We start from the raw sequence: 144,179 nt of genomic DNA on the forward strand, positions 1-144,179 counted from the left end.
GCATCATATTGAATAATTCCTCTGAGCACAATCCGTTGTACAAGCGGTAGAATACGCAGAGTGAGGCAAAATCTCTCCTAAGACTTAAGGGTTTGATACCGCTTGCAAGCCTGGGATCATCGACAATTCTCATAGCTCGTTGTTGCACTTAGTCGAAGGGTTCAAGCTGGTATCTAGGTGCTCCCGCCCATAAGTGACAGCAATACTCCATATGGGGCCGGATTTGCGATTTATAGAGCATTAATCGCTGATCCGGCGTGAAGTAATGCTTTGCTCTATTAAGCACATCGAGTTTTTTGGATGCCAGCTTCACCTTATCTTCGAGGTGGCCACGGAACTGTACGTCACTAAAGATGTTGACACCAAGGATCCCAATGCTTTTAGAGATGTTAGGAGACGTGCCCTGGAACTGTGGGGCCACAACAAATGGAATTTTTTAGCGGTGAACGCGCAAGCCTAGATTAAATTCACCTGTTAAAAAAAGAGATTTTTAAATTATAGTAAAGCAAAATAAAGTAACTAAACATAGGTCTTTGTTTTATTGTCTATGTTTTACCTACAATTTATTAACTTTATTTTATGAAGTAGCTAAGCTTTTAATAGCAACTTTCGATATCCATATATTGAATGGAGCCATACATAGACACAGTACTATAGATATTCGTTTTTTTTTCTTTTTTCATAATTTTCCGTGTTGTTATTTCGAAAAGGTATTTTATTTCCAAGTTCCGCGGATATGAGGGCGCTGCCAACTCTTATAACGTGGTGATGAATTACTCTGTGTTCTTTCGATATCCTTGTTAATCTGTGTTCTGTGTATATTATAACCAAACGTTGCGGATTAGAATATAACCACGTGTAAAAAGAATTTTTAATTTATTGAAATCTACGTCCAAATGGCTGTAATACAGAGGATAAAGTAATTAATTTTGAAATTATAGTATGGTAGTACTAGTTATTAATTGTCAAATTTAAAAATAAACCTTTACTTTTCAGAAAACCTACGACTCGGAAAGGTAAAAAAGTTTTACTTGCAAAGGAACCCAAACCAATTGAAGGTCCGAAGCAATGTTTATTTCTTCAAGGACGTAATCCTTCAGAACGCACAAGGAAACTCTTAAAAGATATTTATGATTTGAAGAAGCCTGATGCTGCGTATCTTAGTCGTAAAAATGATTTTGTTCCGTTTGAAGATGCTTCGCTCATAGAAAAGTAAGTTGTCCACTGTTAACAATATGAAACTATTATATTAGTATCATTTATTTATTTATTTATTTATTTTGTGATACATAGGTAACAATGGATGGTAAAACAATATAAGTCCTCTATAATCAACCCCATCTATCGAGGTATACAAATTTACAATTACATAAGAAAACATTTATATTATATAAAAAGAAAAATCAGCAATGTCACATTTATATAAAAAGAAAAATCAGCAATGTCACATTTATATAAAAAGAAAAATCAGCAATGTCACATTTATATAAAAAGAAAAATCCGCAATGTCACATTTATATAAAAAGAAAAATCAGCAATGTCACATTTATATAAAAAGAAAAATCAGCAATGTCACATTTATATAAAAAGAAAAATCAGCAATGTCACATTTATAGTAAAAAAATATAATTATGGAACTTTATTTTTTTTTTAAGTTAATAACTATAAATAAATATTCGTTTTGTCAGATTTTATCATTAAAGAATTCACATACATTGTAATAACATTTATCAATTAAGAATTTTTTTAATTTATACTTAAATACATTAGTTGGTGCATCCTTTATAGATTTTGGTATTTTATTATAGATTTTTGGTGCCATACATAATATACTATCGTGCATAAGTTTTGTACTAGATTTTTTTAGATATAACTTATCATTATCACGTCGATTGCGTTTAACAATTTCTGAAAGTCGTGGAAATAAATTCTTATTAGTTTTAACAAATACACATACTTCAAATATGTACAATGAAGGTACTGTCAATATATTATATTGTTTGAAATACGGCATACAACTATCAGTATTTTTAAGATTAAACATGGCTCTTATGCACCTTTTTTGAGCTTTAAATACAAATTCTTTCTTCGTTGAATTTCCCCAAAATATTATGCCATACCGTAAATTTGAAGCAGTAATACCATGATACGCTGTAATGAGCGCTGATTCATTTACTGTAGGAGACAATTTATTTAAAGCATAAGCCGAAGAACTCAATTTCTTGGATAATTCAGCCACCGCACTTCAGCTTACCATCTTATTCTTAGGAAAATGCAAAACAAAAAAATATTAACTTGTCTATACCTGGTGGCTTAAAGTTGAATAAGTATACTGCTAAACTGATTTCAATGAAATAAATATGTATTGTACAAAAATTCCATTAAAATTGATTGAAAGATAGATAGTATAGTTTTTATTCTTATAAAACCAAATTGACTCTATAAGTGGTAAAACTATCAGCTAGTAGTAATTATGTTAATAGTGAATCTCTCTTGTCGCAGGTTTATTATTAACATTTTTTTTAACCCATTCTTCTAAGCATCAGTCCCATAGGTAAATTAAGCTGGATTAATCAAGATTTATTTACCAATATTTACTATTAATACATTTTATAATTGCTGTTTATTTTTTATAGAATGTGTGACAAGAAGGATGCAGCTTTATTTGGTGTAGGATCACATAGTAAGAAGCGGCCACATAACATAATATTGGGCAGGACTTTTAATTACAATATATTGGATTTAATAGAACTTGGAGCAGAAAACTATAAACCTATGTCAGAATTTCACAATATGAAAGTGCTAGCTGGTTTGAAGCCATGTTTGTTATTTAATGGACCAGCTTGGGATTTAAACCAGGATTTGAAGAGGTTAAAGTCACTGTTCATAGATTTCTTCCATAGAGAAAAGGTTTGTATTCTAATTAAGTATTTAAACTTAATACATAGCAAAAAGATAATAATTGTAATTTCAACTCTTGTGGTAAAGTATTTTTATACCTTTTGTGTGTACATTCCCTTGAGACATGATTTTTTTTTTATAATACAGTGAACACACTATATAAGCAAAATTTTTTATATTTTGTTTATTTTATTCAGCTTAGTTAGTAAAAGAAATAAGTAAAAACATTTTTCAGACGGAAGGTATTTTTATACTCCTCATTCCTCTATAAGCAATATTTCCCAATAAGAAACTTTTTTATTGAAATTGGATCAAATGAATTGCTTATATAGAGTGTTCGCTTTAGAATGGTAAACAAAATGATAGTCTGATGAAAAGTGGTTATTGTTACCTATAGACATTAACAGCACCATTGAAACCATAGAGTACTGTGATTCTCATGGTAGTACTCATACATTGCCAGTCCTAAGGACTATGGTAATATATTATAGCATCCTTAATTAGAATTGCTATAAATACTGTCTACAGAAGTTGCAAATATAATATAAAAATTATAAATATAAATATTACTAATAAAAATATGCATAATATAGAAAATACTTTTAGATTGAAACAATTAGACTGCAAGGATTGGAGCATGCCCTCAGTTTCACGGCTACAGATGAAGGAGTGATCTATTTAAGGTCTTATAGAATATTATTGAAAAAGAGTGGTCAGCGAACTCCTAGAGTTGAACTTGAAGAAATTGGTATGTATACTTTTAAAATTTTCATTGCAGTTTCCCTGAAAAAGAAAATGCCCATTGATAGTATCATTAATTCTTATGACACAATGCTTTCATATTAATAATTTTTATCTCAAATTAATAAGATTTTTCATGTAATAATAGTACACATTCACATCTCCGGATTTAAACCAATGTGTTTGCTATGTTTTGTCACTAAATTATACTTACCTGCTTACAATTTTTATAATAGCTTCTCTTAAATATAGTTCATTGTATTATTATTTACTGTGTGGTCCCCTTAATATAGTTCATTGTATTATTATTTACCCTGCATAGAATGAGCCAGTCCTTCCTTTTCCATAGGTGTCATAAGAGGCAATTAAGTGAACTTGCTGATTGAGGAATGGGCAGTAACATCCTTCTTAAAACATGCACATTTTATGATACATATTTCACCTCTAAACGAGGCATCATTAGGCAAATTATTAGGTTGCTGGTCGGAGCCTAGTGTTAACTGTTTGGCACCAAAACTTCTCAGTTCGAGTGCCAAATGTTACAAAATGTACATGAACAAAATAGAATTCGGAGATTGATGACTAATATGGAAAGTTGTGGAACTTTTTTAGTAATAATGGTAGTCAATCTTCAAGTGTTGGCAGTCACACATACACTAATAGTAGCGGAATTAAACAAAATATTTTTTATTAAATGACCATTTTAGAAAGGTGTTCCTTGTCAACAGCCAATGAACACAGTATGTGTTTTGTTCAATCTTTTTATTACTTTTTATGCATTATTTGTGATTATTAATTTGACATTATTTAGTAAAATATGATAGCTGATAGTAGAAAGTTCAAATTAGATTTAGAATTCTTAAATTAATTACTGTAGAACTCCATTAAGATATGGCCAATAAATTTTATTTTAAAATTTCTATAAAACACTTTATATTCAGTGGAATTTTATTGTACTACAGGCCGATGGCGATATTAAGTTCCATAGCCAGATGGGTTTTCTCTTTTCTCTGAAGTTTATAATTTATAGTCATTATTTATCAGATATTTTATCTACTTATTTCTATTGTTTTCTCACTTTCGGCATTATATAGTTTAGCAATAGGAAAAATGAAAATATATGTAGAAAGTTCTTCTACATATAGCTAAGATCTTTGCTAACCTGATATATTTTAAAAAATATTATTAAGGAACTAAACCATAAGTTATTATATTTAAATGTAATGACTACGATTTAACTTACATGTAATTTGATTTAGAGAGCTCGATTAGTTTTGGAACCATTCAGGACCCTTAATCTTGAATAGCTGTGACGAAATACAATTTATTAAATTATAATGTTATATTTTTACCATTCTGGGTTAAAATTAAATAAATCTTATATACCAATTTTTGGTATGTATAACTACTATTGTTAGTATTGTAGTTTTTTTATTTAAATTTGTTTACCCTTGTTAAAGTATTGTACTTACGTTAAATACAGACCCACCGCATTTCTAAAGTTAAAAGTCGTAAAATTTAATATAAACGTGAACAACTTTATTTTTAAAGCAAATATCAGTGACTTTAGAAACTTACTTATGTACTTTAATGATACCAATGTTTTTTGTGCAGGGCCTTCCATAGATTTTAAACTCAGGAGAACAAAATTAGCAGCTGATGATTTATACAAAGAAGCTTGTAAAATACCAAAAGAAGCAAAGACAGGTGTCAAAAAGAATATATCTAGGGATGCATTTGGTTCTAAATTGGGTCGTATTCATATTGGAAAACAGGACATTGGCAAACTGCAAACACGTAAGATGAAGGGATTAAAGAAAACACCAGAGGAAAGAAAACAGATGCTGTTAAAAAAGAAGGCAAAAAAATCTGTGAATCAAACACAAATAACTTCAATAAATTAATAGATTTTTAATTGCATTTGATTTAATATTTACATTGAACCTACAATTACAAATTTCTAGAGGTTGATAATTTAGACTAAAAAAATGGAAGTATAAAAATAAAATTATTGCATCATTTTATCAGGTTTAACCTGTGCAAAGAAAGGATATTTTATATCCCTTATATTTTGTCTATGGAGGATAAAATTCTCTTTTGTATCAACCTCATACTTACATGGACAAATGTATTGTACCCTGCAATATTCTGTTATGACAGAGAAAAATTTACTGTTATGATTCTAGGTAGGTAGTGCCTTCAATTTTTTTCATACATTCTTATTTATTTAGATCAATGTAGTAAGACATCCCAGGTAGCAAGGTGACGTCTGTAATTCATATAAGTCGTCAGTTTTGAATTATTTTAGGGTCGGTGACTGAAAATCGACGTCAATATGATGATGTATTGCTACCTGGGATAACGTGTCTTATTTTTAATTTCCTTACTAATATAATAAAATTTTACTAAACGATGCCTGTAATTGAGAGATATGTAAGAAAATTTGATATGAGCGATCTTAATAAGAACATTGTAAGCCAAAACTATAATTTTTAGAAATTTTGTCTCTGTCTTGTATGTCTTGAATGTTTGTCCCGGCATCACGCAAAAACTACTGCACCAAATTGGATATGGTTTTCACAGTTGGTGTTCCTGAACATCTAACTTAAAGTTTGTTATATTTTACTTGATACGCCATCTAGAAGTGGTCTATTTGTTTGATTTCCCTACTTTTGAAATCGTGTACACAATAGCGGACAAAAAGCTAATTTATAATAATAATTATAAGCTCTTTCACTCAAATTAACAGACAGAATTATATTCTTGGTCTAACTAATTACTATCTCAGTTTATGAATCAAAGCTCGTTAGTGATATTTGTCGGTCTTTTACTTCATCATAATAAAATAACTGAACCAATTATAACAAAAAATGTTATAATTGAGTAGAAGGTAGATTGGTATTAGCCGAATTTAAACTTCAGTCACAAATAATATTAGCTTCAATTCATGTCAAAACTCCAAAGATTCTTCACTGGTGCCCCGCAAGTGTATAAAAAAGTAGGGTGTTTACGTGTAAGATTATAATCACTTCATATACAGAAAATCTTAAACCTTTATTTATTTAGGTAGGTACAATACGTACCACTTGTTTTTGAAGAATAAAGAGATTGCAAGATCTCCACTGTCCAAAATACCTATTATACAGTCTAATTATTTGTGTAGTTCTATAAAATTACTAATGGAAATATGTATGACGTCAACAAAAAATTTCCTTGAACAAAACTGTAATAATAATAAACTGTATGTATATGAGCACTGGCTTTTTGTATATCGATTGATTAATAGATACCAATAAGTTATGCTAGAATTGTGTATCTAATTATATTACTACATAATGTTTACTAAAAATTCAGTAAAATTTTTGGTAGCAATATGATTATTGAAAGTTTAAAATGTTATTAGATAATTTTTAGAGAGAGTGAGGTCGATTTTGAGACGACATTTCTCTAAATGTGTCTGTAAAATTAAAATTGCAATTTAATATCGCAGAGAAATTTTTATTCTAAGGACAAATATTAATTAAATTTTTATTACATTTATATCAACATTATTATAAATTTAGTTTATGATGGTCCATAAAACAGTAATTTTACGAAACTATCAAATAAAAATTTAAACTGAGAGCTTACTAAGAGATACGTTTAGAGAAATAGCGGTTAATAATCGAGTCCAATATCGACTAAATATTTAAATGTTCACCATAGTACTTATTTACAACCTAATGATTTTTACAGAATGTTACAGCTTAATGACTTATAAGCCAGTTTTCTAGAAAAATAGTTCTAAACGAAATATTAACGAATTCTAGTAGACAATCTATATCTTTTTCCTATGGGAAGAAACGGGTACCTACCTAGTAGTGGAACGGAAATGAGTTGTTAAAGTAAGACAGAAAGTTTATATATATATAAATTTTTTAATTTTATTATCTTTACCTGTCTACTTATATTTATAAAATCCTAATGAACATTTAGTACGAAATAAAAATATGCTTATATTTTAAGATATAAATCAGCGTAAATATATATTTTCCTTCCTTAATAAAATTAGCAAACATGATCCATTCATTTTATGTCACCGCTAGGGAAATCCCATACCCACAGCGACTGATAGGAAGGTAGTTAAGAAGAATGTCATTTGCATAAACTCAATCATACTCTGCTACTCGGTATAGCAATATACAAAAAAAAAAAAAAAAAACATTAAATTGGTATAATTTAATCATTTTGACTGTGCATAATATCCTATACTTTTTTGTTACCATTGTTCAACTATGTTTTCCTTTTATAGGGAGAGATCTATTACTCAACTATTTATTTTGCGAGTTCTATTAGATTATAGCTATAGTCCGTCCGTTGCTACGGGTAATATTAACTTAGATAAGTACCTAGATAGCTATATAGAATAGATAGAATATGTTAATAGATATTAATATATACTAGAACCAAAAAATATGCAACTAGATACCTATCTGTTACAAGTAAGTTCCTACAAGTAAATGATTTTAGAGATATTAATCCGAAACAAAATGCCATTGCGAATTAAAAATCTGAATTGATTCGTTCATTATCAAAAAATCAGTTCAATGATATTTATCCCGTGGTTATATTTCACAATTCACTTATTGCACGCGACATCGACCTTGAATTAAAAATATTAATCACGAAGATACGGCTTTGTTTAAGATTTAAATTATTTATTGTGCAGTGTTGCAATTGATAAAGAATAACAGGTTTATATCTATAATCATACATTGTAAGTACTTTTTGGTAACACCATAACTTACGTTCCCCCAAAATAATCACCACCAGCTTTCTATTATCACTTTTCATGGCATTTAATTAGAGCACATTACATTTTTACATACAATGTATACCACGCACCCAAAAAATGCTGAAATTAAACAAAACAAGTAAGTACTTGAACATACCAATGAACTCGATACAGTTGCGGCTGCAATTGACAGTAATTGTACCCCTAAGTATGTTTCAACTCAAGAGCTTGGCGGAATAGCGATTTAATATTCTGCCTCTCTTTCCGATGGTTATACCTAACAATCAACCACTATTGGTATATTAAGATAAAAAGTATATATTAAATTTTAAGTTAGACCTTTACAACTATGAAAACCGCATCCGATTTCGAGCAATAGTTTTTATGTGTGTAAAAAAATATACAGAAATAATTCTAAAAATTATTGTTTTGGCTTATTAAGAGTCATATAAGTTTTTCTTAAATATTTTCTATGTACAAATATCGTCCAGTTACAATTTTATCATATTAGTGAGATACGTCTGTTTATAACTAATCTGGCATAAATACTGTTACATAAAAACTTTTCTTTTTTTTTTCAACTTTTTAATTATTTTGAATTTGGAACACGTTTATTATTTTCAAAACTTCTTTTATTTCCGCGCCATTTCACATATTTTTCCGTGTTTATTATCAAATTACAATATGGAATGGGGTGTTAAAGAAAACAGGATTGCAGTGATCGCCTTGCACAAAATGGGTATGGAGCTGTCGGTCAATACACAGGTGAAAGGCACAGAAATATCCTCTTTACCGATGAAAAACTTTTCACGATTGAAGAACACTACAATAAGTAAAATGATAAAGTGTACATTTACAGTTTTAAAGAAGCTGCTCAAGTGGTTGGAAAGGTACAACGTGGTCATCCTGCATCAATGATGGTTTGGTGGGGCATATCTTATCAAAGGGTCACAAAATACATTTTTGTGAAAAAGGAGTGTAAACTTCAGACAAAGTGTATCAAGATACAGTCTTGGATCGTGTTATGAAACCTCTCAGCAATATACTTTTTAAAAATATACCATGGACTTTCCAGTTGGACTCTGCACCTGATCACAAGGCACGAACTACCCAAATCTAGCTTCAAATTAACGTTCCGGACTTTATAAGAGCGGAAGACACCAGAGGAAGACTTTGTACAAAAATCGATTGCTTGGGTACCTCTGTCCCATTCGTGTTTCAACCATGAAACAGTTGTGTTTGCATGGCCGTGTTTCGGTTTGAAGGGTGGGATATGGCGTGAATTTACTGGGTACAGAGGAATAACACCTGAGTCCTCAGGAATAGCAACGCATATGGGGGTATCATGGGCGAAACAGTATGTGTGTGTACTGTTATGTCTATGGTACTCCTCATGTCTATAGGCGACGGTTACCACTTTACATCAGGTGGGCCGTCAGCTTGTTTGCCATTTTAAGTTGTATAAAAAAAAGACGCCCTCATCTAGCCCAAACCTCAACCTTTTAGACTTCAAATTATAGTCAGTTTTAGATTTTTTTTAGAGTTTTATGGGCATGGTCTGTTCTAAACGACACGACGACATTGACTCTCTTAAGAAATTTTGGAGCAAGTAGTGCCGAAATTTTCTTTGGAAACAGTACTTAAATCCATAGATTCGTGGCCAGACAAATTGAAGGCCTGTATAAAAGTCAATGGTGGCCATTCCGAATAAAATATTTTCTTATTTTTTGCTGAAACTTTAATAAATATGTCGGTATTAATTTTAGTGATATTACATTACTTCATAAAAAAATGCATTTTAATTTTTAACATAACTTATGACTGGACTAGCTATTGATATGGATGTTTCCTTTGTGTCTATAATTATATATTTACTAAAAAGTATTTACAATATATCAGATGTCTAATCATACTTACAAGTTCTGCTTGTTTGGAACTAGGGAGCGTTGTGTATTACACAGATTGTAATAAAAATAAACTATTACTTATTATTGTGTATATGTGAGTAGGTATGATATAAAATGCAATTTGTAAGTTTGCGGTCAAAGAAGAATAGCATAATTGTGGTAAATGGGCATTGTGGTTGTGGTACACATAAAGACATTTATTAAAAAAAATTCAGTGATAACTGTTCTACCTACTATTATTATTAACTATAAGAAATTATTTCATTCGTTACAGTTTTATTATTCTCGTTTTTTGTTTAAAAAATATTTTACGTAAAAGAAGTACGTATTTAGCTTTTTTTTTAATGTGATGAAAATGATAATCCTGCCTCTGCTATCGGTATTACCTCGGGGTATACTACCACAATAGGAGAGAATAAAGTCAATTCAGTTAGTCCTTTGTAACGAATTCGCAAGGAATTTTCTGCAGGATGGTTTAGAATAGAATCAGGGTGGTTTTAAGAGGCGACCGCGTAGAAGTCGATTTGAATCGAAACTGTATTCGATTCAAATCGATATAGACAAAGAAATAAAAGAAAAAATAATAACACTATTCGATTTCTTCTTTATGACCGGAAGACATTGGTCGAGATAAAAATTAGTCTATGTACTTCAATATTCCAAATATATGTAGACCGAATTTCATGACGATTACACGAGTCGCTAAATCACCAAGATGTAACAGAGTCATTTTGCCATATTAAGAAAGGGTACATAGTAAATACATAATATAAAAATGTCAGCATGTGCAAAATAAATACCTAATTAATTTAAACAGAAACAAAACAGAAAAAATATATCTCATTGAAGCAATGCGCTACGCCGGCGAAGGTAAACGAGTACAGATTTGAAAATGTCGATTAATCATTTAAAATATCAGATTATATTTGCATTAGGTTAAACATTATTGTAGGTATAAGTATTATTACATATAAGATGATATTATTTAAAGATATATGAAACCGTTTCTTATGTTGAGTTGAAAATTACTGATGTGAAAACAGAAAAGAGCAGATGGATGTACTTTTCATATAAAATAAATAAAATATACTCACGATTATAATCCCTGATGGGGTTATTCCGGGTATTTGTCGACTGATGTTGTTATGGTGAACATAACGTTCGACGTGTTCTTATTTCCCATATTATTTCTAAAAAATGTAAAGAAATACCATTTTCTAATAGATATTATCCAAAAATCCATTCCGACTGGAGTCTCGATAGGAGTTAGAGTTTATTGTTTTAAAATTCTTTAGATTAAGTTCAACTATATTTAACAAACAATGTGACAATTGTCTGATCCTCAAGCTGAGTATCGTATCTTATCAGTCGTTATTTGTTCACTACTGAACATAGGCCTCCCCCATCAAGCTGAGTATTTACGAGAAATCAAACAAACAAACAATAAATATCAGGAAGCACATCCCTGAATACATACTAGATTACCAAACGACTAAATATCTTTACATACTTTATAGGATTAATGATATAAAAAAAATATAAGAAAATGAATTGGCATAAAAATGATTTTTATATACATTTACTTTTGATATAAATTTTTTTTTTAGAACAGCCAAGAATACAAGGGAATAACATAATGTAACGAATATCACTTATAATATTCATAACTTAATATTTAAGTATAAAAATTATTTATAAGATGAGGCCAGTGGACGATATTAAACTTGTTCTTTTAGATTAATGAGTTTCTTGCTGCGCAAGTATCATATTATGTAGATACAATACCTACGTGGAATTCCTTTATGTACTCCTATACATATTAGATATATTTTATGGTGGATAGCTATGGCGTAGTATTTCATATTATTTATTATTGATTACTTAAGGTTTATATCAATTTGTCATGAGGATAATTGTTAATGATACTACTTACGTAATATTGTATTTACGGAAAGTCAAGGAATAAAAATAATATATTTATATCTTTATTAGTATTAATTAATTTATATTTATCTTTATATCAGGTGGCAAGTTATTTTTTTTTCTACAAAAATTAAAACTTAATAGAATTAGTATGGCCCTACTGTGAAATTAGACTATTTCGATTAAACGAAATCCTTATAATTGGTGAAGATGTGAACGAAAAAAGAAATAAAACTCACAGGAAGCGAGAATTTTTATGTTTTTTAAAAATACTGGTATCGTATCTTCTAATATCACAAATGGCGAAACTGGTCTGGAAGGAAGTACCTATCTATACAAGTTTTCACGTAATAAAGTTAAATTTAAATCTACTCCAAGTACCAAATATCTCCAACATTAACATAATGTAAATAAGCAATATGCATATATACGTTAGCTTGGAAAAAGTAGTAAAAAGATTTTATACATACTACAAAAGTAACATAACATCTTTTTTTTTTATGTGGGGAAATAGAACACCGTAGTCCTCCGTCCAGTCCGTAGTTCCAGGGATGGAAATGTACGTTACGAGCGTGCTACCCTTATACCATCGGCAGAACATATTATATGATATCTATGGTGTTATGGTGAAAAGTATTGATAATAAAGAATATAAACATGTTCTTTGTTCTTCAATACTTTTTACTTTTCAGCATGTAGGGGTTTACTTCAAAGAAACGAACCGAATTCAATAATGACAAAATTAGTATGACATCCACAAGGATGTTGGTACCTAAGTCGTTGTGATAATTCTTATATATTTTTTTGATAAAATGAATATACTCGTAGTACTAGCACACAAATAGTAAATATTGACGAATTGCAAACCTCCTGTTTTTGAAGTCGCTTAAAATTAACAATTTAGTTGCGTAATCGTTTTCGCAAATGTGAAAACGATTCATGGCTTAACATAGATATAAATTTGATTATGTATTGACTGTAATTCAGCTGTACGTTTTCCAAAAAATAAATAAACAAATAAATAAGTAATATACTTACACAACAATATAGTTGAATTGAGGACCTCTTCTGGTCTAAAGACCAAATAATAATAAGTGAATTTATTTACAAACAAATGCACTTAATATTGTCTATCAAAAACACTATAAACTTTAATTGTATTGTAACCATAATTTTTATTAATTTATAATTTTATAACATTACTATCTATATCGAGTGCTATTACTTAATGATGTACCATATTACTTTCAACACTAAGTGCAAAAAAAATGGAACAAATTGTGTACTTAAACAGATACCTGCTTCGTCAGAATATATAGGGCGCTTACCATCGGGCGGAACATACCTATACCTGAGTGTCAATAATCATTCTTAATAAATAGGTAGATACTCATATTTCTTTAGTGATAACACTGAAAAACAATGGTCATCTAAAATTTATTATGGTTCAATAAATACTTCTATATAACTATTGCAGAAGAAGAGAATGAAGAAAAAAATGTAAAAGAGATTGATTTGGTATTTCAAGAATTATAAAAGTTATAAACCTACTCATTATAAAAACAAGAAAGTGTATTAACTTTAAAAATCTCAAAAGCCAAGACATAATAATCAACAAGCATATAAATAAAAAATAAAAATGTAGAAATGGCGCTGATAAAATTTGGAACCGGGTAATAACCAGGCTAAGCTAAGTTCAAATACAAAAATACACGTTCGTCTTATATGTCTACCTACTCGGCGGACCGGTCAGCAGGTCCCGGTGGTAAGTTACTGCTGGTTGTTGTTTATTGTGGGTGTGAAATGTGCTTTAGGTACTAGGTGTTGTGACCGTACCCTTGACCAGACGCGGGCGCGCTCAGTTACCGCGCGGCTCTCTGCTAGTATCATCGTGTTAAGAAACTCTAAAGACAACGTACTCGTGTAAGCTGTCGTCACGTAATATAAACACGAACTTCCCTTATTCTTAGCAACTCCAGACTCATCTGTTGCCTAGACTCAAAGTCAAAATGCGCGTTGCGAGACGACTTTACTCATATGGTGTTGCGTATTTTGTAATATTGCGGAGTGCGTATTTACGTTACAAAATAAATTTTGAATAATGATATAATTGACTATTTTAATAATGAAAGACGTTAATATGAAATCAAAGAATAATGAAATGGACCAACAAGCAGAGCTGGAGGAACTGTTGCAGAAGCCTAACAACGTGCAGTTGTTGCCTGATAGAAGAAAACACGCAACAAGTATGTTTCTAAATTAGTTTTTACTTAAAATGTATGAATTTGTCAGGTGTCATTTAAACACGATTTGTTCTGGTGAATGGACAAGCGAGAAAATTGTAAACAGTAAAACCGTCATCAATATGTGACGTGATGCGGCATTCAATCGACAGTCTTAGTTACATAGAAGTATTTTTTGTATATAGGTACTTATACTTCGATTTTGAAAATCTTTGATAATAAAAAAAATAGGTATAGGTAGATACACCACCGAAATTATCATAATCATCAAAAAACCAGTAATCGGAAATCGAAAAATTAATATATGAAGTGAAATAAAATGTTTTGGGAGTATTTTAATCAATTTATAAAAAAATAAAAATTCTTGTGTAAAGATTTAATAAATTCATCATGTAAATCATGTAAATGAATACTTGTTGAATTGAGTGATAATTATAACTTTGTATTGAATCTTTTTCAGTTATAGTTTTCAAAAAAATGCTTATTCTATTTTAAAAATTCAGTATCGTTCGTTAGTTAAGTTATTATCGAAAGCACTTGTCCTATTTATATAAAGCAACTTCTTGCAAAAATAATAATTTATTTTTGTATAAAAAATTCATGATACATTTTTTTAGATTAGTGTTAATGTAACTATAAAAATTTTAATAAAAATTTTAGTGCTTATTTATAGGTAGGCGAGTAGGTACATAATGAAATAACAATACTAGTCAAAAGGTTTTGTTAAAAACACGCGATGACATTGGTCATAATTTTTAAAGCAACCTTCTTATACATGACAATTTCTTACAGTTATTGGATTTGTATTCTCAATAATATTCATTAGAATAGGAAAATCAATCTATTTTTAACCTTATTTAGGTAGTACACTTAGTTGTTATGAAAGAGATTTAAAGCAAGCCAGTCGCAAAATACCTATATAATTGGACTCTGTAAAACGGACACTTTATGCATGGTTAGACGCGATATCCACTTTATAGGTAGGAAGGAACCAGTTCCGATAAAATATTATTAACATTGTAAAGCACTGGTTTAGTATAATTTTGAAGTAGGTATTCAGAACATTCTAAAAACTATTTCTTTTTATCTTTATTTATTTTTAGATGTAAGTAACACAGGAAAAATAAAATGAAAGAAAATATATTGCTGCAAACTAGAAACTTAACATTATTATTTATTATAATTACTTTATAAAAAAGCTCATCTCGGAAAGTTGAGTTGAAGGGGTATTTTTAGGGGATTTAAAAGGGGGGAACTACAAAACGAATTTAAAAATATTTAAACAAGATTTTAGCTGAAGTAATTCTGCATATTTTGGTATTTCTTTCAACATTCTAGATGAATTACCAAGATATGATAGTTCCAAGATAGGATATTTTTGCAGTTTTTAAAATGCGTGCGTAGCCCCATATGAATTTTCTTCAGTCAACATTATTTTAAAAGTACTATTTTATAAGTAGGTAATTAAAAAATATCAAATTCAATTAGTAAAAACATTTAACTTAATAATAAAGTCATTTTAAAATTATATAATAAACACTGAAGTTATAATTAAAAAAAGTTTTGAGTTTACGTATATTTTTAATTTATTAAATGAAAACTTAACACAACGGTATTTTTTTAACCCGCCAAATGGTTTGTATCTAACAAATCAATAACACGTTCTATAATAATTAATTCAGGTTATGTTCTTTAATTAAAAAAAAATAATATTTATTAATTAATTTACAGATTTCAAAAACTTTATTTATAGAATGCTTGTATTTCCTAATATATTCAATATTAGGGCACACAAAGTTAAATAAATCTTATCAAAAAGATAAAATAGCCGTCTGTATAAATTTGTGCTTTATAATTAATTTTATATTCTTCTTTTCATTTAAGAATTTCCTCTTGTCGGTACAACTAATTCATGCATCTTCTTCCAGCCAGCTCTATCCCAGGCCATATCCTTGCCCTCCCCGTATGACATGACACCTAGTGTTTCTATTTGTTTATTCTATATTATAAAAGTGAAAATTTCACCGAATGTCTGCCACTGTGATAAATATACGTGAGTTAAATATATTCACTACGAGTGTGGCTTGAAATGGAACGTCTTAATAAGTTTTTTCGCGCCATTATATTCTGATCTCAGTTTCTAAAGCTGCAGTTAATTAAGAATCTAAACTTATTGAGCTTATATTCATTTCGAATATATTTTATAATCATTTCGAATTTCTTTATCTAATGCATAAATTGTTAATGCTTATTATACTTAGGTTTACAAGAACATTTTTAGGTTTTAATAGATATTACATGGGCTGCCTTTTAAGTTGTGTCGTTTGAAATAAGTACATATAATCTAATAGATTATTACCAATTATTGTTTTTAAAATAATTCTCCGCGATATTTAATACACTTTTGCATGCGTACAAACCAGTTTTTAAAACATTTATTCCACTCCGAAGTAGGGGTAGTCAAAATGGTCGATTTGTATGCGTCAACAGCTTCTTCAGTTAAGCCGAAACGTTGACCACGAAGATTTTGGTTAATTTTGGGGAACTTAAAATAATCGTTAGGGCTTAAGTCAAGGCTGTAAAGTGGATGATCTAAAATTCGACATTTTGGGTGCTCAAAAACATCTTTGTTTGGCGGGTGGTGTGCGAACTTGCATTATCATGGTGCAGTATAATACGACATCTTGAATTGTTTTTTCGAAATTCGGTGATAACTTGTGGTAAACAAACAGTGGTATACTAGTCAGTGATAACCATCTTGCAATTTTCTAATACAATAGTGGCGACGTGACTACCCTTTGCAACAAACGAGGCAACCATTTTTTTCGAAGTGCTCCGTGAGCGTATGACTTTGGTCGGTTTTGGCTCATCCTGAAGACCCAGACAGTTGACTGCTGTTAAGAATCTGGATCGTTTACATATATCCAAAACTCATCACTACTAACCATATCATAAATATGCTTTGACTCTCCTCGGTTAAATCGCTGCAGAGTTTTGCGATACCAACTAACACGGGCTGTTTTTTGGTCATTGCTGAGCAAATGTGGTATCCAACGTGAGATCAACTTTTTTACGCCAAGTTCTTCGTGCAGGATTTTTTGGACAGTGGTCCCTAAAATGCCCATGGATGCCTCTATTTCACGGTATGTCACATGACGATCTTCGAGGATTAGCTGCCGCACGGCTTCGATGTTCTCTTGCGTCATGGCGGGCTTTGGACGACCTTCACGTGACTTGTCACTGAGGCTAGAGTACCCACGTTGAAATTCTAAATATCAGCGTTCTACAGTCCTAAGATATGGTGCTGCATCACTAAATACAGTAGTGAGCTCCTCAAAGCACTGAAGTCGCGAAAATCCCCTTTGAAAGTTGTAGAGACGCAAATTTTCCTTAGATATTTCCATTTTTAGAACCGACTTGTCACCTTTCAATAGATGATACAATAAAACTATTTGACCAATCTGAAAACATTCTTTTGTTTTCGAATTCTAAATTCAAAAAGATGAAAATGCCGTATGTTTTAATGTGTTAATAATCGCGGGAGGTTGGCAAACGATACGACTTAAAAGGCAGCTTTACATATATAGCAACGTGATGAATAGTGCAGTAATAATTTGCACAAAGCGCCTGCCAAACGTGGCAACTACTGGCAAAATCCCTCATAGAATAGGCTTATGTTCAATAGTGAACAGTTAACGGCTGATATAATGATGATGATGATGATGATTTTGCATATTTCAACCGAGAAATAAAATCGATATTATACTTTAAAAGCTTATTTAAAAGATATTCTCAAATCAATTTTTCTTATATTGAATTTTTGAGAAGGGTTTTAAACGCCCCCCATACTCAGCATACAAGCCATATAACCATATAAACATATAAAACCAATAAATAAGAACCTTTATTTATTGGTCTGTACTATACGATTGACACTAGTAGCAAATTTGAATCATTTCAATGAATGAAGTTACAAGCGTTTCAAATGCTAGGTCAAAATATAACAGGAAAGCACCAAAAGCATATCTGTTTTCATTTTCATAACTTGTTTTTTTTTATACAACTTAGAATGGCAAACAAGCTGACAGCCCACCTGATGGAAAGTGGTATCAGTTATTTAGCTAGAATATTTAAAAATATATCACAATGCGTAGAATTACTTCAGCTACAACTTCTCCTTTCAATGTTCTTCTTCTTCAATTTGTTGCACAGTTTTAAAATAATATGTCAAAAACGGATTTTTTTATTTTCAAACTCTTTATTTAATTTTACCTTAAAATAATATTAGTTTAATCGAAGAAAAGTTGCTATATTGCTAGCTATTAAAAAAAATGATACTAGGGTAAATTATAGTCAAGCAGACATGATGCAAATAAAGGTTTAATTTTGGAATTTTTTTACTGACGCTTAAACTACGATTCGAATATATAATAAGTATCATCAAACCACAGTGTCTTTACGTTATATTATATAATAACATACGAGAGACTTAACTGGCTATCACTAATTTTATATATTCTCATAGAAACTAAGAGCCTGTACAAAATTAGTACAGTACTTGATGATAAGAGGTGGGTAAAATTTATATTTTGAATTTTGTAAATTGATAGGTTGGTTAATTGCCATAAAACCGCATGGGATGGTTATTTAATAGCTATGTATTTTATTCATATTAATTTACTGGTATACGTAGTATACAAATATGCACTAAAATAACACAAAATTCAATTAGGTAACACAGGTTTAGTTTCATGGTTATTTTCTTATTGTGATAAGTACTTTTTATATTTCATAAATTATAATTTTGATAAGTCGCACTTTCTACTCCTTTTAGTGCCGATAAATCAGGACCGTGGTAAAAGTCATCATAATGATGATGTGTAGTTTAACTTACAAAAATGTTTTACACAAATATCATCTTAGAAATACTAAGATAATGAATATATTACATCGATAGTTCTTTTTTTTTAAATATATGTCCGATTATGTTAAAAAGTAGTCACTTACTAGACACAATCAGTATCATGCAAGCACGAAAAACTAATTTAAAATTTAAATATATACATATTTGAATTCTCTATTCATGATATTAATTTGAGTTGCGGCCATGAGTACCTATTTTTGTTTTACTTGTCGAGATCTACAATTTAGTACATTACTATCGAGGTCAAAAATAAAGCAATTGACGGCCGAATAATATTGGAAGAACGTGACGATAGCTGAGTCCTTTTTAACCAAACGAGGCCTTTAAATATTTCGATAGTAACTTGTATAATACCCCTACTTTTCTACAGTTTTCAAGGAAACGATAAACTTACCTGAAAGACATTATTGCAAACAAAAGTTACCTATTTTGTATAATAAGAAATATTTTGCAACCGAAACTATCTAAAGTTAAAAAATCTTAAAAAATCTTACTGGTACTCCCAGTTAGTTTAATATCTTTGAATCTAAGAATAATGAAAAATGTGTACAGGACAAAAACTTTAATAGGTGAAAATTCCAAAAAAACAACAATAATGGTATATTGTTGTTTTTAGAATATTTACCTTTTTTTCCATAAAACGCATGTAATATTTCCAAGATTTTCATCTGTTGCAGAAGTAACGTAGAGATTTAAGTGACTGCAGTATAATTAAAGAAAGATCGATATATGCCTATACAGACCTGAGTGAATGCGTATGAATATAGTCTTTGAATACTAAACAGTTCAATACCTATTTAAAAAATATGAAACAGATTATCTTACTTTTCTCAGGACTCGAGTTTTAAAATATGGAATAAAATAATGTAACTATAAACTTTATACTGTAAACATGACGTGAAATTTGTCTCATAAAAGCTTCTGCTTCTGCTGACCGAATTGATAGTTCATTAAAAAGACTAACTTTCAGAACTAGTTTCATATTAATTTATGTAAGTACATTATATACTTAACTAGTTCCATAAATGACAATCTAAATCGGACAATTGCATGCTGAGGTGTATAGGCGATGCAGTTTCCCGAAGCGGAGGGCAGAACAATTTTGTAACGTATGCACAAGCTTATAGCTGCGAACACTATGAATCATGATATGCAATCATATAAAACAGATTGTATCCGCACTGTATTGCGTCTAGTTGTGGCGCCGGCACAGATTACGAGTACATAACGAGCACACGTTTAGAAACTTTTTCATTATATTAGCGCTATTTTCTTTCTTATAATCTTCCATCAGTCAAACAATTAGGTAGGTAGATATTATACGAGTCAAAGGTAATTACTTTGGCGCCAAATATAATATTTTTATATATTATTAATTTTTTTAATCTACAAACAGTCCAAGACTAAAGTATATTTTGCTATGTATCTCTTACATATCTGTGGCACAACTGGTTCCAGTCATTATGTGCATTATAAATGTATTATTACATATAGAGTCAAATCACAATTAAATTAACATCTTTTTAATTAATTTAAACCTTAAAAATAATGTAACCCAATTAACTGAGTGGATTATTTGTAATTTGTATAATGGTGTATTATTAATAAGCAAATATAATGCCACTGTAAAATATTCTATGTGACATTTAGTTTTTGTTTACGAGTATGTTCATAGCATAAATAAATGAATTTAGTATGCCAGATTCTAGTGAAGAGTGTGAACAGTATTTAAATATTATGTATCATCCTTTTTTTATTTTTCAAACAAAGTTATTTGTATTTATGTGAATATTATACCATGAAGAACAATATTTTTGAATAAAATTTTATCAAGAACAGCAACTAGATTAAAACAAGAAGTCAAATTAATAGAGGAGGCTAAACTTTTAATTTATTTTAGGCCTATATTTCTGTAGTAAAAGTATTCAGTTTCACAAATAGTATACAGTTCAAAAGTAAGTTTGAAAAATAATATTAGATAATTTATGTTCAACTATTTTGTAGTAGGTGCATTAGGTATACTAGTCGGTTACCTTTCAAAATAGTGGGGCTACCGTAATGCCACACCTGTAGAATCAAATATTTATCCGTAACTATGTGCCAATTTAAAGTCTTACTGTTGATAAATTTATAGGTATTATTTAATCCCAGATATTATCTTAAGTTAGCAAGATATCTATTTACAATTATTTTGAAATTGCAAGTTTGTTTGTAACTTGATTTGTCATTTTTGAAGAAAACATTCATTTAAAAGAACGTGTTCCTGGAAATTCGTTGTTATCGATTAGATGATTAAATGTTTAAAACTTCCAAAGTGGATTAAGTGACATATCCTACATTACTTTTGTTTGCTAAAATAAAGGGTAAAAATTGAAACATTTCAAATATTAACATCATATAGCTGAATGTAGTGTTCATGTTCAAATGCAGAAAACTACTTACATCCGCGTAGCCGTCAGCCATTACGGCAGCTTATCTTGCACGTGTATATATGTAAGCATCTTTGTATATTATTTGACTACAAAAGCTATCTGAAAAAGTGAAAGTAATTTTATTTATAATATCTTACCGCCTTAATAGCTCAACATATAGTCATGAAATTTGTTTTACACGTAATACTTGGCACAGAGAAAATCTTTACATTCCAATCTACTCGGTATACTGGTCACGCTCACGAAATTGCGCACAACTTATAAATTAGATGCCATTATGTCTTTGAATTTCATTTCGATTACCGAAATTTTTGGAATTTATGCAAGTATATCTAGATCGCTTACAGATTTGCCTTGAAAGAACCCCATTTTGAAGAACTCCCTACTGAAATAACTAGTAAAAAACTGGGCAGAGAACTCATTCGGTGGCTTGAGCGTAAACAGAAGAAACCCCCTCTGAAACTGCATCGTACGTAACCATTTAGGTTCTAGCGTATGAGGATGAATTAGTTGATAAATTGTTTATAAACTGTTGATAAATTTATCCACAGAACTATATATCTTAAGAAATATTAGATATAACCGTGTTGTAGATAGAGCAGTTTTCTACTATTTGAAAGAGATTAGCGCCATACAGACAGAGATTCAAGAACTATTGTTATCATGAATTTTATATTTTGCTACTTGATCCTAAATAACTCTATTTGTTAGCCAAAATCCTACTTACTTTTAATTTTGTAATACTTTTTTTGACAATTAGCAATCGTTAAAGAAGTGTTTGGGCAAAGTTTACGTAGTGTTTGATGTTTTAAGTCTCAACTATCTATCAGCTATTAGCTCCTAGCTAGCTAGCTAGCTTCCGGATATATACTGTATACAGATAAGCATATTAAGTAATCTGTTTATCATTCTTTTATGTCTTCTCTCCTTACAAGGACTTTCTTATTTTTAAATATATAATACTAACAAACAGACATAAATACAGATATTAGGTATAGAACCGTGGTAAAATCTTCTTTTTCTCGTATGAGTCACTATCTGTCGCGTTTTGATCTCTTTGTATCCTCTTATCTATTATACCATCTTGTAGATTTTTGTATAGCTTTATGCAGTCTTACGACTTGACATAGCTGTAGTTTTCTTACTTCGGATATCCAGAAGACTCGTATGAAATACCCGCGAGTCAGAGTCACACATTAAATATTTATGACTCAAATTCTATACTCTAAGCTACACAGTGTACTGAATCTAAGTTCGTTGCACTGTGGTATCATGCAGTCATGTTGTGTAATTTATGACATGCATGTTATTAAAATAACGTTTGGTTATGATAACTTTTGCCGGTTACCTGCCTCCGCAGTAGATAAAACTCTAAATGATAGCTAAAAATCAGGTAAAAAAACCTTAACTCATTCATCCAAGTTTATCAGAATAATGTAAATCGTATACAATTAAAAATAGATTTCAATTTTATAATAAATTTAAAAAATCATTAACAATTCATATTAAAAGTTTAATAAAAAAGTAAGAATAGGCGCATGTAAAAACGCTGCTCGTTTCAAATATTTTTCAATCATCAAATAACAAAAATACTAAAGTATGATTTTTGTTAAAAAAAAGTTTTTAATAAAAATGCAAAGCTTTCCAATAATAATCTATGCGATATTGTTTCATATTGCTATACCTAGTTAAATTTAGATATATCAGAGAACGCACCAAGTCATTTATCCAAATCAATCAAAAATTTATCGTAATTTAAAATGAGGGATATCCTCATCTCATCGCAAGAGTATTAAAGTGACTGAAAGAGAAAATAGTCTAAAAGATCAAGAAGTCGAAGTGGCAATGGACCGCCCGCGTACTGGAGCAACCGATGACTATACTCGTATATACACCTATCCCCCGATTTACACGGTAGATACGTTCCTGAGAAAAACGTGTAAATCGAAAATTAAAAATTTTCAAGTCAAAACCCTGTAAATCGAAAAGCTTGCAGAAAATGCATAATTTTGCTATTTAACAGTTGTGATTTTTTTCAATATTTTTAGGTGTACACAAAAATAAAAATAAAATGCATTGACAGGTTAAAATATGTAATATATTACGGAAACACTGTTTTTTATTTAATTACAATACATTAAACTAAAAAATTAATTTTTTCTGACACTGAAACTTTCACTCAAATACAACTTTCCGTAGATAAAACTTTAATTTTATGCGAAGAAATACAGACACAGTGTGCATGTGCAGCAAGTCAGCACATAAGCTCGGGATTCCCCGTGAGATGTGTACACAGCGCACGTGTTCAAACACAGTAGCATTTAGTAGAGTGCGATAAAAACAAAAAAAAAAAACTTATTTGGCAAACCGTGTAAAAGCGAAAACGTGTAAAACAAGTACCGTGTAAATCGGGGGATAGGTGTATTTTCTTACTACAGAAAAGCTATCGAGTGGAAATCCTATGCATATAACAAGCGCAAAATAAAGGGACACGAGAGTATTGCAGTCGGTGGATACGATACATTCGACACCGTATTTTGAGGGAGTTGTATGTTTAACAGTGAACGATAGATAGAGTACAATGATAATGATACTGATTAAAGATATTATTGCAAGTGCTACTTTTTGTCCCAGTTGATTAATTTCTTTCAGACACGCAGACGAAGTCGTGAACACAGACAATTTATATCTATTTACATAATTATTTATTTCTATTATTTGTTAATTATTTACTGTTACGAAAAGCCAAAGCCTCATGAGCAAATAGGTAGAAATCTATCTTATATAAGAATTGATATTGATGACGCGTTTTACTCTATATAAAATGAATAAGTAATATATGGACCAGTTATTTATGCGCCAATGTCATGTTTACTATCTCATAGCTATTTGTACTGGCACGTAGATTAGATATATATACTAGATAAACAGATAGCAAACGGAAGTTATGATTTAGTTCCGATAAAAAAGAACGGAAGTTAAATGTAATTTATTTAATCAGTCTTATTTAGAGTAATCTGTTTAATAAATTATCTGCGTACAAAAATATTTCGTATCGTGTCAAATGTAATGTCGACTTATTTACAGTTTGTCTGGTTAACGTCATAAATACCATAAGCAACTATTACAAATATGTCTATAATTATAATATATCAAGATAGCTACTAGTACTTGATTCTTAATATTGGATTGGCAGAAATATGCGATCATTATTACATTGGACTTAGGTGACATATACACTGACCTACATTTGACAATTATGTAATTATATCATAAAGAACTTTGCAATTTCATCAGGACACATAATACGATCTCTGCGCATGTTTTCTGATAAGCATAAAAAATTACAAAATAAGAATAAATGTGAAACTGACTAAGACTACTACGATGACGAGGATGTTACCAAGTGTGTACATGATAGTGGAAATTCTATTCAGACAATTTCTTAAATTTAGAGGGCGTCGTAGATACGTATTATCTACGCACGTTTTACCGAGAATAACGCGACGTAGAAATCTGTTTTGAATAATCTATAAGCAGTTGATATAACAAGGAGCCGCATGAGCGAATACGTGAGCAAATACCTACCATACTAGTGTAAGTCATGATTGAATGAATGCGTAGGTTTTAAAGATTATCGCTATAATTCTAATCTTATATGATATATTGACGTGTGGTCTCGGCACAAAATGGACTACTCTTTCCTGTGGGTATATTATGCAATTTTCCAAAACTGAATATAGCCAAAAAATAATATAATAATCAAATGAATTCAAATTTTATTAGAAAAAACATGCAACAGTTAAGTTTTTGCTCGTTCTTCTAAGTTTAAATTGCATTCTGAACTTGACGGTAGATTAATGAAAAAATTACTGTTTATAAATGCTTATAATTAAATTATTTTGAAAAAATGATTTTTTTTTGTTATTAAGACAAAACAATTGGTAACTATCTTTTTTTAGTCAGCATTAGTCTAGACTAGCTTCTTCAAAAAAGTTTTAATAAATTAAATACTTACTAGACTATATTATTATTTAAGATTAGTAGATTTACTTTTATGATTATTAAATGAACATCGCCCGAGTACTAATATATATATATATATATATATATAATCTGTTTTTATATTGCAACTCAATGAACAATATTCTTCACAAAATAATTCTAACTAAAAGCCCACTATGTCTACACTCTAGTGTAGTCTGCGGTGACGAATCGAAGTCAATGATCATTACTAATTAACACGAGTAAGTTTCTTAGGGATGTCTTTTCCAAAAATCAGAAATATCAGAATAATAAAGACATCTCAAACTGCGTGACGTTTGAAAGGGACGTTTCCCAATGAACTAAATTCTTTGTAAAATGTCTGAATGTCTTAAAAGTAACTACAAGAAGGGAACAAAAATAACCGTAACTAATTAACGAGTAAGAGTAACTCATTGACATATCAATGAGTTTCTTGTAATGAACCTTTAATTATCCATAAAGATCCATAGTATTAGAAGACTATAGATATCTCAAATTGCATGTCATCCATTCATCTGAAATATTTAAATCCGGTAATGGATTTTTTTACATTTAAAACATTTATGTAGGTACTTGTAACACGTTATGAACTACTTATACTCAAATATAATTGTATGGTTCTACGGAACGCTAATATTGGGCTATACTTATTTGACAATTTCTACTAAATCAAATGAGATATGACCTTCAAATTGAAACATAATAATGAACTAAGAATAATAAAGGTGTTCAGTAGTATCAAAAGGTCTTTAGGAATAGTCATTGATATACAACCCTCGCGATAGAGGTTCCACTCACACTTGACCAATTTTTTATTTAATGTTTATTTTAATGACACAACTTTAAATAGGGGGCCTTTAAATCTCTGTAAAGTCAATGTCAAGCATGATTAGCATTTGTGAGACGTAAATTGTGTAATCTACGTGAGAGAATTGAGATTAGAGTGCGAAGTTACAGCAACCTAAATTATTATTCCACGCAGTACACTTGCCTTGATAAATAGGATATACTTCTAGGTTTCTAGTTCTAATTTCATCATGATGTATTATAATGCACAATTTTATTGTACATTGTACATGTTTTAACTAATAGAGATAAATATATACAGTATCTACCCTATATCCTTGTTAACGTTACTTCTCTCCACCTTTACAATAACAGAGATTAAGTTACGATTGTAATATAAGTGGTATGAGATTACATTGTACCTGCTTATATATATATATATATATATATATATATATATATATATATATATATATATATATATATATATATATATATATATAGCGCATCCATACCTTTGTCCTTTAGTTACAGCTGTAATATTCGTACATAGTAGCGGAGAATCAGTGTTTGATGGTAGACAAGGACGAATTGAGGTCTTTTTTATCATTATCTTAGATTCATCACCATTGGATTAGTATGAATGGACCACACGGAGGAGGTTGATCTGATACCTGCTAGAACCTATTGCTACACTATTAGTGCATTAATACTGTACCACAACAACCTATTAACATTTCATTTCTGAGTACTATATTTTCCTATAATGTGATGATATTAGCTTATTACTCTTGTAAGCTGCTTGATAAGTAGATTTTGCGATGCGTGGCCCTTGCACTACTGTATCGTGTTTTATCGCTGTAGCTGCCTCTGATAATATTCCGGGCGAAAAGGATTAACGTATTGTATATTTTACACTGTCATTATAAGTACGTAAAAATACTTAGTTAATTGACAGATTAGCTTTACTAACAGTATAAGTTTATCTATATCTATCGAAGCGGTAATGCATGAGTTACTGTTATTCATTGGGAACTCAGTTAATCAATGAAAAGTCTGACGTAAACGCAATAACATTTTAATTCTCATGAGTAACAAAACATGAGAAGTGCATTGAATACCCTACTAATACGTAATTTATAATATTGACCGCCTGGGTGGTGTAACGGTTTATAATACGCTGCTTCATCAATTCTGGTTCCGGATTCAATCTTTGTATAAAACAAATTAACTAACATTTGTATTCATGAAGATATATGTATTGATCGGGTCGTTTTGTGTACGTTATATGTCTATTTACAGTAAATCGTATTGAAATATGAATATACACATTCAAGCTCATTTTAACTTGAAACTAGATGATGTGTTATAAAATATTCGGCTACATCGCTGACCACTTCTAAGGAATACTCTTACTATAATATAATAAAATTGTTAGTAGACGGTATATATATATATATATATATATATATACTCGTATATACACGGTATATATATACGGTATATATTTACACGGGAAATATTTAAGAAAAAATTATATGAGAGGTCTGAATAAGATCTATAGAGACTAAACAATAATTTTTAAAAATTTTGTCTGTCTGTCTACCTGTATATATGTGTGTTCTGAGATCACGTAAGTAAAAACTCTATTTATCATTGTCACACATCGCTAGTGTGTTTTATCTTGATACGCCATCTAGAAATGCTCTACTTCATTGATTTTCATACTTCTTAAACCTCACATAAGAAGTAAAAAGACAAAAATCTATGTATTATACATAAAAAGATATTTTTTTATTAAAATTTATCGGCCAATAAAACAATACAAAAGGGGGAATTAGTGTTATAGATATTTAATTATACTGAACTATGTATCCTTGATTGTTTTTGCGATCTAAATCAATATCTACAAATCATTGAACTGTCAGCTATGATAAGGTCTAGGCGAAACCTGTATTTAAATAGAAGACAAATTACTAATATTAATTATCTTGTTTTTATACATTTATAAAACAACAACAAGTGTAACAATAGTTGTAAATTAATTACATTCAAATCAAACAAATATGTAGAAGTTACCTTTCGAGATACAGATGATAATTTTAATATTTCTTCATTATATGTTTCTATTCTTATATCCTTTATTGTTCACAATATGTGCATGTATTAGATTTGATTTTTTTTTTATATATAAAGTATTTTTAATTATCGTAACCCACGCCTTAAAACTAGTATTATTATTAATTTAAAGGATCTCAATTCTCTTTTCTTGAAAAAAAAAATCTATACTATTAAACACTAAAAAATAAATTAAAATTCTCCAAAAAGGACAATCTGTATCTCTACTACTACGGCACTATATAGCATAAGCTATGTAAATACACTACACTGGTTTTAAAGAATGGGTTACGTTAATTAGCATACTGTATATTTCTAATGTCAGCCTATGATGTCGATAATAAATACGTGCCTTATCACAAAATCAGCCTGGGTCAAGTAATAGTCATCAGCGATCACACGCTGTCATTGTGGTTCATGTTGACGGAATTAACCACTTTTTTGTAGAGAGAAAAAAGAATCGTTCATTCTAAGAATAGTATTTTTAAGTCGTTTGGGCTTGTCTAATATGGTATAATAGGATTTTTAAAGCAAAGTATTAAATGCCAACCTAAAATATTAAAAAAAAATCTAAACAAGAAAAAAGTAAGAACAATAAATAATAAAAAAAACTCTAAAGTTATTTTATTACAATTTAAGTCATAGCTAAATATTTTTGTATAACAAGAGGATATTATTATTACTATACTTGATTAGGCCTCCTTTTGGTGCATTGATGTTTTGTGCTTTATTCTTCTTGTGCACCTGTACAATATATTAAAAAAAATACAATAACACATTGTATTCTTACTTTATTCATTGATATATTTGTATGAGAACGGTATACATTATTTTACCAGAGGATCTGTAATTATATAAAAAAATACTTTGTACATATCTTATTGTTAAACTACTCTATAATTTGAGGAATAAATTATACATAATATTCAATAAAATACTTGATAGACCGTAGCTAATACCGTAAAGACTTGACGATATAGAATCCGGAACATCATTTATACGAAGAGACGTGCGTTTAACCACTGCATTTGAAGGTCTTTACTTAGGTAATCGAGTCGTGTATTTAAAATGGTAGGTGTATGTATAAAAATAAATAATTCTTACGGTATAATATGTTCAACACAAACAATCATCAACTGTCAATATTAATTATACAGCTAAATTGATTATTTGCTCTCAGCCGTAATACAATAGGTATAATATAAATCATAAAATGACGATTTTTAAACACTTAACGTTGTAACGTTCACAGGAAGTACTAGACAATTTATGAGCAGCGGAATCAATGTACAACAATATTTTGGAAATGGAAATAACTATTTTATTATCCTATGTAAATAAAATGCGACAATTGGAAATTTTAAAATCGAACTAGTAAATAACGATTTATTTTTTTATACAAACAATGTAATAGCGGTTAAATACATATTAATATTATTGACATCATATTATGAGCCGCTCAAGAGGTAAAATAGAAATTTGGGCTTATATAATGGGCGAGGCAGTCCATCTAATGTAATAAATTAAAAGTATAGATAGTCTCCTTGTCTGAATATAACAGCGTGTTAATTTTTATAATTTTAGATTCAGCTCCACAAAAAAACCGACTTAAATCGAGGCAAAACCAGTTATATTAATTTTTTTTTATACGACTTAGTAGTAGTTAGACATGATGGAAAGTGGTAACCGTCACCTATAGACATGAGCAGTACCATGGACATAACAAAGTATACTGTTTCGCTCATGATATCCCCCATGCGTTGCCATTCCTGAGGACTCAGGTGTTATTCTACTGTACTCTGTAAATTCACGCCATATCCCACCCTTCAAACCGAAACATAGCCATGCAAACACAACTGCTTTACGGTTGAAACACGAATGGGCCAGAGGTACCCAAGCAAACGACTTTTGTACATAGTCTCCCTCTGGTGTTATTAATTAGATACACACATAAATCGGCTACTACTGAACTGATTTAGATAAAATTCTATGAGAATTATCTGAAAGAATATCCTCTCATATAAAAAAAATAATTATCCAAATCAGTAAGTGACGGAGTTGTGAGGTAACAAACAAAAAAAATACAACCGAATTGAGAACCTTCATTTTGTAAAACGGTTGAAAACTAAAAATAAAGCACTCATTGTATCTCATAAGTCTCTTATCTGTACTCATGAGTATCTTGTAATACCTATCAGTCACCACAAGTTACGAATGCTTGCATACTTTATTGACGCATCGCCGACTTATTAATGACTAGCAATGTGATTTAATAATCCTTAAGTCACAGTAGATATACCCATGATAGGCTATTTAAAAAAAAAGCCGTTTTATCTTTACACTAATTTGCTTGCGGGATAAATAGATAGAACCGATGGTAAAAAAATACAATACCTAATTCAAAAAGAGTGCAATCAATATTTCTTTCTTTTTTTATAAATTTGTAAAAAACTTCTCTTTTTCAGTAGATATACTTAGAATTTTCAGAAATGTCTGATAATTTTATCATCTATTTCTATAAATGAGTAGTATTTTAATAAACCAGCTTTTTACCCGCTTTTTCATACGCGCGGATTTCTGAAGTAGGAAAATAAAAGAAATAGATTTCTAGATATCGTATTATAAAAAAACACATACCAGTTTTAAGATATAATTTTATTATTTAAGAGCAATGAACATGCCACATTTAAGAATTTTTTGACAGTTATATCTATAATTAGACTACGATAAAAATGATTTTATATTGTTACCTGTTTCAATAGAATTTAATGAAAATGTTAAACAAATGATTAATTAATCTAATCATAAGACAGACTGTCGGTGTCCTAGAATGACAAATAAAAAGTCGATTGACTGACTTAATTTGGATTTGTCACCAATTTGATTTTGACAGTTTTTAGGAAAATTTTAACAAAACTTACTTGTTTACTTTTAAGTTCTAGGTAATGAATCAGTCTGTGGTTAGGATTAACACCACAGATAAAGTCTGTATTCACGTAAATTAATAAATATAAGTAAATACCTACCTGTATTTATATTATATTATTTGCTTCATATTTTTGCATTAGAAATCATGAATAATGTATGAATAGATATTTAAACAAGTAGATTTATATGTTGTTTTTGTTCGTGTCCACCATATTGGATTAATTGTCTTGTGTAAACATTACCTACATTCACAACGTCCAATACAAATTCTTTATAGGAAATTACGATGTATTTATATAAATGGATATATTTTCTACTTAATGATTCATGTTGGTTTACAAAGATTGTCTGCAAAGGGCAAAAACGGGCAAACAAGTAACTACCGCGTGGAGTATTCGTTCTATTTGTTTTTCTCTCAATGAACTGGTATGTTTACGTTACAAATATCTATAAATGGTAATTTTAATATATAAGATTCATGTACTATAATTTTATAATAATACGCTATTGATATTCTTAACAGAAATAAATAAATAATTATTTATGTATGTATTTAAATATCGACCTGACAGCGTATATTTTCAGCAATAGGACTGCAATTCCCCTTTACTTAATAATTCTTTCTCCCTCTGACCGCTTACATATGATGACTACTTTAATCTTTACTAATATAATAAATGTGCGTTTATTTGATTGTTTATTATTCTTGGCGGTTCAACAGCTTAATCAGTCTATATAAGCTTAATCAGTATATTTTCAGCAATAGGACTGCAATTCCCCTTTACTTAATAATTCTTTCTCCCTCTGACCGCTTACATATGATGACTACTTTAATCTTTACTAATATAATAAATGTGCGTTTATTTGATTGTTTATTATTCTTGGCGGTTCAACAGCTTAATCAGTCTTTATCGCATAGTATACAGTAACGCTATGAGACGGAGAAGTACAAGGTTGATTTTATTCCAGTTAATGAACATTCGAATTATGCGGATGAAGTTACGGGTAAAAGCTAGTATTTTATAATCCTGAGTGTTCTCATCTAAAAAGCGAGAAGGCTTACTCAAATTCCTAAATTGAAGTAAGACACGACAAAAGTACAAACGAATTCATTACTTCCTCCTTTTCCTCCTTCTTCATAATTAAAACCAATGAAATTGGTTTTAATTATAGTACAGCATTTATAGTTACACATAATAAATAACGTTCAGTCAAGTTCAGTATCCGCCTTTTACTGGACATTGACGTTAAACTTCATTAAAAGGCCAAATTTGGGTAAATGGCCGATAGAGACAAAGAAAAAAGGACATCTCATTATAGTGTGACTAATATCATAATTAAAACACTCATGGAAGATTGATCGCATCGATGGAGTATTCTGTATAGTTTAATTACCTTTATTTATATTAACGCTATTTAATAGTAAGTATCTAGATTCATTATGGTACAGGGTCAGCTAATAATAATTGAATGAAGGTTATCAAAAATTATTAAGGGCATGTCATAGATTAAAAATTTTTTTATGCAACTTAAAATGACAAACAAGCTTATGGCCCAACTGATGGAAAGTTGTAACCGTCGCCTATAGACATAAACAGTACCATGGACATGACAGCCATGCGTTGCCATTTCTGAAGACTACGGTGTTATATCTTTGTATCTTATAAATTCACTGCCATATCCCACTATTCAAACCGAAACAGCCATGAAAACACAATTATTACACGGTTGATACACGAATAGGACAGAAGTACCAAAGCAAACGATTTTTGTACAAAGTCTCCCTCTGGTATAGACAAAAAGACGAACAAATTGCGTCATAACATGATTTTATGACATTTGCTTTTTGTCGTTTTAGAAAGAAATCAGAATATGTAATTAGAGATTTCAATCGCTGATAACCTTACATATAGCATTTTATGATAGTATCTACCTTGAACTAAATGACTTTCATTAACCTCTCGCTTTTAGGAAATAAAATTTTTCGCTAAAATAAGGTGATCTACAATCAAAGCCAAAGTGAAAGACGAATGATAAAAAAGTAATTCAATAATTACTTACTACCTATATTATTATTCTATTCACTTTATTTTCTATAGGTTCACTTATTTACCTATTATTTACCAAAACTGTAACACTCTTTGGGCCAATTAATGAAAAATCTGATTTGTGATCTGTTTCTCACAGTAAGATATTAAAACTTTCTACATTAATGTAAACTATAATAAAATTGCGATATTAAACTGGATTTCCAGATATTTATCTTAATTGTGAAAATAATAGAGACCATATGATGTTAGTAAAAAATAAAAATGAGTAGGGATAATAAATTGTAAAAATATACAAAATTGTAAACAGTCTTTTGAACTTTGTCTTAATTGTAAGAGTAATCGAGGCTTCGTGACAATAGTTTGAAATAAACATCTATAGCTTTAATACTGAAATTTAACTGTTGGGTTTTTGGAATTATATTACACACTGTTTATAAGAAGATAATTTTCGATAATTGATGTACACTTTTTTTTGCAAAAAAATTAATGATCGATTGTTTATTATACTTATTACTCGTAGTCGCACTGCAATCAAATTATGAGTATTGTCTTGAATTGAAATCTCATAATTTAAGATATTTTATATATATCTAGATAGGCATTTAATGATAATAGTATATTAATTGTCGTGTAATAATACGTCAATGAAGGCTGTCTAAACATTCTAATGTATAACCTCCATCCGTCCAGAATGATTATGTAAGTTGTAGCATAATATAATAGATTTGATTCTTAATCTGGTCTCAATATTTTTCACTGATATAAAACGCCGATTTCTTACGTGCCAAAACTAGTTACTTTAATGAAAAAAAACTAAAGTTCATTACAGATTTTGAAAAAATCTATGAAACTTATTTCAATGCATGTAATTTCAGATAAAAGAATATTTCTTCTATTTTTTTTATAAATAACGAAACTTTATGGTAACAAATATAAAATAATACAACCGAATTGAGAATTTCTCCTTTTTTAGTCGATTGATAAAAAAATTCCTTAACTAAGGTTTTATAGATATTTTAATGGATAACTTTTATTAAAATAATGTATAATTAACAGGTCTTAAAGCTCCTTTTTTATTCAACTGACGTTTGTTATTCTGGAAGATTTCTTAAAAGATCGTTTTTGTCATATAGTAATATTTTTAAAAAAGTTTCCTTTGCTGTGTCGTATTTAGTGTTCTGCGAACTTATTTACAATTTCCAATGGAATCATCGTCATCATCATCTCGGCCATTATTCGTCCATAATGGAATATTACAACAAATTATTTAATATTTTGAATTGGGAAATACCATGGACGTAGATGTTGTACAACCTACTTATTTTCAACCTATGATATTGATCTAAAATTGTTTTATTTTTACATGGTATGATGTATTTACGTACTAATTTTATGGTATTTTTACATACTAAATTTATATTTTTAATTTTATTGTTTTTAATTCCGGTCATAAAACAATCTTACTTTAATACATTGTTGTTACTTTTAAACGATACTAAAAAGATGACGGTTCTCAAATCGCTTGTATTTTTTGTCTAACGTAATATCTTCTTTTATTTTGAACAGTTTTATATATTAATAATTATAATCAATATAGTTTAATTCAGTTTTTGTCCTATATAAATTTTGATTTGATTAAAATAGCTGGTATTTTATCGTAGTGATCAGTGATATGTCATCAGCGATATAGCTACTATGTAAAATTGAATATAGGTGGTCGCTTTGCCATTAATTACTAATAATCATACATACAAAATTGTCACGTCTGTCTCCTATTAAAGTATGCAGAAAAATGGAATGCCAAGTGCTTCGGTTCAAACAGATCTCTTAAAATTTCTCTCTTAATCTTTCATAATCATGTTGAATCCAACATCAATTTATAATGATATGAAAACAATGAAGCTACTCTTCATTGTTTATCTACTATAATCTCTCTCAGAGGGGGGAAAGGGATTGTTAGTAATGGAGTTTGACAGCCTCATTGTTAGCAATATGCCTTATTAGGTCGACCTCCGTGTGGTTCCCCCTGGAAACCATCGTGAACAATTTTTGTTGAATTCGTCACGATAGGCTAACTGACCTACTTCATCATCACCTATCATCCTTCACTGGTGCCCCGCCGGTGTATACCGATAGCGCGGGTGAGGATACCATTCCATTATCATCCATTAAAAAAAATATCTCTCTCAGAATATTTGCCTTAATGAAACTCTCCATATTCCTATATTTTTGTTTAGAACTACTCTAAAATATCGCACCTGAGCAATTTAAACTGAGCAATTGGCATTAAGCAGAGATGACTTCTTATACGAAGTACAATTATAACTAAATAAATTACATGAATGTTTATCTACTCGTATTTTGACATCAAGTCCTCTGTGGTACTACTGCATTTTTAAATATGTAGGATATACCTATTTAGAAAAAGCTTAAAAGCAAAATTAGGTAATACTATAGAGATAAAATTTTTAAAAAGTTTATATGATATGATAAGATAAAGTAACAAACAATATGGATTGAAAGATTTTGTGTTAAAAAGGCAACAATATGTTATATTTATTTGGTTATTTGAAAAAGATAGATGAAAACAAAATTACGAAAGACAGGGCAAGGAAGATAAGGGGATTTAAAACAAATGTAAGTCGACTATTTGGCGTAATCTGCGATTGACGTATGTATTGAAGATTTTATTGTAATACTGTTTTTGCCTACCTTCTGTAGGAGATATTCATAAATGTACTTAAAAACGGGCAATTAAGTGTTTGTTATTGAGCGCCTGTTAAAATTAAATAGTTATTATTAATTTTTGCGCAGAACTTTCAATTACCAAGAAACACAGGCGTATTTATAAGGAGGATCCGGTGGGCCGTGCTCACCCCCGAATTGCATCCTGAGGTGAATATTCTGATATCCACCAAGATACTAAATGATAAAGACAAGGCTAAAAGTGCATATGTGCTTTTTTTGAAAATGATTATTCCTGGAAAATAATTTTAAACACGCCAATGCCAGAGAAATTAAGAAATTTGTGAATAACATCTCATTTTGAACTATGAATATGCAGATAGTGTCGAAATGAACGTTTCGACTCTTAATTTATGTTAAATTTAAATGTGTTTAAGTAACTTAATCATGAAAGTTCTTGTTTTTTATAGTACCTAAGTGTTTTTATTCGATCATAATATTTTATTAACGTTAAAAGTTAATTTTAAATGAACTCATCGTAGAGTACAAGTTCAATTAAAATAAAACAGATTTTTTTGTGAGAACCGTAATATAGCATTTGTATAAAGTTTACAGTATTTTAATAACACAGATATCTTGGACTTACTTTGTGACATCAAATACGCCTGTTAAAATATTAAGAGCAATGTTGTAGGAATAAATGTCTGAGATTTTCCATATCAATTATTTTCTAACCCACTTACAGCTGGTAAATTCATTAATTACGAAGAATATTATACCATTATTAAAAATTTGAGATTATATACATATGTTCAGAATCCCTATACTAATAAATAATTATAAGTATATACGCACAATTTTGACAATATTTATTGTTGATCATACATATAGGTACACATCCTATCATGGGAATATTATTTTGCGTCGCATTTACTTTACAAAGGTTCAAGTGTTCATCGTTATACAATTTAATAATGGTTTCTGATGTCACTGTCCTTAATATTCACCATTCCCACATTATTTAGAAAAAAAGACATGTGTGAAACACTTGTGCTTATTCCATTGATACCTACCTAAGTTTTGATGAGGTGCGCAGTTATTGCTGATTTACTGTCAAAATACAGATATATTTGTCTACTGCAGAATACAGATAAACCAAATTATTAAAAAAAAAAAACATTAAAATATGCCACACGTTTTTTGAAATCAGTAATTTAATATTACGTGACTGATTGATATATTCAAGGAAATTAAATATGTTATTGTTATAAAGAAAATTAATTACGTATAATAATTTTTATTAAATAACATTACCCTTCATTCTTTAACGTATCTTCCTCCTATCCTCATTCGGCTTAATAATTTCTTCTAGCATTTATTTACTGTTAAAACTATGTGATCGACCAGTTGTCACTTCAATTTACCGATTCCTTTGTCTATTTGTATCGATCATTTCAGTTAATCTATAAATATAGTCGATAATAAATATCTTTGATAGTACCACTTATTTATCTCGACTCTTTATGATCTGAGTTCCATAATAGATTTGTGATATTTTGATAAAGAGATATGGCGTAATCTCTCTAAAGCTACGCAGTTTAGCTGGATTTTTATTTCAACATCTGCTACCCATTTGGTGCGGCAACTAATTAATTTAAAACAATAATTAATATTTTTCATACGTTGATAGGAGATGTATTGAGTATATTGTCTGTTTGTTCTGAGTGAACGTCTTGAAACAACATATGGACTCATCACCTCAAGAAAACAGATCATGCGAATGAATCTTTAATATCACTCAATCATAATTTCAAATTCAAAACATCTTTACAAAATAGACTTGTTTTCAAGCACTTTTAAGCTTGCAGGAAACCATACACTATATATATATTTAAATAATTCGTATAATGTACTATATATTAACATATATTGTAATTATAATATATAATGTAATATATTTATATGTGTGTTTTATCAATAGGAATAGGTATTAAAAATAATATATAACAACTACCAATTTAATTACTCTTCGTATTAATTATTGTAAGAAAATTCTTACAAAAATATCTTGTTATTTATAGCAACAAAGTTTAAATAATAAGATGCTTTTGTTCCATTAATATTTTAATATACAACCGTCATCGTCATTTGAAAATCTTATAAATATAATAAATGCCACAATTCGTAATGATGAATGGATGGATGTTTGTTATTCTTTTATGCAAAAACTACTAAACGGATTTGAATGAAATTTTGTACACGGGTAGTTTATATACTAGTTTAGCACATAAGATAATTTATATAGTATATTAATTTATGCGGGTGAAGCCGCGGGATATAGCTATATGATAATAAACATTTTTACAACAAACTGTCGCTCTTATTCTCGTATTCTCTTTAGTCATTGTTTTAACATACATTTTTAGTATTGTATCGTTATTTTTAGCATGCCACATAAATTTAAGATAGCGACATAGGTGATATCAGGAAATAGACATAGGAAGTTCTGCTTTGAAATTTAAGTAGTTTCTTGTTTTTGTTCTGATGAGTAACCTCATAATTAAACTAAGTACAACTTACAAAATTATAATAATGCAAAAGAAAGATTGTTATCAAAACATATAAAACAATACAAAAGCCCTTGAATGATATAAACAATAAATAGTTAAGAACAATATTTATTATTGTTTCAAGTGCTGTTATCATACCTACAAGTTATAAAATTTTGTTTCATATAATTTATTTCCTCTCAGTAAATTTATTAATAAAACAAGGCATCTATTATTACATTCGTTGTCTGAAATAAGTACCAACCAAAATTTAAGATGTAGAATGAGTTGCATACTTTGTGTTCTAACTTCCAGTATAAGTGGTATTTTCTAATTTTATATGCCTTGAATATGTATCTTATATGCAGTTGTTAATAATTAGCGATAGAATGATATATTATTAGATTTAGTGGATTCAGAATCAATCACATCAGTCGTAAACCATTGTTGAACATTGCCCTCCCCCCATAACGGGAGTTTCACCAGTAGTTGCAACGCTAGGGAGGCGGGATAGCAACCTCATTTAGGCTTTGCCGCTTTGGTGATGTTTTATGAGGGGCGTTGCTGTCTATTCATCGACCATTACGTCTTCATAGTCGCCTCTTACGACACCCACGAAATATTTTACGAGCTATTCTATGCCGGGACTACACCGAATTTAGTGTATTAATTGTCACTAATACAAAATTTACTTATAGGAAATATCCGATTTATATTCTTTTAATACGATTACTGCAACAAAAAAAAAATCCTTTTGGCAACGCACAGATAAAATATTCTGCAGTTGTAATTTTATTGTAGTCTTATTCACAACAAAAATTTAAAGTATTATGAAGTTAAATATACTAAACTATCATTTTATAACCTCTCATTAGATAAAGCAAAACATATTTATTTCTTGATAAAAATGAAACTGTATAACTGCAAGGTTTTGAATAGATACTACAAGATTAATCCAAATGTCATTGAGAAAAATTAAACCAAATTAATTTTAAAAGAACAGTCTTATCAATCAAACAGCTATAATTATATATTTTTTACAATTTTATATATATTTGTAATTTTTGATAACATATCAAAATAAAACTTACATCAAAAATTTTAAGTTACACCTTCAATATTGCAATTGTGAAAACCAAACCAAATAAGTGTACTAGTTTTTGCGTGATGCCGGAATAAATATACAAACAGACAAAAAAATCTAAAAACTATTGTTTTGACTTTAGTTGATTGTCCGTAACCCATCGTATTATTTTTCTTAAATGTACAAATATAATTTTTGTTATAATTTTTATTATATATTTGGTCTTATTAGACCTCTCAAATTAATTGTATTGTATTGTAAAGTCTTTATTGTACATAATTTATATTGGATATATTAAAAGATTTCATATACAATACCGGCTTATCCCATAAAGTATATGTATGTTATTTATATATGTATTGTATATGATTTATGTATGTATATTTTTTGTAAGTATATTATTCTATATGTTTGTATGTTTATTTATCATAAATTGTTATCTCTTAAAATATTTATTTAATTTACTACTTTTTTAAATGTGTGCACCGCCATTTGCTCTCTCTGTTTGGCGTGGCGGTTATGATATGATATGATATGATATGATGGCTGATAGAGGCCATCAGGCATTAAATCCGCCCTGTAGACATTATTCAATGTGTGCAAAAGTATAAATAAATAAATAAAGGGATCTATTACAGTCAACCTTTGAGAAGCTGAAAGAGAACTGTTGAATGTACAAGGGTAAAAACCTTACAGCTAAAGATAAACTAAATTATATCTATAATTTTTCATACACAGACATGGCAGATATTTATTAACCTCTAGTTACAATTTTATTACATTAGTAGCATAATAATTTTAGGAAGAAGTAAGATTAGTAAGTTGGCAGTAATTTTAACTACAATGTAAAGTTCCTGCCTTATGAAACTATAATCATCATCATCATCCTATCAGCCGTTAACTGTCTTCTGATGACCATAGGCTTTCCCTTAGTGGACTATTGCCAGTAGTTGCCACGGTTGGTAGGCGGGTTGCCAACCGTAATTAAACTTTGATGATGTTTAAAGAGAGACATTGCTGCCCATCCCTCAACCTTGAAGTACCTTTGTTTGCTATTTACGATACCCACAGGAAAGGAAGGGGTGGCTTATTCTATGCCGGGAACACACGGCGCCATATAATGAGGACTGAATACTAAGTATGCATTTTTTTTTATCATGAAAGTTGTACGAACTAAGATAATGTAGCCGAGATTTAACGCATTGTGGCAATGAGCGACTCGACCTGCGTCTGCCGGCTGCGCTCGCGCTTGCGTTCAGTTTGATAATGTATTACTCCGTAGCGGACCGGTGCTACTATCGCCTCTATTACTAACCGTGCTTTTCGCGAAATCTTATCATTTTAATCAACGTTTCTGTTTACTTGTATGCTTTTGAATAAACTTTGAAAAACCGCTAAAATCTAAAGCACTGTGTGACGTGAAAACGCACTAGAAGAATAATATTCTAAAATCAATATGAGAAAGTGTTTTAAAATGGGTCTTTTTAAAAGTAAGTAATACAATTATAATAATTGTAAGGATTGAAGAATCATCAAGATTGTTAAGAACTGAATGAATAATATTTCGTTTAAAAAATAATGGAAAATTTTGGAGTTACTTGTGGTCTATTTTCTTGCCTTTTAACCATATTCGGCGTAAAATTATAGACAAATTATATTCGAAATTAATTGAATTTATGATTTATAAAACAATGAATAAATTTAAATCAAAAATAATAATGCAATTGGTAAGTAATTATAATGTTTACATAAAGAATTTTAGTCAAAATACAGCACTGATTAACAATTAAAATTATAAAAATACAGTATAATTTATCAACGGACTATAAAGGACTATTTCAATGTACTTAAGTTAAATAGCGTAATTAAATTATGTGACATTTACATTATCAATAAGTATTAGGGCATCGTAGATCAAAGATTACACATGATCACAAAATGTACAGTGATAAAAAACTGATGATCAAAATACTTCTTAATATTCTTATTTGATAGATAAAATATTAATGTAGGTTCATAAACGGAAAATTTCCTTAGAATATTTCCCAAAGCTATTGAGGTCATTTATTAAGATTAAAACTGTGTATAAATTATTATACAAATATTACAATAAAATTATGGTATAAGTATTGTTTCTATTAAAAATATAACACATTGTATAGAGAAACACTAGAATTTGCAATCAACTCAAACAGCTCAGCTGTGCTGTAGCAATCAGAGTTCTGCATGCATCGCCGGAATATCATAATACATAGTGCTACTGGCTACAATCGCTCATCCTACTGTACAACTGTTGTATTGTTGGATTTTTTTTTTTCTTTTAGTACATAGATTTTTTTATTATCCATGTCTAATTATTATTATCCATATATTAATAAGTAAAAAAAATCATTTACATGATAATTACATTTGTAAAATGAATACTAACTGAACAAAGGTTTATTACGTTATGAAAGATAATTTCGTTTATCAAGAGATCCAACCAAATTAATTATTACCAAAGCTAACTTGCACTTTATATACAAAATAATTGTTTTATATTGATAAAAGTATATAATAAAATTCCCAAAAATATAAAAGAATTACCTCTCACCTGTTTTAAAACGACAATTAAAAAGTGGCTTCTTAACAAATGTTTCTACATTGTAAATTTATTGATATGAAATCATAAGCTATATTTATCGTTCTTGTTGCAGTCTTTATAAGGTGATTATTTCCAATTATAAATTACTTAATAATTAATATGACACGAATTTGTTTATTGTTGTAAAATCATTTATGTATTGTAAAATTAATTAGTAACTAATATTGCGATAAATTAATTAAAAAATCTATATATTCGTCTACATTGCATGCTTAATATTAGCTGAATACTAAAATGAAAATTTTGTTTTATCTATTCAATAAAGTATTCTATTCTATTCTATTCAAATTTTACTTACAAAAACAAAATAATCGACATTAAATACCTAACCAATTAATTATTACATAAATTGCTAATTCGGGGAATAGTTGCTGTCCTCTTAGATATAAAAATACTAAATCTATATACTTAATTTTGTATCTTTTTCGAAATATTAATATAATTCAAAATTTTTTAAATGTTTTTCACATTGCTATGTAAATAAGATATTGATTTGGGAAGTAAATTCTTCGTCTATAGATAACTACATGTATAGAAAATATGAATACAATTCTTAACATCTACTGTATATTCGTATTTTGTTTTTCTCATTAATGACATGTTATTTAAAACTTCGGCATGCTTATTAAATAAACAGAAGTATTATAATACCTAATTCAGGTATCAATGTATCTGTAACTTATAATTTGAAATTAATCTTGTAATTTAATGATATTGATGGAATATATCTTTATCAAATTAATCCAAACAATGGAGGTAAGTTCAGCCCTTCAACCTATTGAATTTAAAAGTTATGTTCGATGAAATGCATTACTGGCACTACAACAACAATAACAAATGTTTTTAATTTCTTCATCTGAATTTACAAACGGAAACATATCAAATTATATTATATTTAGTTTGAATTTAGTACAAAAAATATTTATATATTACTGTAATATTATAATGTACAACAGTGTTTTATAATTTACTTTTACTCCAAAAAAAGAAATATAGAAACAACAAAGAGAATGAATGTTATAGATTTTAAAATAATTATTCAAATTGATTCAGAATTGGCAAAAATACTTCTTTTTGAACACGTTTTACCTACTTTTCATACAATTTACTTAAACATAAACTTGCTTAAACACAACATAAACTGACATTGCTTAATAATTAATTGCTTTATAGAAAACGAAATAATTAATTATTATATTAAACTTCTAAATTTATAAGATATTATTTTACATATTGAAGAGTAAATAACTGTGTATCAAATATGCTAATAAAATGGTAATAAACTGGAGCATATACAATATTACGAATATATATTAGCTTGAACGTGATTAATAATATAAAATGTCTAAGTAGTTAGACATGTTTTAAATATGTATATCACCTAGCTGTCTAGAGTGTGCCTAAATGATTAATATAATATAGGTATTATATGGTAGGCCATAGGAAAAAATAATAAGTATGAAAGTAGGTATAGATCTCCATACTGGACGCAACGGAGGTATAAAAATCCAAAATTAAATGTCAGAATAACGAAAGTATCCTTTAATTGTGATCTCCATAAATCAGGAAGTGTTAACGTAATTGATTAATGCCACTTTTGAGATACACTCCATTTATAATTATTGACATTGAAAACTAGTCTATCTATGTGTATATATAATGACATTCGATTGCAAACTAGGAATAACATTGATATCCCTCTATTAAAAATAATATATCTTCTGCATGTTTTTTTATCCAAAATATAAATTAACTATTTTTTCTTAATACTAATGATAATCATCATTGTGTATCTCTTATATTATATAACTATTATCTCACAATCAAAAAGTATGCCATTTTTATTATATTTACTCGTGATATGTCATGTCTAGTACTACGAGTATTATTCGTATTTATTCTACTTAGAGATATTTTTATCACAATCCCTTACCTAATTCTAATAAAAATAATTTGTTATTATTCTATATCACAGCTTCACACACATGTTTACATACCATATATGATTGCTTTTATATAGTATGTATTGTTTAACTTGATTAAATAGTTAATATAAAGGTCAATGACATAAGTAATGAAAAAAAAATTTGAACAAAAAATTATAATTTCAACCTAATAATACCCAGATTCTAATTTAACTTGTATATATCTATAATTCAACTTTAAACAATAAGAATTTGTCTATATATCATTATTAGAATTGTTGTCAGGTTTTTAAGAATATATAGTCGAGATAATTATTCAAAATTGAGTAATTTTTAAGAAAAGTAACAACCGGTTACGTTAATAACCTCGATGAAAATAATTGAAAATACGATAAATGAAAAGTATCCATATTTTGACAAAGACAAAAAATGTATAACAATGACTCTGATATTAAAAAATAAACTATATAATTTACATCACTAAAAATGTCGATGGTATTATGATTAATATATTATTAGGTAGTATAAATAGTATCAATGAGTGCCTACTACAATTTAGCTGTCACAATCTTAATATAAATTATCTATATATATACAAACACGCAACGCGAGTAAAAACAACAACTAGGTATGTATTTTGAAATATTCTACTAACAAACGTAATGAACCAGTTATAGATTTAGGTTAGGTATATCTAACCTTAGTCATACGAATAAGGTTTGACTCAAGCCTTCTATCTGGAGACAAATTTTCTATGTCAAAGTGGAAGGAATAGCTACATTTCAGTAATAGGTTCTATAGCTTGCAACATAAAGTACAGTCGTTTTTATGGCTACATCAGAAATAGCGCCACGGTATTTTCTTTCTATTAATTTTGATTCAATAAAGTCAACTAGGAAGATAAACGAACGGAAAAATGAAGAAATGAAATATAAATAAATATGGTATATAGTATTTATTTATTAGAATTTATCTACATAATTTGAACTTATGTTGTCAAAAATAAAATAAAAAGTGCTATTATATATATGTAAGTACTATAATGAATAATAACTGTACAATAATAACTAATCAGGTACATAGATTTCCTTGTAATAATTAGGCATTGTCTTCGTTCATTGGATTAGCGTAGGTTGGTAGATACTATTCGATTTACTATGACATTAGTTACAGATACATGGTAACAGCAAAATTTAATTAGTCTCTAATTTGTTAGATTAAGAAATTAGTTAGGCTTAAACACGTATAATAGTTATCAGCATATATACTTATCTCTGCTGCGTTTCAGCCGTTAAGCAGCAATGTTTGTCTGGTCATGTTTCCGTTTGTCGGATACCTTTTGTATCATTTTTTATTAGTTAAATAAATAGATACCATAATATGTAAAATAATTGTATATAGAAGTATAATATCATAGTCTTCAAGAATAACATAATACCAGCAACCTGTGTCTATTATCTGATTTTCATGATGTTGTTGATTTCTTCAGATAACGATTATATAGTTCAATCAAATTCACATAAAAATTTTAATGTTTGGTCATTGCTAAAACCATTTTTTATGAATAATAGAATGGCAACCTTACCTAATTTATCGGTATATAGGACTAGCGAGATATCAACGAACGATGATAGATGAAAATGAAAACAGGTCAGTCGGCCTGTCGCCTCGTGACGAATATACCAGGAATTAGTTTCCAAGGGGGTCCGATAAATATATCAGTTTGTTATTCGTACAACTGTCTCGGGATTATCATCATTCATTACTATATATTTCTATTTTATCAAATATACGTGTAAGTCAAATTTCATGACTATTACATAAGTCATTAAAGCGCCAAGAAGACAAGCAAACAAATTTACCTTCATATTTGTAACACGTATTACATTAATAAAAATTTATAATTTTTTATATTAATTTTTTAAATATATAAACATACATAAATAAATATTATACTAATAAAAATGGCAATTTAATGCCTACCGAAATAACGGACCTAAACATTTTATCTCAAAAACTTATAATAGACGATGTAAATTATGTAGCTTACTATCGCTGTCTGAGAATAATATGTTTCAATTAGTCTCATTCTGTAATAGTTTCAACTACACGATTAATTTGAACTAAATTTTTATCTTATTTGTGTACATATACGAATATAATAAAATAATGGAGCTCTTTCTATTCATATAATGTATTCATTGCCCTTATATTATGTACATAAGTTTATTTTATGTTGTGGATATCGGGCGTGTTTAATAAAATGTTATCCTGATAAACGACCTTTTGTCCATAACACCTTTACATATATTTACTTAAGATTTATAATATTACTGTTTCTGTTGACTACTGTACATTTAGTTTCTAATTAAATATCTTAAAAGTAATTAGATATTATTTAGGCATTATACGAGTGTGCTAGTACAATCTGTCATATAAAAATAATAACAGTAATAATAATTATTCCGCATGGAGAGCACCGAATATTTTGTGATTTCTATGATATTCATTATTCTTAGGTATATGTATTTATTTTCTATAATGTGTATTTTTCATTTTTCATTGTTGTCCTTTTTGTCATAAATTAAATTTTATTACGGAATAAAATGCACTAAGACACTACTAAAAATAAACAGTAACATATAATATAACACTGTGTAGTAGTTAATAGCCTAAAAAATATGACACTAGATTATAATATAGCAAATTTATTTTACTACATTTGCATATACCTACCTATTCCAAGGCGGCGCTACGCGGCAATTCTCTATTTCCTCGTAGTCCATCGTAGTTCAAAGCACGTAGGTCATGTTTCTCGATTGAACAACTTGTTAGCGATTACAAACTGGTTAATATGTAGGCCAGATAGCTCCAGGACATAATCGGACCACTACTACGGAAGTATCATTTCCGCACTTCCTGGAGATTTAAAAAGTCAAGGCCAAGTTTTGATGACAAAACAACAATTAACCTATAAACAAAGTCAATTGCCACTGCCAATGTCATTGCCATTTATCATTATATTTGTTATAATAAAAAACAATAAAAATTCATATACATCCTATAAATACGAATTTTCTACACATGTTTTAATTAAACTCAATTCATGTATTTTTTTTTCTCTTTTGTAAAATAAATAAATATATACAATAAAAACTATCTTATATCAGTTAACCTGATACAAACCGCAATAAATGATAATTTAGTTTAGAAAAAAAAGGAGAACCTCGAGAGTAATTAATATCTTAATCGATATAAAGACCAAGGTCTATTAATATATTCTTTAGGTAAGTATGACCTGATACAATTTTATCACTTTCAAATATCATATCTTCTTACTGCACTTGAAACAGATAGGGATTTCAGTCTTTGATATTTACTTGTATCTATTTGATTATATATATTCAATAATTTACCCATCTTTATTGAGAACCTTCAGTTATGTATGTACACACCAAACAATACGTTAATAATTGATATTATTCTGTTAAAGTAACCGTGTCGAAACGTATTTTTCATCAGTATGATGCAAAATCCGCTCACCTTTTATCCGGTGCAACCTGCAATTTCTAAGTGTCGTCCTTCACCTATACAAATCTTGATGAATTTACTACGTATGTAGTTGAAGATGTCATTATACTACAGAATACTTAATAATATATTGTGCTTAAATTTCATCATTGTTACTATCATCATGGAAATAAATCGATTTTTAAAAAATATGGCTTATTTTATACGAGTATAGTAGCTAATTACGAGTATAGTATAGTAGCTAACAATTTCCTCATTTTTAAAATTACTTGAAAAACATTGATAGTTTATTTTCGACACCGAGTAACCTTATAATACCTATTTGGAGTATACATTTTACCATAAATACTGTCTTTAATAGCGATTATTTTGAAATTAAAATGCAATTAATATATAATTATGTTTTTAGTAATATTATGATATTTTTATCACATTTTATATTTACGTCTTAAAATTGATTATTTAATATATCTATGTTTCACTAGATCATTATTATTCATTTTTACTCAAAATGAAAATATTAATCAAGTACATAGCTGTTTCAATCATATATCTATTATATACCTACAGTAGTGTGCTAAGCATAGCTGCCGCTCGGGAGGATGTTGAATAAATAAAACAGTCATTCAGGGGACTCTTTCACAGTATACTCAAGTATTCAGAAAGACTCAGGGCGCTTTCGTGTTCATAGATATTACAGTCTCCGTGTCTTTGTACTTAAAGGTACGTTTTGGGTAATAAATAATTTATAAAGCATTAGAAAAAATCCGAATCACAATTCATAATATACCATGATATAATCATACCATGTTTTGCTGTACATATACATTTTAAACAATTTTAAGTTTAACTGGGAAATTATTATCTGCATTTGAATTATTATTCAAATTTAAATGAACAAAGTTTATATTAGGTGTATCAAGTATATATACGAGTATTATTTCACATTAATGTATTAGTCTTAGTAATCTGTAGGTGATAACATGTTATAATCTCATGAAAGTGCTAGAATAAAATGAAGGACAATTGCATTTGTATAAGCTACAAAATTATGACATTTATGTTACAACTAAAAGTCTTAACTTATTAATGATACAACAGTTATCTTTTATCATGATTAGCTTAAAATTACTTATATAACGGGCGTGGTGATGTAGCGAATTAACATACCACCTCGTCTTTCAATGGTTGGGTTAGATTGCCGTACAATACAAACATTGATTGTCTTTATATTTGTCTGGGTGTTTTCTATGTATAATATATACATATTTACAAAAAAGTTGAAATTTCTATCCATCCTCTAATATCTATTATAATAGTTTTCCTTAATTTGGGATTAGTGACGTTGTATAAAAAAACAGTTTATTTTGTAGTTTTAAATAAAACTAATTTATTTTAAAACTAAAGTTTTAAAAAATATTATACATAGGCGAAATTTCTAGATAGAAAATGGTGTTTCTCATTCAATTAATGATAGTATAGGTGATTTATCGATCTTTCTAATCTAGGACTACTAATAAAAAAAGTTTTACATACAATACTTTTTATAAACTATTATTTTATTAAAAAAAAAGCAATAAAACACAATTAATCAAAAAAATATTTACAAAATATAAAAAATTGAAAAATGCAACTAGAAATAAATACTCATAGTACCATTGTTATGAGTGTTTATCAATATGAATATCTTTAATTGCCCTGCTTAACTCATAACTTAACGAGTAACGTAGAGGTGAAACATGGGCTGGTAGGTGACATCAGAGCATTGTATTACAGATTAAACAATAATATTCTAATATTGTTTAATGTATAAGCTTTTCCACAATATATTATGATAGATATGATAGATTTTATTCTGTTATAATAAATTATAAAATGAAATTTTATAAATTTATATCAGATATGTGGTAAATGTTAAACAAAATACATTAAATCCTTCATAAGTCATGATTTAAGACATCTTCAGTGCGCGATGCTTGTACATGTGGTCAGAATAATTGGTTCGGTTAGGTATGGTTTGGTGAAAGTTGCAAAAATGATGTTTTAATTTTATAAAAGCCTTATATTTATAAACTTATATTGATAAATCCTAAGATTTACCAATTTCGGGTTTTTACAATAACACATTATAAAAGTTACTTCATACTACAAAAAAAGAATGACGACCTCTATATAAATTATCTTGAACTGCATATTTGTTATAGCGGGTGAAACGTATTTTTAGGAAATAATTTACATAAAATATAGCGTCAACATTTGTTTATTTTTATTGCATAGGAAATATCAATTTTATCAAAGGTCTCTACGGTTAAGGCTTTACTGTCGGGGTTAAGTTACAATTACATAGTTGTTATCCTTTGGCTGTCATTTCTATACAATGTAGGTATGTATATATATATATATATATATATATATATATATATATATATATATATATATATATACACATACATACATATACATACATACCTACATTAATAATACAATAATATAAATAATAATACTAATACGAGCTATATCTGATATTCCTTACAAAGACAATTTTTTTTAAGACAAGACTGGTTTGATATTATCATGTATACAAACAAGCAAATACCTAAGTAAAAACCCAGTTATAGATTTTTTAATCTATTTTATTATTATTTGATTATTATTATTTTATTAACAATAAGATTAATCTGATAATTTACGTTTTTTGGGGAACTTTATCAATGATAATAAAATATCGAAATTAGTATAGAATTGATAATAACATCGCATAGTATATACAGAAAAAAATTATATCTCTTGAAAGTTCTTTAAAAGTATAAATATTTACCTAAATAAATTTAATCATCACTCTAATAACTTTTTGTTTGCTATTTCTGTTATAGAAAACATAACACGTATGTTGTTTAATTAATTAGAGAAGGATACAAAAAAGTATACTAGATTTATATTTTTTGTTGTAATTATTTAAAATAATTACTATAAAAACATCTACTCGTATTCTTCAGGTATTATAATCAGAGTCGATCAGGCGTAAAATACGTGTAGGTATCTCCACTACTTATATATTATATAATCTATATAAATATAAGTTAGTTGAAATCGCATCACTTAACAACAGCTGGATTCATTATCTATTTTATTTTTTAACGTAACACGTAGGATACTTTATATACAGATTCACGCGGGCAAAGCCGCGAGAAACGGCTAGTAAAGTAATATTATAATAAACTCGAGCTTTTTCCTTTTACGATTGACACAGATTACAGCAGTTTACAAAAAATACTTTTTAATTGAATTCTCTTTAAAACGTCTATTTAAATGACTTAGCATGTGTGATTTTATTAGGCCTTGTTTAGGCGTTTTTAATAATGTTTCACTGTCTGTATGTTTAGATGTGTGTTACTCAATAACAGTTAACGTAGTTAATTTAATATAATTTATTATAATAATTTACAGTAAGTAGTAGTATAACATAATAGCTGTTTCCCGCGGTACCACCTATTTAAATTAAGATAAACAATACTATATACGTGTATATTGTATAAATCTAGAATATGGTCTATTTATATACTATTATTGTTATAATCCATTTTAATATGCCCGGCCCATTAAGCATGATTTAGTAACAAACACCTGAACGAACGTTTAAACGTTTAGATGTTTTTTACAATGTTCCAAGTATATAATATTAGTAGGATAATAGGATTAGGTAGGTACGTTCAAATTCTTTGAAAGATGTTTGTGGCCAGTCGCGCAATACCCTACGAGTCTCCACTCGGACCCTCGAAACTAAATTGGTGGACGGAAGCGAATGCGATTTTATTGTATTAGCTCATCTCCACTGGTTAACTTGATTGACTGTAAAAGACACAGTGCCCAACCTTGACCTCTTTCCGCCCGCATATTTAAACCATAATCGTGTGTCTAAGTAGTTAATTTATTTCACACGATCTTGTTACACACTGTTACTATAGGAAACTAAGATCTATTTATTATGATCAGATAAATCGAACTGTCCGAGATAGAATAATATCACTTTGGATGTAGATGATGTAAAAATATACCATATACTATATAGGTATCATAGGTAATAAATGGTGCACGTTTCTCTACTAGACATGGGTTACCAATTATAAAAATTATTATTAGAAGAGATTATTAGCTGACCAGACAGCTTCGCATAGAGTTTTATATCAAATTTTCCTTTTATTTCCTTGTTGTGCTGCTTTGTTTTCTTAGTCAAACAAATATTTAGATTAGTAATATAATTAAAATTTATACCTTGCAGAATTAACACACTGACTCTCAATTATATATAACTTGTAGATTGCGTTTTTTTTTTCTAGGACGCCAACTACGAGTTATCTCGTCCTGTGTTTAGTTGCCATTTTTGTGCAATTACAATTAAAATCAGAATATACGAGTATCAATGCTAATATCGATAAATGGCTTCTGGGAAAAGAACAAAAAATCAATACTGGCTTACATGAATAGAAAATTTATTAAAAAAAAAAACAAAAATATAATTACAAAAATTAACTCAAATTCAAGAAATTAAATATTATTTTAATGTTTGTTTGCTTTTTATGCTTTTTGATGATAGCTATTCCGTAGAATTAGAATTTTTAATAATATAATGCGAATAAATCAAATTGTCATTTTAGCCCAGATTTCTGAAAATTGCCGTGACAGTCGACGTGTTAAATAGGTACAAAATTTCGAATATTTCTGTATATATATATATATATATATATATTATACACAATCTAAATTATTTTTATATGCGCATATAACACTAGGCATTGTATTTTTAGTTATTATATTTTTCTATGTCTCAAGTTGCATGTTCGTGTCGTTAGCGTTTGAAATATGTATTTACTGTAATACTAGTAAATTGGTCATGTGAATATGAATATGTACCTTTTCTTTGTATTGTACTTCAGTAGATAATAAGCAATAACTTGTACAATAGGTATTGTTCCATGTTTTTATCTTTCCCTCTATGAATATAAAGTTAACAAATCCATTTATCACTGAAACAATTATTGAAAAAGTAAAAGGATTTAGGCAAGGTTCTTGTTATTTTGCCTTCTAATTTCTTTATAGAATAGTGTATTTATTTTGATGCTTTACGCAAATAAAGTTCCGAGTTCAATTCTCGGTTGAAACAAATTTAGGAATAACTTTCTAAATTCACTCTGGTCTGGATGTTCTCTGTTATATCTGTGTATATATGTTTGTCATAACACGAGATTGTTTGAGCAATTACAATTATTGTGTGTCATTCAATAATTATTAGCATCCAGAAAATAAGCATTGTCTGCTGTGATTTATCGAAGACAGAGGGAGAATATGTTAAACATTAAATCCGGTACACTGCAACTTCGATGCAGACTGATTGTGAGACGGGGGCAATGCATGAGGATGTCTCAAGAGCAAAATGTCTCAATAGCATAAGAACTAAATACACAGGGTCAACGCGAGATTAAACTTAAAAATAAATAATAGTCGTGACACTTTCGACATATTAAAATAGGATGCGTTTTATGTTTTCAGTAAAATTTTTATTAAGAAAACTGAAAGAAATTGTAAAATAGATAAAGGCACAGTAAATCTAATCGTAAAGGTGATAAATGTAATGTAATAATTTTTACGATATGTCATTTACTATGACAAATATATGTTTACATATTCATAGCTCGCTTAGACTACTCACGGGTATTCAAGGGCTATGACAAAATATTTTAGCGTACAATACCGATATAATATCGCTAAGTTAGTAGTAAACTAGTTTTTTTACTTTTTGTGTTTATCTTCATATCTCTTCATACGGATTGTCAGGGACTATGATATATATATATATATATATATATATATATATATATATATATATATATATATATATATATATATATATATATATATATATATATAATTAATCTATTTGTCTCTTTATGACATTACATCATATATGTGGTGTCTATATTTGATTCAGTTGCAATAGGTGCATAACATAGGAAATATAGTTTTACACATTTAGGCAATTAGATCATCATTATTATCATGTCAGTCGATAACTGTTCACGGTAAAACACCCCAAGTGGGAGATATAGGCCTCCCGCTTAACGGGTTTTGGCAATAGTTGGCGTGCTTAGTTGGCAACCGCCGTTAGGCTTTAGTGATGTTTAAGAGAGACGCTGCTGTACCCATCCCTTGACCATTAAATTCACTTAGTCACCTTTTACAAAAAATGGAAAACAGATATTGTTGTAACATTTTAACCTTCAAAACAATTCTAATACATAAGTATAGTTATAGTGGGTAATTTTCTTACACATATGTTGTATAAATTATGAAGTAACCTTCATGATGCATTCTTCCTTGAGACTATGTATGACGACGTACTTACTTGTGATAACTATCTTCAGATGGTTTTAGTATTGTGAACACAATCTTTACTTGATTAGTATAAAAAGAGATGTATAGTCTTTTAAAAAAAAAACTTGCTACAATATACATATATGGAAATAAACACCAATTTTTTAATTTACCTATATATATTTACTATATTTACCTAGTTAATTGCGGTATTTAATACATAAATACGATTGAAAATTTTTATAATAGATATTTTATGTTATAACGATTCAGGTCCTCTTTTTCTTGTCGGGATAAAAACTATCTTATATCTCAAATTGAAGTAAAGAATGTATGATATACGAGTATATTTACAAAATTAGTGTGAACAGATAGATCATATTTCTTTATTAACCAATTTCAAAAAAAGGATAATAATAATATTCTTCATTTGACTATTTTTCGTGCGCGTATGTACACGATATCTGCGCTAAATGTGCACACAAGCTACCGGCCCACCTGATGGATAATGGTGCTTATAGATGTAAACATTAATAATAATATTAATATAATTTAATGTAACTTTCTTAAAAATAGAGTTTAAAAATTCTATTATATTTATTTTGAGTGTTTATAGATAATAATATAGCAATATCTTCCTTTGAAACATTTTTAAAATGGCTTTTGTTTCTGTTTTGTAAAAAATATATATATAAAAAATATTAAATTATTAGTTGGAAACATGAACATTTTATACTTGCAATATAGAGATGTATACAGACTAGACAGAGCCTGTAAATCCTACTTATCTTAAGACTTTAACAAAGATTATTATTTTATAGTATTTTAAAAGATAACTCGATGTATTAAACAATAAACCATTAGACAGTAAAAAGCTATTAAACTTTAATAAATTTATTTCATTTTACTAAATAAAATTAAAAAGTATGTAAAGTTATATTAATTTATAATAAATATATTATCAAACATTTTATAAATGTAAGTTACATTCATCATTAAAAACAAATGTAAAAATATTTAGAAATTATAAATATCTATAATAACTATTTGTAACAAGAAATTAATGTTACAAAAATTTTATGAATAATATTTTGTTTTGAAACTACAATTATGAAATGAAATTATGAAAGTCTTTTTATAATATATGTAATTTATTAGATATTATTAAAAGAGAAATAAACCCTGCCAATGGCAAAAAAAAAATATTTAGAATTACTGAAGATATTGTATAAGTAATAAATACACAAAAATACTATCAAATTGAGAACCACTCCATTTCTGAAATTGATTGAAAATCATTCCTTATCTATAAATTCTCAACATTTAAAATTAAGGTCGCAAAAACAAAGTCATAAATTAAAAGAAATGTATAATTAAGATAAAAATATATAAAATATATCAATCACAATTGATTGGCGACTTTTATAAAGCTTTGCAATAATAAAGACTCATTTCGCCCTATATTTTATATTATCTACTTATAATTAATAATGAATTGATGGAAAGTTGTATGTAACAGTCACCTATATAGGCGTGAACAGAGTATCATGGATATCAAAAAATACATTATGTCCACATTTATATCGCGTGCATTACTACCCTTGAGGAATAAGGTGCCTTCATATAATTTGAAAACTATAACTCACTCTTCAAATTCGCGTTAACACAACTGGTAGCAAAAACATTGGTAAAATACGGTGCAAGCAGATTTTATATATATAAAGCCACCTTCTGTTATTTCTGTGTCTCTTAATTTGATTATTATTATCGCTCCTAATCAAGTATACGATACGACATAGAGCAAACAAAACTTAACTAGTATCGTTATTATTACAATGGATAAATAAAAGTATAAACTCTATCACATGTAATAGTGTGAAATAAGTTATACTACAACTAATATTCAGTCTATAAAAAAGATTCTGATAAAATTTTGATTATATATTTATGGATATCTAAAATGTAAACAAATTAACAGTACATTTATTTATTTATATTTTAGATTATTGTTATCAATTATGTATATATTTACTTTTGACAATATTTATACTGTGTCTAGTGAAGTTACGGATAATACAGGGTGATAAGTACAACAACACTAGTGAATAACCAGAACAGTGACCGAGCTGTAGGTAGGATCATGTCAAATCACTCTCATTGAGCACATTCGCTTCCGGAGACGGCCCCTATCGCAAATGCGTCGCCCTGACTCGCACAGGGTTATCAGGGTATTACGTGCTAACAATAAATAGAATTAATAAACAAGTATTAAAAAGGCTTCATTTTATCAATCGACGTCAACTAGAAATAAATATACGTCTATATATACTAACTTTTACCCGCTACTTCGTACGCGTGGATTTTGAAAGTTTAACTTCTTTAGAGATTGAATTTACAAATTTCCTTTATTGTTGTTTACCCATGCTATATAAGGAACCCATGCTATATAAGGAACCCATCTATAAAATATCAAGAGTCTAGATTCAGCAGTTTGGGTTGTACTTTGATATATGACTCAGTCAGTCAATCGGCATCCTTTTTTATATGTACATACGTCTTTACCGTTAATTTTAATTACAAGATATTTATTAGGACACCTCCATAATTCGATTACTCGGTTAAAAAACTCCTGTGTTAGACCCATATTAAATTTGCCTAGATGAAAGTCGATTATTATGCGGAAAAAGAATATTTCAATCAATAAAATATAGCTCAATAAACCATAAATACTTACCTGACACAGGTCTAAGCTCGAATTAATATAATATATGTAATAAAAACAATATTTAGGGCATGGAACATACGTAGCCTCACGAGTTTAATTTCACTGAGGTTGATGCCCTACGATAAGCGTCAATGCGATATTAGGCGATAACTCTGCGTCAATCAAAATTGTCAGGTAATAATGTTTAACAATAATATCTAAAAAAAAAACAAACAATAGCAAAAGAAATAGTCATAATTGTTTTATAACTAGCTGTTTATCGTTACTTTGTCCACGTAAACCTGAATTTAGGTTAAAATCTACTCGTACACCAAATTTTATTCAAATCCGTTCAACTGTTTAAGCATGATTGAGTAACAAACATTCCAGTATCTTATAAATTTTCGCATTTATTAAATTATAAATATTAGCATTATTAATAGGCATATATTTTTTGTTACACTCGACAACTTATTTATACGAGTACAGGTACAATTTAGTAACCCTAATGTCAACGGTAGATACAATTTTATATACGTGTAATTTTATCTTTATTGGATAGAATACAAGAAAATTATTTTCGTATATTTTTCCTATGAAAAATAATTGAGTAAGAACCCTCAAACTTGTATCTTAGATTCTAATTATATATTAGAACTATTGTGGTCTTACACAGTAGACACCTACTTAATATAATAGTAGTTTTTTAGTTCGAAGTGTTTTTTTTTTATTATTATAAATACTACACTAATCAATACCTGCCTGGTCCTAAAGCTAGGATACCCTATGTTATGATAAATCAGGCAGCAAACATTTGGGAGCAGAAATGCACAGGACAGAGAAATTTTACTTCTTTTATATTAAAATAGTGGATTACGGTTACTATATCACTAACACATTGTAGTCCTCGACAAATACTATGAGCGATACAATATAATATGTAACAAATAGTGTTTATCAATGTACTTACCTTTACGACATTATACCGTCACCGAGACATCTGCTTTCTTATCTTTTAAGTGGGTATAAAATAAAATGTAACATTATATTATCCTTTAAGAAAACATAAAATGTTTATTGAGACAGTAAATTTGTTATGTTGAACTTGTCCAAGTTCAAGATCAAAATTTATTTGGAATACATAATATAATATCTACAGTATGGATAATGAATGATATGCAATGCATTTACATATACAGTAAAATGTATAATATATAATAACAAGAATGATTTAAGTGCGTAGAGAAGAAAACATAATGATTAATAATAGTTACTTATAAGAGTAGTGTAATTTTAGTTGGACATGCTCACGTGTTCGGACTCCGGATGTTGCATTATAAATTACGCTCCTCGGTAGACCGCCTTGACAGTCCTACGTAGATAGATACCGTAAAACTCAATTTAACAGGTCACTAACTGGGGTTATGACACCTCTAATGCTGCGATGAATGGAGTGGAAAATTCGTCAATTGCAATATTTTTTTCATGTACTTTATCAGGAAACAAAAAAACGAACTCATCAAGCGATCGATGTACTTAATTGATTAGTTTTTTATAAAGTGCATTTGATTAAACAATTGAATACCTTCTTGATGTCCGCAACTTACAGTTTCTTGGACCGACATTGTAGTTAAAAACGTTTTTGTATTGTATAAAACAAAAATAAATTACCGGGACATTGATTTGTAATACTTGCACGTTTTCATGAAATAAGTTCATATAATTTTATATATAAATTTATATTATAGACTATTAAAATTCAATGTTGTAATTATTCTTGAGAAATACTTAGATTAGAAATAGAAAGCAGGTCATTGTCAAATAGATAAGAAATGAACAAAAGAGAAAGAGTTTATGTAGGTAGGTATACAGTGTAAGACAATTTTTTAAAATCTATTTTGTATACGTCTTATTAATTTATATTTATTAAGAAATATGCAATATATTTGAGGATAGATATACCTACAACACGTGTGGGTATAATTTTTCCTAAGAATTTTAAAACAATAATTTAGATTGGTTTATTTCTGTATGAATATTAAATGTCAAAGTAAAAAAAAGATAATTTTGATATTTGATAGTACAAAAAAATCCAATTGCTGATATATTATATATTAGAATAATTATTAAATTTAAAATTTTTAAATTCTATTAATAATACTTAATAGCTTGTTGATAGAAAACATGAGTGAAATATAATTTATGTAATGTTTTATGACATATCATATGGAATGTAATTGTTTAATTTTATTCCTTTCTCGCCTTCATATATGTATATTATTTATTATTATTACAAAAATCGTTTGCTTTTTATTTATCTATATTGTGTGTTAGAGATAAAATATTACTGGAGTTTTGATTTTACTTAACTTACAGTCGTTTTTAAAGCACAGAATATTTAAAATATATTATCTATACATAAATATATCGTATGATATTGAAAGTAGTGGCAATTAATCTCACATAATTACGTCGAGGCTAATAGCCGCCTTCATAGTACCGACCTGAGTGTTGCATACGAAGCAATTGTTCGGGTTATATTAAACCAACCATGCAAATCGCGATCACTGTAATCGATATGCCCTCCAGCCTTGGCCCCAAATGCAGCCCGCTTGTTCGCAAGATGAAGAATTATGTCGAGACAGATGATGCTCTCTATTTATTTGTAAAACTACGCCGTTCACATATTATGGACGTGAGACCCACAATAAGTTGTCAATAAGCTTATAATAAACAAAGCCGTATATTATGAAGAGTTGTAGTAATAAGAAGAGAGCAGATTTCATAATTTGCAATTTGAAACAAAGTTATGATTTTGTTACAAGTTAAATAATTTTATCCAAATTACATACACTCTAGATGTCTTGCCATATATCTAATAGTCTATATGTTCAGTACTAAACTGCTGTTTTTAGCCTTTTGGACCTCATCTTCATCCATTATTAGGCCATATTGTATAGCTTAGTATAGTTATCAAATGTTTTCAATAACAAGAGGCCCAAATAACCAACAGTTTGTTATTGTGTAGTAATCCATATATCTATCTACACTCGTTGACTAAATTATGTACTTACATTACAATGGCAGCAGATTATATTCAATCATTTTTAACACACTTTATACGTCATTGAACGCTTTTATATTTATCTTAGCACGGTATAACGTCATACGGTTTTGTCGTTGTCATGCCGTGATACGGTAAATAAAAAAGTGCCAATTTATGATTGTATTATCTCAATTTGAAAAGTAACTGTATTTTATATGAATATATTTATTATTTAATTTTTCTTCTGTACATGTTAATAAAATAAAACATAACTATATAGGAGTATTTAAAATGGTAAAATTGAAAAAAATTAATGTTCAAATTAGATGATGCAAATAGAATGCGATGATTCATAGTAGACAAATAAAAGAATGTTCAACAGTGATTACGTAGGTCATTATCGCTGCAATGAAGATCATTGTCAAGGCGCCGTGGCGGGCGCACATGTTGTTAGTTAATAAATTGTTAAGCGCCCAACGGTCGCGAAATACTCGTGGGCACGTGGCACACGCAGCTAGCTACCGTAACAAATTAATTGATTAAATCAAGGAATCAAAATCGACCGAAGGTTCGACGAAAAAAGTTAAACCACTGTTAAAATTTAAAAGGGTATATGCCATGTCATATAAAGATATCAAGGACATGGCCTGAAAAGAGCTAGTTGGAGAAGATTCCTTGAAGTACTTGCCCCAATAAGAGTAAAATCTTCATTTCAGCGATAAAACAAAGGCTTTTTCCTAGGTTAAATATTGTTAAAGACATTGGTTTCAATTTAAGAAAATGAATATCAAGTCGGAGATCGACGAAGATCAAAATTAAAGTTGTAGACAAAAACCTACCTGTAAATAGGTTCTCATGATCTTTTTTCTATACGATCATAAAAATAAATAGTGTGGATTTAATCACTAGATATATATATTTGTAATTTCAAAGACTCAAAAGAACAGAACTCCATTTTATTAATATTTATGAGACACTGGATAGTAAGAGTATGTCACTATTTCTTTTTTTTTGACAACTTCGAAAAATCTAAATAACTGAACAAATTAATAGAGAATTAAGAGAAGGGGCATATTCTCTTTAATTTCTAAGGATCATATCACAACCTGTGGTACTATGGTATATATTTGATTCTAGATTCGATTACTTCTTTTATCATTTTATATAGAACAAACACAATTTTTTTTTTTAGTTTTGGATAAATAAATCCCAGAAAAGTTATTCGTATACAGATATGTTCCATTATCTCTAATTCTTCAATATAACATTAAATAAGTTAGATACATTGTCTTATACTCGACTAAAATATAAATATATCCTTCTAAAGTAACACATATTACATGTATATTAAGGTAATTCCGTAAAACAATCTGCGTTTCGTATTACAAAATTAACTGAATCTGATTGGCAGGTGTCAAATTATAATTTGTCACATGGATATGGAAAATTATAATTTAACCGAATACATAATATACCTATACACTTGGTACATACATTTGTTAGGAATTAAATTACAGTTATAGAATTACGAAACTGTTTTTGTTTTGAATTACAACGAATAGGTAATACGAGATTTCATGTAGATATTAAAACTAAATAATAATTTATTGGTCTTCACATTACGAGTAATTTAAATACATTTGGGATTCCGATTTTTAATAAAGGCAGCAAAATTAATGCATTCCTTTGTTGAAAAGGATCTATATAAAAGAATATTTTCCTTCTGCACTTAAGATTAAGTATGTGTTATTATTGTGAGGTACGGTAAACTTTTTGCCATTTTGCAATGTAAAATGACGAATGAGTCCGTGAACTTAAAATGCTAACAAGTTTTTTACTTAGATTAATAAGGGTTTTTTAAACCGTTATTAATAGATTACACGCTAATAAACTAATATATTATGACATATGTATTAACTACCGAAAATTATTGTTAGATTACTACTTTTCAATATTTTGTAACATGAAAATGCTAATACATATGCCGTATTTTATAATGTAATTATTTGTATTAATTGTACTGTATTTATAAAGTGTATAGTCCTATTCAGTAATACTTAATCTTATTCTATTCTTATTATTTTTGCTTCTTATGATATTTCTGTAAACTTAAATTTTGTTGATATTATCACACTCTAAATGAAATTAGTAATAAATTGAATCATTCAATTAATTGATTTATTCTATACATCAACAAACACTTTTATGTTTGGATTAATTAAACGTTTGTTTACCTTCTTATGGAAATAGATATAATTGAATATAATTTAATCATACAACTTTACATTTTTCTCTTGTTTTTATTTCAGTTATACCCAGTCAAACATCGAGCAGAGAAAAATCTCGACCACCACAAACAGTATCAGAAGACGAGCAGACCGACGTTGTGAGTTCGGTTATTGGCCATTATGGACGTTGGCAACTTCTCATCACATTCCTGTTAGCACTGTTCTCGTTTCCCTGTACCTTCCACATCTACCTCCCAACATTTACTGTAAGTAAATTAGTTTTCATTTTACTTTACATAAATAAACTCTTTATGAAGTGTTTATATCTATAAATAAAAAATAATAAATAAATATTATTCTTATTGTAATTTAATTTAAAACAGTGTAAAAGCAGAAAAACTGCTCTTTTATCTAAGATCGAGTTTTAATAAAGTTTGCATAAACATTTTGTCAACTGATGTCATTAAACTTAACACTTTATTTACGCATGGTTTCACTAATTCGCCGTTTAGGAATTTAGAATAACAAAAAATGCGCAATACAATCTCACTATGATGAAAAAGTAAATTATATACACCAATTGGGAAAATAAATTCCTTCTAAAATTAATATACTATAATAACAATAAAACCTTAAATAACAAACAGAGGGTAATTGTATCTAAGTTAGAGCGCATTAATGAACAAATTCATAAATGAATTCTATTACAAGTTTTAAAACGTGTGTACGTTTAACAAAATAATGATGTTGTCCAAATTTAGAGCCTTAGAATATCTTTGTGTCTTAATGTAGCAGAGACACAATGAGGTTGAGAATAAAAGATGAATAACCTACAGACGACATTTACAGCGTAGTCGTTGACATGCTTATAAATTTTGAGAATAAAAATATAATATTCAAGTTTTTAAATAATAATACCTATGTTTCGTTTTTCTAGGCAAAAACAACACAGTTCTGGTGTCGAAGGCCCGAAAACTTGTCAGATCTGCCAGTCGATATATGGATAAAATACAGTCAGCCGAAAGACGCATGTAGTGTGCGTGTTATTTCACCAAATATCACCTCAGCCTATATTTTAAGTAATCCAAATTATACAAATCCTTCTGAAGAGATAATCAAATGCGACGCTTGGGAATTCAATAGATCTGAAGTGGGCGACACAATAATCTCAGAATGGAACTTGGTGTGCGACAGAGCTTATCTCACAAGTTTAGCAGAAGTATTCTTCTTGGTTGGTGTTGGCATTGGAGGAGTTGTGGGTGGATGGATCTCAGATAGGTATACAATAAATATAATATTTGTACTTAAAAATATTTGTGCGACAAAATGAGATATCATCATTACAAATTAGCATGTAAATAAATCATATCGAAGTCATCACACCTTTTAATGGATTTTTCTTATTTTTCGTTTATACGTGTTAGATGTCAAAACATTAACGTGTTAATCTTAAGTGTCGTTTCTTTTAAATATATTATATCCACTTGCATTTCATAGGTTGAGTACTGAAGTTTTGTTTTATCCAGTATATTAAAGTAGTAGTTATCCAAATATATTGAAGATTTAAATAAATAGCATTAACTCAATAGTTTGGCCTTGAAATCGTTAAATCAAATTATAATTCATATGAAAATTCAAGTGATTTACTTTTGCCGCATTAAAATGTCATTTGCTTGCCTAACTAATCTGTTTGTTATAATTAAAATTACAACGAATCCAACATTAAAAGAGAGGGTAAGGCGACCGCAAGGTCTCAGACAGATTTAAAATTTGTCATGGTATTCATTACAGTTTAGTATTAATAAGAGATCAAAAAATTTTCGTGACTATATTTATACTTAATTTATATAGCTTACATAAGCTTTACATAATAATAATACGGCCCTTATGTATCTATTTATGAAAATAGTAGATATACTTAGTTACCGCGTAAAAATATATACAAAGTTCGTAAAACTTAATTTATTATATCCAATATTTTTTTTAAATTATTGGATAAGTAAATAAATCTGTTCTTTAATAACTAAAATTATTTTTATTTCTTTTTTTTTAGATTCGGTCGCAAACGAATACTTATGGGCATGGCAGTAACACAGAGCGTACTGGCTATCCTTGCTCTATTGGTTCGTTCCTTCGTTCAATATATTATTGTGAGACTGGTGATGGGACTCGTCTCAGTGTCTGTGGTTTATGCAGCATTTGTGTTATCTGTGGAAATCGTGGGTGGAAAATGGGTGACGATTGCTGGAGTATGCAACTTCTTTCCACTACCACTAGCGTACATCATTGTATCGCTAGTATCACTAGTATTACCAAACTGGCGTGATTTAACATTGTCACTGTCGATACCTGGTTGTGCGCTTCTTGTCTTATGGTAATTATTATAATCGAATCAAAATTTGATTATTTTTTTTTAACTCAAAGAAAACGTTTTATATTTAGACAAGTGTTGCTTTCTTATGTGTCAGAAAATAAAGTAAAATTGTAAGAAAATATGTTTGTGTTAATTTAGATTTTTTTACATTCGCTTACATATAAAGTGCGTTAACGAAAGCTGAGTTCCATATATTTATAAAACAAGTCTTGTCATGTTAATAAAAATCATATGTTATGTACATATTTTCAGGTTCATATTACCAGAGTCACCGAGATGGCTACTAAGTATGGGAAGAACACAAGAAGCAAAAGCTATATTGATAAAAGCAGCAAAATTCAATAAACTTGAAATACCAGCAGATTTGGATAAAATGCTTATGGTTCATAAACCTGAGATGCAAGATCAGGAGCCAAGTGTACTATTATTATTTAAAGGCTATTTACGGAAGAGAACCGTTTGTTTATTTGTGGCATGGTTTGCGATGACAATTGCTTACTATGGCTTATTGTTGAATATCGGCAATTTTAATTTGGGAAACTTACACGTTACGTCTATAATATTGGCCGTGGTCGAGATTCCAGCCATAGCCATGAGTATCCCTATTCTTCTGAAGGCTGGTAGACGTATTCCCATATTTATCAGTATGGTAGTGTGTGGTCTAGCGTGCGTTGCAAGCGAGCTGTTTTCGACGTTTATCAAAACTGAATGGGTTGTGATCGTATGTCTCACTATTGGCAAGTTTGCGATCGGTTCTACCAATATGATGCTTCCAATATTCACTGCCGAGCTTTATCCCACTATGATAAGGAATCTTGGTGTTGGTGCAAGTCAAATAGCTGCTGGACTGGCATTAATTGGCATTCCGTACTTATGGAAATTAGTAAGTATTATTATTATATTATTCATTCACTTCCATATAGGAAATGCGTAAAATAGTAAAATTAAAATCATTGCTAATTTCCTAAAAAGAAACGTTTTAATCTCAGCTGTTGATATTGGTTTTTTAGCTTTTTATTTTTTTAATTATTTAATAGATAAATAAATGAAAAATGGTATCTGTTCTTTTTCCTGGTTTCTATAATCCAAATTGAATCCAGTTTTTTTAGTTTTTTAAATAGATAAAGCCGTATAGAATATATAAATATATGTGTTAGTACAGTGAAAGTACCATAGAATGCTTTTAGATCTCCAAAGATATCTCTTTGTGACGAATAACATATATTAAAGTTCTTTAACTTTAACTTGTAGCATAATGTTCAAAAAACAATATCTCCAAAGCAACCTAAGATAATTCCAATGACGTACTCGTACTTAATCAAATTATAATTTTACAGACGGTACTCAACGACCATCTGCCAATGGTAACAATCGCTGCTTTGAGCGTGGTTGGTGGTGCTATTGTTTTAGCTCTACCTGATACTTCGAGGTCCAAAGTATCCGAGTCACATACTGACAACGTAACGTAAGTGTCTGATACTAATTTTATTGCGTTACTCTATTCACACGTACCACTATACCACTGATATTAAAAATATTAGAACACTATTATATACAGTGTTGTATCATTTTTAATATTCTAGAACCTTTTAATGTTTTAAGGTTTTCCACTATTGATAAAAGTCACTGCTGGTATTACGATGCGACTTCTTAATGACCCTTCATTATACCTATTAATTTTATATGATATTTTAACAGTGGAATAAAATTTTTTCCTCAAAAAATGTAACACGACCTTACGACCACGACGACAGCGATTAAGGGAATCTTGAAATATTAATATTAAGTATATATACTTTCATTATTAATGTTTATTACTATATACTCGTACTTAGAATGCAGTTATAAAAAAGATACACAGCAGAGTGGTTATAGATTTAGATTTTTATTTGAACTATACCTACTTGTGGCAATATGAAAAATTTTCAGGAAATCTACTTACCTACGGTGGTACATATTTTTCTTGCAAAATTATGTATGATATTCTACTAGACATCATCGCCATCTATACTTTTATTTAAGAATTACTTCTGAACTATGTTTCTCTTCACAGGCCTACGTTTGACAGTTCGTCGCCGTGCAATGGTACATTCACCATATCCGACGACAGAGGGCGCTAATAAATACAAACAAATGTTTAATTTTTAATGTGTACATGATATTGTGAAAAACATTTTAATAAACACAGTGAGATAATTATTTTAACGAATTTAATAAATAGTAAGATATTAATTAAGTAAACGTGTAAAATATTTGTTACAAGTTTCAGTTGTAATTTTAGTACCTGTATATTTTTAGGATTACCATGGAAAAACATATAATATAGAGTCTTGTAGGTCTATCTGATTACGTAACGTAATCTCGTCTTACATGTTTTTTTTCGGAAGCACAAAGGGCAACCCATACCCTCTCATTTTCATAAAAATACTTATCATAATATATGTCACAAATAGTACAGTCTTATTACAAAAAGTGGTTGTCGTAACATATGCGCAAACAAAAATTATGTATTAATTATAATTTTAATAACATAGTTATACGTTATGAATAAAAAAAATTATAAATCGATCAATCTTTATTGCATAGATTTATAGTTACCTACATACATATACAACAATGAAAATGTTACCACCTAAGTCACTTAATTATTTTAGAAGTTCGTTTTGCTTTGTAAATCCTGTAATGCTTATTATAAAAATAATGTGTGCGGCTGGATCGTTATCACAAACTTTATAATATCAAACTATTTATAATGTATTAAACGTGTAAAATTAAGATTGTCTTAATATAAGTATATTTTCGATAACTTAGATATAGTATGACTTAGATGCACATAGCATAAAATATAAAAATGCGTTTGTAATTAATTATACCTACTATTACAATTATAAATTTGTGGCACAGTTAGAAACGTTATTCATTAAAGATGTATTTAAATGTACCTAATACTATTTTATAAGTTATAGTAAATAAGATATCTGATATAATTTTAAGTATTACATGAAATGCATAATTGCATTTAATAACTTTACAACACGTCAATTTTAATTCCAAGCTCTATGTTATCAAAACCGTATATTTAAAAAAATCTATTTGGATTATGAAATATAAATTCATCCATTGTCGGTAAACTTACAAATTCAAACAGACTGTACCCAATAATAACATTATAAATAAATAAGTACCCTCCTATGTTTAATTAAAATAAGATCTAAAATGTAGTAAATGTAAAGTGTTTATTCTGACGAGATATTGCTTATTTATATTATTTATTTATTTATATTTCATTGTACACATTAATAATACATAAAGAAATATAGCAGTGGAAAGCAAATATACAAAAATAAACTTGTTCCAGCAAATCCAAAGCGGAGAGAAGCAGCAATATTAAAAGTTATGTATAAACTTAAATTTATACATAACCAGTTATATCAATACTTAGCCACATAAGTTATTCAAAATTAGAAATATCCTTAAAATTATTTACTATAGCGCTGAGGTTATAGTAATTCAATTTACTTGTACATATTATTAATTTTTAGAAGTTTTATTATAATTTAATATCAGTATTTAAATACTATCTTAAATATCTTAGTATTATCTTAAATAATCTTATATGCCATTAGTTGCCAGGCCCATGTTTAATTCTGAAACAAATGTTATAATTTTTAAAAATAACTTGTCTGTAGATATGATTAAAATTGTAAACTTGTTGAATTGTTCTATGCTAGCCGTCAATCTCTCTTGGTCATACTTTTGAATAAAGGCTAATTAGTCTTATTTTTATACAGTAATATTTTATAGTGTCCACCTACTTGAAAAGAAAATATTACACCTTATATGTACCTGGCTTTTTTACAATAAATTATTTTTGTTATTAATGCATAATTTCATCGAAAATAAATTTAACACAAAATTACGATTTAAAATATCACAATTTATTTCGTGGATAGAACATCAGGTTTCTTTTATTTATAATATTAAAAAACTGCTCTAAGTAATCATAGTATACCAAATTTGTACGTTCAAAATTAACTAACAAATTGGTCGCGCAAACTGATCACATGAGTTATAATCAATTATCAAACATAGTATGACTTCATGTAATGATTAACGAGATGTGATCATCATATCTATTCTCCGATTAAGTAGATATCCTTACTAATATTATGAACATGAAAGTGTGTTTGTTTGTTACCTCTTGGCATTTTAACGGCTTCGTCATTCGTTATAAAATTTGGTATACCCGTACTATTTGGGATGGAGAAGAATAGAGAATACTGTTTTCAACCAATATAATCCAATTACTCGAACAAATTCGCAAGTAAAGACTTTATAATAAGATATACAATCTTCGATCTTTTTAATATATAAAATATAAGGCTCTGCGGTTACCTGCTAATGAAGAATATATTATTATTATTATTCAAAAACGACCCAATAATTAAAAAAAAAAACCTATGCATTCTTTGTCATTCTTCATCTTCATGTTTTCATATTTGGTCATTAAAATTTTTAATAATGTGTAATTAATGCTTAAAAATTATCTGTCTCTATACCTAGAGGCATAAAAATTTTTTCCACTTAACAATGTCTTATAATACTAATTAGAATTCAAATGGATTACTATATAATTGTATTTCATATAAGATTAGATAAACAAGTGTTCTGAAATAAGTGAAATTAATAAGATGTATATTATTTAGGCTTCGTACTTAGTACTTATATGGATGTAAAATAAAACCGAAAATATATAGTATAAAAAAAAAATTACTCACATTATACTTAATACATTAAAGCTGTTATCAATTGCCTAATGAATTAATCACAATTTTAGCTATGTTCAATTATAAACCAAAAATGATTAAATGGTTCTTTTTTATTTGTTGTTTAATTTCTTTAAGATCAAAAAATTAACTTGGCATGTTATTATTAAGCAGTCAACATAAAGAAACATGCATATTTTCTGACTTAACATTGAGAAAATACATTTCCTATATAGAATATATAGGAAAATACAACTTCAGCAGGAGATGTTAACAATTTGGAATTGACCGAGAAATTTAATATTATATATAACACACAAGTGTTTCTGCTACCCAAAATAATGACTACGTACTTCAAAGGTAACAAAATTATTAAAGGTCTACATGAAATTAAATTCAGATTATTTCATTAAAGTACTATTCTATGGGCCATCATTTAATTTTAATTAAATAATGGATATTTTTTATTTAAATCTATTATTCGTTTAATTTATATTAGTCCACACAATATATTCAATTTTAGACATAGAATTAAAGGAAGGATAACTCAGAATTACTTCTATTGTATAACATACACACAAAAATAAATAATATTTATAATAACATACACGTAAACTAATAACTGCTTCCTTACGTAGTTATTTTTCCTTAGAATAAGAGGCACTTAACTCCATCCTTTCCTGTGGGTGTCGTAAAAGGCGACTAAGGAAAGTTATTGATCGAGGAATTGGCGGCAGCGTCCCTTTTAAAACTTCACCAAAGTCTAACAAGGGTTGCCAATCCGCCTGCCAAGCGTGGCAACTACTACCCGTCAATATCTATATAGAGGCTTTTATACAGCAGTGAACAGTAAACGGTTGACATGATAATGATGAAGAGGCAATTGAATTGAATAAGTTTAGTATTACAAGTATCGTTATAGCATACATAAACTTAAGTACAAATGTCTATTTTAAATTAAAAGGGGCATTGACACCTTCGTCTAGGGCAGTGCATTCCCTTGGTCATCATTACAAAATGTCGGTAACGGTGACGAGAACGCACTGCCACGGCTACGTGACCTGCATGCCAATAATAGATACTGCTTTACACTGCAGCGAAACTTAGCATATAAAAGAAAACATTTAAGACTTAGACAATATTTAATACCTATAGTGTAAAATCTAGGATCGAGAATTTGTAAAACATTGGTGTTATCAACTCAATAAAAAAAGGAGATTCTCAATTCAATTGTATTTTGAAATAAATTTTGTTTTATTTGTTATGCGCGAAATATCTTGATACCTATATTACCGCTCAATCTGACCAATCTACTATTATAGATAATAATTTTACGAAATGTTCGACTTCTTGCTTCAGAAAATTGTTTAATTTCAACAGTTTCTGAATATTTGTCCTTAAGGTTCGATGTAATTAGTTTCCGGTCATTAACCTCTGATACAGGCGGCATCAATACATACTTTAACATTGAATTAGTATGAATATGACCCCAAAACATGTCCTATTGTGGTGGCAAATAGAGTACGTGTCGAATCAGAAACGAAGCATTGAAAAGGCGATACAGGACAGATAACGGGGCTTCTTATGCATTAGTCCTGACTGCTCTTCTAACTAAGTCACTAATTCTGGGAAGGGAATAGACATAGGAAGTGTATATTATCACAGAATAAATAATAATTTATGTTACGTTTCTTTTTTCTCTGTATATAGTGAAGCCATATTGATTTTTCATCAGTTTACGGAAAAAATTTAGAGGCATTGCATTATTCACCTGTTGTATCAGTGTTTGTATTCTTTTTAAGTTCACGATAGGAACAAATGATTTATTAAACTTTCTTAAATAAAAATAAAAGTTTTATATTGGTGTCCAGCCGCGTGAAGTATTGCGGGGAATGAACTATTATATGTACATAAAACTCTCACTCGTTTGCGTTGTGATGCTGCCGATACACTTTCCTGCGGCTGCGTGACCAGACTACTGCTTATGCCTGGCGAAACAACTGATGTAATACACCCGAAATGCATTATCCTGCAACCAAGCTAGAACGAAACTACAGTGATTAAATACTATTGTTGTTTTGTACAGATTAGTAAAGATTATTTTCATTTTTTTTTTCATATTAAGTAACCTATAATGTACAAAATATGTACTTATATCCTTAATTTAATAAAACTACTGTCGTTGCATTGATTACAAAATTAATAGAACAATCCTGACATTAATACATGAGTAGAAAATAAATAAATGCTATAAATAAATACAAAATGTAATGATGGTTGGTTCGTCTGTCATACTCGTGAACGGATTATACTTGTAGGGCTGGTTGACTCTAGTTACTTGATTTGTTACTACTTATTTGAATAAGATAACTCTGACTTCGTATGTGTATATCCATTTTATGTAAGTGTTCTATATTCCTAATCTGTGGTTGAAAAATCTAAAACGTCTAAATTTATACAATAAACATTTAAATTGGAAAAGAACGATAGCCTTACCTAAGACAGTTTTATATCGAAGATAAATACGAATAATATTTTCTTATTTCCTAATATTTTATTTTTAATAAAAAAATAAATTTACAGTAGCGTTATCAGGACGGTTTCTTTTATGCCGCTACATGGACGCGAGACCCCTTTAATAGTCGTAGTTAAAAATACTGGCAACTCTCCAGAAGAATACTGTTAGTGATTTCAAAATCGAGCTTAGGTTCTTTATATAATGAGTACATTGAGTGATCGTGAAATCATGTACTTACAACCGCAATCTCCCAGTACAATACTACCTTTTAGGGGTCGCGATCCACAGATCGAAAAATACTGAGATAGTGATTTTAAATAAATATACACTAGTGGAAAAAATTAAGATATCAAAAAAATATAAATTTTCGGTGATTTTTTAAATAGCTGTTAAAATTTTTTAAACTTCAAGCTTCAAATTGCATTTTTTCCTGCAATACGACCATTATTATCAAAAATAAAAAAACAAAACAAACAAAACATTTGAATAACCAACGAAAATTCAGATTTTTTGATCTCTTAATTTTTTCCACTAATGTATGATGATAGCTTTTGAAACTTTTCTTTGTGTGTTTGTCGGTTTCTGTGCGTTAACATTTTATTTAAAAATAACAGGGCTGATTATGCAGAAAAATTTATAGTATATTAATTTAAATATGACTGATTATAGACTATATTATAACGTTTTAAAAAGATCTGCAAAAGGATAAATTGACATTTTTTATCCAAGTAATTCCCGTAGGGAACTGTCTCTATTTGATAACAACGTATAAATATTAAATTGTTTAAAATTACTGATTAAAATAAACTAAACGTTACAATATTAATCTTATATGTTGTATTTAAATTATTATATAAAAAAATGAATTTTAAATTTTGTTTTATAATAGTGAGGGAAGGTTATTATAACACATGAGAATAAAGTAGCAGATACAATAAATGTACTGTGAAAAAAATATTCCTTACGACTGTACAATGTACCATGATTTTTTTACATATACACTTGATCTTCCCTGATAGGTAATATTAAAAAGACAAATATTTTTAAACATTAAATATATAAGTTCTATTCAATTGATAGGAATGCAGATGAAGCTGTATTAATATATTGTACTGTGTAATAAACTTAATAGTAGCTAATGTTACAAAGCACAGACTATTGCCACACCTGACATATCGCATGCTGTGAGCATTTCCATTGAATCACAAATCGAATTAATACAATACATGGTTGTGACGAGACCGATCGGATGTGTTACGTCATGTCCTTTTGTAATTTTAATGGGATCTAAATGATTACACTTGATATTGAATTGAGAAGAGTACCAAAGGTTTCTGTGACGTAGATACGAAATATAATCAACGAATCTGTAGTTAATTACCTGTCTACGTAATATCAATGGATAATTACAATTACACTAGCAAAGAAAAATGTAATGTTATTGTAAAGGGAATCTTATTACCTTAACTACCAGGTATATTTCTCACATTACACAGATTGTATGTCTATTTAAAAATAACGTATAATAAATATTCAAAAAAACGTAATAAATCTTTGATTTTCTTCATCACTGAAGCAAACTAAGATTTGTGTGGTTTTGCAAGTGCATCTGCATCAATATTGAACTAGATATAGGTATGTTGAAAAATTAAAATCTAACTAAACATGTTTTAGGAAGTTTCTTGTATTCCTTATTTTTTTATCAATAACAAAAGAATCAAATTGAAGGATACTGTTATTCATTCTGTCTATTCGTCTGTCTCTATATCTTAAACTTTAAAAAAAGGTTTATTCGAATCCTAAATTGAAAATTAAAGTAGGACATTAATTATTCTACTTTTAACATTCTATGAATAATATTTATAAATTTAGATAGATACCATAAATAAGACTCGCTATGTTTTATACTATAACTGTGGAAATATTCGTATAGAATACGAAAACTAAAACAATTGAATATTAATTAATTTCTTATAGCTCGTTTAGCGGTATCATCGCGGTTAGTGCAACCAATTTGTGTGGTAGTGCATTTAATTGCGGCACGGGTGCGGTGTGGGGTACGTTTGTAGTCAGTCACCTTGCAATAAGGTATGGCAGTCGCGTCGAACACAGGGCGAGAGTGGGCGACCTCATATAGCTTGCGCGGGAGGTGTTTCCTTTATTTGTTGTTGGTACTCGGCGTGACAGTGACGTGCCACGGGACAACATGCGTATATTACTGGTAAGTACAGACGTGCCCTACCAAGGCCGTTTACTCTTATCACCTTTCTATCAATAAAAAAATATATTTTTTGAAATTAATCTTCCCTATTTGTTGGATGATAAATTTACTCACAGCCCACCTATTACTAATATTATATTATATATGAATACATTTCAATAATAAATGAAAATTATATTATGTATAATAATTACTCAGAAATTTATAAAAGAATTTAAAAAGTTTTTTTTTTCTTTAAAGAACAATTTTTAATTATATTAATTATCTAGCAATTATATCTACCTTGACTTATAAAATGTAACTCGTTTACATTTTACTGTAAAAAATAAACGCAAGTCTAACAAAGGACACGTTGTGAAAGTTAGATAATCTAAACAGATAAATTCCTTGCACAGTTACTTCTATTAGTAGTTGTAAGTACTTACATACCAATCGATATAAATATTATGTAAAATGAATTCAGGTCGACAGCACACTACCAACGATGCAGGTATTGGTTTCGCGTGCCAACCTTGGGCTGGTCGTGAGCCGACAAGTTATTTCAGTGCAGCCACAAATCTCGTAGTTGATAACCTTTCGACACATAAAAAATGTTGCCCTTCTTAATTCATAACGCGGAACTAATTGTTTAGTGCGAACGCATTATTTGGCAAGTGACTTGTTGTCATATTAACTGTAGAATTACGTAAAACACGCGAGTCTAACAAATAGTCGGTTACGTTATGGTCTGTTATTACTAACAGGCTCAACTACTACTAGTTTAAATATTGTACACAGTAAGTCTAACGTGTAACTAGTATCTACTATTTCAACAGTACCTAAATACAGGTTTGATACAAAAATATTTGTAAACTGACCCGGCTGTATGCCTATTTTGTTATTAATGTTATTGCAGAAATTCCTTAAAAGCTAGAAGTGATAAAAAATTCGTGGGAACTTTCATACTTTACTTAACAAGTAGTACAATCAATAACCAATTATTTTAGAAAGCCAACAATGTTTACTGCTTCATAGAGCAACACATCTGTAGCATCCAATTTCCTAAGAAAATTACTTCCTGCTATCTTTCGTGTTACGTTTCAATACAACCCAGTTGCAGAGTCGATAATAGCCTGAGTTTATTAAGTTCCTATAGCGTTAAAGCAATTTAATTAATTAATTCCGATAGTTAAGATTTTCGTAAAATTAGAAACACATGATATGGACATTATTAATTCACACTTACTGTACTATATCAGCGAATTTCAAACTTTTTTCGTGATTGAACCATTTGGGACGTTACATATAATACGGATCCCTCCAAAAAAAATCTGGCTATATTACGTATTTATTACCTATTACCAAAACTCGTATAAAAGTAGGCATTATATATTTTAGTTAAATACGAATATTATATTCGTATGTAATTAATATGCATTGATTTTATTGTATATTAATGAATCTGTTTACAAATCGATAAATATCTACATAACTCTCTTACAAACTATTCTCATTACATTCATATTTTTTTTTGCATTATGATAAACAAACAGTTTGTTGTATATCTTCTTCTTAATATACCTAATAGTTTCGACTTCTCGTTCCTTCTCAATAATAAAATAACTCAATTAGTATCTACAACTACAGATCATAACCCATGACTATGAATTGTTAAACTTTATTGGAGAGTTTAGAAATGAATTAACAGTACATGTAAAAATATGAATTGAAATAAAAAAGAAATGAAACAGTTTCTTTATGTAGCAATTAAATTTTATTCTATACTCGCGAAGGTTAATTTAATTACGTAATTTATACATAGGTACCAATTACAAATTTTAGACGTATGTTCTTTAACACAAAAATGTGCAGTGGTCGTTAAACTCATGACATTAACATTACTACTTGTTTATTGGTTTGACAAATGAGAAATATTATCCCAAATTGAGATTTTCTTATTTCTCATATTTATTGCTACAATCAGCGTTTTATGTTCAAATTATTACGACTCTGAGGTATTTTGCCTTATATTAAAATAATAGAAAAATAATGATTTATTTATTAGATACCAATTGTACTATGTGAAAATCATTACACCTTAAATAAAATTTAAATACTATCACTAGTTAGATTAATGATTTTATGGAAAAGAAAAATGGGATTTGGCCAAGAAAAGTTTATTGACTCAGCTAGTTTAACATACAACCTAGCGTGCACACCGCCTACATCAAAAGGAAAAATGCGACCTTAATACAAAAGTTAATGAACACTTTGACACTCTAACAGTGCAATCAATTGTTACGAAATTTAGCCTACACGTGGCATTTGGCATGGAAAAGAACATAGTATCTTTATCCTGATCACGTGCACAAAATATCAATTACAGATAGTATATGTACGATAACTATAAATATTGAAAACTATATTATATTTAATCTATGTATCTATAAAACATCACCAAAAACTAACTGCAGTTGCCAATCCACCTGCCAAGCATTGCAACTACTGGCAAACCCCTTCCCACTTATGGGGGAGGCCTATGTTCAGCGGTAGAGAGCTAACAGCTGATATGATGATGTCGCTGAATTTATGTACGTAAATTTATTTCGCCTTGTGTGCCTTGGGCCTTGCTATACCGTGGGTGTCGTAAAGAAGGGCGAGAAATGGGCAGCAGCATCCGTTCTTAAAACATCTCTAAAAGCCTAACTGCGATTGCCAACCCGCCTGCCAAGTGTGGTAACTTCTGGCAAAACTCCCCTTATGGGAAAGGCTTATATTCAGCAAGGAACAGTTAATGGCTGAAATAATAATAAAAATTATTCATTATGTTACAATTTAATAAACAAATACCTAATTATTAGGTGTAGGAACAATTGAAGAAGCGTGTTAGTTTTGTTATGAGTGTAGTTATATGACCAGTTAATAATGCCAATTAAATTGGTTAATTGGTAGATCGCATACTATTAACTAACCTGCATTTTAACATATTAATCTTGGTTGTTTAGTCAAAAAACATTACTGAATAACCAAATGTTTACTGTCATAAAAAAGTAAGTGTTATATAGATACTAGTTTCTACCCATAACTTCGTCTATATATTTGGAACTAGATAAAAAGTAGTCTATGTTTTTCACTCAATTATTGTGTATATATTTTTACACGACCATGAAGTTTATTTCATGACGATTGTATTTATCGTCTATGCTATGCCGAAAGATAACTTATTTTAATATTTGTAATTCCCCTTTAATATGAAGTAAATAAGCATAAATCGTCTGGTCCCAGCATAAGGTAGGCCTCCCCTTCCATTCCCATGGGTATCGTAAGAAGCGACTAAGGGAAAGTAAAGGATAGGCAGCAGCTCCCTCTTAAAACATCTCTTAAACTATTTCCCAAGCATGGTAACTATTGGTAAAACTCACCAAGGTTTAAACTTAACAGTAAACAGTTAATATAATGATGAAATAATATATGAATTAATATTAATTTCCAGTACTGAGTTTGTTACAATTTTGGTTATGCAATAAAGTTATTATTATTATATATTATTATATTTACGCACGACATCTTTCTATGTTACTTGACTTAACTAAATTATAAAATATTTCTTTTCTTCTGAAATAATTTATGCATGCCGTGGCAACCAGTAATTAAGCCAACACTATATACCTGAACTATTTGCATGAGATAAAACTGTAATCATAGTGGATGTCTTGTTGGTAGCTCTTATAAATAAAGAAATAATAGTGATAAGGATATTATATAACACTATTTATAGTATTTTTTAAATTCTAACTCTTATAAAGATGCTAATGCTTATAGGAATGTTAACACATTCTTGGTTAAAAAATTTAACTTCCAGATATTTCACTATGATGAGTTACGACTCGCATCTAAATATTCGTGCCGATTAGCAGAGAAAATCTATACTTTTCCGGTAAATAGTTACATAATACTATTTAATTAGTATTCAGTAATTAAGCGAAAAATTACTGACACATATCATTAGATTTTTTGCTCTAAACCGTAATGTAATTTGTAGGAAATCGTTTCCTTTATATCCCTATTATGTAAAAAAAAATTAGAATCTTTTTCAACAAGTACAATTATAGTTAAGTTATTAACCAAACTTTACCCAGTTTAAAAAAGGATGTGTTTGAATGCAGCTACATTTTTTTTATATTTCGACAGTTAATATGTTGGCAAATGTATCGTGATATATTTGCCAATCGTGATGCGAATTTATTTAGTCTTTTATTAAAATAAAAAGCTTAGGTAATTTCATTACTTGCGTTGCATATTCAAAGAAAGATCTCGTCGTCTATATTTATTGTTATAACAATATCCTTTTTTCGACAGTTTTGTTATAAAATATATTTTGAAATTTGTATTTAGCTAAACAAAAAACTATTGTATATAGTATTAGTACATAATACACTTAGTTTCCTTTTAAATAATCTTATATGATATTAAAAATTCTATATACAACAAGTCTGTATACATCTTACTACATTGGCATTTCTACTTGGCAAGCCGGCATCACGAAAATGCTTACATATATATCTTTGTCTTCTATTGTATAAAACATATTTTTTTTAATTCCCTAATCTAATTTGGTTGATTATGAATGAGATGAGATTTCAAAATATAAAAAGAAATTTGAAAAAAATAATCGGAATCTTTATTCCACAAGCAAACCTCTTGAAAAATAAAATAACATATACTTAAAACACATGTCACTGCCATATAACTTACGTACGAGTCGAAAGCGTTCAATTGTTCGTTCATTTTAATATCTTACAAAAGACTTCAACGAGCCGCCTACACTGTTTGTTACCATTATACATTACTTGTTTGTTGCTATACTCGGATTACTGATTAAGTTACGAAACACTTTGTACGTACTTTATATTTAAATAACGTGTTTATGTTTGGTTCAAAATAATGTGGATATTTTCAAGTAACCATTTATTTTAAAAGAAAAAATATCAATTTAGATTTTTTTTATTTCAAAAACAACCGACTCCTATTTTGATATTAGTTATATAGGATTAACTTAACTCTAAAATAAGAATGCAAATAAACTTAGTATTATCAGAGTAATTTTATATAAAAAATACATTTATTTAATATCGTATAAACATACAATACGGATGTAATAAAAAATAAAAGTATTTAAACGTGCTTACCATATTTAGTATAAACTTGTACTATTACTACACTGAGTAAGTGTAGAAATACGTTTAAAATATGTTAGATAAAGTTTTAAGAAATATACTTTTTTGCCTCCAATATTTTGTTAATATGTCTGGTTTCTTATACAAGATATCGTAGTGTAAGGATCGTTTCTTAGATATTTAATATTAAGAAATATAGTTAAAATATAGTATGCTTAATTTGTCCTTATAAATAATAACAATCATAGTCAATGTTTAATAACAGGTTGTTATTTCGTAATATAAAAACTAACAACTTCCTTCACAAATAATTAACTGGCTCTTAAGTGGTAATTACTACGGAGTCTCTCGAGTCAACTTATTGGCATTTTAGATCAATTAATATACTAAAACTCTATAATAAAACTATATATATATATACGTATGTATAATACGTACGATGTTCTTAACATTACATCCAATTATTTTTTAATAAACGTTATTTATATATTTATATCATATTTCAAACGTTATTATCATTTAAGAAAAAAAATGATATGGCCTGAACCACCAGCATATCCAGTATATACATCTAAAATCTATTACAGATATAATATATGAACCTGCTGGTCCATCTAAAATATGTTATATTCATAAATATGCTATCATCATCATCATCATTGTTGCCTCCCCCTCCTCCATGAGGCGTTTTGCCAGTAGTTACCGTGCTTGACAGGCGGATTGGCAACCGCAGTTAGGCTTTGGAGATATTTTAAGATGGACGCTGCTGCCCATCTCTCGCCCTTCCTTAGTCGCCTCTTACGACACCCACGGGAAAAAAGGGGTCGTCTTTTCTATGCCGAAACCACACGGTAAACTCGTTTTATATATAATTATTATATACTTTATAAACTTAGTATCACTTCCCACCAGATAGAATCAGTGGATACAGGTGGCTCAGGACCGTTCCTTATGGTAGTCTATATTCAGCAGTGAATAGATAACGGCTGCTATGATGATGATGATGATGAACTAATAAAATTCTAAACAATGTTTAATAGACAACCTAAATGTGGACCTAACACCATGAAATTGTACACATGTACGTTTATATAACACGTTAGCGACGCGCTCGGACTGCGCACAGGCAAATCGTTATTTTTTAAAAATAAAATACCCACATTACTTTTTTTTACTTTGTTAGATTTCTTTAGGCAAAAGAATGTTTTCAATCGGTTATTTTTTTTTTATTTTATCCATTACAAATGAAAAACAGAAATTTCCTCTTTATAGGATTGTTTAGATATGTATGTGAATACAGAGACGGGATCCCCGAAACTCCCAGAGGAACAATAAACGACACATTAGCACGATATATGTGCAATGTCATAGAAAACTAACACATTTACTACATTGACATTGAAGACTCAATGGAATTTTTCGCTCACTAAGAATCGAGAATTAAGGAATGCTCCATTTTTTTTTAAAAACCGGTACTATTACTTCATCTGTCCAGTCATTGCAATCACCTTCAATTGCGGAAGTATAATGTGCATGCCTCCGGGCGTCCTTTTTATTTTCACACTAGTTTTTATTAGCGACTTTGTCCGTGTAAGTGGGATTTATTCATTTATTTTTAATGAATGATAATGGAATGGTAACCCCACCCGCGCTATCGGTATACACCGGCGAGGCACCAGTAAAGGATGACAGGTGAGGATGAGTAGGTCAGTTAGCCCATCGTGACGAATTCAACAAGAATTGTTTACGATGGTTTCCAGGGGGAACCACGTGAAGGTCGACCTAATAAGGCATATTGCTAGCAATAGGGCTTTCAAACTCCATTGCTAACAATGCCTTCCCCCCCGGGATATATTGATTGACCAAAGTAAAAATTACGCTATCTCCTCCATTACAAATATTTCATGTACGCACGTAATATTTCTAATTTACATTTATTTTTAAATTCTTTACAGCACTAGAAACATAAGAATATTCAATAACATATAAACAATTCAAAGGGAATACAGTAGCATAAAGTGCAATATATACATAAAGGTACAAAAGGCGGTCTTATCATTAAGGCAATCTGTTATAGGCAACTTTTGGTTAAAGTAGAACATATAAAAGTGGATAGGTGGCGCAAGAGTGAATTAATTTTTACGTACATGAAATACAACTTATATTGCACAAAAATATCAAATACATATTTAATTAACTACTTATCATAACAAATACCATATAGCACAAGGAAATATGACAAATCCAGTAGAATATTACAGAAGAAAAGAAAAGAAAAACTATGGTGAAAGAAAATGCTGTTTTAATATACATTTATACTTTATACAAATCTGAGGACTGAACACTGCGTACAGAGGGTAGTAGCGAGTTCCATAAGCATTACACTACATGATGATTATTTATGCCGTAAAAATAAACTTTTTAGGTTTAAACTGCTATACTGATTAGATTTTGTGTACAAATTTACAATATTCGAGATTGATACTTTATTATAATTCACGCAGATAAAGCTGCAATTTTTTTTTATACAAACAAGCTGACGGTCCACCTGATGGAAAGTTGTAACCGTCGCCTATAGACGTGAGCAGTACCATGGACATAACAGAGTCTACTGTTTCGCCCATGATACCCCCCATGCGTTGCCATTCCTGAGGACTCAAGTGTTATTCCTCTGTACCCTGTAAATTCATGTTATATCCTACCTTTCAAACCGAAACACAGTCATGTAAACACAATTGCTTCACGATAGAAATACGAATGGGACAGAGGTACCCAAGCAATCGACTTTTGTACAAAGTCTCCCTCTGATACCTGTACCTGTACCTCTGGATGTACGCATATAACAATAAACACAAGGTATAGTAGACTTTTAAAAGTAGAATAAGTACTTAGATACCATTTACATGCGTTATAAGTTGCGACAATTCGACAAGTGGACCAATATTACCGAAACGATATTTCGATCACCTACTCGTATAAGTAATGTTTCTTAATGGTATGTTGTAATATTGGCATGTTGATATATTATAAATATTACCGTTCAAAATTTTATCTCTTAATTTTCTTTGTATGTATGAAATATATATATATAAAAAAAAACCTTTATTGTACCAATTTTTATGTCGTATTATACCTACACAAACTATTTTACCTAAAGAACATAGTACGTAACCAACATTTGATTATTAGGAGTTTATCAGTATCGTGACGAAAATAATATACCAATTCCAAATAGTAATAATATTTATAAGATTTCAAATAAGGAATTGTTAGTAATGGAACTGCTAGTAATATACATACTCTGTTAAATTGAATGCAGTCCCCCTGAAAATTGTAATTAATTCCCAGTATACTTATATACGATATCTACTTAATGAAAACAATTCACTACGAATTAATTTTTTGGATCCAATTAAACTACAATTATTATCTATATGTCTTACTTTTAATTCGCCAATGACTTTCACAACATTAATCGTTACATAATTATGGTTAAGCAGTTTCAGTTATTATTATTAAGCAAATAACCCTACGTAAGTGTATAATCTATATATGTAAAAAATAACGTACCGAAAATCATTATATTTACGTTACATTTATTTATTAAAAATAAGTTAAAACATTTTATTACCGATACGACTGATGGAACTAATATAATATGCAAAATCTATAGAATTGATACAGATTTTCGAATATTTACCTCATCTGAGATTCAATCAATTCACTTTATTTGTTAATTGGAACTTTATTTACAGGCACACGATATGATAAATATTAGATTTTTTTCATTTCTAATGATGAAAACTGTCTCTGCTTCACAAAGATGCAAATTTTATGTACATGCGCCCTTACCAACAAACTAGATGTTGTTCACTATCACTGAAGTAGATTCAATGATAATCCATAACATATTCCCTTTTCCTTTCGAGTAGGTATTATATTCATACATTTCATTGTTTAAATGAAGTAAACGGATAAACAGCTAGATGGGTACAGAGAATTTATTTTATTCTTTTAAATTTATAAATATGTTAGGGCCACGTTTTAATATTGAAAACAGGTGTATCTATCTAGTTAGATATGTGTTTAAACCACAAGCAAATGAACAAGGCCTACGGCTCTTGAAAGTATGCCAATGGCCGTAGATATAGGTATAGGTACTTATAGTACCTAAATATAAGGTGTTTGTATCAAGGTACTATTATCGATTCTATTACGACAACGCTTTTCGTGTATTAAACAAAGCATCAATCATTAATTTTTCAAGCGATTTCAAGAAGAAAAAGGCACTCATTTTTTATGTATTACTTAAAGATTTGCCAATTCCAACAATTGTTTTTTCAATCAAAAAAATAAGAAATTCCACATTAATTTGCTCAAGATTGAGGTCGTACTATTAACTTATCAAATAATGTAAAGATATTAAAAGATATAGATAGTAGTTTATTTTAAAACGTACTAAGATATATATGTATGCATTCGTATGCTAAATAATTTTAGGAAATTAAAAACTAAAAACTATATGACGATATTTCGTTTCTTTCAGATATGTATGCTGTGCGCAGTCACAGTTTTAGCGCAATATGATTCGCCCACACCACAAAGATTGCAAATACCCGGAGCAATTCCGGTTGGCGGTCCTACAAGACAGGGAGGCTTCAGACAAGCAAGAATACAAGCTCCAGTACCTGGAGTTAGTAACAGAATAAGAAGACCTCTAGGAAGGCCATCATTTAAATCTGTAGATGCTTCACCGCGACCTAGTCTTCAGTCACTTGATGAACCATCTAAACCCGTTACCGAAGAACCAGAAGAAGATCTGGAAATCAATACTCCTACTGCATTCTCACCCAATATTTTTTCAACATCTGAACAACAAAACGACTTCTTTGATATTATAACCACAACATCTCAACCAAAACCACCGATTGTTTTTAATCCAGCACCATTCCCACAATCAACACCATCAGTGCCAAGACCAGAGCCCATTAGGCCAACACAATACAGGCCTTTACTAGCACCACAACCATTTAACCCTGTAAGAAATGAAGCACCCAAGCCCCAGCCGGTAAGGCTGCAACCCCTTTCGAGTAGGCCTCAACGTCCTGTTTTCAGACCAGAGCCGAAACCATTTATTGAAGAAGAAGAACAAATCCAGCCTGTAAGGCAATATACACGACCACAAGAACCGATCAATCGTGCTCCAGTAAAAAGCGCACCTCAAAAATATAGTCCATCGAATCCACGTGAAAAGAAACCTGTTGCGCAAATTATTCGAAAATACAGAGACGAAAACGAAGATGGAAGTATTACGTGGGGCTTCGAAAATGACGACGGCTCTTTCAAAGAAGAAACCATCGGAGTGGACTGCATAACACGTGGTAAATACGGATATGTTGACCCTGACGGTTTAAAACGTGAATACAATTATGAAACTGGCATAGCTTGCGATAAAACCAAAGAACAACAAGAAGAAAAGGGTTTTATAGATTATCAAGAAAATAAAGCGGTACTGCCTAATGGAATCACAATTGATCTCGCTGCCATGGGTAAAAAATCCAAAAGGCCATTCAGATCACCTGTTAATCATTAGGATTAAGTAATTATATTTATTTTAGGAAAATCTAATCGTAAGGACATTTTCGATAGCTGGTGATTGATGTGTCTCGGTGTGTTTATTAATATAACACAGTCATCGTAGAAGATGGTTTTTATGTGCCTCGATCGATGAAGAAGTGAAAATAAAAAAATATAATAAATAATAATAAATTTTATTTTGTTAGTTGTAATATCCATAGAAATTCGAAATATTTATTTTAAATTTATTTGTGCATCATAGTAAATGTTCATCGTTATCATTATATACCATATTAACATTCTCTTATTGGGCACAGTTCTATTCCTATAAGAATATTATTTTACTATTATTACCTCTTCATACGTAGTTGTCACAGGAATTTACTTCCTTTTTTCCTTTATTTAGAGTATCATGCTGTGTCTCGATAGACATCTACAGAGTCCTCGAGTAATTATACATACATGAAAAAGAATTAGCTTGGTCTTATCATCATATTAAATAGTCTATGACTCCTCAAGAAATAAGCTATTAAATGCAAAAAGGATTTTTCAAAACTGACTGGTAATTTCAAAGATTAGCATGTTCAAACAATATTTGTTTTAATATTAGTATAGATAAAAAGTACCTATTATCTATACACTATTATAGTAGTAATGCAGTTGTTATGGCATGACTGAAGGGTAGAATATGGCAGTGAATTTACAGGGTACAGAGGAAGGATCTTACCTCATGAATGACAACGCATGAGGGGTATCATGGGCGAAACAGTATACTCTGTTATGTCTATGGTACTGCTCATGTCTATAGGCGACAGTTACCACTTTCCATCAAGTGGGCCGTTAGCTTGTTTTTTTTTAATGGATGATAATGGAATAGTAACTCCGCCTGCGCTAATGGCATACGCTGGCGGGGCACAGGTCAGTTAGCCCACCGTGACGAATCTAACAATAAATCAATCATATGGTATGCAGGGGAAACCACGAGGAGGTCGACCTGACAGGGTATATTGCTAGCAACGAGGCTACTAATCCCCATTATTAACAATCCCTTTTCCCCCCGCCGTCAGCTTGTTAGACCATTCTAGGTTGCATAAAAAAAGATAGACAGTATTAAAATAAAACAGGTCAAGTGATAGTTGATCTCACATGTCCAGGGTTCCGTACATTATAGGGAGTCACCCTTCGATGGGTCTCTGGCGGTGTCCCGGTAGACTTCAAAGCGGGAACCCGCGGCACCTTCGCTATTATGAGATGGAAAGTATATAGTCAGATTATTTAGCCGGTAGGAGTCCGGCAGTACCCACACGGTCCCTAAGCTGTGTGGGTCTGCATGATGCATTTTTCCTGACGTAAAAAAAAGGGTTCCGTAGATAAATATATAAATATAACACAAAATGACCTATATCGCATTTCTTATACGAAATAGTCACCTAGTAGTTATTATTATATTATTTCACAAATAAAAAAATAGACTAATAGTGGCAAAATAAGTTGTTTTGGTTCAAAAACTACAGTACTGAACCGATTTTAATAAAATTTCTATGGGACTAATCTGTAAGTAATTATATCCTTTCAGATAATATTTAAGAAAAATTTCAAATCGGTTTACCACTGACCGAGTTCTGAGAGAACATAAAAAAATTTAGACCTCCTTATAAATAAGGTCTAAATTTTTTAACAAAAGAACCCTTATAAATAAGGGTTCTTTTGTACTTTTTTGGCATAGAAGCTTGAAAATTGGATAACAATAATATTTTTATTGTTAAAAATATTTTAGTTAAGCATTCATGTAAATTAAATCCCATTAATGTTACAATTAAAATATTTTTATTGTTTTTGACATATCTTCATTCTTTTCAAAGTGCCATTACAACACTTTGAAACAATGGATCTGCTTTTCAATGTTTAGAATTCGTTAGGTGCATAAATATACAAGATCTAATTGTTATTCTAGCTTAAATCTACCTTGATGAAACATTTGATTTTGTTGTTGTTGTTACATCCTTCAATATCGTAAAGGGGGAAAGTACTTTGAGGATGCTGCAGTAGAACTCAGATAATTATATTAATATTAATGAGATTACTTAATTATAATAAAAATAGTTAATTGACGTATTAACGAAATTAGTAATTGCGGTTAATAGCCCCTAATGATTCATTAGAGAAGGACTTTTTTTTATCTATACTAAAGAGTTACTTAAATAGTCATTAAATGACTCTCTGTGCGGAAGTAAGCATTTTATAGTTAGTTACTATTTACCCTAAGGTTTTTAACGTCTACTTAAATAGAATTTGCTTGCACAGCGTTTTCTAGTTTAAAGATCAAAATAGATATGAATTTACTAACAATTCTAAATTTACCAGGTACTTTATAATTAAATTGTGCAAGACACAAGGATTGACATGACAAGAATCGTTACAATCGTCAAGCAGATCATACGAATATACTCAACTGCCACTCACAAAACATGAAACCATAGGTCTCAATATGAATACAAAGAAATGTCTTCATTATTAGAAATACTTTCTATATTTTATAATTAAGATTAAAAATAGGTTTAATATTAAAAAACCAATTGTTATGCACAAACTATCATAATTGTGTAATCTCATCACATTGTTTTTAGTACTCATGTAGGTATATATTTTTATTATTATGTACTATTATTAGAATGTACTGACAGTCTAAACCAACAAGTCATTAAGTGAACCAGTTTAATCTGTGATACTGAATACAAATTAAAACGGATATATGCAAATGTATTTAAAATATTCTATAACTCAAGTATAATTCTATTTTTGTATATTACACAGCACCATTTAACTTCAAACTACAACTACAGCTACTAGTTTGAGTATAGCTTACAGATATCATATTCTTTTGTAAGTATAATAATTATACTCTATGCACAATAAACACCCAGATCAATACAATTAGCCTTGCATGTCCATATTTTGGTTTGAAGAGATATATGGATATGGTAAGACACATTTTGCATGAGATTCTTTGGTGATGCAGAGTTTAAAAAAATGAAAACATAAAATAGAAATCTGTTGGATTTAAGGCTTCCACGACAGTGAGGCCATAGGCAATGGTATACATCACATGCACTTTACACCTTACATTATGGCAGTAATGTTACAGAGTAATCTACCTTGTACTTACATAATACCATAGTCATGAGTAGTGCTACAGACATGACAATGTATTCTGTGGTATCCATAGCACTGTGCATGTTTACTCATATACTATCTTGTGTCTATATATTTACCACTTTCCACCAAGGTCTGCTTATTTGCTATTCTAAGTTGCATAAAAAACCAAACAAATTCATGAATATAAATGTTTGTGACATGTAGAGATTGAGCCCCCAGCTATGGGAAGGTGAAAATGTATTAGACAGCTAAACCACTGTCATTCAATAACAATAAACTGGACATTAAAGAATACACTTTATTTACTATCATGTTTACTTTACTATAATTATTACTTAATATACACGGTTATTATTATATGCTTGGGGACGTCTCATTGGTGGAGGCATTCTATTTGGTGGAGTAATTGATATATCTAAGTAATAGCCAATCTGAAACTTTACTTGAGATAATGTTTTATTATCATCACCACCTCTCTGTCCTGAGCATGTCACTCCAATTTCTCTCATGCGGTAAGTTGGAGATCTCATATCTGGATATACTATTGCAAAGTCAAAGTATGTTCCTTTGCGTCGAGTTTCAGGGTTTACTTCTCTTACAAGTCCTGTAAGTTCACGGAGTGTTGCATCCATCCAGGTATATATTTGGAGTTCATTTTGAGGCACATTTCCTCTAGCATAGTCACCAGGGGAATTGTGGCGTCCAGTTGAGCAGAAAACCCGTAATAACAGTGGACAAGTCTGTAAAAATAAAATAATTATTAGAAATATTAGTTATTAGAAATATCATGTATATTAATCTACCCGCTTACATTATCAGAAATAAACAATAGCATTAGGCATATAAAATGGGAAAAAGGATACATGAATTTGGATGAGCAATGTAACAATGTAACAATTTTATGAAGAAAAATTAGCAAATTTATCTTTTGCTTAGATTATATAGATAAAGCCTCGAGTCTCAAAAACGGGTCAACCTTTTGTCAAAATAGCTCATTAGTTTTTTTTTTATTTGTACAAAATACATTGTGTGCTTAAGTATATAGAATATACTTACGCACACAATGTATTTTGACGTATTATTTGATAAATAAAATAAATTTTTACACATTAAAAAGGTGCAGAATTTAAAAGACACAATAAATATAAAAGTTATAAAGGAACTCATAACATTTATCACGCAAAATTGTAAAAAAGGTGACCCACTTTTCTCGAAGCATTTGTATGGACACACTATCTATATAATCTATCTTGATTTCTATTGCAATAAATTTCTATCTTCTATAATAATAACACAAAAACTAAAATCACAGTAGATACCTTTTCTCTATCAACTGGTTTTTCTATAGGTTTAATCTCTTCTACGACCATCGATTCCATTTTATTTAAAACTTTTATAGGATGAAATTAAGAAAATTAATATTTATTTCATTAAAGAATAAACAAACCTCAATGAAAGCGTATATAACCAAGAAAAAAAGAAGCCGTACTTCATACAAGCCACGTAAAACGACTTGGTCAGGAATATCTTAACAATATACACAAAAATACTCCTTTTCTTGTTATTTTGGCCAGCCTGATGTTCATAATGGAAGCTAATACGGCAATTTTTTTTAAACTGAAACGCATATATCATATGAAAGAAAAATATAAATTTTATCTAAAACTGCACGTTTCGATGAATTTCGTAATATTAATGATAGTGAACACAAGTTTTCACTATCAATAATATTACGAAATTGAAATCTCCAGATATATGTATAATAAAATATATATTGTATAATATAATAAATATATTTAGGAATTTTATCCTTTGTTTTATTTATGCTAAAAAAATATTTATTACAATGTGCTATTCGATATAAAATTTATATATCTTTTATCAAATGATGAGTAAATTCTTTTATTATACATTTTATTAATATCGAATAATTATCTAATTATAGTATCATTATAACCTTATTCGTTTCTGTTTTAAACATTAGACTGGCTAACATAACGAGAAAAAGATTTTTTGTGTAGTTTGATTAAATATTCCTGACCAAGTTGATTTTCATGGCTTCTATGAAGTATGATCTCTGTTCTCCTGGGTTATATCAGGTTACATACTCTTTGCACAGAACAAGTAATCACTACCATAGAGTAAGTACTCGCTATATTATAAAAGTTGACACTGGCCTTATATCAACGGAACTATTAGTATATAGTATTATACCACTATGTATGCATCCATCCAAAATATCGATATCGACATTTGCCATAAAGCCTAGCTATTTCATAACATAAAGTTTTTAATCTTTAACAATAAAATTAAACAAATACATATATTTAATTACTTTATTTTACTTTACTACAATGTTTAATCCATTTTTTTAAAAGGTAAGTAATGAAAATTCCCTTTGACGCATTAAACAATAATTAAAAGCATTGTGTCGTCTCAAACAGCATCTGACAAAAAATCACGTATTCAATTCTAAACAATATATACATATTATATTACTAGCGACCCGCCCCGGCTTCGCACGGGTGCAATGCTGATACTAAATATATCTACCTACTACAGAATGTCCTTATAAATAACATTTACAGCTTTTTTGTCATTAAACAATACAAACGAAGTGCGGCCTTCGACGCACTATTATATAGCCACGCGCCATTAATACATGCAAACTTTAATTATACTTACGTTTATATTTATATTAATTCATACGGAACATTAATTTATTTGTGTTTTTTATTTATTGCAACGTAATTTATTAAATAAAATATTAGTTATTTCAATAGTTTTAAAAATATACGTCTAAAAGAAGCCTTATTTTTAAAATGGCGCTTTAACTAATTGTCATAACTAATTTAAGGTGGTGAGTTTTTTTAAACGTAAAATAGAATAATAGAAAAAAAAAACATTCCCACAACTATGTTCTAACTGTCGCAAGCCTGGTTAAATAACTTTTTTTGGCATATTTGTTCACTAGAGGAGCAGGCTAAGGTAGAGACCATTCTGCCAAGTTTTGATAAAGCAAGTAATCACTAGCTGTCACTTCGTCTATTAAGCATAGAAGACTACAGGTACTATCTTTAATCTATGACATTAAATCAATTTTTTAATTTACAACTTAAAATAAATCAAAGAATTAACATATAATACAACTTGCTTATCATTTTATAACATATATTTATCACAGGTATAGAGAAACAACATATGAAATCATAGATGGTCAAGGGCTAAGTAGATTGATATGTACTTGTAAAATGCCAAAAGGTAGAATTACTTCATAACTGTCCTAAAATCAACAACAAAAAAACCGCATTTAGTTAAATAGTCTATTATCGGCATGAGAATAATTTATCAAATGGCCTTCGTAGACCATCCGAGAAAAATGTATTTATTCTACAAACGTATTGTTTGTGATTAATCCATTTAATAATTAACACGTTATAGAATTTGGTAATACAATTTTTAATAACATAACAATATTTATTGGCATTAATTTACAAATAATACCGATATTTATCGAATACGTTTAGTTGGTATTAAAATAAATATTAGGCGCTAGTATTTATCTACTTAAAAAACGTTTTTCCAAAGAGGGTTGACGACAGGCAAGCATAATAATTGGGATAAGGGTATGAAGATGATTATTATTGTAATGCAATTATGGAAAGCCATCTACATCATCATCTCATACAATATAATAAAAGAAGTGTGTGATACTAATGTACTACGTTTTGTTCCAAAATATTGATAACCATAAAATACCTAGCCACTTCACAATTTTCAATATTTATGAAGATGACATATGACATACTATTAGTAGATAGAAGAGTAAGTACATGAAACCCTGTTTGGGTATAGCAAAATTATATTGATAGGTAGCTAATATTTATGTCAATTTAGAAGTCAGTCTTTAGGTATATAATATTTATGTCAATCTGATTAATTATTTGCAAGTCATGTGTGATTTGAACCGTGGCATGACGCACTTCTCCATTTCAACTGGCTGAAAAGTCGTCAACTGAATAATGGCAATTTGCTATTAATTTTTTTTTTAATTTAGTATGAAATAATTAATTTGTCTTTTCATTCTTTATGTCTTCTTGATTATTTTATTATAAATTTGTATCGATCTATACAGTGGGCTACTTCAAGAATATAGATGGGTGAATTATTTATTATATCTCCCTTTAACATGTAGTTTGAGCACAGGCCAAAGTGGTATTTTTGGGGTTTCAGTCAGGTCTGCGAGAGATGCAATAACGACGTTCTTGTATAAAACTGTACTACCTAACTAATATTAAGAAACTGTTCTCCATCATGTCGAATTATTTTTAATGGATGATAATGAAATGATAACCTCGCCCGTGCTATCCATATACATTACCGGGGTACCAGTGAGAGATAATAGGTGAGGATAAAATCGGGTCATTTGGCCTATTACAACGAATTTGACAATAATAATTCTCAATAATTTCCAAGGGAAACCTGACAGGTTATATTGCTAGAAATAGAGATTAAAGCCCCCATTACTAACAATCCTTCTCCCCCATCATGTCGGATAATAGCCATCTGGAATAGACACTATGAAAGTCAACATATCACATACATACAATAAGTTAATTCTTAATTAAAAAAAAAATGTAATACCATTTTTAGCTCCATAACAATAGAATTGCCATAATGAAACTTAATTTTTTAAATTCTTAATATTGCGTAAAGATGGTTGCATAGAATTTTGATCAAATAAAAATTTTAAAAGTTATATGGACTTGTTTGTACATACAATAAATTTGTTTATTGTTTGACAGATTTACTAATTTTTCCTACCTATACAAAATTATTAATCGATTTAATGTTACGTTATAATAATCCAGTTTAAATAGCATTTCTTTTATAATATCATTATATATCCGAACACTTGCGGATAGAAATTGTTATTAGCTATTATTGCATAATGGCTCAGAAAGAGGAAGACGAACCATTTCAAGAAGACGACGTTTATATTAATCAAGAAGATGGTATGCCGAATATTCATCCTAATATCGCGAATTTAGAACAAGAAAGTGATGATCCGGATGAGGTGGATGATTTTGATGACATACCAAAATCTGTTATAGTTACAAACATCCACAGCGATGTTTTCACCGATGAAAAACTAAAACAAGATATGGAAAATCTCTTCCGTACATTTTCTGATAACATAACATTTCAGTGGCTTCGTAGTTTTAAACGTTTGCGTGTGAATTATGATAATCCTTTAGCAGCTGCCAATGCGCGAGTGCAACTACACCAATATCAATTTCATAATTCGTGCATTAATTGTTATTTCGCACAACCAGTGACTCCAGTTTCGTTTAAGAATTTGAGGCCACCTGCTCCTGTGAAACAGTTCCTCATCTCGCCGCCATCGAGTCCTCCCGTTGGGTGGGAACCTCGTGAAGAGGGTGAGCCTTTAGTAAATCATGACCTTCTTGCTGCATTAGCAAGTCTAGCACCTGGGGAGAGTCATGAGCTTCATGCGCCGACTCCAACACAGCCAGCTATTATAGTTCATACTGCACTATCAAATGATAACAGTACCCCTAAACATGGATGTCCACTTCCTCATACTCGCTGCCCAGATTATTGAAATGCCTTTAAACAGTCTAGTGTATTTATTAATTACAACCAAAGTATGGATGCTTTTTATTTTACATGTCGATGTCAAATTTGACATGCGACTGTAATGCCAAAGACATCCAACAATATTACTGTGAAGTCTTTCTTTGTAAAGAATTTGGACAAGTAAGAAATTATATTGATTATAATTATAGGCTTCTTAATAGGTTTTGCTTCCTAGTTTTGTATTTTGGCAAAAAACAATCAAAGTTATATTGGTGCTATATTTTGTCATGAAAGGGCCATTTAGGTTGCTCATACTAGTGCTGTATTTTTTATAATAATAACTAAATCTATCTCAGTTAATTATGCAAATTTATCCAAAACAAAATTTTCAGAATTCATACATCCAACATTAAATTGAAATAAATATGATTATGTCAATTCAGTCAAGAATAATTATATAATTTTTTTTAATTGCTTATATACTTGCTCTGGCAGCACTCAATATTGTAAACTTAGTGAGAATATTTATGGAGATTTAAAATATAATTACCATTTAGTACCATTTGTGATTGTGAATAAACCAACATGTATGAGCATAAATTGATAATGGGTTAACATATCAGAAAACTTGTGTTCTAAATAATAGACCCCATGTTACCCAATTGGCACAAATGCCATCCTTTGGTATTTAGTATTTTTGGTTTTGATTTGTTATAACAGATAGTGATAATGCAAAGTGGCATATTTAGTAATATATCCTTATTTTTTTTTAAATATTGGCAATATTGACAATTTAAAATAAGGCAGATAAAATAAGAATATTAGACAATAATAAATTTAAAAAAATTTAGTTTGTTTATTTTATGAACCTGATATTTCGATATATAATTTTTATTTACTAAGATTGATTACTAAATATGCTAAGTTGTTGATTATGAATTATATTGATTATGATTCAATCTTTAAAGTCCTTCTTGTTTTTATATTTGTCCACTGAAGTATGCCATACCATTTAATTGCTAAACAGGCCTAAAATTTATATCTCCCACAGATTATGTTATTACTGGAGAATTTGGAATTATAAGTGTAAGTTCTATTATTTATTGATTGTTTAAGCAACCTTACATTCAGAGATAAATTAATCAACCTATACAGAAGTATATAAATTAAAATGATATAACTTTATTTCCTTAGAGGAACAAGATTTATAGTTTTAATTATAATACATATAATAAGTAAGTACAAGAAAAATATTTTTTGTAGGTACTAGCTACTGTACCATAAATAATATTAAAATGAAACATTGTTCTGAAGTAACTTAATACTTATTTATGTTTATATTAACTATTCATAATGCCCTATCCCATCTGTGATTACAGTTTTGAGCACAGTAATAATAATTTTATTTACTGAAGTTTATATGTAGCAAAGTTTATTGTTAATCATTCCAGAGATACATCACCCATATAGTCAGAAAGGTTTTGTCATACTGATTTAAGCTTTGAGGTTGTGATAGTGTTTCATTTCACTGAAGCCTTATGAGGAACAGCTTGGAAGGGATAAAAAATATTTCTTAATTATATGTCAATATAAGGTATATTCAATATTTAATCTATACCTTAGAATTTTGCTAAAAGTCTCCATTCATTTCTGTATCAGTTATAAAGCATATTTATTTTTTCAATTAATATTTCAACACAGAAATAAGTTCTAATGCTAAGCTTCAGTTAAATCAATATTTACAGTGTGTATATATTATAAATTATTTTTATTATTAACAAAAACATTTTGTCTATATAAACTGCTTTCTAACTGGCACTGTTATCAGACTAGAGACCAATGGTAAGAAGATATGACAACAATGCAAGATTAATTATATTGAAATATTTGTTGATTAAAATCTGAATGTTACCCAACAACCCTGCAAAATATCAATTTTGATAATTTGTTTCTGGAAATGTAAACTTTTTAGGATACCTATTTAGAATTTGTGATATTGTATTGTGAAGTTTATTATATAATTGTTGACCTGTAAATAATATAAATTATTTTTGCAACAAGCAACATTAGTGTAAAATGAAATTATTTTGAGATTAGAGAATTCGAAAAGAGCTTGTTTATAGACCTGTTCTTGTGATCTACAATTTAATATCTAGTATACTTTTTTTTGAAGGTAAAGTTTTATTTAAAATTTTCAAAAATCTGTAAATCTAGATTTCAATTTGTAATCATATATACAATGAAAAAGTATTTTAATGCGGTCTTCAACTCCTGTTTATGAGAACTATGCTAATGGATATATATATGCACAGAAATTTGTGTTTACTAATAAATTCAAACTAACTGCAACGCGCTGGGAGATTGTTATTCACCTAATCACTTTCAGTATTTCTATTTATTTTTTTGAGACTAGGGGCTTTTGTTATTAATTACCTATATAGAGAAAGAGAAAAATGTATTTAATAGGACAATACGAAAATAATTGTACCTATATAAATCTATCTATAAATCAGCTAAAATGCTGTTCGTGCTTATTATTATTATAGTATTGTGATTAACTTCAACATTTTTTATTATACTTTTCTCAATGTATGGGATAAATATAGACATAATATATTAATTTATTAAACAAGTGAACATCAATTTTGGTTATAGTTCCTAGTATTTTCTTTATACACAATTTTTAAATTAAATGTTATGTGAAAATAATTTTGGACTGTATCAGTTCAAAATGCTCTGTGAATTAATCGTGTACCTATTTTTTCAGATTCTTTAACAATACCTGATGTTACTGAAATTCGACAACGTGGTACCACATTTGATAAAATGGTATCTAAAATACTTCCTATCTTAATATGAAGTGTATCATATTATGCAAAATATAAAATCAGCTAAGTACATAATCATTAAAAAATATATTTTGAAACAGTACTTCTAAGTCAACTAGGGAGCACTTATATTTTTTGTTTTTGAGCATATGTATACTTTGTGTATTTATGTATTTTTTATGTATATACTTCGGTACCTACGATAAAACTATTTCTATTCTACAATAATTACTAAACAGTTACCATGTACTTAAAATAGTGTTTGTTAAATTAACTAAATTACAAAAAATACGTCAAGAAATATTAATTTATAGAATTTACTTCTATTATAGTTTTTTAGTTTATAATGTAGAAAGAGGCTTCAAAGAAAAGCGTAAAATAAGTAATATATAAAAATTAAAAAAAAAATGTTTTGGTTTTAAAGTTTTAACAAATTTAACAACAATGTGATTTAAGAGAAAGTTTTTAGTATTTCAATTGAAAGTTGGCTATTTTTTGTATTTGTCTCATAACATTAATTAATAAATAAATTGCGATCTCATTCACTAAAAATAGTATATTAATATTAGTTACGTTGATTTTTTTTCTATTTAAATGGAAACAAGGTAGTAATTAACGGTTAAATAATCGATACCTATTTTAAACTCCATATACTACGATTATATTGTTGGTACCTTTACTTTGATCAATAGGTAAATTTTGGGGTTATAGTATCTAAATAAAAATGTACACCAAACAGGTGGTATGTAGGGATTGCCCACAAAATCTTTAAATGTTAGGTAGGTACAATTTAGACCTCTGCTCTACTTTTAAAAGCGTAATAAAATTGCCATAATATTTTAAGGTGTTAGAACAAATTAAACGTAATATTTATTATTTATTAATGGTAATTGTTTGATATATACATTAACTTGTTATTAAAAATGTTTTGCGAGAAGCTTTAAAATGATACCGTCTTATTTTCACAACGAGAAGGTCCGATTTTTCCAAAATAATACAAGCAGAAATGTACCTACTTACTGATTGATTGTCAGAAAAATTTTTGTAAAACGATATTATTAGATTGGAAATAATCGATTTCAGTATAGCTATTTGTTTATCCACTGAACCTTCATTACTATGTACTTTATGGGTGTAAATTCTATCGATGTTTTTTAATCTCACTGTGATTTTGAATTATTGTTTGATATAAATAAAAATATATATTCAGTTTTATCTGCCTTTTATTCATAAATCCATTAAAGTATGCATATTCCAGCTATTCCAGATAGCAAGATTTTTATTTTGTCAGATAAGTAAATATCTATATAAATGTACCAATGAATTGAATTGGCACCTGTATAATATTTTTGTTTACAATGTCTACAAATTTGCAAATATCAAATCACAGTCGAGTTTTTTTTTTGTATTAATAACCTAAATACTATTACATCTCATCGAAATTTTAAATATATATAGTTATCTTTATTAATATTATAAACGTGATAGTGTGTTTGCCTTAACATGTAAAAACAAACATAGGCTACTTTTTATTCTTATCAATAAACACATTCATTTGCTGCCAATTTTGGAAAATTTTAACTTTCAGTCAACTTTGACCCGGCATGCTGTAATCAATGTTTAGTTCGGGACTAGACGCTGATATGTCATATGTCTAATAGTACTAAGTAAAAAAATGGCTATATTTTTTTTTAATTTGTACATTTGTATATTATATTATTTGTTACATTTATGTGTTTATGAAATATTATATAGAATGTAGTTAATGATAAAATCCATAAATAATTGACAACTTTATTAGTCCTTAGTATGCACATATTTACAAAAAAATATTTACTTTATACAATAAACACTACCCTAATTTCGAATCACATATTTCTAAAGCACTTTATTTTTAATCCTTTATGTAGGAACTGGCCAGGAGTAAAAATTTGAACTGTCACATATAATAATTACTGTCCCATACATGGATCAGTAATACCAGTATAATATGCATATGAAGCACATTTATAAGTAATAATTACAGTATATTTTTTTTGTCTCTCTCTGAATAATACACTATCTCGGCAGGTCTTTATATCGAAATAATTGCAAACAAGCTGACGGCCCACCTGATGGAAAGTGGTAACCGTCGCCTATAGACATGAGCAGTACCATGAACATAACAGAGTATACTGTTTCGCCCATGATACCCCACATGCGTTGCCATTCCTGAGGACTCAGGTGTTATTCCTCTGTACCCAGTAAATTCACGCCATATCCCACCCTTCAAACTGAAACACAGCCATGCAAAGACAACTGCTTTACGGTTGAAACACGAATGGGACAGAGGTATCCAAGCAATCGACTTTTGTACAAAGTTACTTATTATTTATGTATTACATATTACTCTTATTTTTTATGTCCTGTTTCGAATAAAAGACCTTAATGTAAAGATTGTTTAGGTTTTAAATGTTGTATAATATTTTATTGCTAAATAATAAATACAAGTAAATTATTTTTATAGGACGGGAAACGAATTAGACATCGAGGAAAAATACTTGCATAAGTATAATATTCAAGCTAATAAATTTTCTTAAATAAAACTTTATTTATTTTAGAAATAAGTAACTTTATTGATAGTATAATTTTCCTCCACGTCTCGCTCATTTATTTCACCCTGTGTAATAAAGTACAATCTACTTTTTTTTTACAACACAGGGGGCAAACGAGAATGCGGCTCACCTGATGGTAAGTGACTACCGCCGCCCATGGTCACCCACAACACCTACGGCATTGCAGGTGTGCTGCCGGCGTTTTAATGAAAAGACAGATTGTCCTTCTATAATAAATTTATATATATTTAGCATGACTAGGAGTAAACGTGGCACAAAATTTTTTGGTAAATATTGTTTCTTTCTGTAAATAAAATAGCAATTGTTGATAGATTTCTGGGAATTATTCTTTGTTTTTTAATTGGTTATAAATACCAATGTAGTATACAGCGTGGTATATAAATTCTAGACACACTAACCAAAATTATAATTCTTAGAATCAATATACTTATAAAATTAATATCTACTTATAAATTTAATGGTCGAAGAATGAGGAGCAGCATCTTTCTTAAAACATCACTAAAGCCTAACTGCGGTTGCCAACCCGCCTACCAAACGTGGCAACTATTGGCAACACTCCTCCTTTAGGGGAGGTCTATGTCCAGCAATGAACAGGTAACTCTACTTATAGTATACACAAATATATTATTACTAAAGCTTATCACTGTTATTCAATAAAAATAATGTTGAAATAAAATATTAACTCGTATATGGGGGTTTGTACCTAGGTAAGCTCGCAACTTTGTTCCATGTGATACTTTCGGATGGGCGGCCATCACTGATTTAAATGTTAATTTAACAACATAGTATTCCTATCCATAAATTAGTCAGAAAACTTCTGGATATCTGACTTGGTTGGTCTGTCATTTAAAAACTATTATTTGTTTAAGTTACGTTGACGCTAATAGCTTAATCAGAATAAGTCACTATTAGTCTGTCTTTTTCAGAATCAGATCTAGTTTGGTCATATAGATAATCAATTTTCATGCAAAAAGTTTACACAATAATAAAACAAAATTTTGAAAAAAAAAATGGAATTTTCTTGTTTTTTTCTTACTACCACTTAAAATTACAAATATTTAACAGTTAAAATTAAAACAGTGCTAGCGGTCTTGTCAAAGAGAGAATCGTAACTTTACCGTTGTGTTAAGAAACGGAACTTTATCTCAAACTTTTTTACTCATATCTTCTAGAGGCACCATGGATTCAGCATTTTTATCTTCTTCAGTAAAGGTTTTATTTCTTTTTTTACCAATACAACTGGCAAAACATGTATCCCCTTTTCCGAAGTTTTCACCATCTGCCAATGTCTGTGGCATAGGTTGATTCATTGTCTCTGGTAAAAATAAACATAAAAATCCAGAGACCAGTGCTACAATACCGAATATTACAGCTGGAATTTTAGGATTAAAAGAATCTAATAAAGAAATTAGAGGTGTCAAAGCTCCTGATAACCTAGCGCACATCGAACCGAGACCCATCGCGGAATTACGAACTACTGTTGGAAATAACTCTGCAGAGTAATTATATATTATAGCAAAAGATCCAGCTATAAATAATTTCCCTGCGATAACAATTGCTGTTGATAGTGTGCTACCTGCTGGAATAAAAGTTGCAACAATGCACGCAATGCCGCCTACTAGCATCATTGAACTGATCAAAGGTCGTCGACCCCATATATCGAGAAAATACATAACTGCGGCGTAACTTGGTAGTTCAACGAAACCCATAATAGCGGTGATCAGATAAGGGTTCCCTTCAAGCTTACCAGTGCTTAGTGTGAGGCCATAATAAGCAATAGAATTGGCAAACCAAGAGAAGCACACGTTCAAAGTTTTCATTCTTAAATTTGGCGTTTTAAATAGATCCAAGGTACCAGCAGTAGGTGCATCATCAGACCCTTTGGATGCTTCTACTTTACCTCGTGATACTAAATCAGCTCTATCTAAAGTGTGTTCAGATCTATTACATTTCAAAGCCTTTTCAACGATATTTACCGATTCCTTAACTCGACCTTGAGCCCAAAGCCAACGTGGCGATTCATCCATAATCCAAATATGTGGGATAAGAAGAAGGCTGTGTAGTCCGTATATTACTTGAAGTATTTGTCTATTATCTATAAGAGCTCCCCATCCAGCTACTAACATTATGCCGCCCGCAAAGAAACCTTGAAATGCGACTCCACATACAGTTCGTTTGCTCGGTCCAACAATCTCCATAGTTAATACAAAGCCAGTTATATAAGAACCGGCGGATCCAAATATTCCGTATAAAAATCTGATTGCCAAAAAAGACCAATATTCTGGTATAAAAGCTACAATGACACCGAAAACCAATTGTAACACACCAGACCAACAAAATATTGTTTTCCTTCCATATTTGTCAGCCATTCCTCCCAAAACAACTGCACCAGTAAATACTCCTAACATGTAGACAGTTTGTGCTACTGCTCCCATCCACCTCTTATCACAAACTAAATTCCATTCTATAGCACGAGAGGAAGATCTGTATTTGGTATCAAACACCCATTTAGAACAGGCTATGGTTTCATTGTTTTCATACAAGTAACAATTTGACAAGCCACCGGATGGAGTTTGTGGTATTGCTGTTAAAATTTCCGTTGAATTCCAGGCCGCTATAGAATCTTGCGTATCTACTCCATCAACCCAGCACCTGAAAATATTTACATTTTCAAATAAATTTCCTAATTGTTTAGTATTATGTCACGAAATTAAGAAATATTTATAATAATGGAAAGAATTAGGTAGTTTATCAAATAAGTAATACCAAATCTTTATTTGGTATTAAAAGTACCTAATTCTTTTTTTACCTAAAAGTTTTTCTAGTCTTTACTAGAAAAACTTTTTCATCTATTATAAAATTTTCTCACATTCCAGTAAAGGTTTTCTTTATTATAACCAATCTCACTGAATTAAGTATTATATTGCAGCAGTGTATGTCGCCGGTTAATTAATTAGATGATTAAATAAAATATTTAGTTTAACTAAATAACCAGTAAAGCCAATTATCTAATAAATCAAAATTTTACTGGTTGCCTGTTATTTATCACAACAGTAGTAGGTAGGTATGAATTGTAAGAGCAAATAAGCATAAAATTACTCCATAAAAACTTAATTTTTTTAGAAATGTTGTAGAATATTAGGAAATTAAAATGTATTCTATAATGTATTATTATAATAGTATTTTTTTATATTAATTCCATACGTATAACTTATTTAGGTATTTTTTATCACATCAACCCTGTGAAAATTTTTCGAACTTTTTAATTTGTGTATTAATTTTTGACAGAAATATATATACACTATATACTTTATATATATATATATATATATATATATATATATATATATATATATATATATATATATATATATATATATATCTTAAAGCTACAATAATTATAATATTTTGAATTTTTTCATATTTTCACTGTGATTAATACAATCAAAATAACATAACTTTGATAATTATGATAATAGTACCTACTCGTAAATAGGTAAGAAAATAGATACTGCATCCTCCCGCATATTTACTTAGTTACAAGTTGTAATGAATTATACAGGTGTACGAGGAATAAAATAATAAAATATGCAGTTTTATAATTGTTTATTGAAACTATAAAACAATAAGATGTTATTAATTCAAAATGTTATTAAATTGAAAAATTAATAAGTACCTATCCTTAATATAGTAAATTACCATGCCAATAGATATTCATATAGCTTTATTATCTTTTATTTATTAACAATTAAAACAGGCAAATAAAAATGCCATACATTTTCTAGTTATAGGTATGTATATACGTACAAGTTATATAGGCAAATAAACATTATGTTTAAAAATACAACCACAATAAACAGATCGTGTTCATTCCTGTAAAATATTATTATTACCTATTGATAATATTACAGTGATAAGGCACTAGTTTTTTATTCAAATATTAAATATATGGTACAACTTTTTCTACATTATTTGGTTATATATATTCATATGTTAAAATACAATATGTGTTGACAATTATAATAAAAAATTAAAAAAATAAACGTATAATATCAATATACATAAAGAATAGTACCTATTTCCTACCTAGAAAGAAAAGAAATAAAATTATAAAACGTTGTACTGTTAAACAGTGTTAGACAAATAAGTAGATCTATAGATTTATTTAAAGAAGAATAGAACACTATTTGTTTTCCATTTGTTGAAGGTTCTATTTGCGTTGCTTTGCTAATTATAGGTAGGTATCTAGTTATTTAGAAAAACCTACACTTACCTATCTATATTATCTATAACATCTAGGTATGTAGAGAGCAAAATAACTACAATAATTCATATATTGTTTAATTTTAGCACCATGGCAGATAAACAATTACAAAACATTACAACCTAAATAAATATAGGATATGGGCATAATATTGAGAATATATCACGGAACAAAAGGAAGTCTTAGATCATTGGAAGAGATATTTTGAAAGTTTATTTGAACGTGGAAGTGAAAGAAAGAATGTTGAAAATGAAATAATGGACGAAGAAGTTGACAGTGAAAGTGATATAAGTATGGATGAAGTAATGAATGCAATGAAGATTATGAAATTTGGTAAAGCAGCGGGATTCGATAGAATATCTGCCGAAATGCTTAAAGAAGGTGGAGAAATCATTGTAGACCTGCTGTGTCTGCTGTTCAATAAATGTTGGCGGTCCGGTTGTGTTCCAGGTGACTGGAGCAAAGCTGTTATTGTGCCACTATATAAAGGCAGCGGGTCACAGCAGGAGTGCAAAAATTTCCGCGGAATAAGCCTTCTTAGTGTTGTAGGCAAATTGTATGCTAGGATTTTGATTAAAAGAGTGATGAATGAGACGGAAAGTAAAATTTGGGATGTGCAAGCAGGGTTTCGAAAGGGTATGGGATGTACGGATCAAGTCTTTTCCTTAAGGTGCATAACAGAGAAAACCTTAGCTCAACATCAGAAGGTTTTCTGCGCCTTCATTGACCTTGAAAAGGCTTATGATAGAGTGGAGAGGAATGAACTGTGGTCAACACTGGCAATGTATGGGGTGAGCAGCCATTTGATACGGGCATTCAAATCTTTATATAAGGATTCAAATGCCTGTGTCAGAATAAATGGAGTCTATACAGACTGGTTTGGCATTGAACGCGGTGTTAGACAGGGCTGTGTAGCGTCTCCTTGGCTGTTCAACCTATTTATGGACAGTTGCTTGACCGATTTGAAAGGATCTAATTGTGGATTCAGGATGAATGAGTCTCTGTTTAAGACTCTTTTATACGCCGACGACCAAGTACTTTTTGCATCGTCGGAGTATGAATTACAACAAATGGTGACTATAATGAATGAAGCGTATGCAAGAAAAGGTATGAAAATAAATGCGAAGAAGACGAAGGTAATGGTTTTTGAGAGGAATGAAAGTTTAACGGCATGCCAGATTATGATAGGAGATGAAAAAGTAGAGCAAGTGAGTGAGTTTCTATATTTAGGTTCTTTGTTTACGAGGGATGGGAAGTGTGACAGAGATATTGAGAGGAGAGTAAAAGCGGGAAACAGTGTTAACGGTGCACTGCTCTCGATTATGTCAAGTAAAAATGTATCGAGCAAAGCTCGCCTTGCTATAATTCAAGGAGTACTGACACCAACACTCATGTATGGAAGCGAATCGTGGGTATGGCAGAAGAAGCATGAAAGTAAGATAAATGCTGTACAGATGAGAGCTTTGAGAAGTATGTGTGGTATTACTTTAAAAGATAGAGTAAGAAACAGTGTGGTTAGAGAGAAGTGTGGACTGAAAGACGATGTAGTGACAAAAATTGAAAAAGGAATGTTGCGTTGGTTTGGTCATTTGGAGAGGATGGATGAAAGAAGAATTACGAAAGAGATTTATCGAGCAAGAATGAATGGAGATGTCGGTAGGGGCCGCCCTAGACGGACGTATGTCGACCAAATAGGCGACGTGCTGAAGAAGGGCCAAATTAAAAGTACCCGTAACCGACGAGCGTGTATGACAAGATTGATGAATGTGGAAGAAGCGAAAGAGGTTTGTTTGAATCGAAGCATTTGGCGTTCCATTGTTTCTGCCTACCCTAATGGGAGACAGGCGTGACAGATATGTATGTATATGTATATGTATAATACGATATATTTTGTCTGTGTCACTTAAATACTTAATGTGACCAGACAGACACGTCTTAAAATTATATATTCAACTGTGAATACTTAATTATACAAATCATAAGCACCTCGCGCTAAGGCCGTAATATTAAATAAATGTAATTTCATCATCAGATACACGAATCATAAATGACAAAACACTCTAATAGTTTAGATATTAGTTTTTATGAATAACGGCTTTAAAATCGTAAACGTAGACATTAATATTCTTCTGTCTTGTAAATTAAAATATAAGTACAATGCAGTGAAGTAAACAAATTAAAATTTTCTGCGCGTGTACTATTTCCGCAAAAAAAATATGATCTCATGTACATCACTTAACATAAAGTATTATTTTTAATTCGTGAATACATTTTTTCTTCAGTGAACAATTATGATATTTAATAAAACAAGAATTATGATGTAACACAAAAGTAAATAAAATAAAAAAGCTTCAGGTAAGGGCATAATCACCTAATTTTCTAATTAAGTATATAATAGATAAAACAAAATAATGTTTATATATTATTTATTTTATTTTTATGAATGGTTTAAACAATACAAAAAACTATTATTATTACTACTAAAATAAGTAATTTGTATAGGGGAGACCGGGAGGGTGTACTATAGAGTTGGTTAATTAACGGCAAGAAACTAGACATTCCAAAATGTTGCCTCATTAGATAATTAGTTATGTCTGTTGTTACCAAATGATTGAAGCTTAGGATTGAATTGTTTCATATATTTTATGAATAATACGTTAAGTATTTTATTTGTCATATGTTTAAATATCTGATTGTTTGTAAAATTTAAAGTTTATTTATTTCAATTGATAAATTTATTTCAATAAATAAAAACTAAATACAAATATTTGTGGTATCTTCTATTCTATATGTCTCAGTGACAAGTTAACCAACCTCAGGCATGGGGTAGGTTGACTCATATATCATATTCTATGAAATCAATTTGTACACTATATCATGATTTATTGAGAATTTTTGTCATTGATTTTCTTAGCTTAAGTGTACCTATTAGATGTACTTGTTTTTACAATAATTCTATTAATATTATAAATGCGAAAGTTTGTAACGATGGATGGATATTTGTTACTCATTCAGGCAAAAATTACTGAACTGATTTAAATTAAATTTAGCACACAGGTAGGTTATATCCTAACTTAGTATATATAATACTTTATGTACTGAAGCCGCGGGGTATAGTTAGTCTACACTAAAATAAAAAAAAACAATAATGTCCAAGATAAAATTTGATCAACTATCCCCGGTCTCTCCTACAGAGTTACAATTGTCGTGAGTCAGTCTCAATGCAAGGATATATGAGAGCATTTTGTCTATTTACTTGTTTTGAAATCGACTAAGCTTAGCCATTATTTTATTTTTCATGCCCTTCTGGCTATTGTATTTATATGTATTTATTTTTATTATGTATATAATTATACAGGCTGTAATGGAAATCGTTAGCATTCTTTCAATGGAACGTTTTATCAGTGAAATTGAATACTACGGCGCGTCCAACTGTTAGGATAGCATATTAGTAGTAAGTTAGAGTAGCATGGATATATTGTTAATCAGACGTAAAGCTAATGATTTTGATTTCACCTGTATATGAATACTTAATATAGACTCTGTTATACGTAATATAGAATATGTTATAAAGAAAGATAGAGCTTCTTATAAATTCCCATATTTTTAAACACGTATACATTACACACATGAAATTGTTAAAAATATTAGTTTACTAGAAATTTATACAATATAATCTGTAGATGTTTTATTGTTCATAATGTAATGACTTGAAAGAAAAAAGAAATCAAAAATATTATTGCAGTTGCGATATTTTATACATATCAAACGTAATGAGAAATAGTCATAATATAAATATAATCTATTTATAAAACTTGACTAGATTTTTATTTATCTAGTATCACGAAAAATATAAAATTTGCTCACATAAACTTACACTATATACTACACTAGTTAATTAAGATAAAGTGGTATCTACTATATTACCATTAGAAGTAAGGAGTAAAATAACTTTTCCTCTATTACCTAATAAAATTTAACAATATTATAACAGTTACTATTAAGGTCTTAAATATTAACATGGTACTTACATACTTAAGTGCCTAAGTGACGATTACAGTGTTAAGACAACATTTTCCCTGTATTAATTGTACCTACTTTATATGTCCTGTAGAATAAACATATCTATATAATATTTTTCTTTGCTTCTCTCCTAGTCTTATTAAGTGCTACCTACTTATTTTTCTCGCTTATTGTTAGTTACAATTTCATTTACCATGTGCATGTAACTGGCAGAAAAACAATAAAATTTGACTGGTAAAGGTTGACTAGTACAGAATGCTACTAGCATTAAGTCCGCCTTTTGCACCTTTTTTTTTATTTTGGTCAATAAAGTTATTTAAAAAAATAAAATAAAATAGAAAAATATTCACTTAACAAAAAATAGATTAAAATTATATTGACAATCGAGATTGTAAATATATAAAACTTTATATAAATTTTATGATTATAACCTTGCTTACATGTTTTCATAGTGTACAGTGTACTACTTATATTTGCACACTTATTACTTGGGTACCTTGACTTTTACATCATAATTTTTTTCAATTGTTTCCAGTGGTACCATTGTTTCTGGCAGATCAATTGATTCATTACTCATTCGACGACCCCTGCAATTCGTGAAACATGTATCACCGACTCCAAATTTTTCTCCATCCTCAAGAGATTGCGGAAGATTTCTCCCTATTGTTTCCGGCAATAAAAATGTAGAAAATCCTGATATTAATGCTAAAAATCCAAATATGATGGTAGGAATTTTAGGATTTAGTGTGTCGAGTAAACTAATTAGAGGAGTAAGTGCGCCTGACACGCTAGCGCACATACTTCCAAGTCCTACTCCTGAACTACGAACCACAGTAGGAAAAAGTTCGGCCGAGTATTTATAAATGATAGAATATGAACCAGATATAAAAAGTTTCCCTACCATTACCACACCAGTAGTAGAGGAAGATCCATGAGGCAACGCAACCACTATTAAACACGAGAGCCCACCTAATAACATCATTGTACTAATTAATGCTCTGTGGCCAACTCTATCTAAAAAATACATTATTATAACATAACTCGGAAGTTCCACTATACCCATTAAAAAAATTATGAAGTAAGGATTTCCATTTAGTTTTCCTGTGTTAAGGGATAAACCATAATACACTACAGAATTAGCAAACCAACAACCACATATTATCAAAGTTTTCTTCAACATATTAGGCGTTTTCAAGAGATCTATAGTACCAGCAGAATGTTCATCGGTGTATTTTGCACATGTTGCTTTACAGTGTGACACTAATGCAGGAGTATCTAATGTTTCATTTGATCTATTCATTTTTAATGCTTTTTCTACAATGGAGACAGATTCACGTGCGCGACCTTGGGACCAGAGCCACCGCGGGGATTCATCCATTAAAATCCAATGAGGAAGCAATATTGCTGCGTGTAAAGCGTATAAGATTTGCAAGTAGAATCTATTGTCTATTAGATATCCCCAAGCGGCCAGCAACATAATTCCCACCGCAAACATAATTTGAAAGACTACGCCACATATTGTGCGCTTGCTTGGACCTACTAGTTCCATTGTTAATACGAATCCAGCTATATATGAGCCTGATCCAAAGATTCCATACAGAAAACGTAATACAATAAATGTATAATAGTCTGTCGAGAATGCAACAGATATGCCAAATACAAGCTGTAAAACACCAGCCCACACGTAAGCTGTTTTTCGTCCAAACTTATCAGATAATCTACCAAGAACAAGAGAGCCCACTACGACACCAAACATATAAGCGGTTTGTGCTGTCGCACCCATCCAGCGCCTACTGCAGACTAAATTCCACTCTATACCGCGAGATGATGTATAATATTGCGTATCATATACCCAGGAGTTGCATTCTTCGAGAGTTTTATTTTCTCCGTACATCTTACAAGAATCTAATTTCCCATGTTCGTTTAGCGGTATAGCGCTCAATACTAATGATGAATTCCATAATTCTGTAAAATTTCCCATATCCACTCCATGTAAGGCGCACCTGAAAATTATAATGATAACACATTATTTTTTATTTACATTAAATCAATTATTGTTATAATTTTGATGTTAACATTAAGCATACATATAGGTTGAAATCGAAGTCGACAAAAATTTTGACCCTTCTTTATTAATATGGCATTTCCAGCTGATAAGTTAATATGAAAGGCTCAAATGTTTTATTGTTTTTGAATTTTTATTTACAAATATACTCCTGTATAAGACACAACTAAGAGAACTTATTGGTCGAGGGATGGGCAGCAGCATCCTTCTAACAACATCATCAAAGTTTAACTGCGCTTGCTAACCCGCCTGTCAAGCGTAGCAACTATTGACAACAGTCTCCCTCTGGGGGAGGCCTATGTCCAGCAGTCGACAGGTATAATAATAACTACTAGAAAAATCTCCAAATAGGGAGAGGCCTATGTGCAGCAGTGAAAAATTAACGGCTGATATGATCATGATGATGATATTCCGGTCTATGTTTGCAATATGTTCTGTAGCATGGGTAGATTTTTAAATTTTCATACAGTTAACGACATCGATTTTACCTTTATACATTTATACCTGATGCATAACATTCAGATTGTACATAAATAACTTTTATGTTACATTTACAATAATAAAAGTTTGTACAGGAGATATCTATAAAATATTTTTAAAATTTAAATATGTACATTTATATACGATGAAAGAAATACACAACAAACTCGTCATTACTCACTTACATTTACCATTAAACTTTGATATTTTAAATAATTTAACATAATTGAATACTCTTAATTCAAGTAATATACTACTTATTGTATACGTAATAAGTATATTTATTACACTGTAACTTTATTATTGGAAATATGAAATAAAAGTTATTTAAGTATAAGTTGTGTGGTTCAACACAACTGACAACAACTCCTGAGTTGTTAAATGTTGCCGATGATACCTAGTTTTCCCAAATAATATAAGTAGATATCTAGTGTTTTATACCCTGAAACTGGCTGAAATTTGAAATCATACTCTCATATTTCAATCGAATGAGATGACACGAGTTGAAAATGGTAATTTTACCCAAATGAAGTTAATGCAGGAATGAGTGAAGTGTTTTTTCCACAACCATACCTACGAAAAATAAATGTTTATGAACAATATAAAACGTATATATTTTGGCTCATTATTAATAAGATTTTACATAATTTTAGTATTATATAATGTTCCACAAGTTTTTTGCATGTTATATTATGCGCATTTTAGTAGGTCTATATATTTATTTAAGTGTAAAAACGTTGATTCAACGTTATATAAGTACTTAAATAAAATGTACCAATGCGTAGATAAGAATTAATCTGTTATATTGATTTATAAAATTTATTTTGAAAGAAAGTATATACGAGGAGAAACATTTATCAGCACAATTTTTTTTTTTCGTAATAAATGTGTATTATTATTATAATGTCTTTTGAAAACACATGAATACATAAATAAATATTCCTGGACATTATCATACAGTGTCTAAAGTAAGCAGAACTTATACTATGAATACTAGACAACCGATAAATTTATTTAAATAAGACTTTCTTGTACTTGTTATACATATAAATTGTATAGACCCAATTTGCATTGTGTGGGAATTGAACCCACAAACATTGGAAAGTGAAGCGGCATGTTAAACCACATAAGATTATCAAAAGTAACAGGTCCAGTGTGCTTTATAATTTACCTATGACATTATAAGTAAATTCTTATTATACCAATTTTTATCTATATATGTAAGATTGCTCCGCTCAAAAAGGTGTTAAAATAAGCAAGGAGTAAATAGTAGCAAATAATTATATAAAGTAAAAAAAATAATATAAATATATTACAAAAATACTTACGTTCTTTAACCCATGAAGCAGCAGCGATAATATCACACTTGGTTTGTGTCAGGCAGGGGTATTGACCAAAGCCTTGTCAATTATTTACCCTTGTACCCGAAACAAGCAAAACTGTACACTCTATAACCAACCATAGCATCATGTTATTAGACCCAAACCACTTATTCATATAAGATGAAACTCATTTTAAGTATATATACAAATATACCATTTGCCTAAGCAAATTAAGTCATACTTAATGCACTATTAATATAAAAATCTTTAATACAAACGATAAAAATAGAGTTAACCATATCCCGTATTTTTTATATTTTAAAAATAATTATTATAGTTAAGAAAGTCCAACTATTTACATGCAAATTCATGCGGAAATATCTACCTACTTTATTAAGTAGGTAGATATTTCATATTATATGTTATTATTACATATGTTACAAAGTTTTACTGTTTTACTTTAAAACAAAGTAAATACTTTGTTACATATAATTTATTCTATATAAAATAATTTTCATTAAGAATTCTAATACTATATACTCTAAATAAAAATTCTATTTTTTATATCTTAGGGCAATATAGAAATCAAGTTTCTCAAATAGAGATAAATTCAAAATAAGTACAGTGCGTCGTGACTTGTGGTTCCGTGCCGTCCGGACTCATTACTTTTCAGGAACGTAAGGGAGCAGTACCTAACAAGGAAATCGGTATTAATGAACTCCGGAATTTTAGAATGCACAGATATAATGGGGAAAATTTTGTTTCTATACGCAATAATCATATATACTTCACACATGTAAGTATATCTGCTTACTTACATGTGAGTCATTCCATTTAAAATCGTCTAAAAATAAAAAAAATTGTTGCCGACCCATTTTAGATTTTAGTGTAACTTTGAGGGACTCTTTTCTAGGGTTCCTAAGAATGAAATTTGCACGAATTTGATTTTTATAAGCGCTTGATTCCGCGCATTTAAATAAAAACTTCAAAATATCGATTTTTTTTTAGCTTAATTAATTTTTCCTCAAAGTTTTTTCTTTTTGAAGATTATTCCATTATTGAACCGTAATTCTTAGGTGAATAGATAGTAGTTTAAGTATACCAAATAATAATTTGCTCAATAAATACCTACCATTAGCGACAGCGTGCTGAAAATGAGTGTTTTTAGTCATTTTTCGTGAATTTTAAGGGACTCTAGTGTCTTAACTGTTTGGAGTTAACAACTTCTGGTCGGCAGGAATTAAGTACACATATCATAGATAAAATTCAGCCATTGATAGACTTGAGCCGCCCACTCTTTATAGAAGATAACTTTGTTTGAAGTTTTGAAATTTTGAAAAATCGCATTATTCAACTTATAAAATGAATGTGTCTACTGCGAGATAAAATTCTGAACTTCTCAGAATCTTTTGTTCTAACCTTCAACTTTGGACGACTGTATCGCTTGTTTTGTTATTTTAATGTTTAGTGCATGTCCCAGCCGTTTTTTGACAGCAAAAATCACGTCAATTTTTTTTATATTATAATCATTATAAATTTAGTTTTTTTTTTATTTCTTTCCACTTATAAATATCATGTCTTACCTTTTTATTGATCCACAGGTACTTTTATCTTTACAGTTTATTACTAGACATTTTGAAATAAATTATGAACAAAAATAAATATGAATATGTGAAAAGATTTTTACAGATTCAATAGAATTATGGATATATTGAGTATAAAATTATCTTCAGAAGTAATAGTTACTGGAAAAGACAGTTACTGTAAACAAATTTAACTGGAAAATTATTTTTTATTCAACAATTGACGTTTTGGTCTTACAATATTAACAATATCAAAATTATCGGAAGCCGAGTATCTCCGCGCTTCCAGTTGATTTTGAGAAATTGGTATAAAACTATGATATGATCTCGTATTTTTAATTGTATTTATATTTATAAATCGTTCAGATAAGAACGTTTCAGCAGCTTCCACGTCTTGGCTTGATACATAAAAGAATTTAATGCCAGAAATTTTATTAGAACAAAAATCATACATGGCTACTGAAGTCTATTATTTACTTTCAAATGCGATAAAGTCAAATTATGAAGATCAATTTACCTTTACTCATATACAAAAATATATAAGGATATCGTAGATAAAATAAAATTTCGATTATGAATAAAATCATACTCTTAATCATTTAGAAAAAAATAAAAAAAATTGACGTGATTTTTGCTGTCAAAAAACGGCTGGGACATGCACTAAACATTAAAATAACAAAACAAGCGATACAGTCGTCCAAAGTTGAAGGTTAGAACAAAAGATTCTGAGAAGTTCAGAATTTTATCTCGCAGTAGACACATTCATTTTATAGGCTGAATAATGCGATTTTTCAAAATTTCAAAACTTCAAACAAAGTTATCTTCCATAAAGAGTGGGCGGCTCAAGTCGATCAATGGCTGAATTTTATCTATGATATGTGTACTTAATTCCTGCCGACCAGAAGTTGTTAACTCCAAACAGTTAAGACACTAGAGTCCCTTAAAATTCACGAAAAATGACTAAAAACACTCATTTTCAGCACGCTGTCGCTAATGGTAGGTATTTATTGAGCAAATTATTATTTGGTATACTTAAACTACTATCTATTCACCTAAGAATTACGGTTCAATAATGGAATAATCTTCAAAAAGAAAAAACTTTGAGGAAAAATTAATTAAACTAAAAAAAATCGATATTTTGAAGATTTTATTTAAATGCGCGGAATCAAGCGCTTATAAAAATCAAATTCGTGTAAATTTCATTCTTAGGAACCCTAGAGAGGAGTCCCTCAAAGTTACACTAAAATCTAAAATGGGTCAGCTTTGCCGATTAGACGATTTCAAATGGAATGACCCATGTATAATGCATAAAGTAGTTATGTTTATAATTACATGCAACACTTGAATATTTAATTTAAAACCGTTGCTGTGGTTTAGATGTACTGAATAAAACCACATATATTTTATATGGGTGTTGTTTGTAATGCTATACTGACATATTGAAACGAGATGTGCTATTGAATGTAAGTTACAAAAAAAATTATTCGACTTAGAATAGCAAGCAATTTAACAGACGACGTGGAAGGAAAATCGTTAATCGCCTAGGTACTCTGCACATGAACAGCACCATGGTCATTATAGCATGCCCATAAGGTAACGATCATAGTATGTCTTATCCGTTGTCATTTCTAAGAACTAAGGTGTTGTTAATACTTTCTAATTCAATTATTATTATACTGTATATATATATATATATATATATATAATATATATATATATATATATATATATACACACACAATAATATATATATATATATAATATCTACGTATTATTTTCTACTATTTATTTTGAGCCATTATTATATGAAAAAGATTCAGTTTTCATATATGGGCCTCGTAAAATAAAATAGTTCTTATTGGTTAGCTATTTTATTTCTTTTAAAAGTTAAGCAAGTTCAATTTAGGATTTTGTATCACAAACAAGTCAGTTCTTGAATTCTGACAAATTTAGTAGTAGGTACAGTTATTTTCTAACTGTTAAATAGATTAGACACAGGACAAGGTTTTTCTCAAAATTTACCGTTGTAAGCATGCTATTCCATTATGATATAGTACGTAAATATATATCTATCTAGAATTATTTCCCATAGTTAATTATAAAAAATATCTCACTATATTTTAGTACATTTTAAGATGAAATGCGATTAATTTGCAGCATGTAGAATATTTAAAATAGATGTCTATATTATGGTACTAGATAGAAGAATAATTATCAAGAGTAGTTAAAAATTGAAAATTTCGTCGTTTTTATCTGGCATAAAAACAATGTCAATATGGGACGATGAAATTTTCAACTATCCATAATCTATGTATATGTATACACACACCATAATACCGCACCATAAAGGGTAAGCATAAAACATAATAACCAACTAGATAGCGCCACTTTTATTAAAAGGTGCCAATAATTTATAATAAAGTGACATAATCATATCAATTCTTTTCTATAAACTAGTATAGGTATACCTGTCATATATCCACTATGTTTAATATACTGATAATGGATTAAATAAAATAAAATATAAATAAAGTTTAAATCATTATTTAATATTAAATATGCAGGTATATTTATTATATTTGGTGGCGTTAACTTGGTTATTATACAGTACAAGTTAATTAACGAAATTCATTTATTAAAACTAGTATTAATATTCACTGATAGGATCTCAGATTTGTTTTTCTAGAAAAAATCTTAATATTATCAATAACTACTTATAACTAATAGAATTTTAACTAATTTATTTTTTAGTTTTTGGTAATAATGATGGTAATAAAGATGTTTGTCTAGAAAAAAAAATCTGTGAAGATTGAATACCAATACTAGTTTAAGGAATGGATTTCATTATCATACTGTTATATAATAATATGATTATATTTTCAAAACTTCAGATTGAGTCTTTAAGTTATTTAGTATATTACGTAATTCGAAACAGTAGCAACAAAAAATCTTTTCGAGTGTTAGACTATGTCTAATGTAATCGTTTTGAGATTTCGAAAACATAACAATTAAAATTAAAAAAATAAAAGATTTAGACACAAATAAATATTAAATAAATGTTATTAAATAAAACCCATTTTATCTTACGAGAATATTCCACAAATGAGTAATATAGTATTTTTACGCAGCTGTTTCGTAATTCATATTTTATTTTATTTGTTTTAATGATGAATACATGATGTAATAATATATTGAATTACTAACCTATGTTCCGGTACGGCAGCAATTGTGACCAAGGAGAGCATATGCATGCCGGCAGTCAATGCTGCGAGAATATGCAGCACGAATTGGAAGCATTGGTACCGCCCGAAGTCTCCTGAAATAAAAAATTGATTATATCGAAGAGGTATTATAACATAATATTACGCAAATCAAATTCCATTATCATCCATTAAAATATGCGCCCCACTCCTCCGCAATTAGATACAGTTTCTGGGAAGTGGAAAGTATTGGAATAGAATGGTGAATAAGTAATATATATATATATATATATATATATATATTAGTAATATATATATATATTAGTAATATATATATATATTCTTCTTCTTCTTCCTTTACAATAAAGATCTATCCATAGTTTCAAGTCCCAAAGACAAGAATACTAATTAATCATTTGCAAGTGTAATTGTTTGAAAACACAATATAAGTTTAAAAAAGTTTAAAAAATATTGGCGATTTCAGTGATACGGCGCTATAACTTGCGACATTAAAGTTTTACTGCTTCTGTTGTACTCTTCGTACTACAATTAAATATAAATAGGTTATAATTAAAGTAAATATTATGAAAATTATATATAAAATAAAAAATTATTAAATAAAGTACACATATTAAAGTATACACAATTTGAACTAATTTTAATTAAATTTGATGTAGTGATAATTTAGTTACTATGTTAACGTACAAATTACAAATTTATATTGTAAAAAAATTGTCTCATTCTCATGAGAAAGAATAAACAAAATATTACGTATAAGCAATAATTATGCGAAAAAAATATAAAAATTATATGAAGATAGTAAGTATTATTATTTTGAAGTGGGTACCATATATATTGGCATTATTTATGAAATCAGTGATTCATACTACTACTACTAGCACTTCTGGTTCATTGTTATTCTCAATAAATGAAGTCAATTTTAATATTTTTGTATTTTATGTTTATAAGATAAACTTAAACTAAAATATCGGTTTTCTCACAACATGAACAATATTTTATAGGATAATTAGTGTATAATTGAACTTATGCCGACAAAGTCACGGGCACAGGTTGTGTACATTAAAGTGAATCAACTGATACTTCGATACAATTGTGTGACTTCAACATTTTATCGGTTTGTATTCGTTAAATATTTAGGTGTATACGTATAGACACTCATATCTTGTTTATTATAAGAAATATATTCAATATGCATATTCATGATTAAAACTTTTGTGTAAACATGTATAAAGCTGATAATTATTTTATAAGCTCTACACATTTTACGTAATTAATAAATAGTAAGGTCCTTTAGTTGATTTAAAATATACTTAATTTTCCGTAAAATAATAAAGTAAATGTTACGAAGCATTTATTTATTAGCATTAAGAAAAGTTCCATATATTAGTAGAGTTTAATATGTGTAAGAATAAATGTAAATATTTCGTTGATAAAGTTTAATAAGTATCCGTATGTAAAATAAATCAATGACAATAATATAAGTGTAATAATATAAAAATAAAATTTACTTAATTAATTTAATTACAATTTTATTAATTAAGGCTAATATTCTAAATATTTAATATTTATTATTACCAGTATTACTAATTTTTTTTCTCAAATACGTTTATATATTTTTATACACGATAACTATGTGAACCTATCTACTTATATAGAAAACATGGGTCAAAATGATAAGTTCATATCTAATGCTATTAATATCATACAGCCGCATACAAGTTTATCATATTTACTAACGTCTTATAATTTACGTAATTTAACATGACATAATTTCTCCATATTTTCTTGATACAAAAATTTTATAAACAAAAATATTTACTGCTCATAGTGCCCAATGGTAGGACGGGAATGGGTAATTGTAATGATAAGAATAGGCATAGCCGTGTGATCCCGGTATAGGCTAGGCCACCCCTTTTTATCCCATGGGTGTCGTAAGAGGCGACTCAGGGTGGGCGAGGGTTGAGCAGCAGCATCCCTCTTAAAACATCTTTAAAGTCTAAATGCGGTTGCCAATCCGCCTGTTAAGCGTGGCAACTACTGATATCCTTCTAAGGGGGAGGCTTATGTTCAGCAGTGCACAATTAAAAGCTGATATGATGATGATCATAAATAATAAGAAGTTTATGTACCAGCTGTTAATGACCTGTATATACTACCTTCTTATTAATTTTTAACGTGAATCTGTATTGAAACACAAGGTTGAAACGACACCCAATGGATTGTCTGGAACTGATTGAGACTTCACAGTAACGTATACCGCATATTATATTTTGATGCTGGGGTTAACCCCTTATTCATAAAAACTAAAACATTCTACAAATCTATTTTAACTATTGCACTGTCATTATTATGTTATGTACAGAATGTCTCAAAAGAAAGGTGATATTTGTTTTGGTTATTGCGTGGACGCAACTATTCTGAGGGACGCGGGGAGTATGTCATTCGGTAGTTTAGCTTTTGGGAATTTAGTCGTTATGGAGCGTTTCTCGGGATCAGACCGTGCGTTGTGCGTACGCGAGTTTTACAAAAACGGTAATTCATGAAGCAAATTTCCATTTCAATGGACATGGTAACAAACAAAATTGCCGATACTGGAGTGCAACTAATACAAAACACAAACATCAGAAACCCCTAAAGTGACCGTATGGGCTGCAATGTCGACGCAAGGGATTATCGGCCCTTACTTTTTTGAAGATGAAAGGGGACGCACAGTTACAGTAAACTCGCACCGTTATGTGGATATGTTAGACAACTTCTTCGTGCCTGAATTGCAAAACTTTCCTGGTTATAACCAAAGAACATTTTTTTCGTGATTTTTTTCCTGGCAAATTGATATCCAGGACATAAATTTGCCTCCACGAAGTCCCGATTTAACCCCTATGGACTTTTTCCTGTGGGGTTACGTCAAATTTAAAGTTTATGCCAACAAACCGACTTCCTTGTCACAATTAAAAGGTAATATGCGTCAAGAAATAGCAGCCATCACGGACAATACATGCCCAGCTGTCATAGAAAATTTTAGAGCTCGATTAAATGAATGCCATGAACGCAACGGTCTACACTTGGACGATATCATTTTCAAGAAATAAATTCCCAAAAAGTGTATTTTAATATGTAATATTTTTTTTTTTAATAAACTCCTTGTTTAATTTTATCGATTTTTAAATGTGAACTTTCTTTTGAGTCACTCCTTGTATTAACTATTCTCAATTTGACTTTTTATGAATAAAAGGTACCTATCAAAAACAGTTATAGCTTTATATCAAGTGGTTCAATCCAATAATTAAATATCTAAATCTATAAGACAAATCACATTAATTGTACCTACTTACTATTATTATAGTTTTATATTGCTCAATATTTGCCTACTAGATATAATTATATTACTACATATCATAATATAGTCATAGAAAATACTCGTAGTATGGTATGTACTTAATGTTTTCAGTACCAATTCACCTAGATATTTAAAACGTAGTTTATATTTACGTCATGCAATTTCTGTTTAAACAGATGGGCCTTGTTTGAATCAATTATTATGTGACCGATAACAGGACATTGTTACATTAGTGTGTTAAATCCGATTGAAAACGATTCGCATATTATTTAATATCGATATTTTATACGTCAGCATTATATTATAAGTATTGTTTTAATTTCATTTACAAAATAACATGGAAAAACTATTTTTCTTTTGTAATAATTAATAATAATTGGAATCAGTCATAGAATTATAAACAGTTTTTTTTTTTGGATAATGTATGCAAGCCTTGTTCAGCTGCTTTCATACTATTTATTGAGAATAAAACTACTGGAATAATTATTTCAAATTATTCCATATTCTTTAATTTATTTAAGTTAATTTAAGGTTAGGAAATTTACAAGAAGAAATAATAACAGAATATTACTTAATCCAATATAACATTAAAAAAATTAAAAATATATATAATTAAAGATAAAAAATTTCTTTGAGATCACTGCCAGCTGGTAGGGTGCCTAGGATACTTGCTGCATTTCCACGCTGAATAGCAATGGAAATGCGTTGACCAAAGTATAGGCCAGCCTTCTGATCACCAGAGGTTTCCACCAGCCGGCGTGAGATCTCTTTGAAAAGATTCATGGCCTCGGGGCCCCACGGACCCAGAGTTTCAACTCCAAACGCCGCAAATATATATCCATTACCAAGGGATGAATATTTACGGCGCTTGATAGACTCCTGGTGTGTTGCGGCGGCACCAGCCCTCTTGGATGTACTTGGAAGGTGAGACGGTGCCACCGTGTCAACGCAGGTGAAGTCCCATACAAGCGGACGTCCCATCCTCCAAGGTACCAAGGACATCCCGTCAGGTCTCTTGCCATCGTCACGTATCAAACCAGGAGGTTCTAGAATGGCAGGCACGCCCGCGGTGACAAGAGCCCGACGGAGAATGTCATTAATAGCTGAGTGGCGCAGCAAGCGCCCAGCACTCTTAAGGCAAGATAGGCCATGGTGTCCCAAGGCACTGACGTTGTCCCCACACCTGCAGTAGTGGGGAGCATTCGTTTTGGCCCCCAATCTGAGAGAGATTGAGAGTCTAAACGTTGCGTTATCCAATAATGTTCCGATATGAGGTGAGGGAATTGTGTGTAACCAAAGGCCAGATTCCCATTTGGACACCGCGAGAAGACGGGCGCTTTCAGCAGAGTTCTGGGAAGAGTCTAGTAACGAAGTTCTGTATAAATCATTAATGGGCTCATCCCATTGCCTCTGGATTTTGGGATTTATGGGAGAAGCTACATTGGGACAAGCCAGAGACCAAGCTTTTCTAGCCTCAGGCAGGTAAGCTATCTCGAAATCACCGAAAAAAGGTGTTAGTATTTTTTTCACGAGATTCTGCGTACCGTGCGCTGATGATAGAAAAGCTGGTAGAGAGATATGGGAGATTTGGCGGATATTCTTTAATTAGACATTGGTGCCAATTCATTTTGATGTATCCTTATTTTTTTAAGGCCTTTGAATAAGTACAAATGTTCTAATATATTAAGGTGTAAAGTTTTAAGAAAATAATACCTTTTCTTTCCACTATAATTTCTGCTCCGAAATTTATTTAATGTAAAAGTATTTGGTAAATTTCCTTCATATCGGAACTGAAGTACATAATGCAATAAATATCTATATGAAAGAAAATTTTAAATTATTTTTAATTTATATCAAATATAAAAAAATATACTCAGAGAAATGATTGAAATAGTTCTCGTTAATTAGACATGTAGGTAAGTCATAGGTACATAGCAATGCAATTGAGATACAATTTTGCAAAAGCGAGTAATTGCTAATGGTCTGCTGAGGTCACTTCATATTATCGTTTATGTCAATCATCCACTTAACGTAAATTGTGTTACACTTTTCTGTGCAGTCTAGCAATAAGAGAAATGACCTATATTAGAAAATTAGTAATTATAACATTTAAATGTATGATATGACGAAAAAATTAAAACTTGTTTTGTCTCCTATTACAACCTACAAGGTCATTGCTAGCAATGTACCTCACATCTCCATTGCTCAGCTAGCATTGTACCCTATCAAATTGACCTTCACGCGGGTCCCTCTGGAAACCATCGTGGTTAATTCTCGTGGAATGTTTCACGATGGGCTAACGGACCTGTTCTCATCCTCACCTGTTACCTCTCACTGGTGCCCTGCTAGTATATACCGATAGCGCAGGCAAGGTTGCCATTTCATTTTCACCCATTAAAAAAAGCCTATGGACCCATAATTTAATCAGGGTAAAAACTATTCTATCATTCAAGTGAAATCACTCAATGGGGTTGATTCTGAAGGGGCATTTCTATAAACTTATCTCTTAGCCTAATATTTTAATTTTATAATTTACTGAAATTAATATTTTATGAACTATCATAAACTAAAATAATAATAATGTTCATTTGAATTTAAAATTAATTCATATCGGTCGTTACAATAAAGATTTCATTGTGATATCAAATTTATTTTTATTTTAGAAATAGATATAGAAAATGACACCTTAGTGTATTTGATAATTGACACCTATTGATGGAATTTCTTAGTTTCATCAGTAGGTGTTAAATGAAGGATAGGTATTGTACATATTAAACTAATAAAAGATTATAAATTTGTAATTTATTGTTCGACAACTAGATTATATAACTTTATTATTTATATAATCTAGTTTATATTATATACTATATAAACTAGATTATTTTAAATAATGCATATTAGCATCGAATATTTAAAACGAAAATGGTAATGAGACAAATACACAAGGCAAGAGATAGACCTTGGTTTGGACCAGTTATAGTAACAAACTAATGTTCTGAATTTGAATCAAAAAGAAATAGGGTGGATTAATCGCAAGGTTAAATCGTAAATCGAAAATTTGATAAATATTGTTGACATTTCAAGTATAATGGTACCAAAGACATAATTTTTTATCATTTACTGATATTATTAATTGTAACTATAACTAAAAATTCTTAGCAGTTCAATGACCTTCTACGCAGATACGTACATCCAAATTATTTCTATTTGGAGACGACAAAGTTAAGCATCAAAAGCTATTTATGAAATTTTATTCTTTATACTCGTATTTGTCGTCGCGGCGTAATCATGAAAATAATTCCCGTTTTTTAAATAAATATGAATTTGTTTTGAATATAAAATATTATATAATATATGTATAATTGAATTTATATGAAGTTTATATAGGTACGGTAGAAATATATAATAAGTAACATTTATAGTAATGTTTTTCCCAGCTCTTCTAATTGTATTTGTATATGAATGAATTGTGTAAGATTGAATGTATTATTTTTTAAGATTGAAAGTGGCATATTATTCTATATAATTACAAACATTTACATTTACAAATAGGTATAAAAAAACAATTTATATCTACTTGTAAATGTTTGAGTTTATTTTTATGAGCAGGTGCTCCTAAAAATATAAATTCATAATTCAGTAGATAGGTATTTAAGTACTAATTACAAAACACAATTTATCACATCTCATTATTATAAATTTATTATTTTGCGAAAAGGCCAAATTACGTATTGGCAATAATCCAAAAACGTGACCTCAATACCCATAGTATGTATTTATTATAATCACTACTCAATTATTGTGTACACTGAGGGACAAAAAATCACCAACCAACACAAATAAAGAACTAAGAAAGTACTCGCTAATATACAAAGATATTTAAAATAAATATGCCCTAATTATCCCGTATTTAAAAACGTTGAATGTAACATAGATTGACGTAACGAACCCGACTGTATCAAATTTTTGACTTGTTTGAAACTAATCGCTTTCGTTACTGTTTCAGTATAAAAAATCATAAGACTATAAATATGTGTAATATGTATCATTTGCCCTTGACCGTAATGTTTTAAAAAGATATAAGAAATTATTCAATAAAATTACGTGTTGTTCTGTAATTACTCAATTACCATCAATTATATTTTTTTCATTCACGTACATGCATGCGTACATTTTATTTACGTACATTTATATTATAATCATAAAAAAATAAATAAAGTTTCACTTTTAATCATGATATTTAGTGCTAGATAACGACTACGACTTAATTTCAGATTTGCGAAACCTTACTCTTTCAGACGCTAATTATATTTAAACAGTCCATTGACCATTGTGTAAAAACATCCATAAATTCTTGTTTAATTAGAAAACATTACCACATTAACCGTAATGTATTGTAAAATAAAGACCACTTATTCTAGTATGGAGCATCTATCTATTTACTCTGAGAGTAATACAAGTGTACTTTGTATTATTAGCACAATAAAACTAATAACCTAAGTTATTTTGAGTTGTAATTTATGATTATATTCTATGTACAATAAAATACAAAAAAGATACAGGCGATTTGTAGATGTAATTTTTTAATGAGATGAAAGTGAAATAGTATAAACCCGTCTGCGTTTTCGGTATACACTATCAATGGCCCATCGTTACTAATTCGACAAGACGGTTTTCAAGGAAAACCGCGCAAAGATCGACCTGATAAGGAATATTGTTATCAGTGGAGCTGTTAACCCCCACTACTAACAATCCCTTTGAAGTAAAGTGCAAATGTGTTTTAACTTATAAAGTTTATAAATATCTACGTAACAAGCGAAATAAGAACCTTTTTAAATTACCTTAAAAACGATACGACACACAATACAAAGTCTAGTAGAGACCTCTACTCTACATAGAGACGTCATTGTTGGTTATAGACTGATATTAATATTAATAGTACATATGTATTACAAAAATTTAAGTTAATAGTTTTGATTGTCATATCCTTTAAGTCAAACTGTTAAAAGTTAAAAACTAAAATGTCGTGTACGTGCCATATTGTTGTACAATATAAAATTAATAAAAGACACTATACTGTCATCATTAATATCCTTGATGGCTGCTTTATAATGTACGCGATGGTGTTTATCCAAACAAACTATACTAAATCAGGACAATATCTCGACCTTGCTTACTGTAAACGTAAGTAAATGCCGTAGGTAACGTAAAAACACAAACATTACGTACGATCTAAGACACACCTCCTAAAAACTCCGGATTGTTATATAATTTTTTGTGAACGTTAAAATATATCTAGCTATGTATTTGAATGTGTTGTCGCGTCACGAGTTCAGCTAATATCACGTGTCAGCTGCTAAATAATATTATAATACTTTAATAGAACAATGTGGATATATGTAAAATTATTTCGATTTATTTTTTATATTCTTTGATGATCATCATGATCAATAAACAATGGTATAACACACTTCCTCACCTTCTAAAGGTCGTCAGTTTGAATTGCGCGGGTACAAAGCAAATATTTTCATGAGGGTTATGTTTTTATTAGTATAACATGTTGTTACAATAAAAAGGTATCTAAGTTTTATAACAGTATTCTTACATTAATAATACAAGTGCAAGTAGTATCTGTGGCTATACCTATATTATATACTTAGATAATTCATTTTAATATAATTTATACTATAGATAAAATCGAATATTGTATGAGATATGGTCATTCTATACAATTTAAGTTGATATTATCTCCAAATTAATCCAATATTATATGACTACGTCTAAATATACTGGTACTTTTAGTCTTTTGCCTTTACTACATACTCATAATGTAGAAGTTTTTTTTGTCATTTCTATAAAAATGGGAAATAAGTTGACAGACCGACTGACGATAAACGATTACCGTAACCTATGGTCGCCTATAGTTTAAAGTGTATTATGTGCTCATGCCTTTCTAAAGATCTTTATGAGGTAAACTTGTGTTAGGCAATAAAACAAAGAATAAAAAAAAACACGTAATTATATTATATCAAATTCAGAAACAGAAATTCCAAAGCTTACTCTCTTCTGAATAATGACGTATTGACTAATGAGTGTAAGTGTTAGCAAATGCTATTTATGCATAAACGATTTGACGGATATGAATAAAAAATTGTGTACAGATCAACCATATGGTAATTCAGATTAAAATTAGGATACTTTTTATCTTAATTCACGTAGACTGTGTCGCGGGTTACAATTACTGGGCAATTAGGTAAATAATTGAGTCGCAGTTGAAAATGAATTGAAATATGAAGTAACATTTCAAATATACCTTATCATAATCCAATATCTCTCATTCGTATAAATATTTCCAAAATCGACGAGAAAGAAGGATCTCTAATATTATGCAATTTTGTACAATAAAGCTTATGTAAATATTCCGCATCTATCCATATTTTATAGCAATGCCGCATAGTTATGTTGCGGCAAAATGCTAACATTTTTGGTAGCGCCTCTATTACTTAAAAACATAAATGTGGGTATTTCTTTATGTTTTTGATGTTTATATGTAATTTGTTTAATTGAAATATAATTGGACGACAAGGTCATTAAATTCCTGTCAATTAAATTATGTTTATATAAATAATTATATAAACATAAATTAATATATTAATGTTGATAAAAGTAATGTGAATCGTATGTGGAATTTGCACTGCATGGGATAACTAACTTTCTCTTTCTTTTTATAATTTCAGTCTCTAAAAGACACCAAAAGTTTGTAAAGTCAATACGATACATACAAGTTAATCATAATCACTCATTTTACTCTATATATGCTATTATTCCTAAATACAAGCAAAATTCACCCTCTTCATTAAACTGAGAAAATGCAACAAGTGAAAAAAGATCTAGAACATGATTTATAGATATAATGAACTCGTCAAGGGCAGACGGCCTTGACAAGTTTTTGATGGAGTGTTTTCTTTTACAATTTATCATTATCATGCAGTTTATCATATTTTATTTTCACACTATAATTATCTTCTATATAAATCAGTTTTGGCAAAATAATCTAATCTGAATTACATATACAATTAAATGAAGTTAAAGAGAATTATCAATTATCTACTATTAATCACGTAAACCGTAATTAAGGTTAAAATAAATAGTCCATCGCAAATAATATACTAGATACAGTTAACTAAAAATACCGTATGCCTGATTATAAATTTATTCATGAAAATTCTGGAAGAAAAAAGACTACCACTGAGATAAGTCTGTTGATTGTTCCCATTGTGATAATTATAAATCAACATTTCCATATTTTGCTAAACATAGCAAAATCTAGAATAGTGAATGTCCCTGAATAGTCTATTTTTCACAAATTTATAATTATTTATTCGTTTATTTGGTATAAAATATTATGTGATATTGCGTCTATAACCACGTAATCGTATTTTGTCAACAAGGGTTTACTATTCAAGGATACATCTGCTGTCTGAAAAGGCCATCGGTTAAGCTATTTTATTGATTACGGGTGGGAATGGCAACAACATAAATTTGTGGGGCATTCATACATGGGATACATTCCTTCGATAAATTACTTAGGTACTACTACCAAACTCACATACTTTTGACTAATGCCATATAGTAATGTATATGGACCACAGTATTAATAATATTTCGATTACAGTGATTAAAAGAAAACCTAACCATAAATGATTTAACGTGAAAGTAAGTAGATAGTACGACGGTCACAGGTAAGATTCCTGTTATACTCAATATAAACCCAATACAATTTTGTCATTATCAATTTTTCTCTATAAATACAGTTTACAAATGAAGAACCCGACAATAAAGTTAGTAAAAGGGTTTTAAATATGTGTATATGTTCAGAGGATTGATGATCGATTTTAGGTATAAGTCGCTAAAGGCAGACTTATAATTTAGCTTACACGTTGGTATATAATATGGTCAACCAACAAACGATCGAGGTTAACACCACCGTTTTACAGCAATTAACAACTTAACGCTAAACAATTGAAACGATACTAATTTACATATACAAATGTATCTTTGTGCGCTACAGTCGATGCTATTCCTATAGAGACCGAATTAGCCTTAAACTAGTAGGTATCTAAATATTTTATTTTAAAATTTATCACTAATAATATATGCAGAAAATATTTTGGACATCTCAAATACAGTACGAAATAATTAGCAACTCCACTACTCAAGACACTCTAATTATAGCACGAATGCAGTTGTCAATGATTAAGATAAAAATAAAATCATTTTAATATATAAAATATTTTTCAAGATTTGTTTTCTCTTTTTAATTTTTAAATATATATACTTGTATATGTACATACACTAAGAAAGATTATTTCGTAAATTGATCTGACTAAAAATCGAATCAAGGATCTTTACGTAAAGCAATTTACCAAAGATACCAAAGATCATCAAAATAATACACTGGCTTTTACTAATACGTAATGTAGTGCGGAATGCAACGTTCTCAATGTACCAAGTCATAACACAATATAAATAGAATATTTCATTGCAATGTGTTGACTGAAATTACTACTGTGAAATTTAAGTATATGTAACAAAGCAGGTTAATAGTATTTTTTATCCAACTCCCAAATATTCTGTCTTTGGAAGTTAAAGTATGATTTCAGTAATGTTTTTCAGAAATACATATGCACATACATATATCTTAAAACATCTACTTTTAAACATTTTAATAGGCATGAAATAAAAAAAATACAATTAATAAATTTCAAGATCTATAAATTTTTTTTTTTTTTTTTTTTTTTTTATTTTATTAAATAATTGAATTAAATTAATTCTTCTGTTTGATTTGTCTTAATTTTGAAAATACGTAACATGATGGCAATTTAAAATAATTATGAAAATCGTAAAGTATCAGAAACAAAAATATTTGCTATCGAAGATCTATTTTTTATAAGTTTTATTCACATCCTATTAATGTTAATATATAAAAATTATAATTGCAAAATTTTATAAGAATGGATGGATAGACTGACGGATACTTGTTACTCTTTCACGTAAAAACTACAAAACGGATTTGAATTAAATTTGGTATACGGATAGTTTACGTCTTAATTTAGTACACAGTTATTTTATATTTCACTCGGGTGGATACAGCTAGTCAGTCATATCTATTTATTTTTTAGATTGACAAAAACATTGCTATGTATTATAATACATTATCGACGTATCAAAATACTTACCTACTAGAGAACGTATTTATAATTAATTATAAAAAGAATGTACTTATTGACAGACTTATAGTGACTAATCAAACAACGAACTGGAATTGCTGATAATGGGATCGCGCGGGTGAAATTGTGGTAAATAACTAGTATATGAATAAAAAAGTACTACGTAAACAGATAAGTAGTTTCCGAGTTATAAACAAACCAAAAGATATTATAAAGATGACATGAAAATAACGGAATTAAAAATTTTAATGAAATAATGAAATCGATCTATGTCCAACAGTGGACTGAAATGATGATGATGATGATGATGATGATGATGAATGAAATGAAACTGTATTTCTAAATCATTGTTTTATACTCAATCAATTTCAATACTTTGCAATTAATTTTATTTAAATATGGCATTCTTAATACTCACACCGTTGGAAAAATTATTTCTTTTACAACTGTGTATATCTATTGTGTAAGTACGCAGGTCACTAGATAAGTTCTACAATACTTTATTTATTACAATCTCTCAAAATAATTTGCATTACAACTAATACACTTATTTATTCATAGAAACCATTCATCAAAAATTTGCTTCCATTTTTCTTCTAGAAGATCGGAACAAGCCTGGTCCCAAGCGGCAAACAACTTTAAATCGCTGGCAAATCTCCTTTCCTTGAGATGATCTTTAATGACTTGAAACAGACCAAAGTCACAGGGCGCAAGATCAGGATTGTACAAAGGAAATTCAAGTAGTTTTACTCCAATATCTTGTAAAAAAAAAACTCACAGTTTCACGCGACCTATACGCAGGAGCATTATCGTGATGAAAATACCAATTACCAATTATCGAAAAATTCTTTGAGTTTTTGAATAACCGTATGTATGGGCGGCTGTAACTGTACGCTGCCTTTCCAAAATTATTCGATTTAAAATTCCTCGTCTTGTAAAAAATACAGCAATCATCTTTTTTTTTTACTGACTGCGATTTTCGCACTTTAGATGTAGGTTCATTTTCAAACAATCAAGTCTTGTTCTTATTTTTGGAGGACGCATCAAAATAATATAGCCAAGTTTTATCACTCGTGACTATAGTTTTTACTTAGTTAGAAGTTCCATTCTCATATTCTTTTAACATTTTCTTACACCAATTCACACTACATATCTTTTGTTCTTCTTTTATGTCATGGAGCACCTAAAGCGTAAAAATTTTTTTCATTGCAATAATATCGTACAGAATTTTATGAAAGCTTGTTGTAATAATTTGCAGGATCTCTTCTATCTGCTTATAAGTTATTCGACGATCTTCTCTTATCAATTTTTCAACTTTTTCCATATTTTCTTTAGTGCAAACCTCCGTAGGACGTCCTAACCTTGGCGCATCTTCAACAGCAAAATTACCACGATTAAATTCTCGATACCACCGATAAATCGTTATACGATGAGGGCAGTTCTCTTTGAGCACAGAACTCATTTTTTCCACAAACATATGAATTGAGAGATCGCGTGCGAGGTTGTACCGCATAATAACGAGCAATTCGTCCTTTGACCACTCATTCATTTTAATAAAATCAATATTTTTTTGTGCAGTTGCTAACGAGTGACTACTGAAAAATTATGTATGTCTCGTCCTATAATAAGAGTCACTTTCTAATAAAACTATTCTCATCTACACACAATTAATAATATTGCTGTATTGCAGAACTTATCTAGTGACCTACGTATGTACAATATATCTATAATAATGTAGATTTCAGTATTTATTAAATGGTATAAAATATGGCAATTCAATATAATATTTAATTGTCACAATACAAGTGCAAATGCCTATAGTATTGTGTGCATGCATAATTTAAAGATGAATGACATTATAATTCTAAGTATAGCCAAGATTAAATTGAATGGAAAAGTTTAAGTACTAAGTGCCTACTATAGCTGTTAAAGTATTCAACTAGCTATTTTATATAACCTTTTATTATATAACATGTGTAACTGGAAGAACAATAAAACCAATTCATATTACGTAAACTGTATATCTGAACTAACAAATAAAAGGTGTCAGAAAACATATATTAAAAAGAATATGAAAAAAAATATATCAAAATACAAGTTTGTATATAAAAAATGCCAACTGACCAAATTGCCAGCAACAATACACATATGTAAACAAAGTTTCCAAAAAAACGAGGAAATATTATTATATATTCCATATGGACTCCATATCTCTTTTGAACGTAGGTATACTATACTCTAATTGATAAATTTACCTTTTTGGTTGATATATTATTTTGATCCTGCAATTTCTGCATAAGCCATGTTGTATTCTATTGTTATCGGGAAATGATAAATAGTTCATTGTAATTGTCAGCTTGTAATTAAACTTGTACTTTCGCCATTTACAAATGCAATGATAGACTACATAATAGGTACGCTATCAATGTCAGTTTTACATTTTTCACTTGCTTATTATTACTAAACAGGGTGTCGTAGATCTAGTTTACTTAAACTTGAAGATTTGACGCAATCGTTCATGTAGTTTCGATAATTGTTATGAGCATACATATGTACCTACTCGTAACTTTACTGTAAACAACTACTCTATACAATTTATAATTTATGCCCGTGCATCGATTTAACCGACTGGTTGGCAATGTTCTACCACAAAACCCTTTACAATCAAATTTAAAAAAGGATAGGTTCTTAAATTGTAGTTGTACTGTAGTTTTTGTACATGTTATGCGATAGCTTCACTTTTTCTTTTCAATATATCTAGAATACTTTGGTGTTAAGTCTATACTAATTTCGATGATCAAGTAAGTTAAAAAATATGTGTAAATTATAAATTAGTTCAGAGATAGATGAATACACGGTTTTAATAATATTTATATTTTTTCTGCTTGTTTCTAATCAATCAATCAAGTAATCCTGTGATCTGAAATCTTATATGACTACTTCACATCAGACGATTGCAATGATTTTATTTATAAACAGTTGTAGACAACAACCCAGTAGTTTACATATATTCGTATATTTAATATAACATAAGTGTCTTTTTTGATGGGATAAAAATAGCATGGTAACCGTACTGCGCTATTGATATACGCTGAGGGGAGGGTTACCAGTGAGAGATGATAGGTGAGGATGAAATCAGGTCATTTAACCCATCGTAACCAAGTGCCCTAGGATTTAACTACAATAGTTTTAAAGGGGTATCATGGAGAAATCGATCTGATAGGGCATATTGTTAGCTATTAAACCCCATTACTAACAGTTCCTTTCTCTCTAATATGGATACTGATCAACCCAAACCATGTATTGTAAGCACTTGTTTTTTTTTCTCAAATGTTAATAGACACTTTAACCACTGACAGAGGACAAGTTTCTCTACATAAGAGAAAAATTTAGCTAACTACTAACTTAAGAAAAAGGAATGGTGACATATTGTCTGCTGACTCTGTTATTAAGTGAAAAAAGAATAAAATAGGTTACTATATTTTCTAGTTTGAAATGTAGAGATCCAACCCACAGTTCTTGAATCTATTTTACATTTGATTACTTTGTAAAGTATGAAACAGTTTAGATAGCTACAATAAAAGCAATTCTCCTTAATTTCAATATATTTTCCGTATTTCAGTGACTTCAGTAAAGCAAAATGTTGAGTTAAATCAAACTACAAATGCAATATCACATTGGAGATACGAGTTAATAATCGTAATCAATTAAGTAATCTGCAATTGTTATCTATTAAGCAATTATTAAGTATTATCACACATTGTATTATCAATATATAATCCGTACGTACGTAAGTTCTTATTTAAAAAAAAAAAGTGTGAGAAATATTTCTTCAAATGAAGACAGCAGTTTATAGAAATTATATAATACCTACCCATAATATATTTAATTGCTTATTATGCAGTAGATAAATCGCGTTCACGTCATATTAAGATGAGTTAGGTATAAATAGCAGCCAGGAATAGTTATCACGATTTCAAACGGAAATTTTCTGGGTTCGCTCACCTTCAATAAATTTTGTTAGCATATATAAGTATAATAAAATCGTCCATATTAGGATACACCCAAGGTATCCGGAAAATGGCAGGTCGTATTTCTCAATAACACTAACAATTGAATATTAACGGCAGGTACTTTGGAATAAATAATAAAAACAAGAATATTTTTATTTAACTTAAATATCTTAAAATGTTATTTACACATTTTATAATAACCTTTGACATATTTGGGACGTTATCACTAATATGTTATCAATAGAAATCCTGTCAACATATATGATATAAATAAATACATATATGACACAAAATTAAAAAAAATATTCTGTGATTGAACTAAAACATCTTTTGTACTATATTTTTTGTATATCTTATTCAATATCTTCACCAGTTCTGAAGTCATTGATGATAATTTATAAAGATAGAAGATGCGCTTTAAGTCAACTTTTAACAATATTTAGGGATTGACTCTCACGGATAGGCATAGGAAGAGAATTCCAAAATTTAGCAGCATGGACGGTAAGGAATCCACTATAGCGCGTAGTCGAGTGAGAAAGGGTTTAAAGGATAAGACTTCGTCGAACGAGAAAATACACCATGGGAGACAAGAAAATCAAATCGTTCATGAAGATAGGACGGCGAAGAAAGGTTATAACCTTTCTTCAAAGATGAAATATAAAAACGACATTATATGAAAATGTCGACATTTTCAAATTGGAAACCATTTCAACTTTATTCAATAAGCGGCAATCAAAAATAAAACGTATGTATAAATTTTGTAATCTGTTCAACAGCTCATCATCATCAGTTGCACTTTCATATTAATCTTCCGCTAATTTAACATTTTAAAAAGGTTTTAAAAATGGAAGATGTTCTCTTTACTAATGTCTAGATATAAGATTTGTTGGACTTGAATATCACCAACTACTATCGTGTAACGATTCAACAGGGTCTCATATTCTGATGGTTGCCATTATGAGCTCAGAACCCCGTACAATATATTATTATTTATATTCATGACTATGACTGTTTCATCTGGTCATTTTTAATATATTGTATATTAAGTATATGTATTATAAAAAAAAATTGAATATGTATATAAGCAACAAGCCACGAAATTAAGTGACGGTCTCAAAAGTTTGCAAGGAATCGATGAATGTACGAATTAGTATATACATATGAGCGCGAAGAGCACGTGATCGTACTTTGTGACGAAATTATGATAGAGTCCTGCGTTCATATGAAAATTATAGAATTATAATGATATTAATCACTCATATGATTGACATGATATGAGATAGATAAAAATGATACAACGCTAAATTCTCTTATTAAAACAGCATCTTTTTCTTCCTTTGTATTTCTTTTTTCATCTAATAAATAATATACTTTTAATATTTTTTTTTGTAATTTGGTGTAATGGTAATAAAATATCCTAATAATTTCACCCATATCGAACTAATTAATATCTACTGTAATATTACCCCGGTCTGTAAGTAGATCCTAAGTAACTTGGGGTTAATTGTCTCACATATCTTGTTAAAGGAAAGAATGAGTAGGTAAACAAATTTTAAGCTGGTATTACGTCATTTGGTTGGGTTTCAGCACAGTTATAGGTTAATGCTCCCCTTGTTTTGGGTTAAGGCCGTTTGGGTTATCAATATTAAATTAAACCTGTTCTAGTAGTCTGTTAATATATTGCTTTATAACATCTAAGTCATTGATGTCAATATAATATACGAGTAACATCTAATAATTACAAACACTCTAATTTCCTGGGTCTAATATTTTTTTCTAACAGTTTTTGTAAATGCATATTGTAATATTTTATTACATAATAAAATAATAACAATTTACAAATAACAATATGTAAGTTTAGCAGAACTTGTAATAGAGACAAAAATATTTCGCAAATAAAATAATACTGTCCGCTTTCCATTATATTAGAAAGTATGTTGGCAGTAAAAGATTGTTTCTTATTGCCCACATGAGTGCAACCTCCATGTAGAAACGTATGCCAGACAAGCCGGACCAGTTGCAACTTAAATCAGACCAATAAAGTTGTCGTGTTCACCTTTACAATACAATGATCATGAACATGTGTAAAATGTAAAAGTACGCAGCCGGCGTGTAATGTTCAAATCGGAAGTTCCATATGTTGATGATTAAAATTAATTATTTACTCACCCAGCTTCCCCATCATTTCCTCTAAAGCGTGATCTTTGTCCATTCTGGCAGTGATGTTTCGCCCAATACTGGTTCTGTTGCCGAAGTTCTGTAATGATATCCACAAACACCATTGATGGTAGAGTAGTGATAACGCGGCAGCGTGTATCGAGCCAACTGCGACAGACGTGCGAGCCGGGCTGCCGGCGGACGTACGAATGGACTATCGTCGTGGCGCCGACACTGCGCTCAGTTACCGTAATCGCGAAAAAAAAATACAACCTTATCTTCATTGGCCCATACCTGACGACCTGGCTGATCGTCGGCCGCACGCCACTGACTACACCACGACTCGCCCCAACCAACACAACGTGAACAGCTGTGGTTGAGATGTACTGTATCACATGGCACATTTCTACATGATAATTTATTTGTAAACAGACATGAGCATCCTTTTTCGAATGTAACACCTATTTATTCTTATAAAAGTAGCTAATACTTATATTAATAAACGGCTTATCTAATGGCAAACCTTCGCTTATAGATGTGAACTACATTATGGGTGACACAGACATGTTATATCCCAATGATGATAAGAAGAGGTCTCATCATGACATTCCTAAGAATCACGGTATCATGTATCCATATCTGGTAATATCACTACAAAACACAGCTATGTAAACTACTGGAAAGACAATGTTACCATATTAATTTACGAGTACATTAGAATTATGTTATTTTACATAAGTTTTACTTAACCTATCTATGGTTAAATAATCTTTTTCGCTAAAATTTTTAATTATTTCTCATTTATATATGCCATCTACTCATACTTCTCATTTATCCCGGCTCTGCCCGCACGAATCAGTATACAATGTGTAATATGTTTTTTTATACAACTTACAATGGCGAACAAGCTGACGGCTAACCTGATGGAAAACGGTAACCGTTGTCTATAGACATGAGCAGTACCATGTACATAATAGAGTATACTGTTTCGCCCATGATACCCCCCCCCCCCGTGCGTTGCCATTTCTGAGTACTCAGGTGTTATTCCTTTGTGCCCTATAAATTTACTGCCATATCCCACATTTATTGATTGTTAGGATTGGAGTTTGACAACTCTATTGCTAGCAATATGCCCTATTAGGTCGACCTCCACGTGGTTACTCTTGGAAACCATAGTGAACAATTCTTGTTGAATTCGTCACGGTGGGCTAATCGATCTGCTTCATCCTCGCCTATCATCATTCACTGGTGCCCCGCCGGTGTATACCAATGGCGCAGGTGGGGTTACCATTATCACCCATTAATAAAAACCCTTCAAACCGAAACACAGCCATGCAAACACAATTGCTTCACGGTTGAAACACGAAAGGGACAGAGGGACCCAAGCACCGACTTTTATACAAAGTCTCCCTATGTGTTAAGCTCCTAACTTAATATTATTACTATATAACTTACGATAGTTAATATTAAACTTTCGCGTTATTTACACATATTCTAAATACACCATCGGGACTTAACACGTTAAAAAAACTTTGTAGGTAAATAGTATCTACATACCTGTTTCTTTGTTGCCAACTATGCTATATTTTCACGTCAAAAACGTGGATATATAGCCTACCCGTGTACCAAATTTCATTTCAATTCGTTCAGCCGCTCGAGAGTGACTGAGAAACAAACATCTTTACCGCCTTTCATATTTATAACATTTATAGGTTAATTACTGAACTTATCTCAGTTTTAACTATAGTAATTAATAACACCAACACCTAGTGATTTAAATATACATGAATAGTAAATAAACTTGACATTAATTTGTAAATCAAACTCACGTACTTATTGCTAGTATCATTCTCCCTAATAGCAATATTTATTAAATAACATGCTTTATTATCATTACAAGTTTTTACATGTGAGCGGGATATGTTGATTGGCGAGATAAAAAGTAGCACATGTTCATCTTCATCCCAAATATTAAGTGTATGGTTTCTCATCATCAGTTAAATCATCAAAATGTAACAAACGACTTTCATATTTATTTGTTAGGAAATATTGCCAATATTATTTATTATTATTTATTATTTCAATAATATTAAATTACTATCAACACTGTCAGATTTTCTTGTAAATTACTTTTGATAAACAATCAAAATAGTACTAATTGTAACAATTGTTACAAACACGGATAAATTTATATCCTACTTCAGTTTTAAAATGTATTTGCAGTATAAAATATTTAGATTTAAATATTAGTTTTACGTTATTTTCGAGACATTGCAGATGTCCTACCTGTATCTAATATACATAATTGATTTCAAGTCTATCTCTGTATCCAATTCCATCTACATATCTAAATCTTCTCCGCTATTATAGTTTCTATTATTATTAATATGTCTACTACATATTTTTTGTTTTCGAATCTACATTACAAGAATGTTCAAAATTCTATTATTCTGAAGGTATTAGTTACGTCTTCAAATTTGATTAAGAGTTATATTTAACTTTACATTAATTAATTTCATATATTAACCAAAACAAACTGTAATTGCGTCAATTATTTTACTGTAAGTAGTCACTTACCTAACTTAGATTGGCGTTGAAAAACAATCCACGTAATTACAATCCGATTATACCGAAGTAGTCAAGGAAACAACCTCCTAATAAAATCTCTGGCTAAGAGGTAAATACAAGGCAAGCACGTAAATATTTTATGATAGGTAACTAAAACTTCTGAGTTATTAACATTTTCGCATTTACATTACATAGGCGCATACGTCACAACGATAGAATGAACTCATCGAACTAATTTAAATAGTTCTTAAACCTATTTACCACAGGTGACTGTAGGTTGAAACATAAATTTCGATATGTTTATGAGTAAAATTTACAGTTTGGAATCTATAAAATTGCATATTATTATATCAGATAATTTTGAGTCAACAAAAATTGTTATTTCAGATGGTAAGTACATTTTTAACAATCGGTTCTCTATGTTACCATAAACAACTTAACATAAAAATAGTCATTTTGATTGATGAGTTTTATTACTATAGGAAGCGTATACTCCAAATATACCCTGCCTATACAGTACATCTATATAATCTAAGAGTATATCTTAATTATTATAACTAAGTATGTATACTCTAATGAAACTAACGGCATTGAATATAATGAAGTGCATATCCTTAATATCTGAAGGTAGTAAAATTCGGGCATACCTCGTTCAGACAGAAAGTGATGAGCAATATGATATGGCAATATTGGAAGGGTTGTTTACCAGAGAGAGACTTTGTACAAAAGTTATTTGCTTGGGCACCTCTGTCTCATTCGTGTGTTAACCGTGAAGCAGTTGTGTTTTCATGGCTGATTTTCGATTTAAAGTGTGGGATATGTCAGTGAATTTACAGGGGAATAACCCCTGATCCTCAGGAATGGCAACGCATAGAGAGTATCATGGGCGAAATAGTATACTCTGTTATGTCCTTGGTACTGCTCATGTCTATTGGCGACGAATATCACTTTCTATCAGATGGGCCGTCAGCTTGTTTGCCATTCTAAGTTGCATGAAAAAAAATATTTTAGCAATTTTTAATTATGGGACCTTAAAATGTCTGATTGATAGCTGTTTACCTATTATTAATTAGAGAGTCTTTTTATTAATAAAATAATTATTCTAGATTCTATCTACTATATTAACATACATCATATTAGGAATCAAATTTGGATTACAATTTGAATTGGATTTTCTTTAATATTAAAAGAAGAATTTCAAGAAAAACTATTATTTCACTTCCAAAGAACACAATAATTGGAACCGGGAAAGGAAACAATGGCATTTCTCACATTTAAATCAAGGTTGTATATATTACGTTATTTATCTATTTTAATTGCACTGGATACTACAACACTTACATTCATATTTCATGACTAACTTCTTCTATGATTCTTGATTTAGAATAAAATTATAGAATTACAATAAACGGTCCATAGGAAATAACCACATATTATGTAAGTACTCGTAGATTACAGCTTCACGTGCCTCTGACGCCTAAATATAGTATTATTAATAAAAAGTTAACAATTTTTTTTCGCTTCAAGCACAAAATTCTATTTCAAAATGACTAAATGTGGTAGTGAATTGTAGCGAAAAGTGTAAACTTATAACAGTTAATAAACAACATTATTTTGACACTGTTGACACCGATGCTTGATATTATTATTTATTTATAAAACCGCATATTTGCGAATAAATCTATACAGTCATTATATGTCAAAGGCTAATGATCCTCTATTTACAATATAATATATATCTAGAGAGCAATGTCTATGTACGGTATCCATTGTTTAATTGCATTAAACCGGTTAACATGTTTGATAATTTGAATATAATTTTTATTTTGCAGAATCGGAACAGTATATGAAGACGTAACTACTGACGTTTTGGGTAAAATTGGTGTTTGGAAATGGATAGTGGTATTAGTTTATACCATACTCATGATTCCTTCTATTTTTAACCAATACGAAGACATGTTCCTAATTCGACCGGCAGATCAGCTGAATTGCATTCCATCAGCGAGGTATGAAGTAACAATGCCTATGCTTATGTACTGTTTATTTGATAAGTAATATCACTGAGAAATATAAATGTGACAAGTGGCACGTTAAATTGCTGTGGTTAATTTGGATAAAAAATTCGGTATGAATACATTAAAATATTTTTAGCCAATAACGTCCTTGACTTCCATTAATTATTTTAATTTAAAAATTTCTATATGCAGTGGTTAATTTTTTGCGATGAAAACTGAAAATGCTATCTACAGCAATTATTTATCGTGTGGGTTCCATGTGCGGATGCATAATTTTTGGATTATTTGCCGACAGGTGGGATTTTACAACATTTTAGAATATTAGTAAATGACATTTAGAAATAAATATACTTGCGACTATATTAACATGACCAGGATAATAAGTAGCCTATATCTCACTAAAAATAATACGTGTTTTCCAAATTTCACCATAATTGGTAGAGCCGGTACAGTGTGTAAATAAATGAAATCATTTTAACATTTACAATATTAAAAAAATAATGAACAGATATGGCTTTATTTAAAGTAAACATTTGAATAAATTTCTTTTTTAATATTAAAAAGAAAATAATTACATATCTACATTTTAGTTTTGGAAAGAGGACTGCTTTATTGGTAGATGTAATTACACAAATATTCATGGGAGTAGTAGATTACATTTTGTAGTTCAGAAGGCTGGTTTAGACTCTTGGTATTTTTAAAATCCTTATTTGGAAGCACCACACCATACATGGAGCTTGTATTGAGTAAGTTCACGCTACATTAATATCTTTGTAAGTGAATATAATAAGAATACTGTTTTTATGTTAATAAAACCAAACTTTAATCATAGCATCGTTATTATGATATCAATACGAGATACTGTCGATTGCAGAATTATCAAAATCGGTTCGTTGATTGTTAAGTTATATTTAAAATATAAAAATACAAAAATATAGACAAATTAAGAAACTTAAAGTGTGTATAAAATAGTAGTAGTTACACATAAATAGATACTGCGTCATTTATCTCTATCTACGCTGTATGCATAACGGTAATACATAATCACAGCACGATGTCATTGACGCGTACCCTATCTAGAATTATAAATTATGCGAGAATGAATAATTAGAAGACTACAAAGAAATTAAAGCGAATTGAATTCCTAATATCGAAACCATTGTTCATAAATATTTGTAGGTGTATTTATGCGTATTTTTAAGGGTAAACAATATATCTGTATATACAAGTACAGTCACATTCAAAAATATTTAAGTAGACTTCTTGAGAAGCACTTTTATATCGTCATATTTTTAAAAGACTCTACCTATAAACACATAGACACTTATAAAATTAAATGTTAGCATTGTTTTAAATTAACTGTTTACTTAAGATTTTTATAATTGGGCCTTTTTATGCATAAGTCCATAACGCAAACTAACAGTCTTACTTATCATATCAATAACGAAATTTTTTATATCATCAATTATTTTATTTATCCATATTACTATTATAATGAAACTGTAACTAAACGATGTCTGTACATGGGGCATATTTAAGAACAACTAACATGAGAGGTCTTTATAAAACCAATAGATACCAAAACAACATTTTTTATAAATTTTATCTGTCTGTCTGTTTGATTCAGCATCACGCAAAAATGACTGCATCAAATTGGATGCGGTTATCACTGCTGTATTTCTGAAGATCTAACTGAAAATGTGATATATATTTAATCTTGATATGCCATCTAGAAATGGTCTATTTCATTGGTTTTACTACTTCTAAAATCCATGCGTACGAGGAAGCGCGCAAAAGCCAGCAGCAAGTTAAATAAGTCGGAGACTCGTATACTACTAAATAATGTAGGAAATATTTCTACCTGACAATTGTACTACACTAGCTTAAGTTAGTTGAGGACAAAGATATAAAAGGAATATATAAATATAATGGAAAAGGAACGGGTGGCCTATTCTATGCCGGAACCTAGTTAGTCGGGAGAAGTACTTGTCAATAATGATACCTCCATTGTTAGTTATATATTCTATCTAAAGTAAATAATAATAATATAATATAAATAAAAATTAGAGCATTTCGAAATGAAAAGACTTAGGTCAATAAGACTAAGCATATAACAATCTTTCATGATTTACAGTATGTGAAATCTCAAAAGTAACCACTGGCGAACCAGTCTAAATACGATCGTGATGTCACCACGTTTACTTGCCATGATATGTGCTGTACCAATAACTAACAATTTACCAAATATGGAAACGTATAGTTTGATTTCCTTTATATTTGGAGCCTTTTTGTTTTTCATACTAAGATAATATTTACCTATTTTCATACATGGGAAAATATATTTATTGTTATTGCATATTGGTATTCAAGAGCTATTTCCAGAATCTTAATCTATATAGGTAAATAAAAATCAATTACCGAATATATGTAAGTGTTAGTCAAAAATCGATACGCAGCCTCTTCGCGGAATGACTTCTAAGCAGATAATAACATTTCAAACCTAGTAGTATAATCATAAAAAATGTAGATTTAAAAGAATTTGTGAACAAAATCTATTTGAATAAAATTATTTCTATTCTATTCATACAATGAATTACGGATAAAGTTTAAACAGTTATCGGAAACGACAAACATAGTAAGTTTTAAAAATAATATAGGTTTACATTTTTTTTACCTATATTATTGACCCACACATATAGTAATGGAAATGATTCAAAACATATTATATTTTTTTTTCTAGAGGATACAATGAGGATAGACAAAAAGGCATCATATAAAAAGGTTACATTTTATTATGATAATGTTTCCAAAGTTTGTGAAACAAAAAATTTAAAATAAATACAGTTTAGAATTAATATTACAGAGAAAATAAAATAACGATCTAAATTTTATGGTCCAATTTTATACCAAAAGTATGGTTCTAAATAAGAAATTTCATTTATTACTAATTATAGTACCAGTAATATTGAATATTAGGTGTCTATTTTGTATAAGTAATGTAATAAAGGTAATTTTATCTTATATCTATGTACGGAACCCTCGGTGAGTGGATTCAATTCGCACCTGTATAATAATTTTGTTGTATTTATGATTGTTAGGATAGGGTTAGTTTGAAAGAAAATATAAAAATCTTATGGAAAAATGAAAATTAAAAATCTTTCCATCTATTACTGAGATACAATTTCCATCTGCTACTTACTACGAGTATGTATATATAAATTAATATTAACTTCCCTACTATTGAATATTTTAGATGGACACCTCAATCTCCACAGTGGCTGCTGTACAACAGCAAGATACCTATAGCCGAAAAGATACTATTTACGGCAGCTAAAAGAAACGTGATTAAATTATGCAGTGACTTCAAGATAAGACCTGTTAATCACAGAGTAAGCCTGCCACTTTTAAATTGATAACTAGGTATATCCTGCAACTTTACCAATATATTAAAGAGTATCCTATGTACAAATATATTGTAGGATGTGTTATATAGATGATCTTTTTTTTTACCACTAAGGTGACAAACAAGCATACGGTCCACCTGATGGTAAGCGGTTACCGTAGCCTATGAACGCCTGCAATACCAGAGGTATTACGGGCGCATTGCCGACTCTGAAGAAACCTCTTTACCCCCTTTTGAACAACCCCATGGGAAAACCTCGGCAGGGAGCTCATTCCATAACCTGAGTGTTCGTGGGAGAAAAGATCTCTCAAACCGCGTTGTACGCGACCATTTAGGCTGTAGGGTATAAGGGTGAACACTCTGTCGATGGCGAGCCGTACGATGATAGAAAGTGGCCATAGGCATCATATTAAATAATTCCTCTAAGCACAATCGGTTGTACAAGCGGTAGAATACACAGAGTGAGCCAAAATCTCTCCTAAGACTTACGGGTTTGATACCGCTTGCAAGCGTGGGATCATCGACAATTCTCATAGCTCGTCATTACACTGCGTCGAAGGGTTCAAGCTGGTATCTAGGTGCTCCCACCCATAAGTGACAGCAATACTCCATGTGGGGCCGGATTTGCGATTTGTAGAGCATTAATCGCTGATCCGGCATGAAGTAACGATATCTATTTATTTAGTAAATTTAATTTAAATCTAGTATTTTAACACATTCTTAACCCAAATTTTCCTTTAGGTATAGGTATATTTATGCAGGGTAAAATTAACTTTAACGAAACTGAACTTTTTCACCAAAAAAACATGAGCCGATAAAGCCAAAAAATGTTGAGTTTTCTCTACTAACGCAACACAGCGTATTCAGCAGTTGATATAGTACGGGTCTTTCAAATTTTGTCATTTTTGATTCACAAAATTTCATAATATGTTCTATGTCATGGGTAACCTACCCATTTTACTCATTTTAACTTATTTTTACATATTATTTCATAATGTTTGTTCACACTAATCTCCGAAACCACTGGACCGATTTTATTGTAATTTCGTAACTGTGTGCTCTAACTTGAAATAGAATAGTTTTTTATGCTAATAGATTTTTATGATAATAGAGCCGTAAGATGCCATCAGGTGGCAAAACAATCTTTACCGAGTTAGCTAGTATGTA

The 144,179-nt window shown here is 29.6% G+C and overlaps 7 protein-coding genes and 1 long non-coding RNA gene across 10 annotated transcripts in view; 6 read left to right on the forward strand and 2 right to left on the reverse strand.

Moving 5' to 3' along the window:
* The first annotated feature begins 763 nt into the window (after positions 1–763).
* LOC113509687 (ribosome production factor 2 homolog) lies at positions 764–5,557 on the forward strand. The gene is made up of 5 exons (XM_026893083.3): positions 764–919; positions 997–1,212; positions 2,637–2,910; positions 3,508–3,649; positions 5,257–5,557. Exons 1-5 carry the CDS (start codon positions 897–899, stop codon positions 5,544–5,546), a joined length of 945 nt encoding a protein of 314 aa, XP_026748884.1. The 5' UTR covers positions 764–896; the 3' UTR covers positions 5,547–5,557.
* A 2,287-nt stretch (positions 5,558–7,844) lies between these two features.
* Positions 7,845–9,476, forward strand: LOC128201680 (uncharacterized). The gene is made up of 2 exons (XR_008253371.1): positions 7,845–8,007; positions 9,276–9,476. It is a non-coding gene; the product is annotated as an uncharacterized LOC128201680 (long non-coding RNA).
* A 4,606-nt stretch (positions 9,477–14,082) lies between these two features.
* Positions 14,083–69,775, forward strand: LOC113509767 (organic cation transporter protein-like). Of its 2 annotated transcripts, none has more exons than XM_026893180.3 (7): positions 14,083–14,492; positions 62,601–62,785; positions 63,457–63,797; positions 64,573–64,893; positions 65,146–65,776; positions 66,231–66,358; positions 66,947–69,775. In XM_026893180.3, the coding sequence occupies exons 1-7, from the start codon at positions 14,372–14,374 to the stop codon at positions 67,011–67,013; spliced, it is 1,794 nt and encodes a 597-aa protein (XP_026748981.2). In that variant the 5' UTR covers positions 14,083–14,371; the 3' UTR covers positions 67,014–69,775. The 2 variants fall into 2 exon arrangements, with proteins under 2 accessions (XP_026748981.2, XP_031766606.1); XM_031910746.2 differs by lacking the exon at positions 14,083–14,492 and adding an exon at positions 41,316–41,562.
* A 4,485-nt stretch (positions 69,776–74,260) lies between these two features.
* Positions 74,261–85,328, forward strand: LOC113509740 (probable serine/threonine-protein kinase samkC). The gene is made up of 2 exons (XM_026893151.3): positions 74,261–74,398; positions 84,101–85,328. Exons 1-2 carry the CDS (start codon positions 74,384–74,386, stop codon positions 85,145–85,147), a joined length of 1,062 nt encoding a protein of 353 aa, XP_026748952.1. The 5' UTR covers positions 74,261–74,383; the 3' UTR covers positions 85,148–85,328.
* A 3,237-nt stretch (positions 85,329–88,565) lies between these two features.
* On the reverse strand, positions 88,566–89,811 carry LOC113509723 (histone deacetylase complex subunit SAP18). Its single transcript, XM_026893128.3, has 2 exons — positions 89,607–89,811; positions 88,566–89,027 (listed from the first exon to the last, which is right to left on the reverse strand). Exons 1-2 carry the CDS (start codon positions 89,664–89,666, stop codon positions 88,623–88,625), a joined length of 465 nt encoding a protein of 154 aa, XP_026748929.1. The 5' UTR covers positions 89,667–89,811; the 3' UTR covers positions 88,566–88,622.
* Positions 89,812–93,054: 3,243 nt separating this feature from the next.
* LOC113509756 (protein sarah) lies at positions 93,055–97,929 on the forward strand. Its single transcript, XM_031910714.2, has one exon. It carries the CDS (start codon positions 93,239–93,241, stop codon positions 93,911–93,913), a length of 675 nt encoding a protein of 224 aa, XP_031766574.1. The 5' UTR covers positions 93,055–93,238; the 3' UTR covers positions 93,914–97,929.
* Positions 97,930–98,496: 567 nt separating this feature from the next.
* LOC113509797 (organic cation transporter protein) lies at positions 98,497–135,353 on the reverse strand. Of its 2 annotated transcripts, none has more exons than XM_026893222.3 (3): positions 135,039–135,348; positions 116,273–116,384; positions 98,497–101,983 (listed from the first exon to the last, which is right to left on the reverse strand). In XM_026893222.3, the coding sequence occupies exons 1-3, from the start codon at positions 135,079–135,081 to the stop codon at positions 100,477–100,479; spliced, it is 1,662 nt and encodes a 553-aa protein (XP_026749023.2). In that variant the 5' UTR covers positions 135,082–135,348; the 3' UTR covers positions 98,497–100,476. The 2 variants fall into 2 exon arrangements, with proteins under 2 accessions (XP_026749023.2, XP_026749022.2); XM_026893221.3 differs by lacking the exon at positions 98,497–101,983 and adding an exon at positions 106,005–109,621 and having other exon boundaries at positions 135,039–135,353.
* Positions 135,354–138,312: 2,959 nt separating this feature from the next.
* LOC113509798 (uncharacterized) overlaps positions 138,313–144,179 on the forward strand; it is a 9,931-nt gene continuing 4,064 nt past the window's right edge. The window contains exons 1-3 of the mRNA XM_052899278.1: positions 138,313–138,878; positions 139,427–139,600; positions 142,863–142,998. Of these exons, the coding sequence (XP_052755238.1) occupies positions 138,853–138,878; positions 139,427–139,600; positions 142,863–142,998 (336 nt within the window). The 5' untranslated portion in view covers positions 138,313–138,852. The remainder of the gene's footprint in view (positions 138,879–139,426; positions 139,601–142,862; positions 142,999–144,179) is intronic.

Source organism: Galleria mellonella, unplaced genomic scaffold (genome assembly GCF_026898425.1).
Source record: "Galleria mellonella isolate WM207_F2 unplaced genomic scaffold, CSIRO_AGI_GalMel_v1 utg57, whole genome shotgun sequence".
Taxonomy (NCBI): domain Eukaryota; kingdom Metazoa; phylum Arthropoda; class Insecta; order Lepidoptera; family Pyralidae; genus Galleria; species Galleria mellonella.

Excerpts from the sequence above, each read along its gene's own strand:
- LOC113509687 (XM_026893083.3), top strand. The coding sequence starts at position 897 with ATGGCTGTAATACAGAGGATAAA. Across the intron at positions 1,213-2,636 it reads GATGCTTCGCTCATAGAAAA|AATGTGTGACAAGAAGGATG; the intron begins GTAAGTTGTCCA and ends TATTTTTTATAG. Across the intron at positions 3,650-5,256 it reads AGTTGAACTTGAAGAAATTG|GGCCTTCCATAGATTTTAAA; the intron begins GTATGTATACTT and ends TTTTTTGTGCAG.
- LOC113509767 (XM_026893180.3), top strand. The coding sequence starts at position 14,372 with ATGAAAGACGTTAATATGAAATCAAAGAATAATGAAATGGACCAACAA. Across the intron at positions 62,786-63,456 it reads TCTACCTCCCAACATTTACT|GCAAAAACAACACAGTTCTG; the intron begins GTAAGTAAATTA and ends TCGTTTTTCTAG. Across the intron at positions 65,777-66,230 it reads TTCCGTACTTATGGAAATTA|ACGGTACTCAACGACCATCT; the intron begins GTAAGTATTATT and ends ATAATTTTACAG.
- LOC113509723 (XM_026893128.3), bottom strand. The coding sequence starts at position 89,666 with ATGGAATCGATGGTCGTAGAAGAGATTAAACCTATAGAAAAACCAGTT. Across the intron at positions 89,028-89,606 it reads AACCAGTTGATAGAGAAAAG|ACTTGTCCACTGTTATTACG; the intron begins GTATCTACTGTG and ends TTATTTTTACAG.
- LOC113509756 (XM_031910714.2), top strand. The coding sequence starts at position 93,239 with ATGGCTCAGAAAGAGGAAGACGAACCATTTCAAGAAGACGACGTTTAT.
- LOC113509797 (XM_026893221.3), bottom strand. The coding sequence starts at position 135,081 with ATGGACAAAGATCACGCTTTAGAGGAAATGATGGGGAAGCTGG. Across the intron at positions 116,385-135,038 it reads GGAAATGATGGGGAAGCTGG|GAGACTTCGGGCGGTACCAA; the intron begins GTGAGTAAATAA and ends TTTTTATTTCAG. Across the intron at positions 109,622-116,272 it reads GCTGCCGTACCGGAACATAG|GTGCGCCTTACATGGAGTGG; the intron begins GTTAGTAATTCA and ends TATAATTTTCAG.